The 144,179-nt window shown below is 36.8% G+C and overlaps 1 protein-coding gene across 1 annotated transcript; it reads right to left on the bottom strand.

The window, feature by feature from the left end:
- Positions 1 to 66,604: 66,604 nt before the first annotated feature.
- GABRB3 (gamma-aminobutyric acid type A receptor subunit beta3) lies at positions 66,605 to 133,571 on the bottom strand. Its single transcript, XM_049613941.1, has 6 exons — positions 133,357 to 133,571; positions 103,433 to 103,515; positions 100,648 to 100,785; positions 81,875 to 82,027; positions 75,778 to 76,022; positions 66,605 to 66,966 (listed from the first exon to the last, which is right to left on the bottom strand). The coding sequence occupies exons 1-6, from the start codon at positions 133,560 to 133,562 to the stop codon at positions 66,625 to 66,627; spliced, it is 1,167 nt and encodes a 388-aa protein (XP_049469898.1). The 5' UTR covers positions 133,563 to 133,571; the 3' UTR covers positions 66,605 to 66,624.
- Positions 133,572 to 144,179: the final 10,608 nt, after the last annotated feature.

The following is a 144,179-nucleotide window of genomic DNA, read 5'->3' as shown; positions in this document are numbered from 1 at the left end:
GAGCGAGCATGAGCAGGGGAGAGGCAGAGACAGAGGGAGACAGAAGCAGGCTCCCTGCTCCAAGCTGTCAGCACAGAGCCGGACACCGGGCTTGGACTCATGAGCCATGAGATCATGACCTCAGCTGAAGTCAGACGCTTAACCAACTGAGCCACCCAGGTGTCCCACCTTTCAGTTACTTTAGATATTTGCTGTCATTGCTGTTGTCTTTGTTTATTAGAAATTATGAAGATACTTCTTAGTCCATCTTTGAGCCCTTGCAACAGCAATTAAACCTTAGGCAGTATTTTTTGTCTATAATCTATTATCTGTGGTGTCCCTGTCCAACATTTGCTAAGACACTGAGTGGGATGGGGTCTCAGCCCAGCATGGGGACTCATCAGTGAGGCACTGTGGGTGACAATTTGAATTTGGCAGGGTCTCATCAATGGTCCCAGCTCTGTACCTCACTGACATAGAGCTGCAGTCAGGACACAGTTCTGGCCCTAAGGGCAGTGCTGGGTCAAGGCACCCGAGGACTTCCATTTTGACTTTATTGTTATTGTTGTACTTTGATGAACACCCTGACCACCCTGAGCAGTGCAGTTTACTTGTGAGTATCTCACACTTGTCATTCCTTTTTGCTGCTGCCTCTTCATTTCTCAAGAAGGAAGAGAAATAGACAGAAGATGCTCTGAACTAGTTTGCACCACTTGACTTATATTTGGGGAAGTTGGAAAATTAAAAAAACTGTCTCTTAGACTCCCTTGCCGCTAGGATTCTGAGAGTTAATTAGTCTTAGCCAGTTAGATGAACTTGCATATAATTTGAAAGAGAGACTACAGCAGAGGCCAGAGTTCTGTCCTGTGGGGAGGCAAAGTCATGGGAATAGGAGGTCTTCTGCAGGAGTTGACTTCACTGGCACCTCTCCCAATTCCTGAGTAAAAGAAGAGACAGCAGCAATGGCACAGCTTTATGATATTTGATTTGCAGTTGCAAGGGCAACTCACAGGCAGCATTTAATAGTCTTAATGTAGTAACTTCCCCAGTAGTGAGATTTCTGTTGTTCAAGGAGTCTTTCTTGGAGGTCTAGCTTATACTTTCCTCCCGCCACTCCACCTATTGTATATGTATCTACTTCTATGTATTAGACCATATCCTGGTAAAATCTCTGGACTATGTTTTCTTTTTATTATTTATTTATTTATTTATTTATTTTTGAGACAGAGACAGAGCATGAGAAGGGGAGGGGCAGAGAGAGGGGGAGACACAGAATCCGAAGCAGGCTCCAGGCTCTGTGCCATCAGCACAGGGCTTGAACTCATGGAGTGTAAGATCATGACCTGAGCTGAAGTCAGATGCTTAACTGACTGAGCCACCCAGGAGCCCCTAGAGTGACTTCTGCTTTCTATAGTGACCTTTACAGATAGGTCAGAGCTGTGCCTAGATATTGTCCATTTTTATTACCCTAGGTTCAATGTTAGGGGAAATTAAGGGAAATGTTTTCTTGTATGTCACATAAAGAAGACTCAAAGTGTGACAGTTCCTGAATTAAATGTACACAATAACACACAAACTTTTTAAATAGTGCTTTCATGTAAAGATATGTCAAGAAATGAACTACAGAAGTTTCTGGTCACATGTCTTAGTACCTTATTTAGCTTCTTTGTATATGAAAATTTTTTAGGAAACTTAGAATTTTATTTAGGCCATGTTAGAATCTTGTGTGAATGAAAAGCACAGGGCCTACCAGGCTCCAGAGAAAGGCTGGTTGATTATCTTTCCTCCAAGTGTGAATAACACTCTATCACTTTATTCCAAAAGCAACAAAGAAGATTTGTTTTTACTAAATTTCAAGACTGCATTGAGGCCTAAGTCATTGAGGCCAAAATCTGACTTTGGTCAGTGTCAGCACTGACCTGGACATGTTTTGAAAGAAAGACCAAACTGAAGGCCAAGGGGACCTGCAGAGTAACCAAGTCCTGGGGGATACCCTTAGGTCAGTCGGGTGGTCAAGAAGGGGCAGGCTTCAGGAGATAACTTTGCTTCATCTTGTGGTTTACTTCCCAATTAGGCATTTCTTCTTAAAGATGATTCTCCTCAAGAGGTAAATTTTCCCTCAAAATTTTTCATATCATGTACATTGTTGTCTTTCTGCCCAGATAAAAAGTCTCCAAACCTGTAAACTACAAGTCCAGGTTGTACACAAAATTTGAAAAATAACATAATATATTCTATCATGAAAGTAAAGTTCTCACTGCACTCCTGTCTTAGTTCATTTGGGCTGTTATAACAAAGTACCATAGACTGGTAGCTTATACAATAATTTAGTCTTCATGAGTCTGGAGGCTGAAGGTCCAAGATCAGAGTGCCAGCATGGTTGGGTTCTGGTGAGGTCTCTCATCTGGGTTGTAGACTGCTGACTTCTTATTATATACTCGCATGGTGGAAGAGGCAAGCGAGCTCTCTGGGGTCTCTTTTATAAAAGCAGTAATCCCATTTACAAGGGCTTCACACTCATGACCTAATCACCTCCAAAGGCCCCACCTCATAACACCATCACAATGGAGATTAGATTTCAACATATGAATTTTGGGAGAACACATTCAGTCTCTACTGACTGACTTTCTTTCTTTTTTCAAGCATGTCAGTGTTGGTGGATAGCATGTGTAAAATGCACCACCTATTCTTTGTACTCATGTAAGCCCTGGTAGTGATTTTTTCTTTTCTGTAATGTAAGAACCTGACTTAAGCTTTTGATTCCAGAGGCATTCACTTCAAAGATAGCTATCTCAAATAAACACATTACCAGCTACATGACCAGATAAAGAGCAAGGTCAACTCCCCACCATCCCAACCCTAGCCTCATTTGTTTTAGAGATCTTGGCTGATTTCAGTGACCAATCATTTAGTCACATTTTTTTTCCCACACTTTAATTCAAATTCTTACGTATTTTTTAAGTTTATGGATTTATCTTTAGAAAGAGAGGGGGAGATAGTGTGAGTGGGGGGAGGAGCACAGCGAGAGGGAGAGAGAGAGAATCCCAAGCAGGCTCCACCTGCCAGCACAGAGCCTGACATGGCAGTTGAACTCATGAAACCTCAGCAAAACCAAGAGTCTAGTGCTCAACCCACTGAGCCACCCATACACCCCCATTCTTATCTCTTAAGTTCACCAATAAAAAGTGAACTGTTGAAACCCTAGGCCCCCGCTCTCAACCCACTAAAACTAGAGACCCAGGTCCTCACTTTCTTTGCATGTCTCTCTCTCTCTCTCTCTCTCTCTCTCTCTCTCTCTGTCTCTCTGTCTCTCTCTCTCCCTCCCACCCCAACAAGGACCTCAATGTGTGGCCCTAGATGTGATGTATACCCTATAGGACTCGTGAGTAATAAGCCTTGTTTCTTTTAAAGTTTCCTAATGGTTGTTGGTGAGTTCATCCTACAATCATAAGAACCATAAGGGTCTGGAAAGACACAACATTGGTTCCAAAAGAGGAACCTGGGTCTAGGTGAGTGCCCCTAGACATTTCTAGCCAATAGCATCACTACTGATAAGCTGAGACCAGCACAGAACAATCCAGTTCTTATAAATATCTATTTTGTTCCCTTTCCTTTTCCACAAACATGAAGGAAACACTCATGAGAAAGGGGGATGTCTTGTTTAGTGTATAAGAAAGGCCAGTCTCATTGCACTCCTAGCTACTCTCACCCTTCACCCTTCACCCTATACACTGCCCATTCCTTTTCCATAAGCAGTTGTGAAATTGCCATCATGTTTGGGGGAGTGGTAAAAGAATCATCCCTAATGATGTTCTTAAATGGACTTCAATATTTGGAGACCTTCTGGGCTAAGCACTTAAGTTTTATTGAGGAACATGATGATATGTCCAGTAAATTTTCTAGTGATACTAATGTGTGGTAACTCACTAGGCTCCTGAGTTCCATTTCCTAACATTGACATAGCCAAAATTCCTTTAATGTAGCTTTTTTTTACAGAAAGAAAGAGAAGAAAGTGTTCAAGAGTATGCATTTTTGTTAAAATGTGCTAAACTACACTAGGATGTTTTCAAATTGAAAAGGTAATACAAACACCAAGGCCTGCCAAATTAAAGCCTTCTTAAGCTCAAATGAGAGAGATTTACTAGGTGCTATTTTTACTGTGTGAACAAGAGAAACCAGATTAGAACTGAAGTATAACCACATTCACTGCTTGGTATTTACATATGTTTTTATCTTACTCCAATTAGCTATGTTACCTAACCTCTTGTTCTTATGTGAAAATAGATGGTAAATTAGAGACGACTCTTGAAGCTGGTGGTAACTAGACTTGACAGATGCAGAACGAAGAACCAGCTGCTAAGCTCAAGTGAAATATAGAACTAACTCCACGCTGATGGTCTAATTTGATCTAATGTGTACATTTGTCTATTCATGATCTTATGGAAAAAGATTGTTGACAACAACATTTTAGATAAGTGTTTTGTAAATGCTCAAACCTGTGGAAGTTTTTCTTACTCTGTCATATTTGCATTGGCAAGCAGCACACACCTCAGTGCCACCCACACCCCATAGCCCACAATTTAGGGAGCTAGGTGCTATCTGGCTAAAAGGAAAAAGAAATGCTTACATACAATAGACATTTTCCAAAACTTTTCACTCACTCGTCTGCTGTTTTGCCTTGACCACAATTTAATAGAGTTGCCTGATATCTTTGCTCTTTAGAGAATTACAAGGACATCTTTCTTTGTTTCTCTAGCTCAAGGCTTATGTACTCCTCATACAAGAATGAGTTTCTCCCTTGTGAAGAAACAGTGAGGGAATAGTTCATAAAGAGAAATAGAGTGAAAAGGAACAAGGTACTGATAACAGGGAGGTCCTGTTATCAAGAAAGCAGGTGGGGCAAATTAGAGAAATGTTTGAGAAGGAGATGATAGTTACCTCTCGAATCTCCTCCTGCCCCTGTGCTATGTAGGCCAATAAGAGGTTGAAATCCATTGCTGTGTTCTTCACTTAACCATTCACTTAACAACCTGGCTTTAATTGTTTTCATGTATTTATGATGATTATTTTTCTTTGATTTTTTTAACTATTGCAACTTTTCAAAGTAGGAGAAATGGCCTGAATTATTCATAAATAATAAGAAATATAACCATATTAAAATAATTTTGACATAGTATGCAATTTGTATTTTTTAAATGGTTCTGGAAAATTTCCAGTCAACCAATTTTTCAAATCTGCAGGTAGATTTCTGAGAACAAGCCATAGCATGTAACATGGAAGGTTGTGTTGCTTAATATGTTTGGTTTGCAGTTTCATCTATGATTGAGGACTAACACAGTAGGAGAATCATTCCTCAGGACAAAAACAAGAAGAGATTTGCTTTTTTCTTCTACAATTTTTAGTAATGATAACAGTGACCATTTGGATCACTAAAGGAAAAAGAAGTAGCACATTCATTATGTAGGTGAATACTGTGATCCACTTTAATAAAGGTGGAAAAAAGACCCAGAATTTGAGTACACCTTCAAGCCTCACATTCCTAACAGAAAAAAAGGCAGTCCATATGAACTTGGAATAAGTTCTGTCCATGTGTGCGTGTGTGCGTGTGTGTGTACGCATGTGCACCCGCACATGTTAAGTCAAATGCTAAAGTAATACAGAATTTGACATAAAAACAATAGGGAAATTTCTTTCCAAGGAAAATAGTTTCAGTCTATTATATGTCTTAGAAAGGAAACGTTCTTCTTCCCAAGCCCTTATAAAATTATCTCTCTAGGGCTTGGGTCAAGCTAACACCAATGATCATCATCATCATTGCCAAACATTTTTGGAGTGCATTCCATGTCAGGTAATTGGAAATATATGCACAGAACAGTCCATCCCCTGGTGGTGTCACTCATTTATTTAGTCACTCATCTTTCCTACACCTGACACAGCAGGTCCCCTCTCAGACCTCTCAACTTATCGTGCCTATGGGGCCACAGTTCAGTCAATCCAACAAGCTGTATATGCTACGTGCTTAGCAACTCAATTGCCATATTTTTTCAGGAATTTAGGAATGGCAGAGACTGGATTGCACAGTATTTATAGGAAAGTCTTGACTGAAGCAATCAAACACAGGCACAGCCCTAAAGAGCATGAAGAATCAAGATGTGGAAGCTGCCTCTGTCCCATCTTGGGACTTCAACACATGATGGTTCCAGTTCCAGAGATTGGTGTGTGGGCCAGTAGGTGACTCTCACTTCATAATGAGACTACTTCTCAAATGTGGACACTCTTGAAAGTATCCATGTAAGCATGCCTAGAGTACTTTGCTACCTATTTGGTTCTCAACACAATGGATGGATCATTTTGACTCAGGTAATACTTCAGAGAAGACTAAATGGTTTTTATTAATGCCAGTTTATATAATTTCAAGGCAGTTATATAAATTTATAAGTGGGGTAGAGGGTTAGGTGTAGTTTGGTGCATTTGGTTGCCTTCCCTAGAGATCATCATATGACAAGCTATGGTAGGAAGTTGAGCGTCCTAGAATATACTTTAAGCCAATCATTATCAAACATTCTGTTTTAAATCAACAAACAACTCCATGTTTGGCACATGAAAGGTCACCAATGTAGGTTTATTACAATGCTTTAAAATGAATCTCTGGAATAAAATATAGAGACTCTTCAGTGGAGCTAACTTGAGACATTAGGCCAGCATTTCCTACCCACCCTTCAGAATGCCTTTGTTCCATATTTTTTCAAAGTTCATTCTTGGCATCCACTTAATGCTAATCATATAACTATATTTATTCTAATGATTCTGAGTGGGAAAACCTTCAATATGCATAACTTTGCAAAGTAATTTACTGGCATTGGTAGAGTGAATATTAGGTTTAGTTTACTTTTAAGCACTAATTATAATGGGGCTATTATAACTACCCAAAAGGATCTTTTTAAATTTGGCATGAGGGAAAGCAAACAACATGCTTAGAATAGTTTGCCTTGCAGGTACTGAAGAGACTGGTGTGTGGGTCAATAGGTGACTCTCACTGCATAATGGGAATACTTCTCAATGTGGACACTCTTTAAAGTATCCATGTAAATATGCCTAGAGTACTTTGCTCTACTCTCCTAAATTTGAGGAGACTTTATTGATATCAGGTCCCACAAAAATAGAAAATTAAAATACATATTCTCATGTGTAGCTTTTTGTGATTATTGCGATGCAATTTCAGTGAATACCATTTTGTATTAGGCTTACATCCACATTAAGCAACATTTGGGCACTTACCAAGTGTGTTTACTGTGTGTTTACTCTGAGTTAGAAGCTTTCATACAGAATTGGAAATATTATTCTCATTTGATAATAGAAGAATCTATGGCTTAAAGTATGCTTAGAATCACTTAACTAATAAATGGTCTTGGAAATGAAAGGAGATAATAAAAAGGATCAGTAAAAAGCATGTTTAAGAAACTGCTATATTACCAGATATCTCTTCTGCCCCCATAATAGCATAGCATGTACATGCACACTCATGCACACACACACACACACACACACACACACACTATAGTTGGATGATTCCAACAGAAGCCCAGCAGTTTACCCTCTCAGGAGAGACTGCTTGTCTTAAGGCATCTGGGACAGTTGACACAGGGTAAGAAAGGTATAGTTTTAAAAACATGGGCAAAAAGTGAATATTCATACACTGAGTATTAAATCCTCCAGTCATCTTCCCTACTGGATGCTTAGAAATTCATAAGATAGGCTAAAAACTTCAGGCAGGAGATGAAAAATCTTCTGCATGGATTCTGAATAGCATGAGAAGAAAAACTTACAGACAATTAAGATCAGAGACTCCCCAGTGAAATTGTCCATCCCAGTTGTACTTGTAAAGCTCACTGTTGACCATTCCACTTGCAGATATCCCAATCATTATTTCGGTGGCCCATCCATAAATATGCGCAGACAGTGAGAATGACTAGATATTGATGAAAATCTCTAATATCAAAGGTAACAATGAAAAATAAATAACAGGGAAAGAATACTCAAAACAGAAACCACACAGGACAATTAAACCTTAATAATACAAGCACTATTATAGAATCCCTTTCCTATACTTTTAAGTATCCCTAAAAGAAGAAGGAAGATGTTACATCCGTGAAACATGGACAGAATGTTGATTAAAATGTATTGTTTTTTATTTTTTATTTTCTTTTATTTTTTATCAATAATTATTTTATTTTATTTTATTTTATTTTATTTTATTTTTTAATATGAAATTTATTGTCAAATTGCTGTCCATACAACACCAAGTGCTCATCCCAACAAGTGCCCTCCTCAATACCCATCACTCACCCCCCATCAACCCTCATTTGTTCTCAGTTTTTAAGAGTCTCTTATGGTTTGGCTCTCTTGCTCTCTAACCTCTTTTTTTTTCTTCCCCTCACCCATGGTCTTCTGTTAAGTTTCTCAGGATCCACAAAAGAGTGAAAACATATGGTATCTGTCTTTCTCTGTATGACTTATTTCACTTAGCATAACACTCTCCAGTTCCATCCACGTTGCTACAAAAGGCGATATTTCACTCCTTCTCATTGCCATGTAGTATTCCATTATGTATATAAACCACAATTCTTTATCCATTCATCACTTGATGGACACTTAGGCTCTTTCCATAATTTGGCTATTGTTGAAAGTGCTGCTATAAATATTGGGGTACAAGTGCCCCTATGCATCAACACTCCTGTATCCCTTGGGTAGATTCTTACCAGTGCTATTGCTGGGACATAGGGTAGATCTATTTTTTTAAATTTTTTGAGGAATCTCCATACTGTTTTCCAGAGCAGCTGCACCAGTTTGCATTCCCACCAACAGTGCAAGAAGATTCCTGTTTCTCCACATCCTGACAAGCATCTATAGTCTCCTGATTTGTTCATTTTAGCCACTCTGACTGGCATGAGGTGGTATCTCAGTGTGGTTTTGATTTGTATTTCCCTGGTGAGGAGCGACATTGAGCATCTTTTCATGTGCCTGTTGGCCATCCGGATGTCTTCTTTAGAGAAGTGTCTATTCATGTTTTCTGCCCATTTCTTCACTGGGTTATTTGTTTTTCAGGTGTGGAGTTTGGTGAGCTGTTTATAGATTTTGGATACTAGCCCTTTGTCTGATATGTTATTTGAAAATATGTTTTTCCATTCCATCAGTTGCCTGTTAGTTTTTTTTTATTGTTTACTTTGCTGTGCAGAAGGTTTTTATCTTCAAGAGGTCCCAATACTTCATTTTTGCTTTTAATTCCCTTGCCTGTGGAGATGTGTCAAGTAAGAAATTGCTACAGCTGAGGTCAGAAAGGTTTTTTCCTGCTTTCTCCTCTAAGGTTTTGATGGTTTCCTGTCTCACCTTCAGGTCCTTTATCCATTTTGAGTTTATTTTTGTGAATGGTGCAAGAAAGTGGTCTAGTTTCATTCTTCTGCATGTTGCTGTCCAGTTCTGCCAGAACCATTTGTTAAAGAGACTGTCTTTTTTCCATTGGATGTTCTTTCCTGCTTTGTCAAAGATTAGTTGGCCATACTTTTGTGGGTCCAATTCTGGAGTCTCTATTCTATTCCATTGGTCTATATGTCTGTTTTTGTGCCAATCAACATGCTGTCTTGATGATTACAGCTTTGTAGTAGAGGCTAAAGTCCGGGATTATGATGCCTACCACTTTGGTCTTCTTCAATATTGCTTTGGCTATTTGGGGTCTTTTGTGGTTCCATACAAATTATAAGATTGCTTGTTCTAGGTTCGAGAAGAATGCTGGTGCAAGTTTGATTGGGATTGCATTGAATGTGTAGATTCCTTTGGATAGTATTGACATTTTAATAATATTTATTCTTCCAATCCATGAGTTTGGAATTTTTTTCCATTTGTTTATATCTTGTTGAATTTCCTTCATAAGCTCTCTATAGTTTTCAGCATACAGATTTTTACATCTTTGGTTAGGTTTATTCCTAGGTATTTTATGATTCTTGGTGCAATTGTGAATGGGATCAGTTGTTTTATTTGTCTTTCTGTTTCTTCATTATTAGTGTCTAAGAATGCCACTAGTTTCTTTACATTCATTTTGTATCCTGCGACTTTGCTGAATTCATGTATCAGTTCTAGTAGACTTTTAGTGGAGTCTATCGAGTATTCCATGTATAATATCATGTCATCTGCAAAAAGTGAAAGGTTGACTTCATCTTTGCCAACGTTGATGCCTTTGATATCCTTTTGTTGTCTGATTGCTGATGCTAGAACTTCCAACACTATGTTAAACAACAGCGGTGAGAGTGGACATCCCTGTCGTGTTCCTGATCTCAGGGGGAAAGCTCTCGGGTTTTCCCCATTGAGGGTGATATTAGATGTGGGCTTTTCACAAATGGACTTTATGATATTTAAGAATGTTCCTTCTATCCCAACTTTCTCGAGGGTTTTTATTGAGAAAGGATGCTGAATTTTATCAAATGCTTTTTCTGCATCGATTGTCAGGATCATATGTTTTTTTTTCTTTTATTTTATTAATGTGATGCATCACATTGACTGATTTGCTAATGTTGAACCAGCCCTGCAGCCCATGAATGAATCCCACTTGATCATGGTGAATAATTCTTTTTATATGCTGTTGAATTCGATTTGCTAGTATCTTATTGAGAATTTTTGCATCCATATTCATCAGGGATATTGGCCTGTAGCTCTCTTTTTTTTACTGGATCTCTGGTTTAGGAATTGAAGTAATGCTGGCTTCATAGAATAAGTCTGGAAGTATTCCTTCCCTTTCTATGTTTTGGAATAACTTGAGAAGGACAGGTATTATCTCTGCTTTAAACGTCTGGTAGAATTCCCCAGGGAAGCCATCTGGTCACGGACTCTTATTTGCTGGGAGACTTTGGTAACTGATTCAATTTCTTTGCTGGTTATGGGTCTGTTCAGGTTCTCTATTTCTTCCTGTTTGAGTTTTGGAAGTGTGTGGGTGTGTAGGAATTTGTCAATTTCTTCCAGGTTGTCCAGTTTGTTGGCATATAATTTTTCATAGTATTCCCTGATAATTCTTTTTATTTCTGTGGGATTGGTTGTAACAATTCCATTTTCATTCATGATTTTATCTATTTGGGTCATCTCCATTTTCTTTTTGAGAAGCCTGGTTACAGGTTTATCAATTTTGTTTATTTAAAAAAAAAAACAACTCTTTGTTTCATTGATCTGCTTTATAGTGTTTTTAGAGTCTATGTTGTTTATTTCTGTTCTGGTCTTTATTATTTCTCTTCTTCTGCTGGGTTTGGGGTGTCTTTGCTGTTCTGCTTCCAGTTCCTTTAGGTGTGCTGTTAGATTTTCTGTTTGGGATGTTTCTTGTCTGTTAAGATAGGCCTGGACTGCAATGTATTGTCCTCTCAGGACTGCCTTCACTGCATCCCAAAGCGTTTGGATTGTTCTATTTTGATTTTCCTTAGTTTCTATATATTTTTTAATTTCTTCTCTAATGCCTGGTTGACCCATTCATTCTTTAGTAGGGTGTTCTTTAACCTTCATGCTTTTGGAGGTTTTCCAGACTTTTCCTGTGGTTGATTTCAAGTTTCATTGCATTGTGGTCTGAAAGTGTGCATGGTATGATCTCAATTCTTTTATATCTATGAAAGGCTGTTTTATGACCCAGTATGTGGTCTATCTTGGAGAATGTTCCATGTGCACTCAAGAAGAAAGTATATTTTGTTTCTGTGGGATGCAAAGTTCTAAATATATCTGTCAAGTCCATCTGACACAATGTATCATTCATAGCCCTTGTTTCTTTATTGATCTTGTGTCTAGATGATTTATCCATTGTTGTAAGTGGAGTATTAAAGTTTCCTGCAATTACCACATTCTTATCAATAAGGTTGCTTATGTTTGTGATTAATCATTTTATATATTTGGGGGCTTTCATATTCAGTGCATAGACATTCATAATTGTTAGCTCTTCCTTACGGATAGTCTCTGTAATTATTACATAATGCTTTTCTTCATCTCTTGTTACAGCCTTTAATTTAAAGTCTATTTTGTCTGATATAAGTGTGGCTACTCCAGCTTTCTTTTGACTTCCAGTAACATGATAGTGCTCTATCCCCTCCCTTTCAATCTGAAGGTGTTCTCTGGTCTAAAATGAGTCTCTTGTAGACAGCAAATAGATGGGTCTTGTGTTTTTATCCATTCTGATACCCTATGTCTTTTTGTTGGAGCATTTAGTCCATTTACATCCAGTGCTATTATAGAAAGATACGGGTTTAGAGTCATTGTGATGTCTGTAGGTTTAATGCCTGTAGTGATGTCTCTGGTACTTTGTGGTCCTTGCAACATTTCACTCACCGAGTCCCCCTTAGGATCTCTTGAAGGGCTGGTTTAGTGGTGATGAATTCCTTCAGTTTTTGTTCATTTGGGAAGACCTTTATCTCTCCTTCTATTCTGAATGACAGACTTGCTGGATAACTTTCTGTTCATCACGTTGAAGATTTCCTGCCATTCCTTTCTGGCCAGCCAAGTTTCAGTAGGTAGGTCTTCCACTAGTCTTATGGTGTCCCTTTGTCGTTTAGAACCTGTTTATCCCTGACTGCTTTCAGAATTTTTTCTTTATCCTTGTAGTTTGCCAGGTTCACTATGATACATCATGCAGAAGATTAATTCCAGTTATGTCTGAAGGGAGTTTCTGTGCCTCATGGATTTCAATGCCTTTTTCCTTCCCAGATCAGGAAGTTCTCATCTATGACTTGCTCAAGTACACCTTCAGTCTCTTTCTCTCTCTCTTCCTTTTCTGGAATTCCTATTATAAGGTTATTGTTACATTTGATTGCATCACTTAGTTCTCTAATTCTCCCCTCATACTCCTGAATTTTTTTATCTCTGCTTTTCTCAGCTTTCTCTTTTACCATAATTTTATCTTCCAATTCACCTATTCTTTCCTCTGTCTCCTCAATCCATGGTGTGGTCACCCTCATTTTATTTTTCACCTCATTTATAGCATTTTTAATTCCTCATGACTATTTCTTTGTCCCTTGATCTCTGTCGCAATAGATTCTCTGCTGTTCTCTATACTTTTTTCAAGCCCAGAGATTAATTTTATGACTATTAGTCTAAATTCTTGTTCTGATATATTGTTTAAATCGTTTTTGATTAATTTGTTAGCTGTCGCTACTTCCTGGAGTTTCTTTTGAGGAGAATTCTTCTGTTTAGTCCTTTTGGGTGTTCCCCATGTTGCTCCCAACTGCCGGGCACTTCCCCTGTACTGTCTGGAGTAACTTCTGTTGGTGGGCATGACCGCAGTCAGACCCAATGTCTGCCCCCAGCCCACCACTGGGGCCACAGTCAGACTGGTGTGTATCTTGTCTTCCCCTGTCCCAGGGGCAGGACTCACTGTGGAGTGGTGTGGCCCTTCTCTGGGCTATTTTCACACTGTCAGACTTGTGGTGCTGCTTCAATGGGATCTGGTGTATTTGCTGGGGTGGATCAGTAAGGTGCACAGGGGCAGGAGGGGCAGGCTTAGCTCGCTTTGCCATTGGTGGTCCACTGTGGGAGGGCCCCTGCAGAACCGGGAGAGAAGCAGATCTGTCAGAGGGATGGATCCACAGAATCACAGTGTTGGGTGTTTGTGGGGTACAAGCAAGTTCGGTGATGGGAACTGGTTCCCTTCGGAATTTCAGCTGGGGGATGGGAGAGGGAGATGGCGCTTGCCAGTGCCTTTGTTCCCCTCAGAGCTGAGCTCTGTCTCCCTGGGCTCAACAATTCTCCCTCCTGGTGTCTCTCACTCCGCCCGCTCTCTTAGAGCAGAGCTGTTGACTTTTAACATTCCAGATGTTAAGTCCAGCTGGCTGTCAGAACTCATGGAGTCCGGCCCCTCCACTTTTGCAAGGCAGACTCAGGGTCTCTGCCTTGCTGGGTGGGCTGCCCCTCCACCGCCCCAGCTCCTTCCCACCAGTCCCTGTAGTGCGCACTGCTTCTCTGCCCTTCCTACCCCTTTCTGTGGGACTCTTGTCTATGCTTGGGTCTGGAGAGTCCATTCTGCTAGTCTTCTGGCAGTTTTCTGGGTTATTTAGGCAGATATGGGTGGAATCTAAGCAATCAGTAGGACGTGGTGAGCCTAGTGTCCTTCTATGCCACCATCTTCTCCTCAATCAATATATTGGTTTTTAAGGTAAGAACAAACTCTCGTAAATTAAAATTAAATATATAGAAATTAAATATATGTTGCAAGATAACATGAGAAAGATTTCCTGATTGTGGAATAAAAAGTCAAATAGATGCATATTAGGAAAGAAAAGAAGAGAAGTAGAGGGTCAATTCAGGAGATCTAACACTGAAATAAATGAGTTTCAGAAAGAGCAAAAAGCATTAAAAGAGTGTAGACAATTGTGTTTTAAATCTTCAAGGACATTTGTCCAAATTAAGAGACATGAATTTCAAATGGAAAAGGCTGATCAAGTACTCAGCACAATAGACTTTTTAAAAAATCAAGTCTGGGGGCGCCTGGGTGGCTCAGTCGATTAAGTGATATAGAGTGTCTCACTCTTAATTTCAGCTCAGGTCATGATTTCATAGTTTGTGAGTTCAAGCCCCACTTTAGGCATTGAGCTGACACTATGGAGCCTGCTTGGGATTCTCTGTCCCTCTCTGCCTCTCCCCTGCTTGTGCTGTTCTCTCTCTCTCTCTGTCTCAAAAGTAAATAAATAAACTTTAAAAAATTAAATAAATAAAAAATCAAGCTTGAGATGAACTATCACAATTCTGGGAAATATTTTAAGTTTTTAGAGGAAAAAATGTGTCAGGTACAAAGGATTAAGAATAAAAATGTCTTTGTTTTTCTCAATAGTGAAACAGAAAATTGAAAACAATGCAGCCAAAGTTTTAAAATTAGGAAGGGTAATTATATCTAACCTTAAACTTAGGAAAATCATCTATTAACCATCAGGGTGGAGGACATGTACATCCTTTTTCCCAGGAAGCTCATTGCAACGGAGCTGTACTGTATCAACATAGTAACTCAATGGTGAGGCCCCCAGCTCTAGGACATGGGGAGCACATGCCAGTGAAGAGCCGAAGGGGGCACCTTCAGAATACTGAGGAGGGGAGATTTCAGGTTCAGCTGTGAAGAACTGCAGGGTACAGGAAGTAAATGAAATCTCTTAGAGAGCTTTCTTTAAGAATATGGAATTGATGTTTTTAAAGATATTTAGACATTTTTGTCTGGAATGCTGGCAAGTTCATAGGAAACTAAGGAAATGAAAATAAGACAATTAGCTTTGAGGACAAGAATAAATGCAAAAAAGGAAAAAGTGTACTGTGCCAGGTGGTTCATCTATGAATAACATTTGCATAATAGTAATGATATAAACAATAAATACTGATTTAAACTGCAATATCTTATATTAAGAGAACTGGAACCAAGGACATGGAGAGAGAAAGAGAGAGAGAGAGAGAGGAAAACAGAGAATGTTAGAATCGGCAGTTCTCATAATGTAAAAAACTAAAAAATCATGAAGTGCCAGTATAATTGTGCTGTATAGAATTGTAAAAATAAAAACCAAAAGAAACACTTAAAATGTTAAAGGCTCTGTAGAATAGGATATTGGAAGTATATCAGATGGTATTTTTTCAATAACAAGCCTTGCAAAAAAATTTTAAAGCAAATACGGGGCTTGAACTCATGACCCTAAGATCAAGAGTCTGAGGAGCCCCTAAAATTGGTTGTTTTTAAACTATATGGATGTATAACATTGATGAAAGTAAGAGAGAGAGAGAGAGAGAGAGAGAGAGACTTCTAATGTCTTGAAATATTTCTTAGATAATGCTCCTATTAAAGGTCATCTGACTCCATATTTGCACAGTCGTCCAAAGCAAAGATGAAATTGGTCTTCCCAGAAGTAGTTCACCTGGGGTCCAGGTTTGGGCATTGTGTGCTTTACTGTTACCTTTCACACCACCCCAAATCCTAGCTCCTGGATGGTGTCAACCTAAAAATAAAAATAAGTTCAAGATTTAAAGTATTTATTTGGGTTTAAAAAACGGCAATTTAGAGCCCACGGATTTAGGTAGAAATCCAAATAGTGTCCCAATTACTTGAGATGGACTCAGGGTTTTCATGGGGGAAAAAAAGGAAGATTAAGTAAGTTGTTTTTAAGAGGAGTTCATTAGTGCTGATAAGCAGGGCTAGGTTTGCATGTACTTCATTGACTGGTCAAATGAAGGGGTCAGCTAGGCAGAAGTTTAGTTTGATTCCTCTTTTCAAACAGGATTTTCTTGTTCTTGCTGACCTCTTGGACTATTGGAGGTTTGGCCCAGTTCAAAGGTTTAGAAAACAGGATGTGCAAGGCAGTCTCCCTGAACTGGCTTCTCCAGCTCTACTTTAAAAATGGCTCTACTTATGTAATTTTTCACAATGGAAACCCACTGCATGGATAATGAATTATGACTGTTAGATTTTTTTTACTCTCAATAAAAAATAAATTAGCTGTACAAATAACCATTTCCCCTAAGATTCTGCCTTCTTTCATTTACACCATATTATTCATTTTAACCATAATTTATTGAGGAATATTTTAGACTACATAATCATATATCATGGACTAGTAGAAGGTGTTCTAAGCTAGAAAACAAGAGAACACCACCTTCTATGATGGCTTGCTTTGTTGGTGAAAATGGGTTAAGCTTACACTGCTATAACAAACCATCCCAGTCTCAGAGGCTTTAACACATACACATCTGTTTTTCTCTCAGAGTTTACTTTAAGGAAACAGGGAAACTAGAAAATCATGAGTTTTTCATTACTTCAGTTCAAACTTTTCTCTTTTGCAAAATTAGGGGATTAAAGTAGTTACTGGTTTCCAAAAACACTCAGCCCTTTCCATCAACTTCTCTTATTCTACCACAGACTGGGACATCTCATTGGTGATGATATTGATGGAGACGATGCACATGTCACCAATTAATATGAAATTAATTGTAGTTATCTATTTAGCTCTTAGTATATTCCAGACACTGTGCTATGTGTCTTTGTAGGCATTTTGCCATGCAATCATGAGAACAACTTTGTGACGTGAATACTCTCAAGTAAGGAAATAGAGGCTCTGATCTTTTGCCACATACCCTCTACATAAAGTCTTTCCCTTTTTAGTTGATGACAAGCCTACCTTTCTAGTTGCTCAAACCAAAATCTTAGCTCTCTTTTCCATATATGACACATCTAATCCAATAGGGAACTATTGACTCTATATCAAAATATACAAAATATCTGGCCACATCTGATTACCTCCTTTGATACCACTTTGACTTGAACTGCTCTCATATTTCACCTCAGTAACTGCAGACCCCAGGTCTACATACCTCTACCCTAACCATTTAATGCTCATTCTCAATGCAGCAACTAATGTGATACCAAAAAACCTGCATCTAATCTGGCCACTCCTCTGCTCAAAACCTCTGGAATTACAGTGACCTAGAGATCGGTAACTTATTTGGCTCTCTGTGATCTTTTCTGTTTGGACTTTTTCCCCTGTTCCTTTCCCTTAAGTTACATTGACATATCTGGTGTTCTTAGACCACACAGTCTTTCTCATGCTTAAGAGCTTTCAACTGACTTTCTCTTTCTTAAATGCACTTTATCCAGATTTTTGGCAGTCAGTTTCTATTATGGACTGAATGTTTGTGCCCTCCAAAAATTTATACATTGAAGCCCTAACCCTAATGGGTGACATTGGAGGAAAGGCCTTTGAGAGATAATTAGGTTTAGAAAAGTCATGAGGGTGGGATCCTCATGAAGGAATTAGTGCCTTTATAAAAAGAGGAATATAGAGATCTCTCTCCAATTGCATGCAGTGAGAAAGGCCGTATAGGTAAACAGCAAGATGACAACTATGTACAAGCCAGGAAGTGGGCCCACACTAAGAACTGAATATGTCTGCACCTTGGTCTTAGACTTCCTAGCCTCCAGAACTGTAGGAAATATATATCTGGATATCAAACCACCCAGTCTCTGGTGTTTTGTAATAGCAGCTGGAGCTGACTAAAATACTTTCCTGACTTCTTCAAGTCTTTGCTCAAATGTCACCTTTTCAATAAGTCTCATTCTAATCTTTCTCTTTAATATGGCATTATGATCTCAGCCAAATCCCCACTGTCTCTAGAACTTCTGTTTTCTTTCTTCCTTTTGAATTTTACCCTTAGCATTTACTACCTTCTTTTGGAAGATTACTGTTAATGCCCACAAACTAGAATGCAAACCCCAGATGGGCAGATATTTTTGATCTACTTGTTCACTATTCTTTATCAAGTTTCTAAAACTTAATATGTGTTCAATTCTAGCTTCTATATCTAGGTTTCTAACACTATTTTCTAATAGAAGGAACCAGGGCTCTTTGGAGAAGTGGTTGATTTCAGGGCTGCGACAGCAAAAATGGAAGATAAAACTGGAGGATCTGTGGTATCAGAAAGTAAAGAAAAGCTTAAAAATAATGGTGACTGTACAGCTGAAACTAAGGTAGTATTGCATATCAACTATTCTTCAATGAAAAATATTTTGGGGATGCCTGGGTTTCTCAGTTGGTTGAACATCTGACTTTGGCCCAGGTCATGATCTCATAGTTCGTGAGTTTGAGCCTCACATCAGGCTCTGTGCTGACAGCTTGGAACCTGGAGCCTGCTTCGAATTCTGTGCCTGTCTCTCTCTCTGCCCCTCCCCAGCTCATTTTCTGTCTCTGTCAAAAATAAATAAACTTAAAAAAAAAATTAAAAAAAAATTAAATGATGGTGACATGTTGAAGGAAGTGAACTCAAAGGAACACCCAGTAGTCAAAGGTGAAACATTTTTGTCAAAAAAATAAATAGTAATTATAAGCCCTAAAATAAAATAAATATGCTTGTGTTAATAGTTATATACACAAATGATTAAATAAATAAATAAATAAGAGATCACACCAAGAATTTATTTAAATTTATTTAAATAAATAAATAAATAATTAATTAATTCCAATTAATGAATGTAGAAGGAATGAGGGACATACAGAATGACAATGAAGCAAACATCACAGTAAAATTACTGTAGGTGAGGTCCACTAATAGATGCTAAAATGAGTGGGAAAAAGGAGAAACTAGATATTTGTATAATCTCAAAGTATTTCTCCCAGAATATTTATTAATTACAAAGGGAAAAATAGTAACTTTCTAGTAAAGAAACCATAAGACACCACCTTAACAAAGTTATCAAGATGTAATAAGACATCATGCATTACCTGATATGATGCACTGAACAAAAATGGGTAAACCCAATTGAACAAGGGGAAAATATCAGATAAACCCAAATTGTGACCAGTACTCTTTAAAACTGCTGAGGTCAAGAAAGACAAGGAATGTCTAGGGACCTGTACCAGACTGAAGAAGACTAATGAAACATGGCAGGTAGATGCCAGATCATATGTGAAGTCCTGACTTGATCCTGGAACAGAAAAAGGGCATTAGCACCAAAACTTGTGAAATGTGAATCAAGTAAAGGGTTTAGTAAATTCATGATATACTACATTCGTTTTGATACATTTATTGTGGTCATATGAGATAACATTTAAGAAGCTATGTGAAGGGCCTACAGGAACACACTGTACTATCTTTGCAATTTTCTGTGTCTAAAATTATTTCAAAATAAAAAGTTTTAAAAATAGATGGAAAATTATTTGTTAAATGAATATATTTTGTCATCTATAAAATTAGGAAGTTGAAAGAATTCCCCTCAGTTTTTAATAAATCCATGAAAAAATGTGAAAATGTGATATTCTATCGAGAAATTTTAGGAGAATCAACATGGGCCAAATCTGTTATCACTGGCAGTCTAAAATAGAGTCAGGTCTTAACAGCTTATCTAAATAATTTCATACGTTAGACAGCATTTCTGATTGATTAGAATCAGAGAAACAGATATTTTGGCATCAAATAAATGGAATAAGTTAATGGTTAAGCAAAGGATTAGTTAAAATGCTTGGGTAAAGACAGAAAATACATTATAAATATAAAATCTTTGAATATAATATATTGAGCTAGAAACTATATATATATATTATTTCTATATATTTATATAAATAAAACTACATATATATAGTGTGATGGTTATGAAAATATTAATTGCTTAACAAGGCATTTTATGAAAACCACACATAATTTTCACTTTCTGAAACTTAAAGTTGGCTTAGATATGATTATAAAGGGGAAAGAAAGGATATACTCCTCTTCTATAAGTCACAATGACTTGGACTTGAATCATGATATGAAATGAGAAAAGAATTCCTTTTACATTTTACCTATACAGCAAGAGTCAGCCTGGGAAGAAGACATGATCCATGTTCATTTGGTTCCCACAAACTTCAAATATTTTTTAATACCCTGGATTGTGAATGACACATCTGCTAAATTCTTACTTCTTTCTTGGTGTGATCCTGAACATCTCATTAAGGTAAACATGTGTCCTTTTTTTACTCTTAAAATGTTAAGATCTTTGAAATTCCAATTTCCACTTGGTTATTGCTTAGAATTTTTGGTAATTTGAATTTCTACAAAACTCCAGCACACTTTTCATTGTATGTGGGCCTATCTACTTGTATAACACTTTATACTTGTTAGGATTTATAACTCAGTAGCCAAAAACTTAGTAACTCAGGGAAAAATCTATTATGAGAGCCCAAGTGATAACTTTAAGGTGCTTCAGGAAATATCTTCCATAGCTGTATATAGTCCATCTGAAATCTCACCTCAAATTCTTGACTATTCTTTACCCAACTTTTTAAGATGATCTTCCTCATTCAAGTGATTAAAGTTTGTAAAGAAAATAATTATCTTGAAATTTTACTTCCTATGCTACATAATGTTGAAACAGGTAATCTTGATACATCATAATCTGTCACAATATAAAACCAAAGATAAAAGAAAAATAAAGAGCAATGTGATAATATATGTGTTTCCTTTAAAAAACTGACATGAAGCTAAATAGATGGGTATTGTATTAGAGCACTCTAGAGAAACAGAACCTATATAGGGATATATATAGATAGATAGATCCCTCTTCCCTTGGCTTCCCATTGTGGGGTTGTCAAGAGAATCAGTGATATTGGAGATGAATGATTGCTGTGTCATGGGTTTGGGTTGTATTTGGCTAGAAAACAATCACGTCAGAAAAAAGTATGTGGGGAATAGGTGAATAGGAGGGGAGAGAGAGAAAGCCTCTTGCCCTACCCACACTGAGACACATCTCAGTTGGTCTCTAATCTTGTTTTTAGGGATTCTGTTGATTGAATGCCTGAAGAGAAAAGTGAGATGGCCCTCAGCTTATACATTTTAATTAGCATTGCTACCAACTACTACAGGCTCTGAAAATAAAACAATTTTTTTAAACAATTTTTAAAATTTATTTATTTTGAGAGGGAGAGAGAAAGAGAGAGAGAGAGAGAGAGAGATAGCTGGGGAGGGGCAGAGAAAGGGAGAGAGGATCCGAAGATCCCAAGCAGCCTCTGTGCTGTTAGCACGAAGCCTGATGTGGAGCTCAATCCTATAAATTGTGAAATCATGGCCTGAGCTGAGATAATGACCTGCCTGAGATCAAGAGCTGAACCTACTAGGGCACCCAGGAGCCCCAAAATAATTTTGAACCCATAAAAACATTATATATATATATATATATATATGTGTGTGTGTGTGTGTGTGTATATGTGTATATATATATGTGTGTGTATATATATATATATGTATATATATTTAGTGATAGAGAAAGAGAAATTTATTATGAGGAATTGGATCACACATTTATGAAGACTGAAACGATCTGCCATATGCAAGCCAGAGACAGGAAAGCCAGTGGTATAGTTCAGTCCAAGTCTGAAGGTCTAAGAACCAGGACAGCTAATGGTGTTAAGTCTCAATCTGAAGGCAAAGTTTAGATGAGATGTCCCAGCTTAGGCAGAACAAGCAAATTCTCCTTTCCTCCACATCTTGTTCTGTTCAGGCCCTCAACAGATTGGAGGATGCCCACCCTGAATTATTAAAAATACAATGTCAATCTATATATTTATATCAGAAACTCTGACTTGGTTATATAATCCTGTCCTATGAAGATTATATATATATATATATATATATATGTATCAGTCATCATGATTTTGAGTGAAGAGCACTCTCATTTAACTGATTTTGCCAATTTCATGTGCCAGAATAGCTGACAGGTAGAGAAAGTTGGAAGTAAAATGAGTTCATACACATGATGTTGCAGTGGTCAAGGATCTTGGAAATTCCATGAATGAAGAAAAGAAATAATAATGCATAAATAAATAAAATCTAAAAACAATAATAATGCATAAATCTAAAAAAACCTGAAAGAATGAGTGGGAATGGCACTTAGTGCTCTATTACTAATATCTATATTCTATATTACAAAGCACATACAATCCCATTCTTTTATATGACCCATAACAACTTTGTGAAATACATAGTTTTAGTGATTGATAAGATTATAGAGCAAATAAGTAGAGAAATTGACTAGGAGCTAATTTTCTGTTTTTTTTTTTTTTAATGGGTACTTTTCATAATGCCAGGTAGCCCTTCCGACAACATTCATGACTTAATCTCAGTGGAAAAGCAGACAAATCAAAGCATATGTGTGCATGGCAGCAGAGCAGGACAGGAGGGATCCTGAGGGGCATTAATAAGAAATAAAACAAAATTCTAAAGAGATGGGATTAGAAATACCCTTAACATTCATAACATTTTTTTTTTACTTTTTAGTTGTGTTCATAAGAATATCTAAACAAAAGAATTATGATTACCTCCCTTGGTGGTATACTTCAGTATTTAACAAATTTTAATGAATTTTCTTATAATAGACCTAACCTAAAACTGCTATGTTTAAGAATTTTCTCTTTGTTCTATCCATAGTGTAGGTGCCCATATTTGAGGGGTGCTTGGGTGGCTCAGTCAGTTAAGCATCCGAGTCTTGATTTCAGCTCAGGTCATGATCTCACAGTTTATGAGATCATACCCCACATTGGGTTCTGCTCTGAAAGTATGGAGCCTGCTGGGGATTCTCTCTTTCCCTCTCTCCCTGCCCCTCCCCTTCTCACTCTCTATCTCAAAAATAAATAAATAAACATCTTAAAAAAATAAAATAGTTTGAGTTTTAGTCTTTGAAAAACCATCGGTTTCCATTAGATTTCCTTCTAGTTTTTTAGTTTCTTTTTTAAGTAGTTCCAGTTATTTATAAGGATTTACATTTTATAAGACATTTTTTTTTCTTTCTTAGAGGTCACCATCCCCCCAAAAGAGCAATTTTGTTTGTTTTTAATGAAATAATATGTATTTGTACTGTAAACCATGGCAGTTGGTTTTTCTTTCTTCTTCTTCTTCCTCTTCTTCTTCTTCTTCTTCTTTCTTCTTCTTCTTCTTTCTTCTTCTTCTTCTTCTTCTTCTTCTTCTTCTTCTTCCTCTTCTTCTCCTCCTCCTTCTTCTTCTCCTTTTCCTTCTTTCTCCTTCTTCTTCTTCTTCTTCTTCTTTTCTCCTTCTCCTTCTTTCTCCTTCTCCTTCTTCTTCTAGGTGAATTTTCTCAAATAGATGAGAACAAAAAGAAAATACAGCATTTTCATCCAGTTAGTCATTTCACTAGAAGGACTTCACAATACTTTTCAACAAGAATATAGACCATCTTATTCTGCTAAAGGATGTATGACAATATTCTTTCATTTTTTATGATGTTTGTGCACCATTGTTTACTTGATACAGTTGTTTAGAAAAATTATGAAGGCAGGTGTGCATATGGTGGTGATTGGAAGGAAATAGATAATGAAGAAATAAAAAGACTTCTTGGATTGATCATTGTAGTCAGTGTTGGTAATCTGAAAATGAAAGTGTTTGTAACTTTGGAGTAAAGAAAATTCTTCCTTGACAATATATGAACCATTGAAGTTTTCAAGAATATTTCAGTTTGATGATACAAGCATAAAAAGAATTAATAGTAATGTAGAACCTATTACGGTATTTAAAATCTGTAATCAGTATTTATAGGTTTATGCAAGACAGTTGATAACGAGTTTGTTGCATTCAAAACACATTGTCCATTTTGTGTATATATAATTTCCAAAACCAGGAAGGTGAAATAAAATTTTTATTTTGCAATATTGAATATTTATTAAAATTCTTAACAAAGTTGTTTCTCACTATTACTTTACTCTTGTGTAAATTTAAAAATGACCTAAACCTTCATTGAAATTAAAAATAAAAAGCTTCAGGGCACCTGGGTGGCTCAGTTGGTTAAACATCTGACTCCTGATTCCAGCCCAGGTCATGATTTCATAGTTCATGAGATTGAACCCCACTTTGGGCTCGGTGTTGATAGAGTAGACCTTGCTTGGTATTCCCTCTCTCCTTCTCTCTCTGCTCCTTCCCTGCTCATGCTTATGCATGCACAGTCTCTCTCTCTCTCTCTCTCTCTCTCTCTCTCTTTCAATAAATAAATAAATATTTAAAAAAGTTTCCATGGACCCAGATGATAAATGGTAATGATTCTTTTACAATATAGTAAGGATTAATATAATTAAAAACATTCATAAGGCAAAGAAAACAATCAACGAAACTAAAAAAAAAAAAACTGACAGAATGGGAGAAGATATTTGAAAATGGCATATTATTCATTAGGGTTATTATCAAAAATCTATAAAGAACTTACCAAACTCAACACCCAAAATAAATAATCCAGTGAAGAAATGGGCAGAAGACATGAATAGACACTTTTCCAAAAAAAGACATCCAGATGGCCAACAGATACATGAAAAGATGCTCAACATCGGTCATCAGGAAAATACAAAACTTAAACCACAATAAGATACCACCTCACACCAGTCAGAGTGGCTAAAATTAACAACTCAGGAAACTGATGTGGAGAAAAGAGAACTCTCTTGAACTATTGGTGGGAATGCAAACTTGGGCAGCCAGTCTGGAAAACAGTGTGGAGGTTCCTCAAAATATTAAAAGTAAAGTTACCCTGTGACCCAGCAATTGCACTACTGGGAATTTATCCAAAGGATACAGGAGTGCTGATTTGAAGGGGCATATGTACTCCAAGGTTTATAGAAGCACTATCAACATTAGCTAAATTAAGGAAAGAGCCCAAATGTCCATCAATTGATGAATGGATAAAGATGATGTGTTATATATATACAATGGAATACTTCCTGGTGATGAAAAAGAATGAAATTTTGCCATTTGCAACAACATGGATGGAACTGCTTATGCTAAGCAAAATAAGTCAGTCAGAGAAATATATTACATGATTTCACTCATATGTGGAATTTGAGAAACTTAACAGATGATCATAGGGGGAGGGTAAGAAAAATAAGATAAAAAAAGAGAGGGCGGTAAACCATAAGAGCCTCTTAAATACAGAAATAAACTGAGGATTGATAGCGGTGGGGAAAATGGGTGATGGGCATTAAGGAGGCCACTTGTTGGGATGAGCACTAGGAATAATATGTAAGTGAGAAATTGTTGGATTCTACTCCTGAAACCAAGACTACACTGTATGTTAACTAACTTGAGAATAAAAAAAAATAATAAAAAGATTTCATTTCCAGGAAGAGAAATTTTTCAGGAACAGTTAGATATGATAGTTATTCTATAGCAACACTTCATATTCCATATAACAATCCTTTATAGAACAAGTGTTCAAAGCTGAATAACTGATATAATGTCTGTTGCTTCCCTTGGACTCCAATTAATCTTGTTGGTTTTTAAAAATGTTTATTTAATTATTTTTGAGAGACAGAGAGAGCAGGGAAGGGGCAGAAAAAGAAGGAGAGAGAATTTGCACTGGAGTGCAGAGCCCAGTTCTGGGATAAGACCCATGAACAATCAGATCATGATCTGAGCTGAGACCAAGAGTTGGATGCATAACTGACTGAGCCACACAGGAGCCCCTATCTTGTTGATTTTTAGTACTTCTGTTTTTGGTTAACATAAGTCATCCTTTTGCATATGATGTTAAAACATTTCCACACACTTTGTGAAACAATTGAATAATTCTGTCTCATTTATCTATTCAAATTATTTTTTTATGGTTAGAAGAAACAAAGACATACAATTTATTGAGTACATAAATAATGAAATATAGTAATGCACTTATCTTTATAATCCATAATGTAATAGTAAAGAAAATTGTTTAATATTTTTTGAGCTTTTTTGTTGCTTCAAGCACTGCATGTGGCACACAACATGCATTATGTCATTTGGGGCTTTCACATGTGATTCAAGCAAGGTGGTATTAGCATGCTTATTTTACAGATGAAATCTGAAATTCATTGAGGTAAGATAACTTGAACAAAGTCATAACCTTAATAAGTGTGCCTGACTCTTTGACTTCTTAATATCTACCCAGAAGAGTAGGATATCAAGGAAGAACAATCAATTTTCCTTTAGTCATTGTATATTTACCTCTGTCCTAGGCAAGATGAATTTCTACCCAACCTTCTCCCACAGTAGAAATGAATGGAGGAAACAATGTCAACCTTTATATCCACTAGATCATTGCTACACAGAAGGAGGAGTTAACTTGCTTGGTTAGAACCTGACAGTCATTGGGCCTGTGTCATGCATCATGTGTCATGTTGGGTCACATCATCATGTTCAATGCTCACATGAAGTATATTTTCTTGCACTGCCTTCCACTATTGAAATGAATGGTTTGGCAGAGCTAAGAGAAGCAGGCCCTTGTGGAAGTGGGTTAGCTGTCTTCTCTCTCTCTCCATATGGTAGCCAGATGCTGGTTTGGGCATAGGCCAAGGGGTCCAGGCTAGCTTGCTGTTAAGCATTAAGGAATGATGATGAAACAAATCAAATTTGTTCCTTAAGGTCTGTCACTATTCTTTCTCTGAAACATGCAGATATACCATGGGTTGACCCTTCCTCAAATTGCAGTGGTTAGGCTCTTATTTGATGAATGCTTGGGGGCTGGAGTATGAAATGATCAGAGAAGAAAGAAGGAGAACTGGCTGATGTCTGCTAAATAAGACTATGAGCACAAATTCAGCTTTTACCAGAGAATTTCAAATAATACTGTCACCAGGGACTCACTAATGAACTTCAAACAAGCCACAATAACCCAGTTTTCTAGCCCTGCCACAAGAAACTAAGGCCAGATGTCAGATGCAAACTCCAAACAAGCCCATATGACCCAGTTTTTAACCACTTTGATCCAGTTCAGATGGCATGCCAACCCTCTAGATGGCCTCAAGTTCATTACCATGTAATTGTAATAACAATCCGCATCTACCAGAGTCATGACAGATTGGACTAGCACTCATTTAAAGGAAAAAAAGAGGTGGCACTCTGATTCCAAAAAGCCTTTTCCCCCTTTCTTGAAAAATCCTGATGCCAGTTTGCATTCCAGCCTCTGAATTACTCTAAACCCATAAAACTCTGACTATGAAAGAGACCTAATTGGGGAGAAGGTGCCTTTAGAACATTTTCTATTACCTCCTTGCCTTCGACTATTATTTGTTTATATGGAAAATAGTATTGAGTAACAAAAGGAACCCACCATTTTGATAATAATACTAGGCATTTTTCCAGTTTTTAATAAAGTTAATTTCTGATTCTTTTCTAGTTTTTCATATTTTTTACATAAACTCTCTCATTAAACATGCCACTGAGCAGAAAGGTGAATCTTACCTGAATAAATTTCTATCATTAAAACTAACCATTTCCCATCACAGATTTTTCATTATACACACAGTATTCTCTATGTGGAAACTTTTTCCAATTTTCTCAAAATGAAATTAAAGACACATCCAAAAACATACATACAAACACAGTCCAGCAGAGCCTTCTCTCATTAGAACTTCTAATAGTTTTGTCATCCTCTTTACCTTCATAGATCATGTTCTTCCACATGACCATCTTATCTATGATAATTGTTTCCAAATGTTTGTCATCTGTAAAGAATGTTAGTAAGTGTCATTCATGTAAAAGAAATGTTACCTATCAAATAATTTGGGCTATGATATGGTGATACAGAGAACAGGCAGGTATGCCAATTATCTTCTCTATACTCAAACCCTCATCTTTGTCTTTTTTAAAATGTATATTTATATATTTTTAGAGGGAGAGAGAGAGACAGAGAGAGAGAGAGAGAGAGAGAGAAAGAGAGCACAAGTAGGGGAGGAGCAGAGAGAGAGGAGGGATAGAGAAAATTCCAGAAAATCTGTACTGTCAGCACAGGGCCTGACCTGGGGCTGGATCTCATGAACCGTGGGATCATGACCTGAACTGAAATCAAGAGCTGGACACTTAACCAACGAGCTACCCAGGTGCCCCTCAAACCCTCATCTTTGAAAATTGACCCTGCGTACAATCCCTACAGGCCTCTTATGTCATCCAGCCACTACTGGACCAGGAGTGGAACTTTGGCCCAAGTTGGGTCAGTACTTTCTGGAGAATTTGGAATTGAGATGGTGAGAGTATGAACCAGTTAAACTATGAAGGGAATTAGAAATAAGAGATGGCATATATCCTGGGATGGAGCTGGCCTTTTCCAAAACAAAATCATATGCACAGTAGGGATGATCAAATTTAATAAGACTGTTTGCACAGATAAACAGAACACAACAGACCTGTAATGGGGAAGAGACAGTTCCAGAAGAGAAGGAGAAATACCCTCAGTTTTTCACTTTCTAGTAGTAGTCTTATGTGGCAAGTTTGGTTTTCTGTGATACTGCCCTTTATATCTACTCAATCCCTTTTTATTTGGGCTAACTTAAGGTGACAAGTGAAGTGTGGTACCAAAGACACAACATTCAAGAAGTCTGCATGCTATAGGCTTTTCAAAGCCTTTATATGATAATGTACTTTGTTTATCTCCAATAGTTGGGACACAGCATTACAGAATTACATGACCTTTCTATTTTTGCTAGACATATAACTCACTATGAGAACCAGTGATCTAACTTACCCTCAGTCTATGCTTACACATGGTGCTTAATGCTTAGAAAATGCGTTGGGATTCTGCTGTAATATATCACAAGGACAAGAATTCCTTACCACAAACTCTTCTAATTTATCACAAGCATAACTGTGAGTACACAGAAACATATACAAACTTAATGCAATATTGAATTATTGGATTGACAATTTAGTGCCAGAATCTCCAAGAAATTTGCACTCAAACTATAGTGAAGAGTGCATTGAAAAAATGTAAAATAAACTGTTTTTGTTAAGATTCTGTATGCAAGCTCAACTGAAAGTATTTAGAAAATATGCTCTTGGATATGCTATCAAAAGCCCAGCTGATAAGTCTAAGAAATGTATATGAGTAAGAAAAAAGGTGGTCCATCTAATCATAAAAAAATTTTCCTCTTCTCCTCCTCCCCGTCATCGTTCTTCCTTTATAGCCAGAGAGTAATTTTCGTCATTTCATCTCTATTATTCAGAGTACTAGGGAGAAGTGCACGATAGTCTGGAGAATATAATCTTTACATATAATGATTTTCTAGGCAGAGTAAAGGTGAGAATAAGGCTAGCAGCAATGCACCATGTCTCCTTCACCATAGACTGTAGCTCAGGATAGATGTAGCAAAAGAAAGCTTGCTAACCACTGGGAATCAGGCTAGATATTGTCTAATTTATCTTGCTCCTAGTAAATCTGAAGTGGACTTGACTAATATGCAAGTGGGCAAAAAAGAACATTTTAAGGAATTCCAAAAATCCCTGTTGGAAAACAGAGTTTGAGGTTTAACAGAAGGACTGAAGAAAAGCGATAGCCAGGAGGAGCCCTCTTGGGTCACCCTCATGAGGGATCATAGAATGTGCACATGCCCTAGGCTGTACCTACACAGGAAAATCAAAGCAGGATGTAGCTCAGACTTGAAAAAAATTCCCCAAGCCACCCATACATCTATCAGTAAAGGCCCTTGATTCTTAAAGGCTCTAGGGGCTTAAAAACAACCTGTGACTAATACTGTAGACGAATAAACCACTTCAACCTCTGGCATCTCATAGAAGCTAGGGCTAAAAATAAAATCACACCGATCGTTGAACAACCTGATGGTTACCAGAAGGGAGGTAGGTCAGGGGAGGGGTTAAATATGTGACAGGGATTTATGAGTGAACTTGTGATGAACACTGGGAAATGTATAGAAGTAGTGAATCACCATATTGTTCACCTGAAACTAATATTACAGTGTATGTTAACTAGCTGGAATTTAAATAAAAACTTTAAAAAAATCACACTTATCCCTGGTGATCAGGAAGATCATGCACACACCCAAGGCTGGGACCTTTCAGAAGCAACTGGAGATTTAACTTCAAAACTGCTAGTCTCTGGGAGAACCTGGGTGGCTCAGTTGAGCATCTGGCTCTTGGTTTTGGCTCAGGTCATGATCTCACAGTTCGTGCTTTTGTAGAGCTGATAGTGTGGATGGAGCCTCCTTGGAATTCTCTCTCTCTCTCTCTCTCTCAATAAGTAAATACACTTAAAAAAACAAAAACAAACAAAACAAACAAACAAACAAAAACTACTAGTATCTGGAGGAATGTGAGAGAAAGGGAGGACGCAAGATTCTAAATTCCTGAAATAGTGAGAGCAGTCTCTAAGCCACATATGCAACCAGTAGTACAAGCTGAAAATGTAACTGGTTAAAAGTGTTTAAACACAACCTTTGACCAAAGAAGTAGTTAATGCAGACCCTGGATGTGCCCCCCTCGAAAATCAAGCTACAAGATAAAAATAAGGGGAAGTATTGAGTAAAGACATCAGAGACCATATGATGTGGGCAAAATGGATTTCACAGATTTGGTCCAACAAAACCACTAAACAAAATGACCAAACATACTACTAAATGATCCCAAACTAGAAACCCCAGAATAAGGAGGGTATGTGTCATTATCCAGAGTTGCTATAATATATTATCTGCAATTTTCAGTTTTCAATATCAAATTATAATGAGATGGGCAAAGCAATAAGAGTCAGGACCATGCAAGAAATAAAACAGGCCCTAAAAACTGCCTGTGGGGGAGCCAGGATGTTGGCCTTAGCAGATGAAGATTTTTAAACAATTATTATCACATATTCAAGGAAATTAAAGAAAACTGTGTTTGTAGAATTACATAAAGGTATGATAACAATAACTAAACAAATAACAAATGTCAACAAAGAGATGGAAGCTATAAAGATAACCAAATGTAAAGTATGGGGTTGAAAAGTATAACTGAAATGAAAAATTTGCTAGAGGGGCTCAATAGTAGTTTTGAGTTGATAGAAGACATCACTACTGACCTTACAGAAATATAAAGGATTATAAGGGAATACTATAAACAACTGTGTGAAGACAAGTTACGTTAATAAAGATAAAATGAAAAAGTTGTGGCTCAGTTCCTGCCTATGCTAGTGCAGGATACTGGACAAAAAACACTGAGTAGTTTTTGCTTTGGTGGAGCACAGCCTGTAAGGTAGGAATAGGAAGGAAGGTGGGTCTAACTGCCTTATTAATCAACATATAATATCACATTTTTTCTTATTGCAGTATAGTCAACACACAAACTTACCTTAGTTTCAGTTGTACAACACAGTGATTCAGCAACTCTTTGGGCTATGCCATGTTCACTGCAAATGTAGCTACTATCTGTCACTGTATAACACTATTACAATACCATTGATTATATTCTCTCTGCTGTGCCTTTTATCCCTGTGATTTATTTATTCTATAAGTGGAAGCCTGTACCTCTTCCTTAACCCATTTTGCCCATCTTCTACCCTGCCAGCTGCCATTTGCAGCAACATGGATGGAACTAGAGGGAACTATGCTAAGTGAAATAAGACAGAGAAAGACAACTATATGATTTCACTTATATGTGGAATCTAATAAATTAAATCACATGTTAAAAACTTGGCTGATTATTTTCTTACAGAAGGCTATAATAATTTATTAAATGTCTAAAATCCAAGTTTCTTTTCAGCTGGCTGTTCTTATATTATGTCAAGGATATAAGATCCAATAACAAAAACTTAACATTTTACTTGTTAATTCAAGATGAAATAGAAGGAAGATAAGTCACTGCTGAAGCCTTGCAAGCTTTAGGCAAATAAAGACGTTTGTAAGATGCTCAAACCCTTAGGATTCAAAGAGATGGAGTATTCCATAATTAATATACAAACATGGTCACTTGACACAACAAAGTTGGAAATTATTCTAGTATGAATTTAAGTTGAATATCAATTTTCACATTAATTGCCCCATTAGTTTTCATTCTTTTTAGTAAGATAGAGATAAGGACTATAAGAAACATGTAGTGACCTCAGTTTGGGTATAGCTTAGATTGGATTTACCAAGAATAAGTACCCACCCATCTAATTTAATTCTATTGACAAACTAATTAATGAGAAGTACAGGGAATATTGATAATATTTTAATTTTAAGTTAGATTGTAGAAAGTTCACCTAATTGGTCATGGTTAAAAAACCTTAGTTAAAAATCTCACCTGGAATCTATGAAACAATGATAAAAATAAAGATAGAGTGATAATTTTGTTAACACTTTCTAAATGACACTTTATTCAAATTTGTCCTTTCAATGATATATCAAGCAGAGTCGTTCCTTATACTGGTATTGTTACACATCTTCTTTTCACCTAGCTTTATTTTAAATGTTTGCTACTAGGGGGAAAAAAAAAGAGAAAGGTAACTAATACATAGGGACTGGGTAATCTTATTTTTTTCTTCCTTTTATGAGTCTGAATTTCTATAATTATCCAAAAGAAAAAAAAAATTAAGGGGGGTGGTGGGGAGCTAAATAAAATCACCTTCTAATGCAACTAAATAAAATCACTTCTAATTCAATAAAATTCAAATATTGAAAGATGAAAATTAAATATTTCTTCTGTGTGATCTTTAATAATATTTGGGCATCTGTTTTTTTAGATCAAGTAATCAACATGCTAATTGAAACTACATTTTTGTGACTATCAAAACTGTCATCTACATTTTCAATGTTATAATTGTGTGAAATTAAAAGAAAAAGAGAGATTGCACATCAATGAGATTGCCCTTATAAAATTATCCCAAGGACTATGTAGTGAAGTAATTGGACTTTCAATCTAGTATATGTGGTTAAACTGGAGGATGGCTCCAGTTTGCAGATACATGATTCAACTCCTTGGCCTGAAAGCCCTTGATCACTTACCTATACAGCTTCACACTTAATCAGAAACAAGAGTGCTGAGGTATAGTCATGCTTCTCACAGAATCACCTGATGGCTTGTTAAACTCTCCTCAGAGAATCTCATTCAGTAGTAGGTCCAGGAATGGGAAAGTCCTCGAGTTTGTATGTCTAACAGGTTCCAGATAATGCCCATTGGAGGCAAGTTTCCATGGTGTTTCTTCATGTCTTGTGGCATCCATGGAAGACAGAGATTGCATCTCCCTCAGGACAGAGACATATTTTTCTCTTGAACAGGTAAATAAGATGAAATAGGTCTCTTTGGGGCCCCTTATAAGATTGAGGTTTCCTAAATTCAAGGTTGCTTAGCTGTGATACAGACTCACTGCATGTGCAGTGAGCTTCTGAACCACCCTGCATCATTCCTTGAGACTCAGGGGCAAGGGAAACAGATGGACACGTAAAGCTTAGACTCCTGAATATTTTATATATATATATATATATATGTGTGTGTGTGTGTGTGTGTGTGTGTGTGTGTATGTAGAAAAGAATTCTTCCTTTCTCTTTTAGATGGGCTTATGTCCTCCTCTGCTCCCATGAACTCTTTCTAACTACACAGGAACAAAACATTAATTAATAAATTAGTCACCTTGAACCCACTAGCACCATCTAATTCAATTTAGACCAGAGGTTCTCTCAGATTTTCAATTTATTATGTAACTTTGGCATAGCAGCTGCAGGTTTTCCATTTGTCAAGTGAAACTAGTAATGTTATTTCCTATAATTGTTTTAAGAGTTTGAGAAAACAAGCAATACGAATGCATGTGAAAGTGCTGGGCATTGCATCCAGCTTATAGAAGAATTTCTAATGATTATTTTTTTAAATTGTTTTTTGACCTCTTTGTAACTGAATCAGGCATTGCATTTGTGACTCAGAGTGGTTTTTCTGTCATATTGGAAGGTGAGAATAAAGCTAGAGCCATTGGGAAACACTTAAATCCCACTCTGGGATCTGACCTTCACCCTGTAAAGCAATGGGAGGCGGAAGACAGCTGAGAAAGGTCCTGGAGAGGCAGCATCTGACAGTATTTTGCTTTTTGGCTCTTCTCACACTGTTGGGGATTGCCAGGAAAAATATTGAGACTGCTTGGGTCATCACCCATATTAACTCCTTTGTAAAGTCATCCCTTTTCTTCTGATTGCTGGGAAACAGGAGAGGATCTCCTTGGGCTCACTTTCTGTTTTCTTGTTGTTGTTGTTGTTGTTGTTGTTTGTTTTTTCAAGGCTAATTTATCCCATGGAGATATTAAATGCTACATTATCTAGGATATCAACTTTTATTTAATGCCTGCTTTTCTCAGAATAATAAGATACATCCCCCCACCCTTCCCTAGATCAATGGTGGCCAAAGAACTGGGGAATCTTCTTGTTGGCTCCTCTTACATGATACAGGGAGGAATGGACCCAAATCTATGCTAAGTGAGGTCCACATCAGTGAGAGATGTCTGTCTGGCTGCTCCTGCCTGTAGCCACCACTGCATTCTGTAAGCATCTCAAGGGCTCCATTGCAATAACTTCCTACCTGGCCTCCCTCATTTCATTCTCACCCCTCCAATCTGCAGAGTGCACAGAAATATCTTCCTTTTCAATAGTCCCCAACACTTAGCAAACTCATTTGTTGAACTGAGGAGGCCCCCAGGATTTAAATCAGCTTTCCTATTTATACCTCATGAAAGCTGCATTGTGCTGGGCTTAGTCAGTTGCCAGGAAACTTAATGGAAATAATTACCTGACTGCATGCACATTCCCAAAGGCAAAGGGGCTATGGTATATAAGCTAACTAGTGTAAAATTTTGTAAAATTTATAAAGCATATTTTTGGTGATGCTTCTTTTGAAATGTTTCTGTCCTGGTAATTTTGGCACAAGAGTGGAGTGAGTGCTTGCTCTCCAGGATATTAGTGTGGCAGTATCTCCAGCTGGTGAAGACATGGCCTCTAGGACAACATGATTGGGGATGGACCCTCCCAGGCCTCCCAGACCTGGGGTCTGGGGCATCAGGCTTCTGCTTCCTCCCCACCCCAGACAGTTAAGCATTAGGGTGTATCACAGCACAGGGGGTATGAGACCTTTGCCTAGCAAATAAGATGAGTTTTTTATGACTCAAGGGACCTAGAGAATCACTTTTGTCGCTTTGGTTAAATAACTCTCTCTCTCTCTCTTTCTCTCTCTCTCTCTCTCTCGGGGGGGGGGCATTTTCCTTTTACTCAGCAGTGTTAATTTATTCTCACCTGTTGCATACAAAAAGTTGGAAGGCTTAAAGTGACTGTGGGAAGCTTTTGGCACTGTAGGTGATTTGCCACCCAGATGGCAGTGCTTTAAGCAAATCTTCTTCCAGAATGTCATGCCAACAAGGTCACCATTTCCCAAGGTGTTAATTGTGCAATTTATAGAAGACACAGGGCTAACTGGAGGTCACCTGTGGGAGGGCATCTAATATCCCAGTACTGACATGACACCATGTTTGAAGATGGCTGCCAACTACAGTTGTTGCCCTGCACATCTTCCCATGAATTCCACTCACTTCCTACCTTCAGCGTCTGAAGGTAGCTTCTGAGTCATTGCTACAGGTCTGGTTGCGTGGTGCACAATTCTCTGGAGAACTACCCTCTTCTAAAGAGGAACCATGGTTCCAAAATCTGGCCCAGTGACTGACATGGGTGCAAAAGCCAGCCCCTTCCCCTGTGTGGTCCTGCACATCACCCCTCCTAGAATGGGACAGAAGCCAGTTTGAGCTGAGACTTCCCTTCACTTGAGACCACTACCAATAAGTCAGTTGAACCTGACTCCCTATATTAGACTCTGCTTCTAGGGACACTCAGGTTTAAATAAGATCAAGAATATATTTAAAGGAAAATAACCCCAATCTGTTATAAGATTTTGTTCCATTTTGTTTTGTGACCCTTCTTTTTAAATTCAGGCAGCCGGAAAATAAAGGCTGTGATTTTCATAGACCTGCATCATTGTTTCAAAAATTGTATTCCTATTACTTAATATTCACTGATAAACAGACACTAATGTAATTTCTTGTTAACACAGAACTGATCAAATGAATTTCTGTTTGAAGAAAAGCATTTGCACTAATCTGTGCAAGACAAATCAAAATAGAATATACATATCACAGTATAATTACAAAATAATAACATTTAAAACATTTAAAGCCAGAGGGGAATTCTGTCTCTATTTGTTGTCAGCAAAATCAGATAGTCTCATTTGATCTTTGTTTTCTGGCTTAAAATATTTCATTTTTGTCATCAAATATCCCAATGTTAATATTTTCTCTAAGGATATACCTTAAGTAATTCATCCATTGTCCAGTTGCCAACAGCAGTGAGAACCATTTATGTATCCAGGCCATGATGGTATACATGATTATCCTCTTCCCATTTACAATCCCACATTTGGAGAAATGAATGGGAAGGAGACCAGAAAAAGTTAAAGGAAAATGTCCACATGCAGGTTATGATGTCATCTGATTCACGTATTCCATAATAACACTGTCCACACTGCTATTTCTTCTACTCCCAGGGGGTTGCTTTTTTTCTACTCTTTTGTTCAAAACAACTTTTAAAAAGTGACTTCCCCCGAGTAAGTGCAGGGAAAGATGGCCTTTAAATCCTGTTATCACTCACAGCTGCTCTGACTCCCAGAATTGTTTCTAGATGATGTCTTTATGCCTTGTGAAATGGTTTACTCCTTATATACATTTATTCTTCAATCATTTTAATTAATAATAAAAATTGAATAAAAATTGTATTCATTGACCATTGAAAACATGAAATAAATTCAAAAGGTACATAGTATGATGGTCAATGAATGCTAAGGAAATAATTTTTTATTAATGTATACTTATAGAGCACACCTAAAACAAATAAAATTATTAGTTTGATTAAAAGAAATATTTTTTTCTTGTTAGGAAACCAAAGTTTGCACAAAGAAAAACACTCAAATTTTTAATATTTTTCTCTTGCTGGCAATGGCATTTATAGAGACTTGAAAACAAACATAACTAAAATTAATTATAGGTGTATATTGTTTACTGAGATGACTTATGTAAAAAGTCAATACACACAGCCCTTTATTCAACACCTGGATACTCTATTTTCATGGTTGTTCAGATGCCAACTCCAATTCCCGGAATAAGAGGTTAATGGGATACAAAAGTGAAGGCAGTCAACCTGTCTTTAAGAGCATGAAATGCCTGAAATAATAAATATATGAATACAATTATTTTGTTTTATTTAACATCAAAGTATGAAGACAGGTGCCTCTAATATTCCAAGGATTCACATATTACATTAAAGAGTGAAACCATCATGGGCATACAGCTTCCATCATGCATCTTCTATTGGAAAAGGATTACATCACCACTCAGAAAACTTACATTTGAAACAAAGGACTGATGTTTTCTCTGTCTGTCACATTGTAGTGCCATTACACATGGCATTTTTCCAGTTTCACAGCCACCCAAACTTGGCTGAACTCCAGTACCATTTCCTCTGGCCTATCTTTCATTCTGTGAGGATGATTTAGATGTCTCCTCCCATCCTCCACTGTGCCTTTCATGAGACACATTTCTTTCTATATTATCAATGTTTTCATGTCTGTCTTACCCAGGGGATTCTCAGATTCCTAAGGTCAGCAAATATATCTTTTCATTTACACATGCCCAGAATCCAGCAGTGTGTGCATCCTACACATTACTCATTGCCAGTTGAATGAATGAATAACGAACCTAAAGCAGAACAAAGATTTCTTGGCAAAGTTCTTCTCGATGTCTTCCACAGGGCAGTAATGGTGTTGTTTTGACTCTTCATGCTTCTGCTGGACTAGAGTAAACAAAGATCTTGTTCATTCCAATAAAGTACTTAATTAAGAAGAGTTGTTGAAATGTCAATAAATATTCAAAAGGGAGGCTTTCTGGAGATAATTTGAAATTCAAATAATCTGGCTGTGATAAATGAGAGCTGATGGTAGAGAAATTATTAGTCATCCATCTGAATGTGCTTATTAGCCCCATAGCAGTAGTTAGCACCATGTAGAGAAAAGAAGGGCTGGAAAGGTCTTGGAGAAGCTACCCAGCCAAAGGTCAGGAGAGGAAGGAAATCTGGCTTCTCCACTTTTAACCCAGGCTGCTCAGCTCCAAGTCTTCTTAGAGCCCATTATACATCCAGGACTGTATGCATCCAGGACTGGGACAAAAAGCTATGAAATACAAATATCCTGTGTTAGGTGAGGCTGACACTGTAGGTCCAATGTCAGCAGATAGCCCCCTTCAATCACTTCATCATCCATCAACTGTTGTCCTCAACCAAATTGTAAACCAAATACCAATTTGGGAACCAATTAAGGGAAAGATAAATGTCTGTGACCTACATGACAGGCTGTCTGATTTTTTCCACTGCCTTGTGCCTTTTATTCTACTGATAATTTTGATGTAGTTCCATAAAAGAGCAAAGAGGGAGAGTGGAGTGTGGAAAGATAGTATCTATTATATTCAAGCACTTCGGTGATCTCTCATTACAAGAAGGAGATTATTACTGTTCTGTACCAGAGACAAATGAAGCTCAGAAGAGCTAATTAGCTTCTCCCAGGTAACATAGCTAGAAAATGATATTTAGTCCAGGTATTTTTGTGTTCATCAAAGGTCTGACATTATTCTAGTAACATCTTAGTTTTAGAGCTAAAAAATGCTAGGAAATTGGTTCTTTCTTTTAATATCTTATCTGTGCATTATTTATCTTCTTTTTCCATACTTTTGCAAATAAGCTTTATGAAAGAGTTCCCTCTATTTTTAGGAATTTTATTAATATAAGCCATCATTTACAATGTTTATGATTGTTTTCATTATGATAGTTATTTTATTTTTTAATTTTTTTAAATATAATTTTTTGTCAAGTTGGCTAACCATAGTGTATAAGGTTTGCTCTTGGCTTTGGGAGTAAATTTCTATGATTCATCAGTTACATACAACATCCAGTGTTCATCCCAACAAGTGCCCTCCTTAATGCCCATAAGCCATTTTCCCCTCCCCCTCCCCACTCATCAACCCTTAGTTTTTTCTCTGTATTTAAGAATCTTATATGGTTTGCCTCCCTCTCTGCTTGAAACTATGAGTTTAACATATGAGTGAAAACATATGACATCTGTCTTTCTCTGACCGACTTATTTCACTTAGCATAATAGCCTCCAGTTCCATTACATTGTTGTAAATGGCAAGATTTCATTCTTTATCATTGCCAAGCAATATCCCATTGTGTGTGTGTGTGTGTGTGTGTGTGTGTGTGTATCACCATATATATGGTATACTATGTATACCATTGTGTATGTATGTATATATATATATATACATATATATATATATATATATATATATACCACATCTACTTTATATATACTACTTTACATTTGCTATATATACCATTTTGTGTGTGTGTGTATATATATATATATATATATATATATATATATACACCACATCTACTTTATCCATTCACAGGTGGGATTTTTTGATAATTTAGTTATTATTGATAGCACTGCTATAAACATTGGGGTACATGTACTCCTATGAATCAGCACCCCTGTATCCTTTGGATAAATCTCTAGTAGTACAATTGCTGGGTCATAGGATAATTCTATTTTTAACTTTGTGAGGAACCTCCACACTGTTTTCTAGAGTGACTACACCAGTTTGCATTCCCACCAACAGTGCAAGAAGATTCCCTTTTCTCCACATCTGTTTCCTAATTGTTAATTTTCACACCTCTGACCGGTGTGAGGTGGTATCTCATTGCGGTTTAAGATTTGTATTTTCCTGATGATGAGTGATGAGCATCTGTTCATGTGTCTGTTGGTCATCTGGATGTCTTTTTTTTGGAAAAGAGTCGATTCAAGTCTTCTGCCCATTTGTTCACTGGATTATTTGTTTTCCTGGTGTTGAGTTTGTTAAGTTCTTTATAGATTTTGGACACTAAACCTTTATCCAATAGGTCATTTGTAAGTATCTTTTCTCCTTCCATTTGTTGTCTTTTAGTTTTGTTGATTGTTTCCTTTGCAGTGCAGAAGCTTTTTATCTTGATGAGGTCCCAATAGTTCATTTTTGTTTTTAATTCCCTTGCTTTTGGAGATGTATCAAGCAAGAAATTGCTGCAGCTGAGGTCAAAGAGGTTGTTGCCTGTTCTCTAGTCTAGGGTTATGATGGTTTCCTGTCTCACATTTAGGTCTTTCATCCATTTTGAGTTTATTTTTGTGTATGGGGTAAGAAAGTGTTCCATTTTCATTTCTCTGCATGTTGCCGTCTAGTTCTCCCTGCAATATTTGCTAAAGAGACTGTCTTTTTTCCATTGGATACTCTTTCCTGCTTTGTCAAAGATTAGTTAGCCATACACTTGTGGGTCTAATTCTGGGTTATCTTTTCTATTCTATTGGTTATGTGTCTGTTTTTGTGCCAATACCATACTGTCTTGATGATCACAGCTTTGTAGTAGAGGCTAAAGTCTGGGATTGTGATGCCTCCAGCTTTGGTTTTCTTTTTCAACATTACTTTGGCTCTCCAGGGTCTTTTGTGGTTCCACACAGATGTTAGGATTTTTTTGTTATAGCTATGAGAAGAATGCTGGCTCAATTTTCATTGAGATTGCTTTGAAGGTGTAGATTGCTTTGGATAGTATTGACGTTTTAACAATATTTGTTCTTCCAATCTATGAGCATGGAATGTTTTACCATTTCTTTGTGTCTTCTTCAATTTCTTTCATATTTTTTCTATAGTTTTAGCATATAGATATTTACCTCTTTGGTTAGGTTTATTCCTAGGTCTTTTATGGTTTTTGGTGCAATTGTAAATGGGATAAATTTCTTAATTTATCTTTCTGTTGCTTCATTACTGGTGTATAGAAATGCAACCGATTTCTGTACATTGATTTTATATCCTGTGACTTTCCTGAATTCACATATCAGTTCTAGCAGTTTTTGGGTGGAGTCTTTTGGGTTTTCCACGTACATAATCATGTTGTCATCTGTGAAGAGTGAAAGTTTGACTTCTTCTTTGCCAATTTGGATGCTTTTACTGGGTCACAAAACAGCCCTCAATAAATATAAAAGGATTGAGATCACACCATTCATATTTTCAGATGAAAATAACAACGCTATGAAACAAAATCAACCACAAGAAAAAAAAAAACTTGGAAAGCCTCCAAATGCATGGACATTAAAGAATATCCTACTAAAGAATGAAGGGGTCAACCAGGCAATTAAAGAAGAAATTAGGGGCACCTGGGTGGTTCAGTCGGTTAAGCATCTGACTTCAGCTCAGGTCATGATCTCATAGTTTGTGAGTTTGAGCCCTGCATCAGGCTCTACACTAATAGCTCAGTGCCTGGAGCCTAGTTCAGATTCTGTGTCTCCCTCTCTGCCCCTTCCCCATTCACGTTCTCTCTCTCTCTCTGTCTCTCAAAAATAAATAACAGTTAAAACAATAATAAATAAATAAATAAATAAATAAATAAGAAATTTAAAAATATATGAAAGCAAATTAAAATAAAAACACAACAGTGTTTTGGGATGCAGTAAACGCAGTCCTAAGAGGAAAAGATATTGCAATCCACACTTATCTCAAGAAACAAGGAAAACCCCAAATACAGAACCTAACCTCACTCCTAAAGGAATTAGAAGCAGAACAGCAAATAAACCCCAAAGCCAGCAGAAGAAGAGGAATAATAAAGATCAGAGAAGAAATAAACATTCTAGAATACAAACAACAGTAGACCACATCAATGAATCTAAGACCTGTTTTTTTGAAGAAATAAACAAAATTGATAACCCAGACTTCCCAAAAAGAAAAGAGAGAGAACCCAAATAGATAAAATCATGAATGAAAAGAGGAGAGATCACAACAAAGACTATAGAAATACAAACAATTATTAGAGAATACTATGAAAAATTATATGCCAACAAACTGGACAATCTGGAAGAAATAGACGAATTTCTGGACACCCACTCACTACAAAACTCAAATGGGAAGAAATAGAAAATTTGAACAGACCCATAACCAGCAAAGAAACTGAATCAGTTATCAAACATCTCCCAAATGTTAAGAGTTCTGGGCCAGATGACTTCCCAGGGAAATTCTACCAGACATTTAGAGCAGAGTTGATACCTATTCTTTTCAAGCTCTTCCAAAAAATCGAAACAGAAGGAAACCTTCCAGACTCATTCTATGAAGCCAGCATTACCTGATCCCCAAACCAGAGACCCCAGTAAAAAGGAGAATTACAGGCCAATATCCTTTATGCAAAAATTCTCAACAAGATACTAGCAAGTCAAATTCAACAATATATTAAAAGAATTATTCACCATGATCAAGTGGGATTCATTTCCAGGCTGCAGAGCTGATTCAATATTCACAGATCAGTCAATGTGATACATCACATTAATAGAAGAAAATATAAGAACCATATGATCCTGTCAATAGATGCAGAAAAAGCATTTGAGAAACAGCACGTTTTCTTAACAAAAACCCTCAAGAAAGACAGGATAGGGGCATCTGGGTGGCTCAGTTGGTAAAGTGTCTGACTTCAGCTCAGGTCATGATTTCAGGCTTCGTGGGTTAGAGCCCCATGTCAGGCTTTGTGCTGACAGCTTGGAGCCTGAAGCCTGCTTCGAATTCTTTGTCTCCCTCTCTCTATGCCCCTCCCCTGCCTTCTCTCTCTCTCTCTCTATCAAAAATAAATAAAAACATTAAAAAAAAGTCAGGATAGAAGGAACATGCTTTACCATCATAAAATCCATATGAAAGGTCCACAGCTAATACCATCCTCAATGGGGAAAAACTGAGAACTTTTCCTCTGATATCTGGAATACGGCTGGGATGTCCACTCTCACCACTGTTGTTTAACATAAGTGTTGGAAGTCCTAGCCTTAGCAATCAGAAAACAAAACAATGGTTATTTTAAAATTTATGTGTGAAGATACAAATGCATTATTTTACTTAGTTTAGTATGTGACTAAAAATGATACTGCACTTAAATTTCAACACCTTTGCTGGTTATTAAATGATTATTCATGGGTTATTTATATTAGTTGACAAAGTGATGCCAATATCAACCCTGCAATGGGAACTATGAACTCAAGCTAAAGTAAACACCATGGCTCCTGAATTTTTTCCAACATTCTGACTGTGCAGTCCAAAATCAGTCAAACACAAGGACAGTAGATTAAATTAAATTTCTGATACACCAACACATGCTTTATTTTGTCCTAAAGATCTTGTAATAAAATAGATTTTATTCCCACACATCATCACTTATGAAATACTTCCTTAGTATATGTATCTATTTCATGATAGCAGAGACAGAGTAAAAAAGGAATAGATCTTTAGTCAACTTTTAATTGATCTGAATGAACTTTTACCTCTTCATTTTTTTTTAATATTTATACTCCAGCAACCTTAATTGCCTTGTCTTTTGGAGAGATACCAAACTTCATCTATCTTCCTATTACTTCAGAGCTGCTTGAAATTAGCTGCTTTCCTGAAGCTTATACTTGATTCTCTGTAGTTTATAAAACTTTTATTGGACAGTTGATTATAATTAATATGTGTCACTCAGAGTTTCTGAAATAAACTTTCACTATTTTTATATGTTTAATTAAATATTTTCTCCCCCTTTCTCTACCCACCTCACACCTCAGTAAGAAAGTTATTTTATAATTTAGTAAATAATATTTTATATTTTTATGACTATACTGATCAAAGATTTATTCTGGTAACATGACAGAGATTGCTGATGTTCACTTACAACTGTTCTTCCATTTGATTGCAATAGTAGTGCTGGAATAAAAATTACATTGTCCTCACTTTCATATAGGTATAGCTATGTGACTACCTTATGGCTAATTGTGGTGTGTACAATTGTGAGATGTGTCATTTAAAGGGGAGAAGTTTGAACTTTTGTTCCCCTTTCCTCCTTCCTGTTGTTTAAAAGTTGAATGTTATAGCTGCCATCCCAGCAGCCAGTAGACCATGAGATAACCTTGGGCACAATAAGACAGAAGAAGCCTGAGTCTCTGAAACTTTGGACTGCCATATATATTCTAGAATGAGTACTTCCAGATCTTTTGAATGTGTTAAAAATTAAACATATCTTATTCAAACCACTGTTATTTTACTTTATTTTTTTGTTACCAACCAAATTCAATTTTTTATCAACTTTATTGAGTAATATTATATAATTAATATATCTAGTAACTCACCACTTTAAAGTGTACAGTTCAATGGTTTTGAGTGTATTCACAGATGTGTGCCACTATCACCACAGCCAAATTTATAACATTTCATTACCTTAAAAAGAAATCCCATACTCTTTAGTTATTACCCTGCTATGCACCCACCCCACCTCACCCTAGCCCTAAAGAACAAATAAGTTTCTCTATATGTGGTCTTTTGTGACTGGCTCCTTTGATTTACCAAAATGTTTTCAAGATTCATCCACATTGTAGCACATATCAGTACTTCATTCCCTTTTATTACCAAATAATATTCTATTGTATGGATATCATATATTTTGTTTATCCATTCATTCATTGTTGGAATTTGGGCTATTTCCACCTTTTGGATATTACACACAATGCTTCTATAAATATTCATGTAAAATTATATGTAAACATATGTTTTCATTTCTCTTGAGAATATACCTAGAGTGGATTGCTGTATCAAACTCTATGTTTATTTATTTGAGGAACTGTTAGACTCAGACTGAATGGATGTACCATTTCACCAGCACTATACGAGACAATTTCCAAATTCTCCACATTCTTGCCAACATTTGTTATTTATTATTTGACTTTTTTATCCTAGACATCCTAGTGAGTGTGAAGTAGTATTGAATAGTGATTTTGGTTTGCATTTCCCTCATGACTAATGTTCTTATTAGTCATTTGTATTTTTTCCTTGATTAGCTGTCTTTTCAGATCCTTTGCTTGTTTTTTTATTTAGTTTTTTTTTTAATGATTTACAGATTTCATATATAAGTCCTTTTAGATGCATGATTTGCAAATTTTTTCTTGCATTTTGCCGGTTGTCTGTTCACTTTCTTGATGATGTTCTTTCAGGTACAAAAATATTTAAATTTGATAAAGTCCAATTTATCTATTTTTTTTCTTTTCTTGTTTGTGCTTTTCATGTCAAAACTAAGAATATTTTGTTAAATCCACGGTCATAAAGATTTATCCCTCTGTTTTCTTCTAAGAATTGTACAGCTTTAGCTCTTACATTTAGAAATTTGATCCATTTTGAGTTAATTTTGGTACATGGTGTGAAGTAAGGGTCCAACTTCAGTCTTTTGCATGTAATCCAATTGTCCTGGCACCATTTGTTGAAAAGACGGCCCTTTCTCCACAGAATTTTCTAAATACCCTTGTCCAAATCAGTTGGCCATTGATGTGTACATTTATTTTTGGATTCTCAATTGTATTCCATTGATCTAAATGCATATTCTTGTGCTAATAGTGCACTGTCTTAATTACTATTGTTTTGCAGGAAATCTTGAAATCAGGAAGGGTGAATAATAATTTGTCCTTTTTCTAGATTATTTGGCCATTCTGGGTCTCTTGCAATGTCACATGAGTTTTAAAATTATCTTGCCAATACCTCTCTGATAGAGATTGTATTGAATTTGTGGATTATTTTGGGGAGTATTGTCATCTTAACAATGTTAACTCTTCCACTCTATAAATGTGGGATGTTTTTCCATTTATTTAGACTTCTTTAATTTCCTTCGACAATATTTGATACTTTATGAGTGTACTTTTACACTTCTTTGTTAAATTTATTTTTAACGATTTATTCTTTATGATATCCTTATAGACAGCATTTAAAAAAGTTATTTTTGGAGGCACTTGAGTGGTTCAGTCGGTTAAGCATCTGAGTTTGGCTCAGGCCATGATCTCATGGTTCACAAGTTTGAGCCCTGTGTCAGCTGTGTACTGACAGCTTAGAGCCTGGAGCCTGCTTTGGATTCTGTATGTCTCCCTCTCTCTCTGCCCCTTCCCTGCTTACATTCTCTCTCTCTCTCTCTCTCTCTCTCTCTCTCTCTCAAAAATAAATAAACATCTAAAATTTTTTAAATAAAATTCATTTTTGGATTGTTCATTGCACATATATAATAGTGCAACTTATTTTTATCTTTTGATCTTGTATCCTGCAACCTTACTAAACTCATTTATTATTTATAACAGGTTATTAGTAAATTTGTTAGGATTCTATCTATATATTTGTCATCTAGAAATAGAGTTAGCTTTTATTCTGCTTTTCCAATCTGGATCACTTTTATTTCTTCCTCTTGTCTAATTGCCCAGGATAAAATCTTCATTAGATTGTGAATAAAAGTGATAAAAGAAGACATTCTTTTTTTTTTTTTAATTTTTTTTTCAACGTTTTTTATTTATTTTTGGGACAGAGAGAGACAGAGCATGAACGGGGGAGGGGCAGAGAGAGAGGGAGACACAGAATCGGAAACAGGCTCCAGGCTCTGAGCCATCAGCCCAGAGCCTGACGCGGGGCTCGAACTCACGGACCGCGAGATCGTGACCTGGCTGAAGTCGGACGCTTAACCGACTGCGCCACCCAGGCGCCCCATAAAAGAAGACATTCTAAATGTGTTCCTGGTCTCAGTAGGAAAATACCTGCTCTTTTACCATGATGTTACCTGTGGATTTTTGTAGACGCCTTATATCAGATTGAGGCAGCTCCCTTCTATTTCCAGCTTAAGTGTCTGCTTGTTTTTTGTCATGAATTGATGTTAGATTTTGTCAAGTGTATTTTCTGCATCTATGGAAATGATCATGTTATTTTTATTTTTTCTTCTATTGATATAATGTATTGAATAATTTAGTTTTGGATGCTAAACCAACCTTGGATTTCTGGGATAAATTCCATTTGGTCAAGGTTTATAATTCTATTTATATGTTTCTGGGTTTAGTTTGCTAGAATTTTGTTGAGGATTTTTACATTTATATCCATAAGGGATATTGGTCTATAGTATTCTGTTCTTGTGATATCTTTGTCTGGTTTTGGTCTAAGAGTAATAGTGGAGTCATAAAATAATTTGAAAAGTGATCTCTCATGTCCTACATTTTGGAAGAGTTTTGAAGATTTTTTTTTAATGTTTGGTAGAATTCAACAGTGAAAGCATTTGGGTTTGGAATTTTCTTTGTGGATAATTATTAAAATTACTGTCAACCACTTCATTTGTTATAGAGTTTTTCAGAATGTATATTTCTTCTTGAGTCAGTTTGGTAGTTTACATTTTTCTAAAAGTTTGTCCATTTTATCTAAGTTATCTAATTTATTGGTATAATTTTTTTATAGTTTTTCTTTTTAATCCTTTTTATTTCTATAAGACTGATAGTAGTGTCCCCTATTAAATTTCTGATTCTAGTATTTTAGTCTCCCTCATTTTTCTTGGTAAATATGCCTACAATTTTGTCAATTTTGTCAGTCTTATCAAAGAACTAGTTTTGGTTTCATTGATTTTTCTGTATTCAAATTCAATTCTTACTATTAGAGATAGTCAGCTTTAATTAAATTATTTGCAATCCCAAGAACCATACTCAGAGTAAAAGTTGATGCTTTGTGATAAATCTCCACAAAGAATAATTTTTGTTCTTAATGGATGGGGCATTGTCTATCAAAGGCTCAAGACTCTGAAATTTGTTTCCCTTTAGCTCAGATTCATTTGTTGTTTAAAGAAATAATATTATTTTTCTGTGAAGGTAATGTACATAAAGCTTGTAAATAACCCAAGACAGTAGATCCTACAGAAATAGTTTTCTCCTCCTTCCATTGAGAGGTTTATTCTTTTGAGAGTAAAGAAGTATTAATGTGATGAGTCCAGCAGTGATTTATCCTCATCTAGCTCAGGAAGATCATTTCAATTTTGAATGAGTAAGGCTAAATAATTTTTACTTGGTTTATTTAAAAATATAAAATTTGGGGTGCCTGGGTGGCTCAGTCAGTTAAGCGTCCGACTTCAGCTCAGGTCACGATCTCGTGGTCCGCGAGTTCGAGCCCCGCATCGGGCTCTAGGCTGATGGCTCAGAGCCTGGAGCCTGCTTCCGTTTCTGTGTCTCCCTCTCTCTCTGCCCCTCCCCGTTCATGCTGTGTCTCTCTCTGTCTCAAAAATAAATAAACATTAAAAAAAATTTTTTAAATATAAAATTTGAATTTTTATTTTAAGTGTTACTGTTAAACTTATATTCTCAAGGAAACTTTGCTCAAACAATGAGCTAAGGAATCATCAGTGAAATAGATGATTAAAGCTATGGCCAGATACAGGTTTGATGGAAAAAGAAATCCATTGCTAACTCAGTGTAGTTTACTGGAAAATTTTACATGTTCAGTCCATAATAGTGAAGATAAGAAAAATTGTTTGAGGAGAGAAGCCTTTCAGGACCTAAGGCTAGAAAATGATTTTAACTAAAAAGCTGGGTTCCAAACCATTTGCTTCTCATTCATCTAAAACATCTAAAGCAAGAGTCTGCAAATTTTTTCCTGTAAAGGTCAGAAAGTAAACAGATGTCACAGGCCATACAGTGAACATAAACGATGTTAAAAGTATGAAAAGAGGTGTCCAAAAAGCTGAAGGGTTCCTGAATATCTCCATTTGGGACAACGAGTCTCATTGGAACTCCACCCTCACTACTGCTCTATCATCTTCCTTCTAACCCCATGTACTGTGAATTTTATCACCAAAATAAAAGAAACAAATAAACAACAACAAATCTTCACAAACATCTTTAGTAGACATTACAAAATAATGAAGAACTAGCCTCCTAGAGGGGGGATAAGTAGCCCAGAAAAGAAAGGCCCTTTTTGTTCTGGCATTGGGGTCCCCCACATTTAGGTCATCTCTCTGCTCACCCTAAAATAAAACATTTCTGCTAACATTCCAGAAACATACTCAGACCTATAATTTAGTCTTTATGTTTATGGGAAAAACATTTTTGTAAAAGAACACATGAGATTTTTGTTACAAAGAAAACCTGAGAAAACCTATCTCACAAAATACCTCACAAAAGGCCATCAGTCTTAGAAACCCCCTGGCATGAAAAAAAGAAAGAAAGAAGAAAGAAAGAAAGAAAGAAAGAAAGACAACAATAAAGAAAACTTAAAAATTAGTTCTAAGTAAAAAAATCTTTGGGGATCCAAGAAAACTTTTACTATTCTCAGACAGAATTAAGAAAATAAACTGAGACCAAAATCAATATACAAAAATCAATTGCATTTCCACTTACTGGCAACAATCAGACATTGAAATAAAAAAAATACCATTTATACTATCATCTAAAAACAAAATAATAGAGATAAACCTAACAAAAATTTACAAAGTCCTTACATTTAAAATAAAAAAAAAACTATTCCTGAAAGAAATTAAAGAAGAATTAAAGCAGTGATTCTCAACCAATTTTATACTCCCAGGGACATTTGGCAATGTGTAGACATGTTTGGTTGTCAAACTGAGGAAGCAGACTGTACTACGGAAGTCTAGTCAGTAGAGGCCAGGGTTGCTGCTAAACATATTACAATGCTCAGAACAGCTCTCCACAACAAAGAATTATGTAATTCAAAATGTCAATGTGTAAGGTTAAGAAACCTACACTATTAGGATGCCAGTTCTCCACACACTGGTGTATAGAGTCAATGTAGTTTCAATCAAATTCTCAGAATTTGTGTATACACACACACACACACACACACACAATTTGATCCTAAAATTTCTATGGAAAGGTCTTAATATAGCCAAAATGAATATGGAGAAGAATTTGGTTAACTAATACTATTTGATTTTGAGACTTATAAAACTATAACAGTCAAGACAGTGTGGTATTTACCTCAAAATAGCCAAGTAGATCAATGGAACAGAAAAAAGAGTCCAGATATGGAGCCATATACATATGAACAATGGATTTTCAACAAGGATGTAAAATCATTCAATGAGAAGATAGTCTTTTTAACAAATGGTGCTAGAACGATTGGATATAGGTGGATGGAGAAAATGAACTTCCATTTATATTTCACAACATCTGCAAAAGTTAACTCCAAGTGTGTCATAGTATAAATGCAATACCTAAAAATAGAAAACTTACAAAAGAAAAGATAAAGAAAAAATCATTGTGACTTATTATTAGGCAAAGATCTCTTAGAAATAATACAAAATACATAACCCATAAAAGAAAAAACTATATTGGACCTCATCAAAATTTGAAATTCATACTTTCTGAAAACCTGTTAAGAGAATGAAAAGGTAAACCATGGACAGGGAGGAAAAAATTATAAAGCATATTCTGATAAAGAATTTGTATCTGAAGCATATAACTATGTAAAGAATTCTGAAAACACAATAAAAAACAAGGCAATTAAAAATGGACAGAATATTTGAACAGACACTTTTTAATGAGAAGAAACAGATGGCAACAAAACACATGGAAAAATGCTCAACATCATTAACCAATAAGGAAATGTAAATTAAAACCAAAAGGAGATATCACTGCATAAGTATTATAATGGCTAAAATCAGAAAAACTGACCGTACCAAGTATTGGAGAATACATGGAGAACTAGTACTCTCAACTGGCAACATGTACAACTGGTAAAATGTAAACCATAAAATCACTTTAGGAAAATAGTTTGGCAGTTTCGTTAAAAACTAAACATACACTGGGGCACCTAGGTTGTCAGTTGTTTGAGATTCTGACTCTTGATTTCAGCTCTGGTCATGATCTCATGGTTTGTGAGTTTGAGCCCTTCATTGGGCTGACAGTGTAGAGCCTGTTTGAGATTCTCTCTTTTTCTCTCTCTCTGGCCCTCCCCTACTCACACCTTCTCTCTCAAAATAAATAGATAAGCATAAAAAATTAAGCATATACCCACCATCCAGCTATTTCATTCTTAGATATTTACTCACGAAAAATGAAAGCATATACCTTTGCAAAAACTTGCATATTGATGTTCATAGCAGCTTTATGTACAAAAGCCAAAAAGTAGATACAATCCAAACGTCTGTCAAGAGGTGAATGGATAGACAAATTGTGAATACCCATAATAATGGGATATCATTCAGCAATAAAAGTTGTGGAGTATTAATACATGGAACAACATGAATGAACCTAAAAATAATTGTGCTGAGTAAAAGAAGTTAGAGGAGGAGTTAATATGGCAGAGCAGCATGGAGACTGTCAGCTTGTCTCATCCCTGAAATTCAGCTAACTCAGCAGCAAACCATTTTTCACACCTAGGAAATTGATAATCTGCATAAATTGAACCACAGAGCTTGTCAGGTACACGGTGCAGACAGGTGAATTGGGGGAGAGAATAGCCATGGAGTGTAGGGAACTTTTTTTCCAGAGAGAGGACAGAGAAAGGAGGAGAGTGTGATGCATCAGGAGAGTGCAGGAAAAACACTCTCCCAAAGCTAGTTGGAGAGAAAGAAAAAGAGTGAAAACACTCACAGGGGACTGAACAAGAAATATGTTCCACTGACAAGAAGAAAGGAGAGGGTTTCAACACCACCAGGATTCTATAAACAAGCAGAGTCTGAAGTTCCAGAGCTCAGTGCCTGGTAGTACTCTGGTAAGGAAGTAGGGTGAATCCCCAGGAGCAGACAGCAAGGTGTGGAGGGTCCACATGCCACATGGGGTAAGAAGTTCCCCTGTTTGGAAAGCATTTGGTAGAGGCCATACAGCATACAGCATACAGGCAAAGGTGCCAGTGGACCCTGGAGAGCAGCCACATATTCTGGTATTAGGACAAAGATGCCAGAGTGCAGTGAAACTTGGCACTGGCTGTATGTGATGATTTGCCATAATCTCTGAACCTTTGCTACTATGTAATTGCATGAATGTTTTCTGGGGCAAGCTGGCACCCAGCCATTGCTCAGAGAGACCTTACCCCAGAGCGTCTGTGTTGGCTCAAGCCACAGAGATCTCTGAAGTGTGGGGTTTTGAAACAACCCCACCCAAGATAAAAATTTGAAGAGAGGTGCTGCCTGGCAGGCAGATGGCTTAGACATGGACAGGGTAGAGGCTGGGAGTGGATGGAGGCCTGAGACGAAGGAGGGTTGCTTGATCACTGGTTGGTGAGATCAGAAAGTTTCTGTGCCAGAGACGAGGGAGCTGGGTGAAACAATTACCACCTCTCCTGTGCATGCACATACTTGCACAAGCAAATGTAGGCCACACTGATTCAGTCCAGTAAGCTAAGCAGTGCCATCTAGTGGAAAATGGAGCTGTTACATCAAGCCCCACTCAACTGCTCTTTCCAAGTACATCCCCTAGAAGACTAACACAAGTCCCTCCACCTGATTAGTGTACAGACTATATAGTGCTTCATAGTTCTGGATGTAATTTCATTCAGGTTTCATTCTGTTTACTGGTTCACTTATTAGTTCATTTTTTTTGCTTCTGTTTTTGTTTAAGTTGTTTTTTCCCCTTTCTTTTCTTTTCCTTGTATACAGAAAGAGAAAATTTTAATTTACTTTTCTTAATTTTGAAAAATGTTTTTATTTTTAATTTTTATATTTTTATTCTATATCATTTTCTTTATTTCATTTAATTCTCTCTCTCTTTCTCTCTCTCTCTCTCTCTCTCTATATATATATATATATATTAAGTTTTAAGTTTTTCTTACTTTTTTTTCTTTTATTGCTTTTCTTTCCCATTTCTTCTCTATTTTATCAAGCTTCTTCCAACAAGCACACCAAAACACACCTAGGATCTAGTTTCCTTTATTTGATTTTTTTTTCAATTTTTCAATTTTATTAATTTTTTTCTTCCTCTAAAATGAAAAAAAACAAAGGAATTTACCCCAAAAGAAAGAACAGGAAAATTACAGCCAGGGACTTAATCAGTGCAGGTATAAGAAAGATTCTGAACTAGAATTTAGAACCATGGTAATAAAAATACGAGCTGGGGTTGAAAGAAGTATAAAATGCCTTTCTACAGAGATAAAAGAAGTAAAATCTATCAAGAACAAAATTAAAAATGCTATAACCAAGATGCAATCTCAAATGGCTGCCACGAAGGCAAGGATGAATGAAGCACAGCAGTGAATCTGCAATATATGGAGAATAATGAGGCAGAAAAAAAGAGGGAAAGAAAGCAAAAGAGAATGATACAAGACTTAAAAAACTCAGTGACTTATTAAAAAGGAATAACATCCTAATTGTAGGAGTCCCAGAAGGTGAAGGGAGAGAAAAGGGGCAGAAACTTTATGTGAGCAAATTTTAGTGGAAAACTTTCCTAATCTGAGGAAGGACACAGATATCAAAATCCAAGAATCACAGAGAACTCCCATTAGATTCAACAAAAACCCACCATAACGAAGGCATATCATAGTAAAATTTACAAAATACACAGACAAGGAAAGAATTATGAAAGCAGCAAGGGAAAAAAGTCCTTAACCTATAAGGGAAGACAGACCAGATTCGCAGCAGACCTATCCACAGAAACGGAGCAGTCCAGAAAGGAGTGGCAGAATATATTCAACATGCTGAATGGGAAAAGTATGCATCCAAGAATTCTTTATCCAGCAAGGCTGTCATTCAAAATAGAAGGAGAGATAGAGAATTTCCCAGACAAACAAAACTAAACGAGTTCATGACCACTAAAGCAGCCTTGCAGGAAATTTTAAGGGGGACTCTTTCAGTGGAGAAAAGATGAAACAAAACAAAAAAAGACCAAAAGCAATGACGACGAGAAAGGACCAGACACCATCATGAGAAACACCAACTCTACAGACACTACAACTGCACTAAATTCGTATCTTTCAGTACTCACTCTAAATGTCAGTGGACTAAATGTTCTGATCAAAAGACAGGGCATCAGAAAGGCTAACAAAACAAGACACATCTATATGCTTCTTACAATAGACCCATTTTAACCTAAAAACATTTGCAGATTGAAAGCAAGGGGATGGAGAACCATCTATCATGTTAATGGTGGTTAAAAGAAAACTGGAGTATCCATACTTATTTCAGACAAACTAGATTTTAAAATACAGTAACAAGAGATGAAGGAAGACATTGTATCATAAATAAGGGGTCTATCCACCAAGAGGATCTAACAATTGTAAATATTATTCTCCCAACTTTGAAACATCCAAATATATAAGTCACTTAATCACAAAAATAAAAAAAAAATCCATTGATAATAATACATAATTGTAGTAGATTTCAACCCCACACTTACAGCAATATACAGATCATACAAGCAGAAAATCAACAAGGAAACAATGGCATTGAATGACACACTGGACCGGATGGATTTAACAGATATATTCAGAACATTTCATCCTAAAGCAGCAGAATATACATTCTTCTCGAGTGCACATGGAACATTCTCCAGAATAGATCACATACTGGGACACAAATCAGCCCTCAACAAGTACAAAAAGATCGAGATCATATCTTGAATATTTTCAGGCCACTACACGATGAAACTTGAAGTCAACCACAAGAAAAAAATTGGAAAGACCATGATTACTTGGAAATTAAAGAATATCCTCCTAAATAATGAATTGGTTAACGAAGAAGTTAAAGAAGAAATTAAAAAGTACATGGAAGCCAATGAAAATGAAAACGAAAACATGATGGCCTAAAACTTCTGGGATGCAGCAAAGATGGTCATAAGATGAAAGTATGTAGCAATCCAAGCCTTCCTAAAGAAGGAAGAAAAGTCTCACATACACAACTTTACCTTACACCTAAAAGAGCTTGAAAAAGAACAGCAAATAAATTCCAAAAACAGCAAAGAAGGGAAATAATAAAGACTAGAGCAGAAATCAATGATATTGAAATAAAACAAACAAACAAACAAACAGTAGAACAGATCGATGAAATCAGGACCTGGTTCTCTGTTCTCTGAAAAAATTAACATAATTGTTAAACCTCTAGTTAGACTGATCAAAAAGAAAAAGGAAGGGACCCAAATAAATAAAATCACAAATGAAACAGGGGAGATCAAAACCAACACTGCAGAAATACAAACAATAATAACAGAATATTATGAACAATTGTATGCCAACATATTGGGCAATCTGGAAGAAATGGACAAATTTCTAGAGACATATAAACTGCCAAAACTGAAACAGGAAGAAACAGAAAACTTGAACAGATCCATAACCGGTAAAGAAATTGAATCAGTTATCAAAAATCTCCCAAAACACAAGAGTCCATTGCTGAATGACTTTCCTGGGGAATTCTACCAAATATTTAAAGAATAATTAATACTTATTCTTTTGAAGCTGTTCCAAAAAACAAAAATGGAAGGAAACTCATTCTATGAGGGCAGCTTTACCTTGATTACAAAATCAGACAAATACACCACTTAAAAGGAGAACTATAGACCAATTTCCCTGATGATCATGGACGCAAAAATTCTGAAATAAGATCCTAGCAAACTGTATTCAATGATAAATTAAAAGATCAAGTGGAATTTACTCCTGGAATGCAGAGAGGGTTCAATATCTGCAAATCAATCAATGTGAATACATCACCTTAATAAAAGAAAAGAACCACATGATTCTCTCAATAGATGCAGAGAAAGCATTTGACAAAATACAGCATCCTTTCTTGATAAAAACCCTCAAGAAAGTGTGGATAGAAAGATCATACCTCAAGATCATAAAAGCCATATATGAAAGACACAATGCTAATATCATCCTCAATGGGGAAAAATTGAGAGCTTTCCCCCTAAGCTCAGGAACACGACAAGGATGTACACTCTCAGCACTGGCATTCAACACTGTGTTGGAAATCCAAGCCTTAGCTATTAGACAACACAAAGAAATAAAGACATACAAATCATCAAGGAGGAAGTCAAACTTTCACTTTTCACAGATGACATGATTCTCTATGTGGAAAACCCAAAAGACTCCACCAAAAAACTGCTAGAACTGATTCATGGATTCAGCAAGTCGCATGATATAAAAATCAATGTACATAAATCAGTTGCATTTCTATACACAAATAATAAAGCAACAGAAAGAGAAATCAAGGAATTGATCCCATTTATAATTGCACCAAAACCCATAAAATACCTAGGAATAAACCTAACAAAAGAGGTGAAAAATCTGTACACTGAAATCTATAAAAACCTTGTGAAAGAAATTGAAGAAGACACACAAGAAAATGGAAAAACATTCCATGCTCATGGATTGGAAGAAAAAATATTAAAATTTCAATACTACCCAAAGCAATCTACATATTCAATGCAATCCCTATCAAAATAACACCAGCTTTCTTCTCAGAGCTAAAACAAACAATCCTAAAATTTGTATGGAACCATAAAAGACCCTGAATAGCCAAAACAATCTTGAAAAAGAAAACCAAACCTGGAAGCATCATCATTCCAGACTTCGAACTGTATTACAAAACTGTAATCATCAAGACAGTATGGTTCTGGCACAAAAACAGATACTCAGATCATTAGAACAGAATAGATATCCCAGAAACGGACTCACAAACGTATGGCCAACTAATCTTTGACAAAGCTGGAAAGAATATTCAATGCAACAAAGACAGTCTTTTCAGCAAATGGTGTGGGAAACCTGGACAGCAACATCCAAAAGAATGAACCTGGACCACTTTCTTACACCATACATAAAAATAAACTCAAAGTGGATGAAAGACCTAAACTTAAGACAGAAGCCATCAAAATCCTAGAGGGAAAAAAAAAAGGCAACAACCTCTTTGACCTTGCCCGTAGAAATTTCTTACTTGACATGTCTCCACAACCAAGGGAAACAAATGCAAAAGTGAACTATTGGGATCTTATCAAGATAAAAAGCTTCTGCATAGCAAAGGGGACAATCAACAAAACTAAAAGGCAACTAATGGAATTGGAAAAGGTATTTGCAAATGAGATATCAGATAAAGGATTTGTATCCAAAATCTATAAAGAACTTATCAAACTCAACACCCAAAAAACAAATAATCCAGTGGAAAAAAATAGGCAAAAGATGTGAATAGACATTTTTCCAAAGAAGACATCCAGATGGCCAACAGACAGATGAAAAAATGCTCAGCATCACTCATCATCAGAGAAATACAAATCAAAACCACAATGAGATATCATCTCACCCCTGCCAGAATGGCTAAAATTAACAATTCAGGCAACAACAGATGTTGGTGAGGATGCAGAGAAAGAGGAATCCTTTTGCACTGCTGGTGGGAATGCAATCTAGTGCAGCCATTCTGGAAAATAGTGTGGAGTTTCCTCAAAAAACTAAAAATAGAACTACCTTAAAATCCATCAAATGCATTACTAAGAATTTATCCAAAGGATACAATAATGTTGATTTAAAGCTGCACATTCACCCCAATGTTTATAGCAGCACTATCAATAATAGCCAAATTATGGAAAGAGCCCAGATTTCCTTAAACTGATGAATGGATAAAGAAAATGTGGTATATATATACATATATACCATATATATATGTATATATATACATGTATATATATCCATATATGTATACATATATGTATATATATATACATATATGTATATATATACACAATGGAATATTACTCGGCAATCAAAATCTTGCTATCTGCAACAATGTGGATGGAACTAGAGTGTATTATGGTAAGTGAAATAAGTCAGTCAGAGAAAGACCTATATCATATGATTTCATTCATATATGGAATTTAAGACACAAAACAGATGAACATAAGGGAGGGGAAGCAAAAGTAATATAAAAACAGAGAGGGAGACAGAGAGTATTAAATATAGAGAACAAAGAGGGTTGCTGGTGGGGTTTTGGGTTGGGGGATGGGCTAACTGGGTTAGGGGCATTAAGGAGGACACTTGTTGGGATGAGCACTGGGTGTTATATGTAAGTGATGAATCATTAAATTCTATTTCTGAAATTATTATTACACTATGTCTTAACTAGCTTGAATTTAAATTAGAAAAAGAAATTAGAGGAAAAAAAGTGAATACTATTTCATTTCTATAAATTTTTAAAAAATTCAAACAAATCTCTAGCGCATGAGTTGTTGAAAACACATTACTTGTTGCTTGACACAGGAATGAGTGTGTCCAGTGGAGTGGAGATATTACAAAGTGACACAAATAAATTTTTGATTATGAAATGTTGATTGTGATGATGGCTTCACATATGTAAAAACTAATCAAGTTATATATTTTAAATATGTGCAGTTTTTTTATATCATTTATTCTTTAAAAAAAGCTACTTAGAAAATTAAATAGAATTGTTAAAGTCAATCTCTCAGAACATATAGCTAAAACAAAAGACTACAATAAGAAAAATTGTATGTTAAGGACAGAACTATTAAGTACAAAATTTGACTAGTAAGAGCATATGAAAAAAGGCAGAGGATGTTTTCTTAACAAGTGATGTAAGAAAACTTTATGTTTAGAACTAAGATATATAGATCTTTAGATCCAGAGTTTCACTCAGGATCCAAAATATACTAAGCCAAAAAGATTCACACTAAATACATCTTTATGAAATGTTAGAAAGATGTCAAAATCTTCCTTAATCCTTGGTGGGTTGAGAAGTTATAGGTGAATCTCTATAAGTAAGTAAGTATCAGCTGACGTCAAACTTGTTATTAGTATCACCGGATGCTAAAATATAATTATACAATGATTTCAAAGTTTGTGGGAGATTGCTTTGAATCTGCATCAATATCAACCTAACTACCAAGTAAACAACGACAACAACAACAGCAACAACAAAAAAACTAAGGAAAGAATTCAGATATGCAAAGCTTAGAAACCATCTATCCCATACTCATTTTTTTGGACATTTACTGAGGATGATCTTTGTTAAAATGAGGACTTCCAGAGTCTGATGGAAAAAAATCATAGGATGAGAGTTTTGCAGCAGGTCCAAAATGCAAGTAGTCATAACTTGTATGGGTAGTCAGTTAACACCAAGAAAAAATATTTTCGTGAAGAAAAATAGAAAGGATAACAAACAATAAATTTAACGACTAAGGTGTTAAATAATATTAGCTACATGGTTAAGAAAGCATACTATTATTTCCTTATTAAGAAAAAAGAATGCAAATTAGAAACTCCAGAATGGGTGTTTGTGGGTGATTGGGGGGGATTAAACCAATAAAGTCTTGATGAAATATACATGGTGTATGTTTTGGATCAAATTAAGTAGTGCAGAAAAAAGTAATTCATTTTATCTGAATCTTACAGTGATTCTTCCTCAAATAGCCCAAGGTTGAGATATTGCACAGAGAATTTGGAGCAAACTGCTTAGCTCTGCTTTGAATAATATTTATATACTTGATAAAATTTTTCATTATTTTTTCAAATTTTACAATTAATTTATAAGTAAAATCCTAAAGGTTGAAGTATAGCTACAGTGCTGAATGTGCAAGTTTTCAGTCTCCCCAGTAGCAGGTGCTGGAATATCACTTTTCTTACATATCAGTTGAACTCACTTTGCAGTAGGAAAAACTATTAACTACAGTATTTGTTTTTTTCCTTCTAAGATTTATCTTTATACCCTCAAATGAAATACTACACATTGAACTGTACCCATGTAATATAGATCAATAATGTGGGCTGTTTCATTAGTTTTCATTTAAAATCAATCTATAAACATAATATTAAATAGTAAGATATAATTTTATGACTGTAGGTAGAATGCAAATGTGTTACACCTTGGTAATGTAAATGTACAGTTACAGTTAACAGAGGATGGGAGGTGAAACAGAGGAAAGAGAAACACATAAAAATATAGGGTTATTGACATATTTATCTAAAAAATGGAGAGTCGAGAGACAATTGCCTAAAAACCTGGAGAAGTCAGAAGTGGAGACTTCAGTTGTAAAGGTATTTTCTTACAATTATCCAGCTACCAAAGCTACTAACTAGTTTCCTATTTGGTTTCAAGATGCACACACATGCATTCACATTCACTCCACACCATTTCTGTGAACTGCACTTCGCTTACTATTATCCTCTACATTGCTTGCCTATGTATTTTAAATGGAACCTATTGATAGAAAATAAAACCATAGATGCCTCTAATGCCAGGAGTGTCCCAATCAATAACCATTGCTGGCTTAGTCTTATAAGGGGCTCAATGCCCTGCCTTCCAAAGAGTCAATCTCCCCTGAATAATTTTTCCCACTAAAAGGAGAATTGGCAATCCCTGTCCTTTAGAGGCTGATAAAAAGTAGGTAGGCAAGAATTATAAAATGATGCCAAATGTGTGCAGGGGCTGTGAAAGCCCTGGGACATAGAAGTGAGTAGATTCTGGGTAGAGGCTCTCTGGGCATAATTGCACTCCACATTCGGTGGGGCTTTTTTGGTTATTTGGAAGTAGGATGCTTTTGAAAGAAGATTTAAGACACCCAAAAAACAAATAATCCAGTGAAGAAATGGGCAGAAAACATGAATAGACACTTCTCTAAAGAAGACATCCAGATGGCCAACAGGCACATGAAAAGGTGTTCAATGTCACTCCTCATCAGGGAAATACAAATCAAAACCACACTCAGATATCACCTCACACCAGTCAGAGTGGCTAAAATGAACAAAACAGGAGACTATAGATGCTGGAGAGGATGTGGAGAAATGGGAACCCTCTTGCACTGTTGGTGGGAATGCAAACTGGTGCAGCCACTCTGGAAAACAGTGTGGAGGTTCCTCAAAAAATTAAAAAATAGACCTACCCTATGACCCAGGATATAGGAGGGCTGAGGCATAGGGGCACTTCACCCCAATGTTTATAGCAGCACTCTCAAGAATAGCCAAATTATGGAAAGAGCCTAAATGTCCATCAACTGATTAATGTATAAAGAAATTGTTGTTTATATATACAATGGAATACTACGTGGCAATGAGAAAGAATGAAATATGGCCTTTTGTAGCAACATGGATGGAACTGGAGAGTGTTATGCTAAGTGAAATAAGTCATACAGAGAAGGAAAGATTCCATATGTTTTCACTCCTATGTGGATCCTGAGAAACTTAACAGAAGACCATGGGGGAGGGGAAGAAAAAAAAATGGTTAGAGAGGGAGGGAGCCAAAACATAAGAGACTCCTAAAAACTGAGAACAAACTGAGGGTTTATGGGGGGTGGGAAGGAAGGGTGGGTGGGTGATGGGTATTGAGGGCACCTTTTGGGATGAGCACTGGGTGTTGTACGGAAATCAATTTGACAAAAAATTTCATAATAAAAAAAATAAACTCTGAAAAATTGAAAATACTTTTTTTTGGAGTTATTGGTAATTTAAACTTTCTCATCTGAATGAATAATGTTATAGCCTAATGGAGTAGATGAGAAATGTCCTCATAGTGATGTTATAGTCTTAGATGAAGAATTAGTGTGAAATATGTCCAAGACAGGGTCCCAAAGTAAAACAGGGATGAAAAACATATGGTGAAAAAAATGAAAGAATGGAAACAGGCCTTGTAAAGAATTACTGAAGAATTTGTATTATTTTGCTGAGAATAGATACATTTGAGGATAAACCTCCATTAAATACTAGCTGGCTGAAGACATTTTGAAAGACTGACAACCACAGTGAGGAACTTTCTTTTTAAGGTGTTTGCATGTGAGCCAGCAGCCTTTCTAGGGACATACAGATAAATTTCTTGATACAAGTTCTATCTGGTTTGAGGTGTCTGAGGATGTGAACTCATTCATTCATCCATTCATTCATTCATGACATTGCTTGTTACTTTCTCACTGGAGAGGAGACAAGGGAAATTACCTTTCAGTGCTAAAAAAGTAAAGAGTAAGGACAAATACCACCTGTGCCCAGAGGTTATTGGTAAGTTTCTTCCCTTGCCTTTAATAGAAAAATATTTCTTTCTCTCTAACCACTTATTTGAAGACAGGCACAAGCTGGATCTCTGTATTTAGTTGTCTTTTGAAGTTTAGAATAAATCATGATTAATACAAAAAAAGTCATGATTCAGTTGTTCTCAAATGCAGTCAGCTTTGAGCTTATTTCTTTGTACTTTCCACATAATCTAAATGGACATGTACATCTAAAAATAGCTGGAATTAAAATAACCACACCATATCACCAAAAGATAGCCAAGGAAGAAAAAAAAAAAGTCAGCCTTCTTATTTAAGTCAGTTAGTTCTTTTTTAATAAATTTGAATTCATTCATCAACAAGTTTCATATTGTATCTATCACTCAATTTTGCTGTTTTTTTCATGTCAAATAATACCAAAAAATTACATCAATGTGCTTAAGCAAAATTGGATTTTAGTTTATCTTTACAATGAAATGAAATCCACATGGGAATTGATCATGACAGCAATCGCCTATTCCTACTAGAATAATCCTGTACTTACCTTGAATACACTCACTGACTTGGAAAGTAGAAATATAAGACAAGAATGATAAAACATGTTTATGGGGCTCACCCTAGGGAGAGGCATGTTATTGTAGCCACTCTCTGGGAAGTCACTGTTTACCCAGGTGTCGGGAATTGAGTATTTTGGAAAACATGGCACCTTTCAATGCAGTAGAAGAGGTAATTGATCCAAGGCACACTAGCTAGTGTCCTGGGAAAATTTAGTCCACCTGGACAGCTCTTTGCCCCATGATTCAATGTTACTCTGACTGATGGCTCACATAAGATGAGAGCCGAAGTCATTTCCACGAATAACAAAATATTTCACTAATTGATCAATTTTGCTTACATAAAAATGGTCAGAAATATGAACTAGTTTTCAGGTGGAGCATTAAGTAAGGATTATGAGATGGTTTATAATTTCAAGCCAGGAGATTCAAAATTGGACATATTCTCTTTTCAAACACACCACTGTGGGACTAACACCAATGGGGTTATCTACTAGATGCTGAAAATGAACACCTACAGCTGCCAATGTGCCTGTCCCCTTAAAACCAGTCCCAAAAGTGTGTGGCATCACCTCTGGGATTCCTCCTGGGTGAAAATGTTAATTCCAAAGCTGCACAGGGGAAAAGTGCCTTTGACGTAACTGACCAAATATGTCAAAAGTTCTGGATGCTGGCATTAAAAACACATGATATTGCAGATGCACATGTAATCTTCAAACCTAACAGGAATATTATCATGACATACTTCCTAGTTCATTTATGATTCAGGGGGGAAATGCATGTCTCATGATATTGACAGTCCTCTACAGTCCTAGGGTAGGTGAACAAGAATAACGCTTGTTTTCAAGATTTACTCAAGTCTTCTCAGTCTTTCACTGTAGGGATTTATGTAGTAGGGCTCTTGAGTTGTCTCAAGTATATCTAAATATGGGTAATAACCAACTTTCAGAGAAAGATTCTTCAGTACATTTTGAGCCCCTTTGAAGCATTTTGGAAAGACAGGACTACATAGAAAATTAACTTTTTATTATGTTCAGTTGTTGAGAAAGAAATACCATTATATTCCAAATTCGACTTTTCTCTCCTTACTCAAGATGTCTGGACGTGGGTGACAGCCACCTCACATTAATGTCGGAGGTCCAGGTTCAGAATTCATCAATACAGCTTGCACACTGGCTCCAGTAACTACTGTGGAATAATTAGAGGTCATTGAAACAGAACAGAGAACCAAACTCAACTCTCTTCTGTCAGCACAGAGTTCTGCTTCTCAATATTTCTCACAACTTTTAAAAATGGAGAAGCTATAAAATAATTTTATTAGAAGAAAAGTAATTTTCTTCTGAAATGGAGTAAAGCAAACACATACCCAAGGATCTTAAAAAGTTTTTTTTTACAGAATATATGTATGTATTTGTGTGTGTGTGTGTGTGTGTGTGTGTGTGTGTATGTGTGTAGTTACAAACACTATTTATAGTATAGCTATTATGTTAACTTCATCGCAGTGTCTACAAAGTTGTGGATCCCAGTCTTGGTGCCAAATGCATATAAAAAGCTCAAAAGCTATTATGACTATACCATGCAAATTTATGACCAGAAAACCTTGGTAAGTAGACTGCAGCTCTTCTGAGCCCCATAGGGTCTCTTCCTTTGATAATTGGGTACCTCAACTATGCATCAAAAATGTTTTGAATCATTTTTCTCACAGAAAGAATTAATGTCACAGTTCTGAATAGTATAAATTGTACAAGTAAATCGAGCATTGATTGCTTTTGTCCATATTCATTTGCATTTTGGGGTCCCTCTTCTGCATGTGGAGCTTACTCCTTGAATCACTGGATACAGAAAAAGATACCTGAAGTATTGAAAGGGATAAGGTCTTCACAAATGTCTTTTTTCTTTAACATGTTAACAATGATAAGGCCACTTACAAGGTTTTTCCCAATCTATTTAACTTTTAGGATCCCTAATTGTTACCCATGGAAAAAAAAATTGTCAGAGAAAAGCCCAAGACCAGAAATCACTGGCTAATCTCCAGATACAAAATAAAACCAGAGAGCAGTAGGTGGGAGATGTTGTAGAAAGGTCGGAATGAAGGAGGGGTTAAGGTAAAAAACTAGTCATTGCTTCTAGCATGAGATTTTGTGGGTTGTGTTTTACCTGACAGTGGGTCTTGAACTGTGACAGACTTCCACAAATTAAAGATTGTTACCTTTATACCAAAGAAAAATCAAGTAATGGTAAGCTTATGGTGATAGCTCACACCACATGCATCCTCAGGGAAGGTGGTGGCTCTACGTGGAGCAAACTGGTGCCAGCTAGTAGCATATTGGACAAGATTTTGGTCATTGGCTTAGGTTAGAACAGAGAAGGTGAGGCATATGTGGCATGTTGGGATAAAGTATTAATTTAGCAGTTCTTTCCTGAATATTTTGCTTTTTTTCTCCAAATGCTTAACCTCACTGTGACATCTGTTTGCACAACTGTAGTCATTTCCATTTATGGAGGCCTGTGATAGAAATATTGTTTACAAAAAATATATCATCTCTTTTTTTTCTTTAGAAAGATCTCATCTAAATAGTAAGTTAAGGTTGCGTCTATGAAACCGGTGCACCTTGTCTTGTTTCTACGAGCTTTAAAAAGTCCAAATACTGATGAGGCTGTGGATCAGAAGGAACCAAAAATGACTGTTTGTTGTTGGGTTGCTCTCCTTTGCCTCAAGAGAACGGTCATGGATTACTGGGTGACGTGTGGTGTATACTGGTCATGTTCCTGCAGCATCCTAGTTAGACTAGGAGTAGTTGGATGTGCTTATGAAATATGTCAGATACAGAAATGAAGGCATGAAGATGTTTCTTGGTTTCTGAAATTGAACAGTAAATGTGTTTTAAGCTTCAATCTTAATTCTAGGTAACAAAAAGTAGTTACATCATGTAAAGGAAAATTATGACATCGCATGCTGCCATGATAGCAAGCATTAAGAAACAAAATATTGGTAAATATACATATATATGCATATTATGCAAATATACTTCATATTAACATACAATGTTATAAGAGTGATTGATAACGTAAAGACAAGGGGGAAAATCATCCTAGATGGTTTTACCTTAGAGTAACAAATAACCTGAGACGTCTATGCTTTCTGTTAGATCAGGCCTAGAAATCCATACAAGATGTGGAGCACATTTTCAGTGATTGAAATGTCAACTAAACATTGCCAAAACATGCCATTGTATTCCCATATGACAGGTAAGCTGAATCCACTCCAAGTGAACAACAACAAAAAAATACACTGTACATTAAGAGTACTTACAATGAGATGCCATCCATTCCTGATGGGTTTTCTAAAGATGGATGTTTCAGACATCAACGTGGGATCTATCTATATTTAAGACAACAGGTGAGCACACACCAGTGGCTCATCTCATCCACTAAACCATTACAGAAAAAGTGTGCCTGATGAAAGCAAACCCCATCACCAAAAAAGCTGAAAAGCCTTCGCTTAGTAAACAGAAACTATATGAAGTATGTGACTCATTTTAAACTAGCAATACCACTGAATGAATTTTTGAAGATTAACTAAGTTTTCATTCTGATTTTCAAACTAAAACATCTAACTTATGATAATAAAACACATATTTTGGGATGATGTGTTTCACACCCTCATTCTCAAGGCATAATATTTAGACGATGCTTGTCCCTTTCAATTAAAAAAGAAAAAACTATGACTTTCTTTAATATGCATCCTGTGTTAAATTGTCCATAGCTGCAAAATGTATATATGTATGTGTATTTGTTTTACATACACATGGGTACTTATACCTGTGTGTATAAACATATACACATACATCCTCATATACACGTGTATTTTATATATATGCTGAGAAAGTTCACATATATATACAATTGCGTATGTATATATGTGTGTCTGCTTGTGTGTGTCTGTGTGTGTGTACAGGTATAAAAACTTGACAGGCAGAGTAATATTTCACTCAGTGTTAAATGAAGTCTTTGAAAAATCAAGTACAGTCACTCAGTTAACATAGTACAGCCAGTAAACTAAGTTGAAAAGAGAAAAAGTGAATGGAAACACGATCCTGGACCATCTGTCTATGGCATTCACATCGGTTAGATCAGGAATTTTAATTTTGAGCTGTGAAGACCTCCTCCGTAGATGGGTCTTCTTGTGCGGGATGCTTCTGTCCCCCATGTGTCGCCCATGCCCTTCCCTAGGCATGCTCTGTTTCCTGTACTGGATTCCTGAGTTGTCAAAGGGTCTTGCTGAATTCCTGGCATCACCGACACTGCCTGTGACCTCATTCATTTCATTGTGAACCACCAGTGATGTTAATAGAATATTTCCATGAGCATCCACCTAATTGAAGAAAGTGCACATCGTTAGCTAGCATACCAGTGAATCTAATTTTCATATACAAACACAGTGCAGACTTATGCCATGCAATCACGTCACGTACATTATGAGAAATTGCACATTTGTCAAACCCAGCACTGTTTTTGTGGAAAGTGTCATTTTGGAGGCATAATTACAGTTTAGAGATTTTATTTTCTTGAATTTAAAAATCCTCACTCTATGTGAGAAGGTTAAATAAAGGGGGATTTTTTAAATTGAAATTTCATATTATGGATACATGTCCTTAGTGAAGACAAAATTAGAGTAAAATTCCCTTTCAATATGTTATTTCAGGTATTTTAACTGTTTTTCACAGCTGGACCCTGGATGTAAACTATACTCTCCCATTCTTTTTTAGAAATTACCTTGTCCCCTTTTATGATGGTACAAAACTATTCACATTACTGTGGAGAAACAATCAAATAGTCCTGTGATGAATGGACACTCCTGATGACTTTGATGGGTGTAGATACAGACTGCTACCTAATATGATCTCTTTGCCCAATCCTGATCCTGACAGGAGGTTTCTTTTTTAAGGGCTGTATTTAAGACAGATGAAAGTCCCTCCCACATTGGAGACAAACTTTAAAATAACATTTTATTCTGTACTAAATACAGCTTCAGACCTTTCTTGATGATATCAATGGTCTGTTTGTTTCTATGAAATTTTCATGGAACATGCCTAAGGCTAGGGGTTGCCAGTGGAGTCCTTTCTTTCTGAGTGTGACAATAATCCTTCTCTGAGTAGTGCCAAACCCTCTCAGGACCACATGGCCCATTCCACAGTCCCCTGGGTGTCACTGATCTCTAGCATGCTTGAGGTTTCCCCAGCTATCTTCATTTCTTTGCCTGGAAGTCCATCTTCCTTGTCCTATCTTTGTGGAAAGCCTACCATTTCTTCTAGAGCTAGATTATGCATCTATAGCTACTTCTATGAGGCTTTCACAAAATTAGTCATTTTGTGGAGGAATAATTCATTGACATATTAATTTGCATGTTCCTCTCTTCTGTATACTCCTTAATCTCATTAAAGACATTATGCTAGATGTGAAGGAGGTGAGGTGGGGAGAGAAGACTCCCAATAAGAAGAGGTACTCAGTGTTAAATGAAGTCTGTGCCTGTGCAGAACTTTTAGCAGTACTGAGACCACAGGTGGGGTGACCCCCAGACACCAAGGTAACCCAGACACAGGAAGGGCTGCAAACATCCAGGGGCCACTCAGGCTCTGGCACAAAGGTGCCAAAATAGACTCTGTGATACCTATCCCATGGTTTGGGAGTACCATTCAATTATGGCTAGGGAAGAAGAAGTGTGGTCATCAGGATATCACCCCTTACTCCCCAGACCTTTGAATATATTACTTTACATGTAAAAGGGGCATTTCAAACATTATTTAAGGTTATGAAATTTACAATAGGAAGATTAGCCTGGATTATTCGGGGGGGAGGGACAATCTAATCACATGAGCCCTTAGAGTAGAGGATTTTTGGGGCACCTGGGTGGCTCAGTCAGTTAAATATCAACTTCAGCTCAGGTCATGATCTCACAGTTCATGAATTCAAGCCCTATGTTGGGCTCTGTGCTGACAGCTCAGAGCCTGGAGCCTGCTTCTGATTCTGTGTCTCCCTCTTTTTCTGCCCTTCCCCTGCTCATGCTCTGTTTCTGTCTCTCAAAAATAAATAAACACTAAAAAAAATTAAAAAGTAGAGGATTTTCTCCATCTGGAAACAGAAGGGAAAGAAGATGCAGCAGAAGGTGAGAGCAGAGGGATTTGCAGTGGGAGAAGAATGGGGTTTGCTATTGATAGAAGGCACTGCAGTGAAAGCATAGGAAGAAATGGGGCAGCCTCTAGGAGCAAAGACTGGCCCCAGTTGACAGCCTCATTCCTACAACCACAAGAAACTATGATCAACAACGTGCATGAGTCTGGGGAGAGATCTATCCCCAGAATCTCGAGAAGAGAATATAGCCCCACAGATATCTTGATTTCAACCTCCTGAGACTCTCAGCAGGGAACCCAGCTAAGCCCCACTGAATCCAGACTTCTAACCAACAGAACTGGGTGCTGTTTTAAGTGGCTATGTTTGTAGTAATTTGTTGGGGTAGCAATCAAAACTACTACAGGAAGGAAGAGGGAAGATTTCAGAAGAGAAATGCATTTGAGTTGGGCCTCCAAGAATGAGTAGATATTTTCCAGGCAAAAATCAGAAAAAAAAAAATCACAAGCAAAGGCTTGAAGCGTGACTGAAATGTTTTGAGAAAGGCAAACTAGCTAAGTGGGACTGGAGTCTTGGTGAGAATTGGTCCTGGCACATGCTAAGCTCATGGTTGACAGGACAATGGTCATTCTCATTGCTGTCATTACCATCTTCCTAATATAATAAAGAAATATACCTGTTGATAACAGGAATACGCACTAGAGTCAAGCCATTAAGGGTTTCTGCAAGTCACATTAAGGAATTTCAAATTTACCTTCCAGGTAATAAAAAGTAACAGTGATTTCTAGGTGGAAAGATGACATATTTCTGAACTACAACCCAAGCTTCAAGGTAAAAAGTAAAATACACATTTGAGAGGAGAGGGTAAGGAGACGGACCACTGTTGGAGTGCACCACACTCGTTTCTGTTTCCTTTAGAGCAGTCTCAAGGAGAAATGCCAAGAAGCTGTGAGTAATACTCTCCTCATGCCACTGAAACAAACCCCAGCACTCCCAACATATGCTGTGTCCGCACAGCAGTGGTGCTCTGCCATCGTAACTCATTTCTTTAACTCTTCAGTTAAGAAAGTGAAAAAGGAGTGGAGAGTTGCCTGCCATCCTGTTCCCACCTGGCCTCTTGGCCCCTCTTGAGCTCCATGCAGAAATGCTCATACTGCCCATGCGGGGTATAGGGGGCAGCAGCAATGAGCACAAATTAGCCCAGGCTGCACTGTTTTCCTCAGTGATGCCTCTGAACTGAAGGGGGAGCAGTATCACAGTAGGGAGGGACCATGAAGATCCATGGTCTCCTTAGAATGGAAGACAGCTAGCCTGGGGGTGCTTGGAGATGCAAATGGACCACAGGAATACCAGAGCTACTGGGGAGAAGGCCCTTCTAGACCCATTATTGGGGGGAGGGACAGCACTGACAGAACATTAGAGTTCTGTGTTTTGTTTTTTTTAAATCTAGTAGAGGGAAAAATTTGAATAAGGTTTGTATCTTGAAAGTACCAGTAATGTTAGACCTTTGTAGGAGTTTGGGATATGTGTTCTGTATTTGTTCTTGTTATCTTGCCCTGGAATGGTTAGCAGTAAAATCCTTACAAAAACAAAAACAAAAATCGGTTTGGCTATCTTCAGGATCAGTGAAGCCTCCAGTGGTTTGGGAGACAGTCTCTTATTGTAGGAAGAGAATGTGGTAGGCAAAGCCTAAGAGGCACATTAAGATGTGGCTGAAATAGGAGGGACAACAAAGGAAAGCCCAGTGGGTAGCAGCATGTCTTCTCTGCAAGTAGTCACACTCTAAGAAAGGGGTGATTTGAACCTGCTTAGAAAGCTATAGATAGCTAGATCCAAAGTCAGCAGAGAGGAAAGTGCATAGAGTTAGCTGAGCTGGGCTTTATACGAAGGTTTCAAAGAAGGGTTCTAGAAGAGGGAACCCTTTTAGTAATCTTTATCTCTCTCTAGCACCTTCCATAGTGCTTTTTGCCACACAGGAGAGAACAGGATGATGAATGAACTGCCTGGCTCACTCAGGGTGTATTTTTCTATAACGGGAGTCAGTCAGGGTGATCCTGTTTTTTTTTTTTTTTTTCAGTGTATTTTAATACTGAACTGAATAGGTGTGATATCCTACCAAATACCTGACTTTGAATTATGACAGAAAATATATTAAGTTATCACTTAAACAGATTTAACAAACTGAGATTATTTATCAGATTATCTCAATTAGAGTTTGTTTAAATACTCAACATTTTAAATACAACTTCTTACATAGTAAGCTGATGTATTTAAAACAAAATTTATCTAAAGGTGAGTCACAGAATAACCAAAGGTGGAAGATGCTTCCTTTTTTTAAGATATTCATGTGGAATTTATACTTCTCGATAATAATATATGATTTACTATATGTTAACTAGAATTTCAGAGGGCTGAAATTATTTTCCTAAAGGTAGGAAAACAGAAAACATTATTTAACTCTAAAAGATGTTCTCTCCATTTTACATAATATTTTAAATACAACAAAACCATGAGATAAAAAGGCCAGTGGTCTACTTAGGAAGGTGGATGCCTCACTGGAGACATGCACATGAAGAGTCCAGACTCTTGGGATCATTTATGCAAAGATCTACTCTATATTTGCTCTATACCATGTCCTGTGCTAGTTGAGACACCCTAATAGGTGGACAAAAAATATTCTTACCCTTAAGGCGTCTACCAGGTGAGAGTCTCAAACAATCAACAAGCACATTTTTAAAGAATACTACATAATGAACTTTAAACACATTTTTAAATAATTGCCAACAATACAGTCTCTTTTTAGTTACAAAAAATGCCATATGAAAAGCTCCTTTTATCAAAATTTAGGAGATTATAAATAATGACTTTGTAGAATGAAATACCAAATAAAGATGAATATTTTCTTAAAGGAAGGGAGGGGAGTATTTTGTGACATGATAATTCTAATGAGTGTTGATGGTTCTAATGACTCAGCTTCACCTGGCTTTTAAAAGATACATTTATGAAACATCTCCTCACGTTAGAAAAGTGAAAAAACACACCACAGCAGCAGAACCAAATTAATGACAAATATCACCCATTTATGAACACATATTCCATTGAGCATTTACTATGTCTGAGCCATGGTGTGAATATTTTGGTAGATGCAAAGAAGCAAATGCTGTTTAGTAGAGAAGACATGGTGGCCACATGAAATGTGACATGCCATTTCACAAGTACAGAGCATGTGCCATGGAAGTTGGGAGAACAGGGACAAAACCAACTTCTAGAAGAGGGGAGTGACAGAGGCAGGATGGAAACAAGTAGTAGAAAAAAATCAGGGACAATGTCATGGAGAAGAGTCAGTCATGAAGGAGGGAAAGATGTGAAGAAGAAAGGGATTCTGGAAGAGGGAATCCAAGACAAAGAGATAATAACGTGCAGAGTGATTTTGGAAGGCACCCAGCGAGTGGAGAAAACACAAGAAATAAGGTCAACTGAATGTTGAGTTGATTTTTCATGATTTCATGACAAATTTATATGAATTGATATCCTGTCTTTTCAAGTCCCTTGTGACCAGTCTTGTGCATTTGTGAAAGGACTTCATGAGGTAAGAGATCTAAGCCTGTGCCCTTGACTCTAGTGAAGGAAATCTACCTTGAAGGAAGCCAAATCCAATATCATCAATAATTTACAAAATTAGAGTGCTCTTGAGTGCTTTGAAGAATTATGGCTAACTTGCAGCTGTTTCAAGACACAACTCATATGAGGTAGGTCTCAAGAATCAATACTATTTTTCATTATTTCTCTTTCAGAGTGGGTGAACACTTGTCACAGAAACAATAATGTTGGAAGTAACTTGAACATATACTGAATAATAAGAGCTTAGTGTAAATTAGTTTGGATGTTTTTGACTTATAGTTTTATATTTGCATAATTTATATTTAAAGTAAACCAATGTGTAGAACATTTCCAACAAAATTACTAGAAGATTTTTTTTTCTAAAAGAATTAAAGAGTTATTAAAATGTGTTAAATCTTGGAAACCAAGCATTTAAAACAAATAGGTCCCAAAAAGATGTTAATCTTTTTCTATCATCTAAAATTTAAATCTCAAAACAGATGTAAGTTGTGAGTGAAACACAAGACTAAAATGTCCTATCTAGAATGACAGATGATGACTTGCATTTTTTTAAAGCATTTCATGAATACTCCATATTTTGAAGAGTTTGTCTGGTATATAAGATAATTAGAATCATTGATTTCAACATAGTTTTTCTTCTTGTTTATAACCTTGACAGGCACAAATATTCAAAGGTGAAAAACATCTCATGCAGAATATATCACAGAGGGATTTTCATTTGTTTCTAGAATCTGTCACCAAATTGGCATATTATTGATATTCATTCTTTAATTACCTTCATGCTTCTATATAAGTAAAATACTGTAATTTTAGAAAAATAAAAAAAGTATTTGTCATTTGAGGAAAGAAATCTTGCTCTGTAGTAAGAGGAATGATGTCAAGTCTACAGCTCTGATAACTTGGCAGGAATTCAGGCTTTCTGCCACTTCATGAAATTCAAATACCAATTGGTCAACTTGCAAAATATCCAAGGCTAGTAACCATAATACCTACATCACAACCAAAGACTAACTCTTGAGTATAGAAACAATTCAGGAAAGAAAGGAGGTTAAGCACAAATAAATTAAGTTCACAATTTACATTGCACCACTGATCTGAGGAGAAACTAAGTGAATACATGAACATTTTGAGCATTCATGAATCAACCACTAAGTTAAAATAGTGTACAACCACTGAATATAAGGAAAATCTACTCATGGTTTATATTAAGGACAAAAACACCATCATCCCAAGGAAAGCCATTGGTGGCACAGATCCCTCCTTGGTGACCTACAGAATTCCTAAGGGTACTTCCCTGACATCACTTACAAGACAGAACGACAATGCCAGTGCAAGTTCCTGTGGTCAGCCCAGTGTCCTCTTTCAGTCCAAGGAAAGGTACAGCCTTTGGACCCTTAGGGCTCCCATTTATAACACAGAGGGGGTTCCCTGGGCTGTTGATGGCCACATTAGCAAGCAATCCTGAGAGATACTACTGAAAGTGAATAAATGAATAACTATAATTACAAATAACTCTTGAAAGTGTTGACCAGTACATAGAGCTATTTCTGCTTTGCATGAAGTTTATGATTCTTTTCTCACTTTCCCTTAAGTTATCCACATCACATGATATAAGCTTTTTGGGATATTCACTTCCATCTAAAAATTATCACTAAATTCTTAGGTGTTGTCAGCAAGAATTTTTAATGCTTGCCTTTAAGAACATGAAATATGCATTTAAAACTAGTACCCGTGCATTTGTATGCCAACTTGAAACCTTAACAGCTGATCTACAATCATAGATTTTTAAAAATATGAACATGTAAAGATTTTAAAAAAGCTTCTGGGAAAACAAATTTTTAGAAAAACAATAAAAATGGTCTTATGAATAAAACAAAATTTTCCTCTGCATCTGATTTATATCATCATATCCAACATATAATATTTTTTTTATTCTGCTATTTCTCTCTGTGGATGTTAGAGGTATTTTTGTTTTAAATTTTAAGCTTCACACTCAAAAAGGTATTTCTGTAGCACAACAATTTGACGTGTTGGTTTGTTCTAAACCATCTCATTTAGAAGAAAGAAACAAATTTATAATCTGTTTAAATTATGAGGGAATTTGGAAAACAGCATTGCATGTGTATGTGTGTCTGTATATCTGTGTGATGGAAACAATAATGATGTGATGAATCCCAGTTTCCTTGGAAACAGCATGACCAAAGCATATTGTGTATTCATAGTAAGATGCAGACTTATTTAGAAATGTAACAGTGTGATACTAAGTATATTTTTCAGTAAGAAGTTCAGGATAATTTTGCTTATGGAAGCCTGAGTTTTTTCACAGATCCTGGGTTTCTCTGACCAACCTTATTTATGTTTTGCTGAAATGACGGGAGCCATTTACATTCATTTAACTGCCTCTATTCATTCATAAATGTTTGTGAACCTATTCTGGGCCACCAGTGAGCTATGGACACAGCAAATACTCCAAAGAGCTGCTGTATTCCTCTGAGAAACAGACCCATTATGCACTAAGAACCTGTAAAAAGCAAGGAAACACCACAGACTTGAGAAATGACTAAGTTCAGCAAGAAGAATTAAATAATAAAGAAATGCAGAAGCAAGCCCAGCATGTAAACAAGGAGAAATATATTTTTGAGAACTTGATGGGATGCAAGAGGTAGAAAGATAAAGACAAAAATTATATAGAAATGATAATGTACTTTCTTCAAAGTACTGTTTATAATTGCAATGACATACTGTTTTTATTAAAAAAATAAACTGAAATGACATGTAATTACAAAGTTACTTTGTAACTGGAAGGATGTAAACACTGAGCTGAGCTGGAGGGGGTGGACATTATTTATGATCTTTCTTGGAGTGTACTGCCCAAGGCTTCCTAAAGCAATGTGCCCTCCTTGGCTACTGCTATCTGGGTTTGCCAGGCTCTGGCTTTTGTGAACACACTGACAGGGGAGGACCAGTGCAGATGGAGGAGAGCCCTTGGAAGAGCATGGCTCCTACCTTACACTAAGGACCTTGAACTAGGACCTAAGCCAGACAGAGATGAGAGAGGGGCCTGCCCACACTGTAAAAGAACAGTGGCATGGTGGATAATCAAATTTGTAATTTTATCACTAAAGGAATAAGGCAACATTTAGGAAAAATGCTATTGCCTGTCAGGTTCAGGCTACCACTCCACATGGTATTCACATGTTCTGTTCTTTTTGCAGAGAACTAGAAGCATATGGCTTCTCTAGCTTTTTTACTAATTTTGGTTTTATATAAAACTCAGTGACTTGCAGGAGCAACATTTCAGGTCATAAACAACAAGCCACACAATTCCTATTTAAGGGTCATATAAGTAACTGTAGTTAGACAGATGAGCGGTAGGGGGCAAGGTGGGTCTGTGATAGGCATGATTGGTGAGTGGTCAAGCTGGCAGAGGGCCTACCTGGTTGCTTTCACTCTTGGAACGGTCATTCTTCGCCTTGGCTGTCTTTTCTGCAAGCTTCTTCTGCCTTTGAGGGCCTCTTCCAAAGAAAATGTAGTTGACAAAGGCATACTCCAGAAGGGCCAGAAACACAAAGACAAAGCAGCCCATGAGGTACATGTCAATGGCTTTGACGTAGGGGATTTTGGGCAATGTCTCCCGGAGGTGTGTGTTGATGGTTGTCATTGTCAGCACGGTAGTGATCCCTACAAAAGAAACAGAAGTGTGAGAGGCTGCAAATTTGCTGCTCCATTCCTGACTTTTCACTTTTGTATTTTCTCAAACAGCTTGAAAAAGTTGGAGATATTAGCTTGAATATTATTGGACAATCAGCAAAAGAGCATGAAACATGTCATGTGGGCAGCAGGTCAGGTCAAGAAGCTGACACCTCTATTCCCTCACAGGGCACTACCACATGGTACTTGGCCCATAGATAGAGGGAATTCAGGGTATACAGAGAGTTGTGTAGACAGCAAAAGATAATGTGCTTTTTATGAAAGATGGAAAAAGAATGAAAATGAAACCAGAAATTAACATAAAATTCTCTCAGTGTCTGAATGAGCTTTCAAGAAGAATGAATCTATGATGAATCAAGGACGAGGGTCATCTATGGCCATTAGTGAAGTCACAGGGGCCTACCTGTCAGAAGAAAACAATTCTTACTATAATGCTTTTTAAAAGGGGGGGATGGGGCAATGATTTTCAAAACTGTTAATGAACATGATCCAGTCCTGAGCTCAAAAAGAAAGGAGTATTTCAGGGAAGCTCCTGAGGGGAGATTAGCTCACAGTATTTTCCTCCTTAACTAAGAATCTATATAAGCTTCTCAGAACATTCTTGGTGAAATCAAGGTATAATGATTGTATTCAAAGTGTTGAATCTTGCCATACTCTGGAGCAAGACAGATCCTCATCACTCCTTTTTTATGTCATTATGTTGACTTCTCTACATAGTAGCATGTGAATGATCTCAGTTTTTGCCCAACAGAGCCAAGTCCAGTCTCCAAAACATATAAGGACCATATTTTGCAATTCTCCCATAGCAATGGACATGTTTTTCTCTACAAAGAGTTCATATGGATAATTTGAAGCCGTAGAGAGGAGGGGACATGTCAGTTAGTGAAAAACCAGAGTTTGTTGAACACAGTGAAGCCACACATGCAAGAAAGATATGGATTGCTTGTTTCTTAGTGGGACAGTAACTATTACAGCTGACTTGCTCTCTCTTACAATACTAAGAAGTCTCAAGGAAGAAAGATATCTCCAAAGTGCTCTTATCTACCTATTTAACTGGTGCCACTGAATGAGATACCCCCTGTGTCTTCTAGGACCCAATGGAAACACTTCTTCCTCATTGCTATGTCATGCCTTCCCTCAAAAAGGAGACTTTTGAAAGTAAAGCTTTAGCCATGGTCCTTCAGCCACAGTAACCTGAAAAACAGATGTCACTGAGGCCAGGGGACAGTGCAGGCCAGAGAGGTCAGTGTTCCTAAGATACACGGCAGAGCCCAGACCACCTCTACATATGATTCTGCCCAAAGGCATCTGAGTCCGCAGATCCTCACCCAACTCTCCAGTGTAGGGTTTGTATTCGTTAAGAACCTTAGTTTGATGCCCTCTAGATTTCCATCCTATTGTTGGAGGTAGGCATCCTCATCCTGTGTATCCCACACAGAGAACCTCCTGACCACAGATCTCCTCTTGCTCAGGACCATCTGGAAAGCAGGGAATAAAGCCTGATCTTCTGTCACTAGCATGTGCTTTCCTTCCACCCATCTCTAAACTGCTATTAAAAGTAGAGGAGGGAATTGAGGCACTGAAAACTATTTTTATATATAACTGCAAATCATGATAGCTTATGTAATACATGGAAATTGAATATGTCAGAATATTTTAAGATTACCCTTTAAAGTACCATCATGTGTACCTAGGGACTTTTAAAATTTGAAAATGGCAATGGAATGATTACAGTTTACAAATAAATGTGAAAACACCATGCAAACTCTCTGAAATTAGGTGTTCTCATCATTATTCAAAAATTTTGTAATGTTGCTGCCATAATTTTTTTCCTTTCAAATGTATTTGGAAAGCTTGAATGCTTTGGTTTAGTCATTGCTTTGGTTCTCCAGTTGACTATTCTGAATGGACATATATGACCCTGGCCTTAGTGGACATCCCAGGAATGGGCTGAAAGAACACAGGGATAAGAAGACCCAGCACATGTCACAGGCACTCAGCCAGGTAAAAGTGGCCCCTGAAAAATGGGAGAGGGCCCTGGCTCGGGCCCATTATCTCAGGGTCAAGGAGTCCCTTAACAGTACAGTTTTGGGGTGAGTGCTCTATTTGGGCTCTGATTAGCTCTTAGCTTAAAAGGCCAATGTGTTTACTAATTCTTTGTATCATTTTACTTCCTATCTAGATATTGTGGATGATGGTGGACTGTAGGGATTCACAGACCTGGATGGTACAGCCACATGGCCCCAAAAGCCTAGCTCTGCCACTTCCCAGCAGCATGACCTGAGCCTTGATGGGTCCACACCATTGTTTAGAACTGTTGTGAAGTCTAAATACAATGCCTGAAAATCATTGGTGATATGTTAATAAATGGTAACTGGCATTGTTAACACTGACAATAACAAATAGTCATATTTATTATTACCATTACAGGGAAATAAATTATTCATTAGCTTCTGGTTTCCTGGCAAGTACCCACAGCCACAGCCTTGCTTTGAACTTCTGTCCTTTGTCCTTGAGTGGACCCATCCAACTGCAGTACAGGAGATAACTGAATGATTCTTTCCATATTCTTTTACATTTATCAAGTTGTTCAGTCTTTACACTAATCGTTAGCCTCAAATTATTTCTCATTTAGATTATGCTAAGAAAATACTGTATTTGAAAAGATGCATTTATAAAATGACTATGAAATAAAAATATAATTTGCATCATTTAATCAAAAGATATTTTCTTTCTCTTCTTTGTGATAAAAATAGTGTGGCCTAAATTATTTTAGTATAAATTTTTACTTTTAAAAGGACAAGTACTATTATTCAGTGATAAGTGGACCTCAGGATTTTGAGGAAGACCATTTAATTACAACTCCCAAATTTGCAGTCTGAATGCTTGTAACACTAACAGTTCAACAGATCAGACAGTCAGCCCCTGGTCAGAAGAAGCATAAAATCCTGAAGCATACAGAGCAGCAGTGCAATACAGCTTTCTGAAGGACCAACATTTCCCTTCTCAGTAGACAGACAACCCTAGACAACTGTAGGTCCAAGAATCCTGAGCCAGAGCCATGGACATCTTTGCTCAAAACCCCTTTGCACAGACCTGTACCTCTAAGACCTCACTTAGAAATGAGGCACATTCATCATGGTGCAATCATTTAGGATGCTGGTAACAGCACTCAAGGCATTTCAAAAGGTATGGTACAGGACAAGACAGGTAGAATGGGGTGGGAAGAGGATTTCTCCAATTAACTGCCTGCCCCCATACCATGGCCATATATTCTTAAAGAGGAACTAGAGCACATAGCATTTTAATGATTTTGAGGGATCCCTCAATAATAATAATAATTAATAATAATCTTTGCTTAGCTTTATTTTTTATTTTTAATCCTTGTGTTTACAATGTAATAGACAAAATTACTCCTGTGTGTACTGTCTACTGACACCATAGGGATCACCTGTAGCGGTTAAGGGAGAGAACTGGAGTCAGACTAACTGCATTACAATTTTTATTCTCACATTTAATATTATATGATGTTGTACAAGTTATGTACCTGCTCCATACCTAGTTTTTCTGCTCTGTAAAATGGGAGCAATAACATTGCTTACTGTGCTATGGATGTTCTGCAGAATAGATAAGGCAACCTCATTAATGTCCTTGCGAAGAACCTGGCACCTGAGTATTTGGTAAAGTTCAGCCTTGATTATTGTGTTGTCATTCAGTGTTCATGATCCTATGATATACTTTTCCTTAAGTTATTGAAGGTAACCAGGTGACATTTCCCAATCCCTGCAGATCCAAGCTCAGAGACCCTGTTCTATGTAGGCAGAAGGTGGGACAGATGGAGTGAACACACTGGTATTCTACTTTGAGATCTGGACTTGGACTTTTATCTGCTCAGATGCTGTGGCCTTAAGGTCACAGCTGCCTTCAAGACCCCCAGGCCTCAGGTTCACCTTGACACTGGCAAATGCCCATTCATTTCTGTCTCTGTGCCCACATCTGCCTCCCAGACTTGTGACTTTGGTCAGAATCTGGAGCTCCTCCAGTGGTGAAGCCTTAGCAACTCCTGGCAGACCATTCCTTTGTCTTAGCAAAGCCATAACAGGATGATTTAGGTTTATAATAATAATGCTGTGTTGTTAGAAAAGGTGGAATCTACTTTCACATACTGTAATAAGGTTGGGTTGACTACAACTCACTTCAGATAGAGTATCTGTTTAATATTGTGGAAGTCAGTATTTTACAATTAAGGAGCTATAGAATTTATATATCTATAAAATTTAGAAATTCACATTTTCAGCTCACCTCACTCATATTGATGTCAGATAATTACAGTTCTTTGGTACTCATATTTCTCTTGTTATTTCAATAATGACAAATTCTCCAAGGCTGATTCACTGTGAAACTCATGAAGCTTCAGCTTCAGGTCTCCAATTGCATAAGCCTCTCCAGGCTTGGGGCAGGATCCTAGATATTTTATATTTGTCTATTTTATATTCTTTTTCTTAAAGAGAGACCCTGAAAATGTATAAGCTAACAGATCTGCAAAATGTAGATCTGACTGTCCAAAATCATTGCAGGTCTGGTTTTTCCAGGTGAGATGAAGAGAAAATACTTTAACAAAGAGTAATCTGGTAACATTAAAAAAAAGAAGAAGAAGGGCAAAACCTTCATAAAGGACTTATGTTACAGGGTAACCTCTGCAGGCTGTAGAAAAATCCTACAGATTTTTAGGATTTAGGGATGTTTTTCTCACCATTCCCATTAAACATACATAATAATTAATATGGCACTTTTAGTTTTTTGATAGTTTCTTCTTCTCAAAGCAATTTGTTATTCAATGAACACCTTTAGGAATAGCTACCTAATTTCCTATGTATTAATCTATTCATGAATGTAACTCTGCAAGTTACATTCTAAACTAGACATCTACATACACACATGTACACACATTTTCCCAGGGAAAAAGATGTCATTCAACTTGAAGTCCTGGAAAAAAGATGGTAAACAAAATCAGGAAGAAAGAGGGATAACTGGAACCCTGAAATATTATGGCTTTCTGTAAGCTAATTTACCAGCAAATGCATTGATAATTATTTTCCATCTATTTGTAAAAGTATTAGCAATAATTTTGCTTTCAGGAATTGAATTCAATCCTACCAGAGGAGGGATGGACTGGATAATTGCTCTTCAGCCCTATACTCAACTAAAATATGTTTAAATGATAAACAAACAAACAAACAAATAATATATAGTATTCTTTTAATAATCTAAACATATAACAAATGATATAGGAACCTGTAAAATACCTTGCATATCAGCTAACAATCCAATTGCCAAATGACCAGTGGCCAGTACAGATCACTAGAGCTCCAAATAATCACTCAGAATCTAATCACATATTTTAATGTTCATTAAATTATGTAATTCCAATTACATGCTATAATATTTGATTATTTTTCTGACTTAAAAAAGATGAATGCCCATTAGTCAAGTCTTCTTTCTAGGCCACAGAACAATTTTGAAGAGGAGATGTTAATCCTTGATTTAAAATTAGTGTCAAAAATAGTTTTATTATGCAAATATTCAGCAAACATATTTTCCCTTTCATGGACATGAAAATTCACATTTGAGCCTTGTAATTAAATTAACACATCAAGGGAATCATGCATGAAATTATTATTTCAAGATAAAAGTAACTTTATGGGCAAGACTAGTGTCATGATGCCAAAAAATTGTAGTTGAACTATAGCTTTTGAACTTCCTTAATACTGTAATGACATGGTTACTTTACATTTTAGATATCATTTAAAAATAGCACATACCAAGGGCAACTCTAGCTGCAGATGCATCATAATTGATCCAGAAGGACACCCATGAGAGAATCGTAATTAGTATGGAGGGCATGTAAGTCTGGAGAATGAAGTATCCAATGTTTCTCTTCAACCGAAAGCTCAATGAGAGCCGAGGATAGGCACCTATGATAAACAGACAAAGATTACACAGGAGAAAAGACATAGCAGACAAAAAAAGTTGGCTTTGACCTCTATTGGTCAACAGCATGCATTTGAAAAGCCCATGAACTAAGGGGTGACCCATGAAATTTGCTTCTGTTTGCCTAATTGTATTTATAGAAGAATTGGGAGGGGAGTTTATTTCAGTCTCTAAGAGAATGATGAGGATACTCTTCTAAAGCTAAGTGTTCAGCTAAGAATCATCCCTAGGAAACTTTGGGAAAGTTTTTAGCTTAGAATGCAGAATCATCTCAAGTATCTTGTTTATTATTTCATCAATGGCTGTACCCTTCTTCTCCATTGTAAATAAGGGAGATTTGGCTCAGGTTTTATTGACCAAAATGGTTTTTACCGGTTGTCCCTTCTGCCCATCTGGAGCAACACTGTGCACAGACATTGAATTACTGACCCTCAACTAAGGAATCTCAAGGGTACCCTGAGAGCTGCAGAGGCATAGATGCAGACCCAGTCTTACAGAAGATGGCAGTATACACTGCGATGCTCTACTCTGACCACAGACAAGGCATTAAGGAGAGCCTCAGAGAAGCATCTTGTCCCAGTGCTAATCTGATGTGTGCATCCAACTCAGTATACCTTTAGTATATCCACAATTACAGAATAAGAAAATTGCCCACTGATTATGCCACATTTAGTTTTATATTTGTCTTCTCCATTTTATTTTGCTTTTCTTGCAGCAAAGAGAGCGTAAGCTCCATTTCCTCCTGTCCACTTCAACCATCCACTTTATCAGTTCCAAATCTCCCTGATCTACATTCTAGTGAAGCTACTGGAAGGTCAACCAGTGAAAACCCAATGACCTTCTCTAATCATCCATTTCCTTGCCTCTTTCCCTTCCACAATCACTGATGGATGGTGCTCCCTTCCTGAGATTGCAGTACCTCGCTCATCTTGACCTCCTTCTACTCTAAGACTGACAAGCTCCTATTCTACCACACCCAAATTTTCCAGACTTTGTTCCATGTATTTTTCTGTTTTTGTCTCTATATTCTTTTCCTAAGAAGTCTGACTCACTCATATGACTATTTATTAGTTCTATGTTGAAAATGAAAGATTTTTATCTCCAGGCTCCTACTTTGGCATCAACCACATTTTCAGCTGGAATTATATAAAGGAGAAAAGAAGAAGAAGGGGACTTAGCACTTAAAGGATAAGAATGTGGGAAATTTACTCCAGTCATTTGTGTGTGTGGGCATAATTTCTATTACATAGCTCTGATCAAACGCATACATCATACTGTCATCATAGCATAAACATTTTCATACTTATTTCAAGTTATTCATAAACACAATTTAAAATTCTTCCCAATTTTCCTTCAAATATATACATATGTACTCTAGTTTACAAAAATATTTTCCTGAATGCAACACATTTTTATTATTTCCATTTTTATAAAACTATAAACACTATTCTAAATATCACTGCGTAGTGTCCTTTCACTGTATTTGGACTTGTTTCTTTAGGATGAAAATGCCAAAAGAGGAGTTGCTAGGCCATTGCAATTGCCTAGCAAGGCATAGGCAATTGCTAGGAATTGTTTAGGCTTTTGATGGTTATTGCCAAATTACTTTGTCAAAAAATCATACCAGTGTACACGTAACTATGAGCACTTTATAGAATTCCCTACTCACCTTGTAAACATGACAATGTTCCAGAACATTTCTTAAAAATAACTTTTGATAATTTCTTTGGGAAAATTTTGTCCTTTCCAATTACTCTCTTTAACTGCATACTTCCTAAATGTTTGTTTTTCTTCTGTATATAAGCTCATATATGATCTGATTATACTATTTATTCATTTTTCTCATTTTTTGTTCCTTTTTTTTACCTATTCATTTCAGTTCTTTTGACATTAATCCTTGCGTGCATTCTCTGCAAGCATTTCTTCAGTTGTTTATTTTAAAATTTGTAATGGCTTGAGTAGGGGACATATAAACACTTAAATTTTTGTATATAGTTGAGTTTATCCATTTCATTTTTTCCTTGTTATTTTTAAAACTTGATTTTAATCTTAGATAAGTTCACAATAGAAATTTAATCACAAATCTATTTTAAAGGTTGATAATTATTTCAGTGTTTGATATAAAGCATCCATACACACTGTTTTTTGTTCCACAAACATCAACCAGTCCTCCAAACACCATCAATGGAATAAAGCTTCCCTTGATATAGGTCTGATATACTCTATTTTTGTTTTACATTACATTTTATGTATATGTGGATCCTTGGCATGATGTGCCATTGAACTGGGTCAGAGTCCCATCTTGCCATTTCCAGATTCCTGGCCCTATGTTCCATCCACACATTCCTGAAGTACAGCACGGACACTTGCTGTCAACCCATATTCAAAATCTTATATGGCTCACTGCTTCCTAGAAAGGTCCAAATATGTATCTGGGAATTTTAGTTTCTCTAAAACATTTTCCAAAATTAACTCCTGTTTTATTTCCCACTATATCTTTTCATTAAGAATACCATTTTCTAGCTCAAAGAGTGTCCTCACTACCTAAAAATAATTGTCCATATTTCCTGCTTCTGCTGATTCACCCACATTCCTCCCTCCTGACGAAATGTTTTTCCTTACCCACGTTACAAAACCTTAATCAAATGCCACATCTTCCATGAATCCTTTATCCTTCTTTCCTCAAAGTGTAAGTGATTACCTTTTTATTTTCTTTTTTATAAAATTATTACTATTTATCAAGACAGGATCTTCCTTAGTAAGTTGTACAGTCCCTAAAGCAGAGTTTGTGAAGTGATGTATTTTTCATATAATATGATGCCTAGGTAAATGTCTAAACTATCATAGGTTATCAACAAATACATCTGTATACGTAAAAATGGGAGTATTTTGGTTTATTTATGTTACTCTCTAGCAAGTGTAATACTCAAAACGTTCAACATCTTTACTGAATGCTTGAACTCCCATAGCAACTTTAATATCTTTACCAAAGTAAATTCATTGTTGGATCTTAGTTTGAAATTTAATGGCAATCTCAGGCTTTACTTATCACTTAATCATTTGCTGCTCTTGTTTCAGTTATGTCTCACTCTCCACTATACTTGGAATAGTTTCTGTATTTGTCAAGATAGGTTGGTTTATGTTGCAATAACAAAAAGAACCCCAGATCTCTATAGCTTAAAACAAAGATTTTTATTTTCTTGTGTATCCACTTAGCTTTCTGTTTCTGGAACACTGCTGGACACCATGGAAGAAGTGCCACACATACTCCCCCTTACACTTTCTTGTCTAGAGCAAGTCCTACTGTCAATCTTTATATCATTGGAGTAGAGAGTTTAGTCCTTTCCCAGGGGAGAGGAGTAACTTTTTTTTGAGTGATAATGTAATCTATCTTATTGCCCAACTTTCATTTTTCTACATCAACTTGCTTAATATTTTCCAAAGTACACCTTCTTCAGGGAAATTGTTCCCAACAGAAGCAAATGTTGATACTTATGCAATGAAGTATGATTAACACTATTGGGAATACTTGCCCCCTGTAATAGGGAGGTCAATGAAATGAATGCAAAGTCAAATATTTGGAAAATCATTATAACCTTGAGGAAAGGAATACTAATCTCATTCCTAAAATAACTTGATCTCTGGAAATTTCCCAAGATATAACACAGAATTTAGAATAACAGAATTCATAATGCAAAAATTAGATTTAAGAAATATTCCACTTTCTTATGTTTGTATAGTAAATACATTCTACTTATTGAAACCGAAGTGATACTTCAAATAAAAAAAAAAAGTTTTAGGCATTCACCATATGCCCCACACATTCTAGTCTCATAATCCCAGAGGTGGGGATGGTGAAGGGAGCAGACAACAAATGAATAAGAAAGGATTCTACATTCTCATCTAGGTCCTAATCCATGTCAGAGAAAGACTCATACAGTTTGGCCCTGGTAAAACAGAGTAAGAGTCTTGCTGGAGATAGAAAGATATTCTAGAGCATGAGATTTGGTGATGCAGGGGAGGTTTCATAGCATCTGAACCAAGATACTATTCCTGGTTGAATACAATTCTTTTCAGGCAGGGAATCAGGAGAGCGTTCAAGGTAAAAGACTCACTAGGGCAAATGAAGAAAAGCCTTTCAGTACACCGTGAGAAATAGGCCTCAGAATGTTAATAAACATGAGTTCTAAGATATATTAAGACCTGTTTTAGGTCAAGGCCTTTGTCATTGGATATGCATCTTAAAGAGCACATAAAGTCTTTTTGTAGCTTTGTTAAACAAAGTCCTTACATTCAGGGTGAATGCCATGATGTATGCTGTATCTATGGGAAAACTCCCCACATAGCTAGTGGTTAATAAAGTTGAGAAGTAGTGAGTCAGCTACACTAAGACATACCCTTCAAAACAGCAATAGAAGCTTAAAAATTACAACAGAAAGGCACAGAAGCCCTAAAGCCTGTGTGCCAATGCAGATGTGGTCAGGTTCCCAAGTAGATGCTGAGCCAACAAAGAGAGGAACAGTCCCTGAACACAAGTGCATTGTTCCAATTCAGGGCTTCCTTGGCAAAACTACCTATTGAAGATGCTGATCTCAACCCTTTCTCCTTAGACGCACTAAAAGTTATGCCAAGGCTCTGGGTACGGAATCTAGCCTAATTTAATATTGTGCTCTAAAGCATTAATATTGTTGAAGATGTCATTAAAAATATCGACACAGAGTATCATGTCACCTTTGTGGAGGGAGAGAGCCACTCAAATGTGTCCATAAAATAATAAGCTGATATTTTAGCAACTGCAGCAGAGCTGACCTACACACATGTGCATCTCCCTCTTTAAGGTGGCCACTGTGAGGGGCTCTCCCACCATTGCCTAAAAGTTTTGTGAGCTCTCAGTGCTGCTCTTGAGTTTTTATTTTTTTATCACACTGTCTCATTCATTTATAATCTACTTTTTTCACTTCATAACACAACCTAAAACTCAAAATAGTGTTACTAATTTTCTTCCTCCTATTACTAGTCACCTTAATTATTTTATGTTCAAAAAAAGCCATGAAGGGCAGAACATATATGAAAGAGGAAAGAAAAAAAAAAGAGGAAAAATAGAACTGGAACTTGAGAAAAATGTTTTCAGATTGTTTTAATACGCAATGATTCTCATTCTGATTCTCCACAGTAAAACAAGAATATTGTATCACATGACTCTGGAGCAAAGGGTGGTGGTGTCTAAGAGTTTAGGTTCAGCCTCATGGTTTATTTGGAATATTCCTTTGGTAAGCTGATTATCTGATCAAACCCTCAGTTTCCTTGTGTTGAAATAGGGCAAGAATATCACAGTAAAAAAAAAAAAAAAAGATAAGTTATGCTTCATCAAAATTACAAGCTATTAATCTGCAAAGCGAACTATAAGAAAATAAAACCACAGCGCACAGAATGCGAAAAAATATTTGTAAATCATATATTTGATAAGGATCTTATATCCATAATATATAAAGAAGGTTTAAAAAAACACAACCCAATTTAAATATGCGCAAATGACTTAAATAGACATTTCTCCACAGGAGAAAGTATCCAATAAGCACATAAAAAGATGCTCAGGATTATTACTTTTTAGAGGAAAGCAAATCAAAATCACAATGAGATACCACTTCATACTTGCTAGGATGACTACAATCAAAAGACAGACATAGAAATATATGATTTGATCATTCCACTAATGGCTACTTACCCAAAGAATACAAAAACAATAATTGGAAAATGTATATGTATCCCTATATTTATTGCAAGATTATTTACAATAGCCATGATATGAAAGTAAACTAAATGTCCATTCATAGATGAATGGATAAAGAAAACAGACATACACACACACAGACACACAGACACGCAGACACACACACACACACACACACACACACACATTACTCAACCATAAGAAAGAATGAGATCCTTGGCATTTATGACAACATGGATGTACATAGATGGTATTATGCTAAGTGAAATAAGTCAGAGAAAGACAAATGCCATATGATTTTACTTATATGTGGTATCTTAAAAAAAGCTAAATAAATGAATAAAATAAACAAACACTGCAGAAACAGACCCATAATACAGGGAAAAAACTAGTCGCCAGAGGGAAGAGGTGTGTGTGGGGGAGTGGTGGGCAAAATGGGTGAGGGGAATGGGAGATACAGGCTTCCAGTTATGGAATGAATACATAATGAAGATGAAAGGTACAGAATAGGGAACATATTCAATGGTATTGTAACAGTTGTATGGTGACAGCTGGTAACTACAATTGTGAACATAGTCTAATGTATAGAGCTATGGAATCACTATGTTGTATACCTGAAACTAATGTAAAATTGTGTGTCAATTATATTTCAATATAAAAAAAAGACAATAGCAAGTGTTGGTAAGGATGTGAAGAAATTAAAACCTTCATGTACTGCTCTTGGGAATATGAAATGGTGCCATCACTTTGGAAAAACAGTTTGATAGTCCTTCAAAAGAGTTAAATATAGTTACTTTATGATCCAACAATTCCAATCCTAAGCACATGCCTAAGAAAAATGGAAACATATCTACAGAAAAACTTGTACATGAATATTCAGAGCAACCCTATTGTTAATAGCCCAGTGTTCATCAATGATGAATGGTTAAACAAAATATGATATATTCATACAATGGGATGTTATTCAGCAATAAAAAGGAATGAAGTGTTGATACATGACATAACATGGATGAAACTTCAAAGCATCACGCTAAGTGAAAGAAGTCAGTCACAAAAGGACCATACAGTGTATGACTCAATTTATATAAAATACACAGAATAAGCAAATCCACAGAAACAGAAATGAAGTTAGTGGTTGCCCAAGGCTGGGTGGTAGGTAGAGGGAAATGGGGAGTGTCTGCTAATGGGCACAGGGTTTATTTTTTTAAATGTTTATTTGAGAGAGAGAGAGAGAGAGCAGGGAAGGGACAGAGAGAGAAGGAGACACAGAATGCAAAGCGTGTTCCAGGCTCTGAGCTGTCAGTACAGAGCCTGTTGTGGGGTTCAAACTCATGGACCCCAAGATCATGACCTGAGCTGAAGTCTCACACTTAACTGACTGAGCCGCCCAGGCACCCCCAAGGTTTCTTCTTGAGTTGATGAAAATATTCCGAAATTGAATGCGGTCATGATTATACAACTCTGTAAATACATTAAAATCATTGAGCTATATAATTTAAATGGGTGAACTTTATGGTATCTAAATTATATTTTGATAATCTCTTAAAAGAAAAAAAAAGAATGCCTATTACATGTATCTTACTGGAAATTAAATGACTTAATTTATATTAAGTAACAAACTTACTATCTGGCCCCAAATACACATTCCGTAAATACTAGTTGCTGCTTCTTCCTTTCCTTTTCTTCCTCTATGGTGCCTTCTATGCTCAGGATTCTATAATCTAAGAATTCTTACCATTGAGCGTTAAAAAAATGTGCAGTAGTTTTAAAATTAAGTTCAAAAGGTAAAGGTAGACAAGATTTTTGATTTTTTTCTTGCAAAGGAAGTGCAGGACAATGAATTTCTGAAGATATCTGGCTTCTGTGGTGAGACATGTTTGATAGGTCAGGAGCCCTTAAAGGAAAATGATTTCATATTAGTAAGATGAGATAGCTAAGCTCTCATTTAGCACTGAGAGTAAGCTTGCTTTGGTCCCACCATTTTGGACTGAAGAATTAGTATTTGTCTAGGAAGCAGAGATGAATTGTCTCTTAGGATCCTTCTAACAAAAATCAGTGGGAGGAAAAAAAGAATGGGAATTTGCCTCTAGAATTTAAGGTTAGATTATATTGTAAGTCAGATAGAGATGATAATTCCTTCTTTTAATATTTCATATAATACTTTCTCTAGACCTCTAGTAGATGTTATTTATAGACTCAGTGGACAATAAGTTGATCACAGGGCTTTAGTTTACTAAAGCATGGATCTCACAATGGACTTTAGAGAAAATTAAGTGAATGTATTAACGATGTGACATGCAGACTTTAAAAATATTTGTAATCTGTCATAAACATTAATGAAAAGCACAATTGCATTTTGAAAATATCTTAACAGAAATGTTCATTATCATTCATTTTGGAATTCTTCTCTTTTTCTTTCTTCTAATCTTGGCAGAGGTATTTTGAAATAAACCCCGAAGATATCAGTCCAAATGTACCCCAGAAAAAAGGAAGAGAAATAAAAACATGACACAATTAAAGAAGCATATTAAAAAACATGTTTTTCATGTATCTAGCAAAAATTTCCGTCTTTTAGCTGAAACAAAACTAAAAAGTTAGGAGTAAATTTCAGATTTGGCAAAAACCGTACATCCCAAACTTTGCTGGTTAGCAGAATATACATTCAAGACCAATGCAAAAGATGAAGTCTTAATCTGGTGATCTTGAGTCCAGAGTGGTATTTAAGGAGCTCTTAGATTATTAACTAGTTGAATATATTTATTAAAATAAATGTAATGTAATATTTCTTTTAACCTGATTCCCTTACTGCTATTCAAGTGCTTCCCTAACATTTCCACAACTTTTTATTGTTACAACCAGAGTCAGATCTCCTTTGAGCTTTACAGCACTTTCCTCTATTGTACACTGTTCAATATAAGTGTTTCCTCTACATAACATTATTGGAAAAATCCAAAATTATATTTTCCAAAATGTGATTACAAAATGTATACTATTTTTTTTCTTTTTTACTCTCATGTATTAATAGTCTAAACTAAGTAAGAATTAAATATTAAAACAACTGTAAATTTTTCTGAAAAAATAAAGAGGAGTGGGGAAAAAAAAAACATGGTGTTTGAGTATTATAGATAGGTAGCACTTCCACTGGAAACAACTAGAGGAAAATGGACAAAATTTAAATATATCTCCTTGAAGGCACTGGAGAAATAGCAAGCTAGTAAAAATGTGGGGCAAGTTCTGGGAGAAAAAGAAATAGAGAGGTGAGCCACATTTCAGGTAGCTGAAACACATACTTTCTAGAAGAGAAAGATGAGAAGCTAATTAGGACATCTGACAGATCATGGACTAAATGAGCAGAAACTAGGGACAGAAAACAAGTAGGGATTGCAAAGAGCTTTGTCCAAGAAGTCAGGATAAACCAGAAGGATTAACCCATATACAAGGACTGAATCTGAACTCAATATCACCTATCCGGGATTGCTAATGCCTCTAGTGTCTGACAGAGGTAACATACATTCACTTTGAGGAAAGAAAACATCATCATAAATTTTGAATTATATCCACAATTTTCCCATGGATAATAACAGATTAAACACAAATGAGGAGGAAATTGTTGGACTGAAAGATGAGTCAGAAGAAAATTTCCAGAGTGAAGCATGAAGAGAAAATAAAATGAAAATTCCAAAAAGGAGGCTGAGATATACAGAAGATACAGTGAGAAGATTTGTGCTGGAGTTATAAAACTGGAATTGAGACTGGAATCCTAGAAGAAAACCACAGGGAGAGAATAGAGCAAAAGCAGTGATGACTAAGAATGCTCCAAAAGTGCTGAAAGACCAAAGATTCAAGAAGATCTATAAATTCCAAGAAAATAATTACAGACAAAACCATATCTTGGTACATCATAAATACCAATGAAATCAAAATCAAAGAGAAAAAAAATAAAAAAAAATCCTAGAAGGGGAAGAAAAACAAATTAATTTGAGAGCACCAATTAGACCAACAAGTGTCCTCTCAATATAAACAGTGGAAGCCAGAGACAATGAAATAATATATTCAAATGGAAAAGAAAAAAAATTGTCAACTTAAATTTCTGGAACAATCCTACAAGAATATATAGGTCATATATGGTTTTGAAAAAAAACCTAGAAGAAATTTGTGACCAGGAGACTCAGACTAAAGAAAATATTTTTCAAATGTTCTTTAGGCAAAAACCAAAACAAATCAGAACAAAACAAAAACCAAAAATATTTTATAGGCAGAAGGAAACATTCACAGATAGTGACTTAGAGATAAAATAAATAACAAAGAAAACAGGACATTTATAATTATATCTAAGTGAACATATACTGCATTTAACAATAATAATAATATCATATAGGATTTTAAATATATATATAAAGTTATAATATATAATGACAATAGCATATGTAGGTCAAATGAGGAAATAATTAAAATGCACAAAGGTCTCTACAGTGTTTGGGAAGAGGTAAAAAGACCATCTCAGATACATTATCAGAAGTAATAAATACTTTAGCAAGGCCATTCAATATAAAATCATTGTGTTCTTATATATATCACAACAAAAAATAATGCTAAAAATTTTTAGCATGTATACTTGCATCAGAAAATATCAAACATCTAGAAAAATTTAGCAAATATGTACAAGATTTTTATATAGAAAATCCTAAAATGTTATTACCTCAAATTAAAGAAGACCTAAGTAAATGGAGATAAAATATACTACAGATTGGAAAAAATTATAATGACATGCCTTTCACCAAATTAATGTATTCCTAATAAAAAGCCAAAGCACTTTTTCGGTGAAAATTAATGATCTGATTATAAAAGTGACATGGAAATATAAGGGACCAAAATAATCAAGTTAATAATAAATAACGAGTAAATAGTAAAGTCGATTGTAAACAGTAAATAAAGGATCTGCTCTACTTAAAGCTACAGTAATTAACACTGTGAGTTAAGGGTACAAGATAGATAAATAAACCTATGATACAGAATATAAAGTTCAAAAGCAGATCTATGCACATTAAATTTATGACAAATGTGTTGCTGTAAAACAAATGGTGCTGTGGAAAATAATAAAACCTGACCCATACTTCACACCATTCACAAAAATCAATTGCATGTGGACTGTAGGTTTCAATGTAAAAAGTACATTTTTGTAACACGCTGTGACCTATAACCAGCTTGCATCTAAAATCTATAAATAACTCAAATTAATGACAGATAATTCACAAAAAAGAATTGCACAAGTAATTCACAAAGGAGGATCTCCAAATAACCAATAAGGACAGGTGCTCAATCTCACTAGTACTCAGAGAAATGGAAGTTAAACCACAAAAAACCACCCAACGCCCAGCCAGTAACTTCCATGTGAAATGTTGGCAAGGGTGTGGGCAAAAGGAACACTCATGCATTACTCGTATGAACATAAATTGTCAGAATCACTTTGGAAAACAGTTTGGCATGATCATTAAACTTCAACATTCACAATTACACTTCCAGGTATACAGTCAATGTTTGCCTGTGCATATATTCACATACACACACAAAAACAAGTACAAGAGTGTTCACAGTAGCATTATTCATAAATCTGTACCCACAATAGAATGGATAAATAAAATGTGGTGTAATTGCATAGTAATATAGCAAAGAAAATAAATGAAATACAGTGACATGGATGGATTTCATAAACATAATGTTCAGTTAAATTCAAACTCTATTATCCCATCAAATAAGGTTCAAAAACACAAAATTCAAAAAACAAAACAAAACAAAACAAAACAAAACCAAAACAAAACAAAACAAAAACACAAATTTCATTATATTGTGACAAGATAATAGTTTTCTTTGAGAAGGAGGGAGGTAAGGACATTAGGTGGAGTCATAGTGAGGATTTTGGGGTTCTGATAACATTCTACTTTTTCACCTAATTGCAGTTATAGGATTGCTCACTTTCTGGTAATTCAGTTAGCTCTGCATTTATATTGTAAGTATTTTTCTATATGTGCTCATACAGAAAAGTTATAAAAGTTATCATTAAAGTAAAAAAAATCTAACAATCTATGTCTTTGTATAAAATTATAAAGCATGGAAAAATTCTAACCATTTTTAGGAAGAATGCTTTGTTAAACATTTTTAAGAGAATATTTCAGACCTCAACTTTTAAATGATTAAGAATTGTCAATCTAGAAGAGGTTTAAAAGTTAGGTTCAGCAAAGATTTCTTACATTACTCCTAAAGGCTTATATAGAAGGCCAATCTTTTTTTCAGATTTCAATCCAAAGAATTTCTAAGACTAATTTGTTTCCACTTATTTTAAAAATACTTTTCAGTATTTTCTGATATTCTACCATAGATCCCTAATGGATCTCACAGAAGTAGATGACAGAGTAAATAGAAATACATTGACTATAGTAAATAAATTTATTTTAATGGTTAAAGGAGAAAGAGAATGCCATGTAGCTCACATCTAGGTATCAAGCTGCAGGAGGGAGAGGATCCCCCACCCTTGTATTGTTTCTCTTTTTTATTCTATCTCCCTTTTAATCTGGCTTCCTTTTTCTTAGAAAGCCTTACTCAGGCATGTTTTCAGATTTGGCTTAATCCTATAGATTGTAGGTGCCAAGGAATAATCTGAGAACTCACTTCATATACCCTTTCATTAAAAAGTATGAGATCAAGCTCAGAGCCTGGAGCCTGTTCCAGATTCTGTCTCCCTTTCTCTCTGCCCCTCCTCTGCTCACACTCTGTCTCTGTGTCTCTCAAAAATAAATAAACATTAAAAAATTTAAAAAAGTACGTGATCTTGCATATGCAATAACAAAGACAGAGACAAATACCATATGATTTCCCTTATATGTGGAATCTAAAAACAAAACAAATGAACAAACAAATGAACAGTGCAGAAACAGACATATAAATATAGAGAAGAAACTAATAGTTGCCAGGGGGGGAAAGGGGAAGGAGATGGACAAAATGGGTGAAGGGGATGAAAAGAAACAAACTTCCAGTTACGGAATGAATATGTCACAGGGATGAAGCCTGTACGGAATGAATATGTCACAGGGATGAATAAGTACAGCACAGGGAATATAGTCAATGGTATTGTAATAGTGTCGTATGGTGACATGGTAGTTACACTTGTGGTAAGTATAGCATAACATATAAAGAGTTGTCAAATCATTATGTTGTACACCTGAAACTAATGTAAAAATGTGTGTCAACTATGCTTTAATTATTAAAAAAATAAATATAATTCTGGATCAATAAGGAATACTTGTAATAGATCTAGGACTTCCCAGGAAATCCAGTAGATTGGAACAATGAATGACACACAAGAAGCCTAATTAAAATAATTTACTTTCTTTTTTCTCTTCTCTGACTTTTTTTTTAAGTTTATTTATTTATTTTGAGAGAGAGAGAGAAGGAGAGGGGCAGAGAGAAGGAGAGACACAATCCCAAGCAGGCTCCACACTGTCAGAGAGCAGCCCGATGCCCCACTCCAACTCACAAACTGTGGGATTGTAACCTGACCTGATCTGAGATCAAGAGTCGGATGCTTAACCAACTGAACCACCCAGGTGCCCCCATCCTCTCTGACTTTCAAGAAGAATCTATATTTGGGACTTGGGCATTTTGTGAAAATACTGAGCACCAATTTATGAACCAAAAAAATAATTGAAAATATATTTATTGCATGCCTGACATATATGAGAGTGGCAGTAATAATATTTGACAGAAATTAATAATATTTGACAGTTGATAAAGGAATGATACAGGTAGAGTGTGATACCAAGTTTTCCAAAGGAAAGATAAATGACAGGTACGCTCAAGGAAAGCTAATTGGAGGTGTTGGTGGTTGAACTGTCCATTGATAAACATACAAGATTTGGATAAGAAAAACAGGAAGAAAATATATCAAGTGGAGGCTATAACAGAAGTGAAAGTCTTTAGGCAGAATGCAGGAGCATATGCTTCGAGGAGAGTAAAAGAGTTAGATGCAACAGCTATCAGGATGGCTTCATACTGGGGACATTTGTGAGCTAAACTGAAGAGACAGGTTGGTGCAACATATGGATTCAAGGTCAACGAGTATTAATCGTTGCTTCATGCAAACAGTGTTCCTCAGCTACTAATCTGGCAGCAAAGTGCAGGATGAATAGGAAGGCAGAGGCACATTTCTTGCCACCAAGTATTTCTGGGTGTTGGATGAAGCAATTGTAGGGCCCTGGATTGGGATTGTGGAGGCCTCCAATCCCAATATCAGTTTTTGGAAACCTGCATGAAGCACTGTTCATCAAGAACACATGGCCTATTAACATAGGCATGTGAAGGAGAGAGTGGCACAGACTCTAAAAACAGGCACTGTGTTCATTGTTTGTTATCCCAACTACATATTCACCTGTTTTGTAAGAACCCTTATAACATTAATATGTAAAATTGATGAAAACGATCATTTAAAATAAAGTATAAAAAGGCTAGTTTTTAAAATCTTTGTCAAAATGCATTAGAGGTACTTATTCCTTGAGAAACATGAGAATCGTCATCCTTTCTAGCTTTACTATGCAACTTTGATCAAATTATTATCATTCTTTATTTATGTTTATTTATTTTTGAGGGAGGGAGAGAGAGAGAGCAGGGTAGGGGCAGAGAGAGAGGGAGACATAGGATCTCTGCTAATAGCGCAGAGCCTGATGTGGCACTCAAACTCAGGAACCAAACCTCAAGATCATGACCTAAGCCAAAGTTGGATGCTTAACTGACTGAACCACTCAGGGGCCCCAAATTGTTATCATTCTTGAACTTCAGTTTTCCTAAACTTTAACTTGGGCTAGTTTATTTGTCTATTACCAGTCTTCAAGGAACATTAGTGAAAAATGCTTAAAACAAGGTGATATAAATTATAATACAGCATGCCATTATGGTTAGAAGTTAGAGTAATGTAGGCTTGCTTCATTTTCTTTCGAGTTTAAAAGGGTTGATTTTTTTCCAAACAAAACAAAACAAAACTATTTCTTGAATAATGGTAGTAACTGAATAATTATTTGTTAATATGAACTAACTCAGTCATTTCTTTGTTGTCTTTAAAATACACCTGCGGGGGGGAGGGGCGCTTGAGTGGCTCAGTCGTTTAGTGTCCGACTCTTGGTTTTGGCTCAAGTCAGTGAGATAGAGCCCTGTGTTGGGCTCCATGCTGAGTGTGGAACCTCCTTAAGATTCTCTCTCTCCCTCTCCTTCTGCCCCTCTATCTACCTCTCAAAAAAAAAAAACAAAACACACCTATGGAACACGACTCCTTTTTCCTAAGCAAAGGGGTACTTAATTTCCTCCCCAGGTACAAAGAAGTTTTATATGTATTTTTAAAAAAATACATAATATTTTAGTACATTAAATATTTGAATATATAATATCATAAATTTTTATAATATCTCTTTTGCAGAAACAATTCATTCAATAAGAGTTCACATACTTAGTGATGGTCAGATTTCCTCTCCTAAATTCAATAACCCCTTAGGTTTCAAACTATTGAGTGGGCTAGGTACTGGAATGTTTTATGGATACAAATATGAACCCAAGACAATCCCTACTCTTAAAATCCTCTGATAAGTAATTAGAAGCCCAATCATTCAGGAGAAGAATGTCATAAATTTTCCAATATATACAAAGATCTGGTCAGCCGCTACAGTATCTATTCTCAGACTCCTCAGAATATGCCTCCTTCCTGATCCCACATTTTAGTGAGAGCTAATAAATGCTTACTATAGGCACTATTCTAGGCTTTTTGTTTATACTAACTCATGTATTCCTCCCAACAACCCTACCAATAGATATTATTAATATCCCTATTTTTCAAAGTGGTTAAATAAATTGACCTGGGTCACACTGCTAGCAAGTTTCAGTTAGGACTTCTCCAGCATCTGTGTTTTAAAACCCCAGACATAGTGTCTCTTGAACATATTTAAGTCAGCTCTCTTACTGTGGCTTAATTCTCACTAAACATTACTTTACACAGTGGACTGTGTGAAATCATCAGGGGAATATTGCTGAAACATGAAGGCCTAATGAGAAATCCCAGGAGACCAGACACTCCTTGTTTCTCTCTTTGATGCCAGGCCCAGTCCCACAACCAGTTCATGTCAATTGTTGAGTGAATATTCATAACTTGCTTTTGCATGTTCTCTTCCCTGTAGCCTAAACCTCATGTTACCCTGGAGATGGACTAGGACAGTTTCCTGTAGGCAATCACAGCAAAGGACCTTCTGTAAGATCCCCAAATTGGCAGGACAAAGGCTAGGAGGGTAAAACAAAATTTCACTTGCATGATACTGAGAATAAATATCTGAAATTTTGCACCTTATATGTTTTGTTTGCCTCCCCTGAGTCTAGCTTGCCTCCACCCATTGTCCTGCAGGTTCATGTGGCTGCTCTGTGTTTTACCTCCAGGTGGAAGTAGAGGTGGAGAGCATTACATTTAATCCTCATCATGGACTCAGGCTGGTCCAAATAAACTTCCAGAGTGTTTGTTCTTAACTAATCCTTTTTTGAGAATTCTATCAGGCTACAGAATTCTTCAATCCTATATATAGCCTGATTGACTGATCAATCCTGTTGACTGATCAAAATCTCTCTAATTAAGAACACTTGTGGAAAGGAAAACAAATCAGTGTAACATTTAATTTTAAAATATTTTTTTAACAATGTAGTTTATGCTACTTCCTTATGAATTGACCAATTAGACTAATTTTAAACTGCAAGCTCTTTAAAAAAAACATTATTCTTGAAGTATAATTGATACACAATATAAAGTGCAAGCTCTTTGAAAGTTGGGAGGTTTGTAACTGACTGATATGGAGTCCCTGGCTTATATCTTGCAAATGCCAGAACTTGGTAAGTGCTAGAAAGAAGACATTGTACTTCATTCTGATGGGCTGATTGCCCTATGCATAGTTTAAATATTATCCCCCACATCTGTAGTGTCTATTTGGGAGACTTTCTACCATATAAATACTTCAAAGAAAGACAAAGAGTGCATCTAGAAAAAAAAAAAAAGGCCCCTTAGTGGTTTTGAGGTAGAGGATTCAGGAAGGCCATTCTAAATGGTTGCATTTTCCTATGGAAGCACTGCACACAGACCTCATCCATCTTTTTGATGAGGCTGCATGAAAATGCAGTAAGAGATCCTCAAGGCAACATACTAATGGCCACAATGGCAATTTTCAAGACCAAGGCAAGCTTGGGAAGATTATTCCACTGAGAGAACACTACTCTTATGTTCTGAGTGGAACATCTGCACATATCACTTGTAGCATGGAACAATTTGAATCCTGGTTCTAAAATCAGTAAAGCATTTTATCCAATGCATCACAGGGCAGATTTCTTGGTTGTAGAAACCATTGCTTAACAATAAGCCAGTGTACTTGCTGGCTCTTACTGTCCATCTGAGGTGAGTGCCTCTAGAGACTACAGGGATATCTGTAGCACCTCTTGCAACAGAGGATAAAGTGGCACTGCATAAAAATGAAGCAGATTGGTGTCTTAAGCATTCGGGCTTTTGTCTATACTTAGCATGTCTCATTGGTTCTTAGAAGCTGGGGTAGAGAGGAGAGAAGTTGGTGCTTGACTCATTGTTCATTTATCCAGGGACTATTGTTGCATGCCTAGGACATGTCAGGCATTATACAAGATGGGGATGGGATTAGGGGTAAACCATAACCAGGACAGGCCCCTCCTAATGGAGATGTATCCTTGAGGTGAGAGGCACAGCAGAGCAGTATTGTGGCAACACAAAGCAGCCACTTAATCTAGCTTGGGGAGGCAGTGTGTAAGTGTGTAAGCAGAGCAGAGTCAAAAAGTCTTCCCAGAGGAAGTGGCATCTAGACTAAGCTAAAGAATGAGTCAGAGGTGACCAGGCAAAGGAGAGGCAGGTGGCTGTTGGTCACAGGCATTCCAGCCAGAGGCAACAGGCAGAAAGAACAGGGGCTTCCTTGGGCTTTATGAATGCCCTCACAGAACTGGAGCTGATTGGCACCCACTTGTCATTGTTCAAGCTATACTGACAGGAGAAAGCTGAGGTGGAAGGTTCCAGCTCTGTCTTTATTTAGCATTTTCAACCCAGAGTTTGTGGTCTTTATAAAACCTTACTGATTAAAAAGGACTTTTGTTTATTACCTCAATTACAATATATGGGCCTTAGAAGGAATGCAGGGGTAACAAGAAAACACTGCACAATGTTAAAATATACATAGTTGTAATTTAATGAAACCTCAACAAGGACAGACAGGATAGCAGAAATTACCTTCTCAATCTTTAGATGGTTGAAACAAAGATGACAATGAAACCCAGGCTGGGGCAACCTTAACCAGATAGTGTAAGGAGAATATGATCATATTTCAAGAAGCCTCACTCACTGAGGGTGGCCCAATTTCTTGGACCACCAAGGCTGCTACTCCAGAAGTGGGGTGAAGTTCTCTTACTTCTGGGAGGAGAATAGCACTACTTCCTCAGATCTTCCTCCTTCTCCTTCCTCCCTTCCTGTCTGCCTCCAAGGCTATCAGTGGATTTGTGTCTGCCCAGAAATGAGAGTTTCTTATGTTACCATATGTGGGTTGGTTAAATTCACCCTAGCTTTTTAACTTCTCAGTAACTGTCCCCTGAATGCATCTCCTTGTGAGGTGATCTTTCCTTCCCATCAAAGTTTACCAATCCCTTTAGACACAGAGTAAAGGAGTACCTAAGATGATGAATTACTGATGACAGTACATCTTTGAATGACCAAGTTCTGTGAGTAAGCTGCATGGTTTCATTACGAGACCATCACTGCCTAGGCTTCCAGTGAGTGAACACAGGACTCACCTGTGGCAAAGACGACATTCCTCGAGACCAGACGATGCTCCACAATAGAGAACTGAGGGAGCTCAATCCTCTCCACTCCAGTGACAGCCTTATCACCTCCACGCCAGTAAAATTCAATGTCATCTGTGGTATAGCCATCTGCCATGAGAGAGAAGTGGGGACATGACTTCATTTTGTTTACATACAAGCCTAAAGAAACTGTAATTAATAAAATGAAATAACAGCTTTCCCATATTTGAAGTAGATTTGTTTCATGTGCTTAACTATGAGAAAAAGCATCATCAAGGAACTAACTTTCGAATATTTTTGGTTACTACCTCTGCTGTTTCATTCAGACCACACTAGCACTGAGAAGTAGAGGAGCTGGGGAGACTGAATGCTCTCACCAGAATTCTGTTTGCAAAGCCTAATCATAGAGTTGGACTGGATGTTGCACAGAAATGAATTTAAAATATATATTAATAGCACTGCAGAAGATGGTTGTAAGAAAAAAATTAAACCTCAAGTATAAGGAATTCTGGAAAAGCAACTCCTCTCAAAAACTATGATAAAGTTAAAACACTGAGGGTGAATTTAACATGTTGAAGTTTGATAGCATTAGAAAATTTCAGGGCAAAGTAGGGTCCTCCTTGGTATTTTTATATGGCTTCATCAGACGTTTCTGGCTATGAGGTCTGCCATCTTTAGAAATGCATTTGGTTGGGATACTATTGGACTTTAGAAAGGGTAGTATTTATTACCCAGATTATAGCTCCAAGCCCAGCTCTTAGCATAAGTTTACATTGTTCATCTTGTAATAAATCAATCAATGCTTCTTCAGAATGAGGCAATAGGACAATCAAATCTGATGTTTGTGGCACCACCCAAGAGTCTTCTACAGAATTAAGTTAACTTTGTTAGTAAGGTTGATTAAAACTTAGACCTAGAGAAAAATATCCTATCAGTATAACAGACTTTTTTTTAACTTGAATGTGTAATACAATGTAAGGCAGACACTCAATATTTGACAATAGGCCAAAGCTATGGGCATGACTGCTCTCCATGGCAAATGTCATCTCCCTTGTCCCATCTGCTGCCTTCTCTCCTTGGATCTGGTGGTTACAACTTTTGTCTCCTCCCTTCTTTCTGACTTCCTTACATTCCATTCACATCTGGCAATCATGACAACAGTTCATAACACACACATCTTATCAAGCCACTCTTCTGCTTAAATCTCTCAAATGTTTCCCAATACAATTAGTGAAATAAATCCAAAGTCCTTACAAGGATGTGAAGAAACTACAGAACTGGACCCTGTATGTATTGTGAGTACATCCACTCTCTTTCTCTTGCTCACCTAGCCTGGCACCACTGGTCTTCTGGCTGCAGCTCAGACTGCATACTGTGCCCAGTAGTGTGTCCCTTCCCCTTGTGTGGGGGCTCACACTTCTCCACATTTCCATCTTGACTTAAATAAAAACATTTGTATATGTGTGTAGTCAGGTCACCAGAAAATCCTTTCTTCCACTCAAATGCTTTAACTATGGATTTTCTCTAATGGCTCCGAAGTGAAAGATTATTCCTCACTTTCTGAGGAAGTTGATAACAGACCGTCCTACCCATTCTCCCCCTCAGTTCAAACATCACAGTAACAGAAGCTGCACCCTCTGAGGCTACTCAGTATGTGTTCAGAGATTTGGAGTAGGAGCTGCTTCCTTACTTAGGTCCCAAATTTGCCTTCCTGAAATTTCCATCACCTCACTGGGAGTTATGCCTTCCGGCCATACAGAATCCACTTTACTTCTAAGATAAACCTTCAATTACTGGGAAATCATCATTTTTCCACTGAGCTTTCTGTCCTCCATACTAAATCTCCCCAGATGATTCCATTATGCATCACTTGACATGATTTCATGTCCCCCACTTTCTGAAAGCATGGCTCTCAGAAAAGTTGACAGTGATATACTGTCGAAATGAGGTGCACAGTGGGGTCAGTTCTATACAGGATGAAAACATGTGTACACCCAGCGCAACTTCCCAGTATGGTTGCTCACAATGACACTCACTTCTCACCACAAATGCATCAGTAACACTGCAGTCATTTGCCTTCCCCCTAAAGAAATCTGACAAGACTAAACCTAACTGAGACTAATTATAAACCAATCTATGATAGACCAGGATAAGTAACAACAGCAACAGCAACATCTGGATATGCCAGGAGATGTAGTTCAGGTAGCAGGAGGGACACTTGTTTATTAGATAATAAAGATGCAGTTTTCATCCCTCACAAAAAAACGTATTCAACACTAAAATACCAATAAGGCATCTGAATCTCTTAAAATTGAGAAAATTGCCAAAATGCAGGAATAGCTTGCTTGTAAAGCTGAGTTCCTGATGGGAAATGAGTTTTACTCCAACTGCCCAGGTTCCCAGGAGTAGAGCCACTCATGTGTGATGAAGCATATTGTGAGAAAATTGCATCTCAGTGTTTTTTCTCTTCTCACTGAATGGATCAAGGTGAGGAGAGCTTGCTTTCTTATATTTCAGCACACCAAGCAGACTCTCTTAATCAGATTAGACAGGATAACTTTTTTATACTGAGTCTCTGTCTCTGTTTCTGTCTCTGTCTCTCTGTCTCTGTTTCTGTCTCTCTCATGACAGTTAAATTTGTGGAGTGGAGGATTAACCCTCCTGTATTTAAGATAGTTAAAAACTATGGCAAGAAAATTATATATGCCTTGGAAAAGATGCCAAATAATGACAACACCTAAAATACAGTGAATGAAAAAGAAGTACAGATACCCACAGCTTTCAATTTCCAGCGTGCAGTTCTGCTCATCCAAGGGGTATCTTCTCAAGTCCATCATGCATGCTGCGGTTGTGGTGATTCTGAAATACACAGATGAAGGCATATATTAAAGATGGTATGAGAAAATGTAGCAGAGAAACTGCTTCCAGCTAAACAATGAGTAATGCCCATGTAGGGCATCCTTTCCTCAAAGTACACCTGATTGAACATATTTCATAATGTGCACTGAATGAATAACTTTTCAGTATCCTATAGTCCAGCTTTATCAAGAAAAGCAATATAAAAACTTTAAATCTCTTAAAACTACTCATGTTGACTTTGGATAATCAACAGCAGAGGAAGGTGTTTCTAAGGAAACTTTGGTCTTCAATTTTTATAGCACAGTTTTATAGCACAGAAAAAACGTATGTGCAGGAACATCACTGATTAGATCAAGATTGAATTCTTTGATTTTCCATGTGAATGTCTACGTAGCTACAGATTCATAGGCTGCACTTTGGAACTCTCAGCCAAGCTTCTGCTTGATCCTATTTTATTATAGTTGTCTTTTGGGCTGGATCCTAATGATTCAGAGTTTCTCACCATGAGATCATATATCTTTTCAAAGAAAATATTTGGTTATTAATTATGAATGAAAATTGAGTTGGTTAGCTTTCCTTAAGGTCATCTGCAGCCATGGAAAGAATTTATATCATTAACTGTCCAAGGACAGTTAAACCTCCACCATGCAATGGTTAAATCAACTGTACATTAAGAGACAACACTTCTAGAAATGTCAGGTTATTTTCCAACTCTGTCTACAGCTTCATTTTAGGAAAACCAACCTACACAAAGCCTCAGTTGAAATGCAATTCAGCCACTATATTTTATACTCTTTTTCTCTAGAATCCCACCCCTTCTTCACCACAGTTACAGATGACTGAACCATTACTTGATCAAGAATCTATGATGTGGCCTTGAGTTAAAAGGCAGAATGGAGCTAAAGGAATTCTCTTACATGGAAGTAAATTAAAGACAGGGCAAGAACAGAGCTGACCTTGCAAGTTCATGAATTAGAGGATTTTGATGTCATTTTGAAATTGGAGAGTGAGGCATGAGAAAGAATAATAGAGGTAGAGAAAATGCAGAGAGTAGATGGTTGAGGAAATAGTGGTCACTATGGCTGGATCACAGAACATGGCCGTGCAGGGCATGTACTACATATTTGAAGGAAGAGCATTTTTATAAATTATGTGGAATGTGTAACTTCCAGCCTTCATTATAGCCATTAGATGGTGGATCAGAAGAATGAAGAAGTAAGAATGTCTCTTCCTGAGATTCCTAGAGTTACCTTGAATTCCCAACCACCTTCCATGTTCCACCTTTCTTGAAGCCCAGTACTAAGCTTTCTCTAGATAGCCTTCCATATGAATGTTCTATTTTGGGCTACATGATAAAGTTCTGTTCCTATCAGCAGATCTTAATCAAAACACCAGTAAAACACCAGGCATGTGCCAATTCTGTTGGGCTAGTCTCATTTAACATAAGTGAAGTAGTAAAATATGTCCTTCTATTAGCATATGGATAAGAAGCAGGTTGAGAAAAGTTCTACTCTTCAATGGCCAAAAAGAACAGTGAGGGAAAATGTCAACATATTTGGCAATTATGGATAAATACTAAATTATTCTCTACAAATAGTATGCAAGTGCTATGGAGACATATGCTATAAAGCCCATACCAATGGTGAAAGTGTGTCCTTTCCAAATGTCATAACACTTTCAATTATCATTCTAAGGAGTGGATAACATTCTATAATCCAAAGTCAACACCTAGCTCTTTGGTATATTTTTCCATAGCATCTGACTTTCTAGACAACTGAAGAAACAGCCTCACACTTAAATTCTGGCATGTTTTATGGCATATTGACAACCCAACATCCATACAAGATGTCTATAAGGCAAAATTAGAATAAATTTCTGTTAAAATTATGAATTTTATGATGAAAGGAAAAACATCTCTACTGGAAATATTCAAGTTTTTAAGTTCCTACATATTTTGGTACCTATTCACTTGAAAGGGCCAATAATTGAGATTACAATTTTGTTTTTCTTATTCTCAATGTCACCGATACAAACAGGAACACAAACATATCCAGATTGTTTAGAGACTCACACTTATTGTGACATTATGTAGTGTGTTTCATGGGCATTACTGGAAGGGGAACATGATGCTGGAAGAATCTATAAAAGGGTATTCAGTATCCAGTATACCTGTTGTCTCGTCTTATCATTCTGGTATAATACTGCCTATAAAATGGAGCCCTTTTCCTAATTTACTTGAAGAATAAGGTAAAAATATGTATTACTACTCTTCTCCTTATGGAACAAATAACAGAGAAAACCCTTTTATGATGAAAAGTATGACATGAGCGCCTACTCATGGTACAAAAAGTAAGCATAGGGATGACACATGAACGAAAGAGGTCTGTGTGCTACTGGGACAGAAAGGTAAAAAAAGGGAAAGGAGGGGTGGGAAGAGGAATCAAGAAGAGTGCAACACTCCAAAACCTCTCCCTGAGCCACAAAACCTTCTTCCAAGTTGGGCTAAATTCATGACTGCTAGGGGAGTGAACTTTTTGCATGAATCGGCCAAATTTTGAGGCCTGAGGCTTTGCAGAAACTATGGAAGGGAATTTGAATACTCAGAACTGAGGCCTCAAGCCTAGTTAATGAGAATAGAACAAAGGCAGGAAAGCCACAGTTACTGAATTCCATTTGCATAACCCCCAACCTCTACCCACAACTTTTCATATTTTCCTCAATAAACTTTATTTGTCCTGAGAGGAGAATTTAACCAATATCTAGCTCCATTTCCACAACCCTCTGTAATCTGAGAATTCCACTACCATTTCTAAGGAATAGTGGTAGGGTCAGTGAGAAACATGACTGGCTAAGGAGTTTTGCATTATTACTCTTCAGTAGATACTCTTTTGGAAGTGTCATTGTTTCTTTTTTGTTTTCTAATTGAGAGAGAACAGTGCTTAGAGTGTCTAAGGCTGCAATTTATGCTTTTGATAAAAAAAAAGAGAGAGAGAAAGATGGCAGCCAAGTGACAGAAAAAGTGTCTACCATTCAATATGTACTTTCTTTACAAATAGTCACACTTCGAGCGTGCTGAAAACAGAAATTAAAAAAAAAAAAGATGGAGAAGTTGAGAAGTGATGGATAGAAGACTAGGAAATGCTACAGAAAAGGATTTTGATTTATTATCTCGGGGCTCAGAACAGCATGCTGTCGTATCTGTACTTTATGTAACATTGGTCGAGAGTTTACTTTGTACCCATCTCTATGCTCAGCCCTTGAACACTCATGCATTTAATTAATAACCATATTATGAAGGTGTTATTACCATTTTCATTTGAAAGATAAACAAACCAAGGCTAGGAAACATTAAATAACTTGACCACATTAACAATGCTGCTGGAAGACAGATACAGAATTCAGATCCAAGCAGACAGAATCCTATACTACCTCTTTAACATCTCTTCTGCCCTAAAGTATGACATACTGTATATTCAACATTTTAAAAGGCTACTCATGGTGTGTGGTTCTTGTTGAAGATCAAAGGAGGTAGAGAAATTTGTAATTATATATATAAATACACATATACATATCTAAAATATATACACAGAAAGTATACATATATAATATATACACAGAGAGAGATCATATACATACATGTAATATTCTTATCATATATATGGCAAGTTGTAAATACAATATGTAAAGGAAGATAGTAAATATTCTACATGCTACACGTGCAGTAACAATAGTGATATTTAACCCATTGTGGAATAGGGTAGAATTTAGTAGGTAGTCCTGCTTTTATAAGTGATATATTCCTAAAGATGTGTTTCATAGTCAAGAGTATGAAAATCCAAGGAATAAACTCAAAGTTTATATGAGGAGCGTTATCCCCAGTAAATTTAAAATTCTATTATGTGATAAGTGTCATCTTTGAACACCATCTATAAACTATCCCTGTGTGTCGTTTGCCTGCACAGCTGAGTGAGGAAGCCTGAGTCAAGAGACCCATGGCTTTTAGCATGTTGCAAGGTTTTCACTTTGTCTCAATTACATTAAGATTATGAGCTGTACTTTGGTGTCAGCACTTCCATTTTTAAATTTTCACCAATTGAAAATAATAAGGGCAGATGCAAACTCTTCATGTCATTGCACAAATGCAGAATTCTCCGCAGACCACGTGGAGAAGCTGCTGTGGAAATGTTTTTCTTTGTTGATCATGACACTAAATACCACAAACATTTACTTGAAATATTCACTTGTCAGCCAAGGTACAAAAGCCCTCCTTGCCAATGCTGCTGGGAAAGGTGGACTATAGGCAGAGTCTGGGATCGTTACATATAGTGAATCATTTAGGTAATGCACACAATCTCTTTATCAACTTGTACTAATCTTTTAGGTTCATGGTATATACCAGACAGGACAGAGATGAAAATGTCCTTGACTGGCATTCTCAGAGCCCTACCAGAACTAAAGTACCTCAGCCCCAGCTACCTCTCCTCTCATTACTCCCATTTTAATGTTTTCATTACAATTGGAGCACCCATCTATTCGTTGATTTGCAGGTCGCTTTTACTTCCTCAGGCGAGTCTGAGAGCAGGGCCTTGTCTCTCCTGTTGGTGACCATCTCCTCAATGCCTGAAATAGTTCCTTGCATGCACACAGTAGGTGTCCCATAAATACTCATTGAACAAAAAAATGACTTTGAAGATATGGGGACCAGGCATAAGCACACAGCATGGAACTTAAGAAGTGGAAAGAGAAAGAAATATCTTAACCTTTCTTGGATTTAATCCCCCAAATCTAAGTGTAAGAGGCAACCTGCCCTCTCTCAAGCACTCCAAGCAAGAGCCCTGGCCCTGCACAATTACTGACTCACTGAGAGCTCCATGGGCTCATTTGTCAAGATGCCTGGGGGACACCCCCTGTGTTAATAGCCAAGTGGTATCTGTGAATCTTTCTGCTGTAGAATGAATTCTTAGCAGGCCAATGTTGATGTGCATGAGTTTTATGGCCTCCACTGCAGTGATGATCACAGCAAAATGAAGCCATCAGTGGAATCCTGGCTCTCTGATCACAATCTTGTTAAACTAACAGGACCTAGGAGCAAGTTAGAATCACCTCCTGTGTAACCTCTGGCTTGCACTTGGGATGCCTAAATGCCTGTGAACTCTGGGCAATTGCTGTGTCTATGGTCATGGGATAGCAGCCCATCTGGACTAGTGCTTTACAGGTAGCCATTTAGCCATTTACAACAGCTCTATGGTAACTCATAGTCTTCTTCTTCCTAGTTCTCCATATACCAAGTTCATCAGGCATTTTTCCAAGGAATAGGAACTCAGATGCTAGGGTTAAGGGCCTAAGTCAAATAACTCAAACTGACTATGTATTATTCTAAAGCAAGTGCTTACTATTCAATGTGGAGAAAACACAAGGAATAAACCAACATTTAAGTTATTCCAATTTTTGTTTTACAAAAAACTTAATAAAGTACATAGCACTGCCCAAAAGCCTTTGCTATGCAGACTCCTTAGCATGTTGCTGGGAAAGTTTTTGGGTTAAATTGATGTTGGCAGTCCCATTCTTTCCTTGCTTCCAAATATCCATGCTCTTAGCCATGTCATTTGAAATTCTCCTCACTAAAAAGAAGCTGTCTGCCCACCTCCTGAATGAGGGCCAAATTGTGACTCACTTTGTCTGCCAGAATATGTGGAAGTGACAATGTGCCAGTCTCAAGCTTAGCTCCCAAGAGGCACTCTGTTTCCAGTCTCCTTTTGTGATTCTGCCTTTGTTGTGAGAAAACCATGCCCAAATGAGTCCACTGGTCTTAGATGGAGAATGGCCAAGTGGAGAAGTATGGAGGTGCCCATTAATCCCTTGTAGAGACCACCCACCCCCAGGTCTGTGAATAAGCCAGCCAGGATGAGCAGAGATGTTCATTAATCACACAGACACACAGGCAATGAGCACTTATTATCATCTGGCATTGAGACTTTCTAGCTGTTTGTTACACAGCAGCATTGTAGCAATAGATAAGAGATATAACAATCAACCAAGATAATAACATACATAGAAAAGCATAAATTCTCTTATACAAAATGGAAATCACAACCTGATACTTCTCAAGAGTGAGATAGGATAGCAAAGCCCTTAGTAGACAGCATTTTTCTAAAACAGGATTATTTATCTCTATGTTTCAGTATAAAACCACTATCATTTTAAAAATATCAATTTTGTTGAAATGAGTAGTCATATCAGGAAAATGAGACAGGTCCTTATGTATCTCTTCTTGATTTTCAAACCATATGGTGATAAAGCAACACGAAGGCCAAAACTGGTAATAGTGCTGAATTGAAAACCAAAATGAACAGAAAAGTCTATGCCAGATCCTTAATCATCTGCCAAGAACAGAACTGTCAAAATGGATGATTGAGGAAGTTCTTGAGGAGAATACTACAAGCTCAACCCTCTGAAGAGGAAGGGAGGAACCAATTTGAAAGAACCAGGAAAGAACTCCCTAATTATCTGGATGTGGTTATGTCACTTGGCAGAGCTTCACATCTAGAAGTATGTTGTTCAAAAATGGTAGGCACTAATACATGTGATTATTTTACATTTAAACTTTAAATTAATTAAAATTAAATAAAAGTTGAAAATTCAGTTCCTCTGATGCACTAGTCACATTTGAAGTGCTCAGCAGTCACATATGGCTGGAGACTACTATATCAGACAGTACAGATTTTAGAACATCTTCATGACTACAGTGAGTTCCCCTGGAAAGGGCTAGAAGAATAGCATTAGCCAGACAGAATGAGTGGTCTGGACTTGCCCCATAACCTAAACATCCAGTCCCTCTTTCCCTCTGTCTTTCTATATAGCTTTAAAAGATACAACTCTCTGGTTGAAAGTGGTTGGGGAACACAGACAAATACATATAGCCCATGAGTTCAAAGAAAAGTCATTGGTGCTAAAGGCAGATATCCACAGGGCTTGGAAACCACGCATGCTAGAGTACAAGATATCATTCTAGACTCTATTCAAATTACCATACATTACACCTGACTTCAAGGCTTAGTCAGTTAACCCAGCAGTCAGAAGGGAGGTCCTACTCTGAATGAATGCAATTAGGCATAACAAATGGAGCACATTAACCAATTTTTCAGATTTATACCCTAAGAGGTTAAGGCTTCCAAGGTGAGAATGAGGCTGAAGGACATGAGGGTCACCATATCCATAGTCTCACTAGAAAATCAATTTGTGTCTAGGATATAGCCTACATAAGCATAACCGTGAATAAAACAAAGAGGTGTTATATGAAAAGTGTGGAAGCATTGAAAATGAAACTTGGAATATTTGGAAGATGTATGTCTAGTAGTCAAAAGGCATGAATGCATATGTGCTCTCTTTAGAACAAAAACAGGGAGACAGGGAAAGAAGAGCCTGAGATAAAGGCATAGATAGATTCTGTAAAGCTAAGAAAAGAAGGTTAGGATTCCCAGCCATAGGCACTGAATTGATATTTATACTGAAGACAGAGACAGTAGGCTTGACATAGCTGAAAATAATTTAATGATGTAGATGACTTCTAAAACTTTAATGGGCATACAAATCACAGAGGGGTTTTGTTAAAATGCAGATTCTGAACAGAAGGTCTGCAGTTCTGAATTTCCTAGATGATGGTGCTGCTGCTGGTCTGGGGACAATAAAACGGAAGGGAGAAGGCAAACTTGTAGAACCTTCCTAAGGGCAGAGGAAGAAGACAAAGCTTTGAAAAAAGAAGATGATAGGTAAAGGACAGAAAATGGGTATGAAACAGCTTTATTAGACAAACAGAGCAAAAACAAATAGCATACAAGTCAACTGTTAGTAGAATTAAACATGAAACAATAAAGAATTATTTTTAAAATATATGTAAAACTTACCATTTGCACCATTTTTAAGTGACAGTTTACTGGAAAGTACATTCATATTGCTGTGCAACCATTACCACCATCCATCTCCCGAAGTTTTTCATCATCTCAAACAGAAAACTCTGTACCCATCAAACACTAACTCCCTATTCTCCCCTTCCCTTGGGACCTGGTAACCTCTATTCTACTTTCTCTATAAATTTACTTAGTCTAGGTATCTCTCATAAGTAGAATCATTTAATATTTGTCCTTTTGTGCCAGGCTTAGTTAATTTACGATGTTTTCAAAGTTCATCTTTGTTGTAGCATATATCAGCATTTCACATCTTTTTAAAGCTAAATAATATTCAATTGTATGATATACTGCATTTTGTTTATTCATATGTTAATGCACATTTGGTTTGTTTCAAACTTTTAGCTATTGTGAATAATGCTGCTGTGAATGTTGGTGTACAACTATCTGTTTGAGTCACTGCTTTTGTTTCTTTTGGTATATACCTAGAATTGGAATTACTGGACTGTATAATAATTCTATGTTTAATTTTTCAAAAAAATAGTCACATTGCTTTCCACAGAGTCTGAACTGTTTTATATTCCACCAACAATGCATAAGGATTCCAATTACTCTGTAAGTTTGCCAACACTTCTTTTCTTTTCTTTTTCTTTTTTTAAATAATAGCCATCCTAATGGGTGTGAAATGGTATCTCAATGTGGTTTTGATATCCATTCCCTTCGTGACTAGTAATGTTAGGTATCTTTTCACATGCTAAGTGGCCATTTGTATATCTTCTTTGGATAAATAGTGTGTTCAAGTCCTTTGGCTATTTTTAAACTGCTTGATTTTTTTTTTGTTGTTGTTGACTTGCAGGAGTTCTGTACATAATCTGAATATTAAGTACCCATATCAGATATACAGTTTGCAAATATTTTCTCCCATTCCACTGGTTGTCTTCTCAGCCTGTTGACTGTGTTCTTTGATGCACAGAATTCTCTGCTATAGTCCAATTTATATTGTGTTGTTGTTCTTGTTGCCTGCACTTCAATGCCGTATCCAAGAAATCATTGCCAAATCTAATGTCATGAAGCTTTTCCCATCTTTTCCTAAGACTTTTATACCTTTATCTCTCACATTTACATCTATGATCCATTCTGAGCTCATTTTTGTCTCTGGTATAAGCATGCAACTTCACTCTTACATGTGGATATTTAGCTTTTCCAGCACTATTTATTAAGTATCCTGTCTTTTATTCATTGAATTCTCTTGCCACCCATGTCAAAAATCATTTGATCATATACGTAAAAGTTTATTTTGAACTGTATTTTATTCTACTGGCCAGTGTGTATATTATTATGCCAGTATTACACTGTTTTGATTACCAGGGCTTTGTAGTAAGTTTTGAATCAGTAAATGCGAGACGTCCATTTCTGATCTTCTTTCTCAAGATTGTTTTGGATATCTGGGGTTCCATAATTCTGCATGAATTTTAGAATGGGGTTTTCCATGTTACAGAAAAAAGGAATTGGGATTTTGATGGGGATTGCACTGAATCTGTAGATCACTTTAGGTTGTATTTTCATCTTAACAATACCAAGTCTTCCAATCAATGAATACAAGATATCTTCCATTTAATTATGTCTTCTTTAAATTCCTTCAGCAATGTTTTATAGTTTTAGTGTATGAGTCTTTTGCCTCCATCATTAAATTTATCCCTAAGTATTTCATTCTTTCAGATGCTAATTTAAATGGAATTGTTTTCTTAATTTCCTGTTTCGATTGCTCATTTTTAACATATAGAAATGCAACTGGTATTTATTTACTATTTTTATGTGAAATTTATTGTCAACTTGGTTTCCATACAACACCCAGTGCTCATCCCAACAGGTGCCCTGCTCAATGCCCATCACTCACTTTCCCCTCCACTCCCACCCCCCCCATCAACCCTCAGTTTATTCTCAGTTTTTAAGCTCTCTTATGGTCTGCCTCCTTCCTTCTCTGTAACTTTTTTTTTCTCCTTTCCCTTCCCCATGGTCTTCTGATAAGTTTCTCAGGATACACATAAGAGTGAAAACATATGGTATTTGTCTTTCTCTGTGTGACTTATTTCACTTAGCATAACACTTTCCAGTTCCATCCATGTTGCTACAAAAGGCCATATTTCATTCTTTCTCACTGCCAAGTAGTATTCCATTGTATATAAACCACCATTTCTTTATCCATTCATCATTTGATGGACATTTAGACTCTGTCAATAATTTGGCTATTGTTGAAAATGCTGCTATAAACATTGGGGTACAAGTGCCCCTATGCATCAGCACTCCTGTGTCCCTTGGGGAAATTGCTAGCAGTGCTATTGGTGGGTCATAGGGTAGATTTATTTTTAATTTTTTGAGGAACCTCCACATTGTTTTCCAGAGTGGCTGGAATGTAGCCACTCTGACTGGCATGAGGTGATATCTGAGTGTGGTTTTGATTTGTATTTCCCTGATGAGGAGCGACATTGAGCATCTTTTCATGTGCCTGTTGGCCATCTAGATGTCTTCTTTAGAGAAGTGTCCATTCATGTTTTCTGCTCATTTCTTCACTGGATTACTTGTTTTTGGGTGTGGAGTTTGGTGAGTTCTTTATAGACTTTGTGTACTAGACCTTTGTCCAATATGTCATTTGCAAATATCTTTTCCCATTCAGTCATTTGCCTTTTAGTTTTGTTGATTGTTTCCTTTGTAGTGAAGAAGTTTTCATCTTCATGAGGTCCCAATAGTTCATTTTTGCTTTTAATCCCCTTGCGTTTGGAGATGTGTCAAGTAAGAAATTGCTGTGGCTGAGGTCAGAGAGGGTTTTTCCTGCTTTCTCCTCTAGGGTTTTGATGGTTTCCTATCTCACATTCAGGTCCTTCATCCATTTTGAGTTTATTTTTGAGAATGGTATAAGAAAGTGGTCTAGTTTCATTCTTCTCCATATTGCTGTCCAGTTCTCCCAGCACCATTTGTTAAAGAGACTGTCTTTTTTCCATTGGATAGTATTTCCTGTTTTGTCAAAGATTAGTTGGGCATACATTTGTGGGTCCAATTCTGGGGTCTGTATTCTGTTCCATTGGTTTCTGTGTCTTTTTGTGCCAATACCATGCTGTCTTGATCATTACAGCTTTGTAATGAGGCTGAAGTCTGGGATTGTGATGCCTCCTGCTTTGGTCTTCTTCTTCAATATTACAATGGCTATTCATCGTCTTTTGTGGTTCCATACAAATTTCAGGATTGCTTGTTCTAGCTTCAAGAAGAATGCTGGTGTAATTTTGATTGGGATTGCATTGAATGTGTAGATAGCGTTGGGGAGTATTGACATTTTAACAATATCTACCCTTCCAATCCATGAGCACGAAATGTTTTTCCATTTCTTTGTATCTTCTTCAATTTCCTTCATAAGATTTCTATAGTTTTAGCATAAACATCTTTTACATCTTTGGTTAGGTTTATTCCTAGGTATTTTATGATTCCTGGTGCAACTGTGAATGGGATCAGTTTATTTATTTATCTTTCTGTTGCTTCACTATTGGTGTATAAGAATGCAACTGATTTCTTTACATTAATTTTGTATCCTGAAAATTTGCTGAATTCAGGTATCAGTTCTAGCAGACTTTTGGTGGAATCTATTGGGTTTTCCATGCGTAATATCATGCCATTTGCAAAAAAGTGAAAGCTTAGCTTCATTTTTCCCAACTTTGATGCATTTGATTTCCTTTTGTTGTCTGATTGCTGATGCTAGAACTTCCAACACTATGCTAAACGACAGTGTGAGAGTGGACATCCCTGTCGTGTTCCTGATCTCAGGGGGAAAGCTCTCAGTTTCCCCCCATTGAGGATGAGATTAGCTGTGGGCTTTTCATAAATGGCTTTTATGATGTTTATCCATGTTCCTACTATCCCGACTCTCTTGAGGATTTTTATTAAGAAAGGATGCTGAATTTTGTCAAATACTTTTTCCACATGAATTGACAGGATCATATGGATTTATCTTTTCTTTTAATTAATGTGATGTGTCACATTGATTGATTTGCAAATGTTGAACCAGCTCTGCAGCTCAGGAATGAATCCCACTTGATCTTGGTGAATAATTCTTTTTATATTCTGTTGAATTAGATTTGCTAGTATCTTGCTGAGAATTTGTGCATCCATATTCATCAGGGATATTGGCCTGTATTTCTCCTTTTTTTTTTTTTTTTTTTGCTGGTCTCCGTCTGCTTTGGGAGTCAAATTAATGCTGGCTTCATAGAATGAGTCTGGAAGTGTTCTTTCCCTTTCTATTTTTTTGGAAGGGCTTGAGAAGGATAGGTATTATCTCTGCTTTAAATGTCTGGTAGAATTCCCCTGGGAAGCCATCTGGTCCTGGACTCTTATTTGTTGGGAGATTTTTGATAACTGATTCAATATCTTCGCTAGTTGTGGGTCTGTTCAGGTTTTCTATTTATTGCTGTTTGAGTTTTGGAAGTGTGTGGGTGCTTAGGAATTTGTCCATTTCTTCCAGGTTGTCCAGTTTGTTGGCATATATTTTTTCATAGTATTCCTTGATAATTGCTTGTATTTCTGAGGGATTGGTTGTAATGATTCCATTTTAATTCATGATTTTATCTATTTGGGTCATCTCCCTTTTCTTTTTGAGAAGACTGACTAAGGTTTTTTTGTTTATTTTTTCAAAAAACCAACTCTTGGTTACATTGATCTGCTCTACAGGTTTTTTTAGATTCTATATTGCTTATTTCTGCTCTGACTTTATTATTTCTCTTCTTCTGCTGGGTTTGGGGTGTCTGGGCTGTTCTGCTTCTAGTTCCTTTAGGTGTCCTGCTAGATTTTGTATTTGGGGTTTTTCCTGTTTCTTGAGATTGGCCTGGATTGCAATGTATTTTCCTCTCAGGACTGCCTTAGCTGCATCCCAAAGCGTTTGGATTGTTGTATTTTCACTTTCGTTTGCTTCCATATACTTTTTAATTTCTTCTCTAATTGCCTGGTTGACCCATTCATTCTTTAGTAGGGTGTTCTTTAGCCTCCATGCTTTTGGAAGTTTTCCAGACTTTTCCTGTTGTTGATTTCAAGTTTCATAGCCTTGTGGTCTGAAAGTGTGCATGGTATGATCTCAATTCTTTTATACTTATGAAGGGCTGTTTTGTGACCCAGTGTGTAATCTATCTTGGAGAATGTTCCATGTGCACTCAGGAAGAAAGTATATTTTGTTGCTTTGAGATGCAGAGTTCTAAATATATCTGTCAATTCCATCTGATACAATGTATCATTCAGGGCCCTTGTTTCTTTATTGATGCTGTGTCTAGATGATCTATCCATTGTTGTAAGTGGGGTATTAAAGTCCCCTGCAATTACCACATTCTAATCAATAAGGTTGCTTATGTTTGTGATTAATTGTTTTTATATATTTGGGGGCTCCCATATTCGGCACATAGACATTTATAATTGTTAGCTCTTCCTGATGGATGGACCCTGTAATTATTACATAATGCTTTTCTTCATCTCTTGTTACAGCCTTTAATTTAAAGTCTAGTTTGTCTGATATAAGTATGGCTACTCCAGCTTTCTTTTGACTTCCAGTAGCATGATAGATAGTTCTCCATTCTCTCACATTAAATCTGAAGGTGTCCTCAGGTCTAAAATGAGTCTCTTGTAGACAGCAAATAGATGGGTCTTGTTTTTTTTTTATCCAGTATGATACCCTATGTCTTTTTATTGGAACATTTAGTCCATTTACATTAAGTGTTATTGTTGAAAGATATGGGTTTAAAGTCATTGTGATGTCTGTAGGTTTCATGCATGTAGTGATGTCTCTGGTACTTTGTGGTCCTTGCAACATTTCACTCACAGAGTCCCCCTTAGGATCTCTTGTAGGGCTGGTTTAGTGGTGATGAATTCTTTCCATTTTTGTTTGTTAGGGAAAATCTTTATCTCTCCTTCTATTCTGAATGACAGACTTGCTGGATAAAGGATTCTCGGCTGCATATTTTTTTCTGTTCATCACATTGAAGATTTCCTGCCATTCCTTTCTTGCCTGCCAAGTTTCAGTAGATAGGTCTGTCCCTACTCTTATGAGCTTACCTTTGTAAGTTAGAGTCTGTTTATCCCTAGCTGCTTTCAGAATTTTCTCTTTTGCCAGTTTCACTATGATATGTCATGCAGAAGATGGATTCAAGTTACCTCTGAAGGGAGTTCTCTGTGTCTCTTGGATTTCAATGCCTTTTTCGTTCCCCAGCTCAGGGAAGTTCTCAGCTATGATTTGTTCAAGTACCCCTACAGCTCTTTTCTCTCTCTCTTCTTCTTCTGGAATTCCTATGGTTTGGATATTGTTCTGTTTGATTGCATCACTTAGTTCTCTAATTCTCCTCTCATACTCCTGGATTTTTCATCTCTCTTCTCAGCTTCCTCTTTTTCCATAATTTTATCTTCTGATTCATTTATTCTCTCCTTTGCCTCTTCAATCCGTCCTATGTCTGGCTCTATTTTATTTTGTACCTCATTTATAGCAGTTTATAGTTCCTCATGACTATTTTTTAGTCCCTTGATCTCTGTAGCAATAGATTCTCTGCTGTCCTGTATGCTTTTTTCAAGCCCAGCAATTAACTGTATGACTATTATTCTAAATTCTTATTCCATTATATTCCTTAAATCGTTTTTGATCAATTCATTAGCTGTTGCTACTTCCTGGAGTTTCTTTTGAGGAAAATTCTTCCATTTCATCATTTTGGGTATTCCCTTAGTAGCCCTAAACTCAGGGCACTTCCCCTGCTCTGTCAGGAGAAACTTGTGTCGGTGGGTGGGGCCATATTCAGACCCAATGTCTGCCCCCAGCCCACTGCTGGGGACACAGTAAGACTGGTGTGTACCTTATCTTCCTCTGTCCCAGGGGCAGGACTCACTGTGGAGTGGTGTGGCCCCTGTCTCGGCTGCTTGCACACTGCCAGGCTTGTGGTGCTGTCTCGATGGGATCTGGCCAAGGGTGTATTAGACGGGGTGGATCCCCAAGGTGCACAGGGGTGGGAGAGGAAGGCTTAGCTAGCTTTGCAGTTGGTGGTCCCCTGAAGGAGGGGCCCTGCAGCACCGGGAGGGAGGCAGGCCTGTCCGAGGGATGGATCCACAGAAGCACTGTCGTGGGCATTTGCTTGGTGCAAGCAAGTTTTGTGACTGGAACTGGTTCCCTTTGGAATTTCGGCTGGGGAATGGGAGAGAGAGATGGCGCTTGCCATGCCTTGTTCCCCAGCCAAGCTGAGCTCTGTTTTCTGGGGCTCAACAACTCTCCCTCCTGGCATCCTCTTAGCCTCCACGCTCTCCAAGAGCAGAGCTGTTGACTTTTAAAATTCCAGATATTAAGTCCCGCTGGTTGTCAGAACTCACAGAGTTCAGCGCCTCTGCTTTTGCAAGCCAGACTTTCAGGGGCTCTGCCTTGCCAGGTGGGCTATGCCTCAACCACCCTGGCTCCCTCCTGCCAGTCCATGTAGCGTGCACCACCTCTCCACCCTTCCTACCCTCTTCTGTGGGCCTCTTATCTAAGCTTGGCTCTGGAGAGTCCTTTGTGGTAGTCTTTTGGCAGTTTTCTGGGTTATTAAGCAGATGTGGGTGGGATCTAAGCAATCAGCAGGACGAGGTGAGCTCAGTGTCCTCCTACACTGCCATCTTCCCAGGTCTCTCTGCAACTGGTTTTTTATATGTTGATTTTGAAATGTGTAGTCTTGTTGAATTCATTTTTTAGAAGAACAGGTTAGGGGGAGGTGTTGCATGAAATCTCTAGGTTTCTACATAAAATCATATTTTCTGAAGACAAATTATTCCTTTTCCAATTAAAACAGATATAGCATAAGTAAACATCCTTGTTACTGATATTAAGGGAAAAGATTTCAGCTTTTCACAAATGAATAGGAATTTAATTGGAAGTTTTTAATGTATGTTCCTTATCATGTGAGGGAGTTGCCATCAATTTCTACTTCTTTGCACATTTTTATCATAAAAGGGTGTTCAATTTTGTTAAATACTTTTCTGCATCAATTGAAATATGGTTTTTTTTTCTTTTCATTTTTTTTTAATGTTATTTTCCTATGTTGACCCATACTTGCATTCCAGGAATAAGTACCACTTTATCAAAGCATGTGTTGCTGAATCCAGCTTGCTAGTAATTTTGGGGGGGATTTCTGCATTAATATTAATAAGGGTTATTGATCTGTGGTTTTCTTATAGTGTTTTTTCTGGCTTTGGTGTCAGGGTAATGTTGGCTTCATAGAATGAGTAAGGAAGCATTTTGTCCTCATCAGTTTTTGGGAAGAGTTTGACTTTTTGTGGCTTAATTCTTCACTTGATTTAACTGGGGGTAATTCTTCTTTGCATATTTGGTAAAATGCACCAGTGAAGCCATTTGGTCCAAGGCTGGTTTGTTTCTGTTTTGTTTTGTTTTGTTTTGTTTTAAGTTACTGATTCAATTGCTACAGTAATTGTAAGTCTGTTCATATTTTCTTTGTTTATATATCAGTTTTGCATGTTTCTATAAATTCGTCCATTTCATCCAGGTTATCTCATTTATTGGCATATAATTTTTCATAGTATTCACTTGAAAATCTTTATATTTTGTAAAATTGGTACTAATGTTCTCCTTTTCATTCCTGATTTTTGTTATTTGAGTCTTCTTTATTTTTTCTTGGTCTAACTAAAGATTTGTCCACTTAGTTGATCTTTTCAAAGGACCAAATTTTCATTTCATTGATTTTTCTACATAGCATTAGTACTCTATATTTTTTCTATCTCTACTCTACTCTTTATTATTTGCTTCTTTGTGCTAGCTTTCATTTTTATTTACTTTTCTTTTTTTAGTTCCCTACGATAGGAAACTAGGATAATTCAATTCTTCTTTTCAATGTATATGTCTACAGGTATAAATTTCCCTCTTAACATTGCTTCCCAGCATCTCATATTTTTTTTTTATTATTGTAGAACTTTATAATTCTCATTTCAATTCTGTATATATTTGAAATTCTGATGTCTCATGTATATATGTTTATAACCATCAAATCTTGGACAATTGACTTTTATCATCAATATACAGTATTTTTTTTGTCTTAGTGTAGTCTTTGACCTAAAGTCTATTTAATCTCATATTAGTATAGCCACCTCAGCTCTCTTTTCATTACTATATGTATAGAATATACATTTTTATATCCTTTCACTTTAAATTTATTATGTCTTTAGAACTAAAGTGAGTCTTTCATAAATAGCATATAGATGGATCTTGTTTTGTTTTTTATCCATTTTTCCAATCTTTAGCTCTTGTGTGAAGAGTTTAATCTATTTGTATTCTTTATCTATTTATCTATCATCTATCTATCTATCTATCATGTATGATCTATTTATTTATTTATTTATTGTAGAGAGAGTGAGGGAGGGGGAGAGAAAGAGAGAGAAATAAATATATATATATATATATATAGAGAGAGAGAGAGAGAGAGAGCAAGAGAGTCTTAAGCAGGTTCCATATCCAGCACAGAGCCCAATGCAAGGCATGATCTCATGATCCTGGGATCATGACCTGAGTCGAAATCAAGAGTTGGGTGCTTAACCAACTGAGCCATCCAGGCACACCAAATCTATTTATATTTAAAGTGGTCATGAATAAGGAAAGGCTTCTTTCTTTTTGCTGTTTTCTGTATGTCCTATAGCCTTTTGTTCCTTCATTTACCCTATCTTTTTCTTTTCTGTTTAGCTGACTTTTTTGTGAGATATTTTGATTCTCTTCTCATTTCCTTTATGTATATTCTTTATTTTTAAGTTTATTTATTTATTTATTTTGAGAGAGAAAGCACCCATGATCAGGGGGTGTACAGAGAGAGAGAAAGTGAGAGAGAATCCCAAGCAGGCTCCATGCTGTCAGTGCAGAGCCAGACACGGTGCTTAATCTCATGAACTGTGAGATCATGACCTGAGCTGAAATCAAGAGTCAGATGCACTTAACTGACTGAGCCACACAGGCACTCCTCCTTTACATATATTCTATAGACAATTTCATTTTGGTTACCCTGGAGATTATATAGGACATCCTGACATAATAATCTAATATTAATTAACATAAGCTTTACTTTAACCACATATAAAATCTCTACTCAATTTGCTTTGCACTACCCTATGTTATTGATGTTACAAGTTGCATCTTCATACCTTATGTAGCTAATGACAAAGCTTTATAATTATTTTTAAGCTTGTGTCTTTTCAATAGCAGAAAAAATGCAGTTACAAAAAAATTAAAGTAATACTCATTTCATTTACTTTTACTGGAGATTTTTAAAAAATCTATATATACCTTCAAGTTACTGTCTAGCATCCTTTCATTTCAAACTGAAATGAAAGTAGCCTTTTTGAGGCACAGGTCTAGTGGTAATAAAAATCCCTCAGCTTTTGTTTACCTGGGAATTTATTAATCCCTACTCCTGAAGGACAGTTTTGTCAGATTTAGAATTTGCTATTCATAAGTTTTATCTTTCAACAATTCAAATATTTAATCATTCCCCTGCCTTCTAGCCTCCAAGGCTTCTGATGGAAAAAAATGGCCCATAATCTTTTTTGAGGCTCCCCTATATAGGATGAGTCACTTCAGTCTTGATGATTTATAGGATGAGTCACTTCAGTCTTGATGATTTAAAGATTCTCCCTGTATATGTGACTTTTCATGTTCAATTGTATGTGTCTTTGTGTTGGTCTCTTTGGTTTTGTCCTACTTGGAGCTTTTTGAGCCTTTTAGATTTATAGATTCATATTTTTCATCAACTTCAGGAATTTTTTAGCCAATATTTCTTCAAATAATTTTTGAACACCTTTCTCACTCCCATCTCTTGGTGGACCTGATGGTTTCTTACAAGTCCCTTAGGCTTCATTCATTTTTCTTTGATCATTTTTCTTTCTGTTATCCTACTTGATTTTATTTGTTCTGTCTTCAAATTTGCTTATTGTTTCTTCTGGTTACTGAAATCTGGCTGAAATTCCCTCTAGTGAATACTTCAATTGCTGTGTCATTCAGCTTCAGGATTTGTTTGGTTCCTTTTATAACTTCTATCTCTTTATTGCATTCTGTTCATTTTATTCATACATCGTTTTCTCAATTTCCTTCAGTTTCTTTGTTCATGTTTCCCTTCAGCTCTTTGAGCATAGTTAAGGCAGACAATTTAGTTTTCATCTAGTAAATCCAATGTTTTTGTATATTCAAGAATGGTTTTGTCAATTTATTTTTTTTCCTTTGAATGAGTCATGTTTTATTTTTTCTTTGTATGTCTTGCAATATTTTTTTCTTGAAAATTGGGCATTTGACTATTATAATGTTACAACCCTGACAATCAAGTTTTTCTTCTTTCTATTGTTCATTTTTAAGAAGGCTTTATCCACTTATTTTGAAGTATTTCTAATCATGTTTTAAAAAGACTTTTCCTTGTCAGTATAATCAGCAAAATCTTTGTTCTATTAGTTCATGTTCAGCTAATGTTTCACCAAAGATGTTTTTGAATGAGAGGAGCTAAAATAAACAAACAAAAACTCAAGCAAACAAATAAATAAAAAGAGAGAACAGCCACCTCTTCTGTCTTTGTAGACTGGCTCTGTCCTGGCACATTCTTCACCACATAGCTAGGATGGCTCTGAGTTTAAGGATCAGCCAGGGTAAAAACTTAAGGTCTTCTCAGGACTTTTTCTGAGGATATGTTTTGCCTGCGTATATGCATAACTTTCTTAATTCTGTATACTTAAGTGGTTTTTTTTAATGTTTGTTTATTTTTAATAGAGAGAGAGACAGAATGTGAACAGGGGAGTGGTAGAGAGAGAGGGAAACACAGAATCTGAAGCAGGTTTCAGGCTCTGAGCTGTCAGCACAGAGCCCAATGCGGGGCTCAAACTCATGAACCATGAGATAACGACCTTAGCCGAAGTTGGATACTTAACCAACTGAGCCACCAGGCACCCCTAACTGCTTTTGAATAACATGATTTCTCAGAGTCTTACTTCAGCTTCTTCTTTGAGCCTTACATGATCTATTTTATATTTCTACCCTGAGTCTCTTGACCTAGACATCCATGAGTTATAGACATATTGTAGCCTTTATGACCATAACCTGACTTTTTTTCCTGCCTGCATTTTGAGTTATGCAAAATAGATATGAGCATCTTGTTTCAGTCCTTCAGGTATCCTCCAGACAGTTTAGAACATATGTACACCATAATTTACAAACAAGGTCTCTTCTGTGCCACCAGTGTAAGGGAGGAAACTGGCAACTGGGCTCCTACCTGCCCTTGCATCAGGGAGGGGATGGGAAATGGCAGGTAAAAATATCACAAAACTTTCAAACTCTTTTTAAAATAGTTGTTTTTTCCTTTATTTGGCATTTGGTTGGTTTCTGCAAACTTTAGAATATTTTTCAGAGCTCCTACAAAGTTGTTTCAGACAGCTTCTGCCTATTTTTGATATTTCTATAAAGAAACAAGAGCTTGAAGTTTCTTAGTCTGCTATTTTGCTGTCACTCAATAAAAACATCTTTAAAATAGACAGAATTTTCCTGAAAAACATGAATTTTCAAGATTGATGCAAGAAGAAAACCTAGAGAGACATAAAAGTATAGCGGAAATTGAAGCCATGTGTGCCAGGGTAGAAAAATGTCATTCAAGAACCTATTCAACATACCATGCATCTATAGAAAACATTTCATATGATGTGCATATTTATAACTAATTTTTTAGAGTACTTACAGGAATACTAATCTTTTAGGAATATTTACTTGTATAGTATAATCTATTACAGAAAATATTAAAAGAAATCTTCTTGATTCATATAATGTCAAAACATACCATGAAATACAAAGACAGATATAATCCATTGATATATTTAACAGAACCTATATGGTATATATCACAAATGTGTGAAAGTGCCCCACATTACCACCTCACCATTGGACAATTTACTAAGGAATTTCAGTGAATTGGCTCATGGTTCTTAGAAGTTTCAGCTAAGACATAGATCTTAATAAGAGTCACAGTAATAAGAGAGAAAGAATTAATCTGGGAATAGATTTCTTGAGACAGTTTCCAGCCATCCTTCTAGGAGATTAACACCTTCAGTTGGGACTCCAGGAGCAATGGTGCCTGTTTCACACTTGGGACAAATTGAGTAGTTTTGAGGCAGCAGAATAGAGGAAACTGAATGGGGAATGGATCATCATAATAGCAATGCAGGCATATTTCCTGTGGATCACACATGAGCTATGTGTAAAAATAGGAAGATCCAAAGTCATTTTGGATTCTCTACAAGAGGCCTGCCAAGATGGCAGAGAGAGAGAAGCTGACCATGAAAGATGGATTCCTAGAGCTGAGAAAAGAGTTCCAAGAGATTTCATGAAATAAAAACATATCCTACCCTCCTACTCCCCTAACCCTCAGTGCTGGTCAAGGGACCAGCTGGAGAAAGGTGCCTCATGGTGGGAAACTCTGAGAAGTGTCAATTTTCAGTATCTTCTAAGTCCAAAGAGTATGAAGTCACAAGAAAATGGTACTAGTTCAAGTAAAACTTTTCTTATTTTCCCTCCAACTCCTAAATTTTCACAATGGGAGGAGTCACATTATTATCAACCTCGGTTGTGGGGTGGGGGTGGGTTATAGAAGAGAAATAGAATCAGAAAGGCTGAAAAGTCAACTACCCTTCCTTTGCCATTACAGGCTTCTAGTCTGTAATAAGGCTGGGCTGTGGAAAGGGAAAATAATAATGCTAAATCTGAATTTAGTATTAAACACTGACTTCAGAATTGTTGTGTAATATAATGATGGAAAAGAACTAATACTAAAACATTGGCAGAAAACCATGATATCTGCCAAAATTTTTACCCATGGTGAAGAAATTTCATACCCCAATGAACAGTGTATAAGGGGATAGTGGGTAACAAACAAAATTTCATTATGACTAGATCACAAGGTATGCCTAAAAACAATAAACTGTTTGTTTAAGCAATTATAAAAGAACAATTATAACAACATATTTATTGATATCTCTCCTCAGGGGAGGGAAAGAAAAACAAAAATAAACTAATGGGACTACACCAAAATATAAAGCTTTTGCACAGCAAAGGAAACCATCAACAAAAGAGAAAGACAACCTAGTGAGTTAGAAAGGATATTTGCAAATGATATATCTGATAAGGGATTAATATTGAAACTATGTGAAGAACACAACATCAGAAAAAAAAATCTGATTAAAACATTTGTAGAGAACCTGAATAGACATTTTTCCAAAGACATACAGATAGCCAATAGAAATACAAAAAAAAAAAAAAAGTTAAACATCGTTAATTATCAAGAAAAACATCAATCCATCATCCATCAATCATCAAAACCACAATGAGCTATCACCTCGCACCAGGCAATGGCAAGTATTAAAAAAAGATAAGAAATAACAACCGTTGGCAAGGATGTGGAGAAAAGGGACCCCCAAGCACTATTTGTAGGAACATAAATTAGTGCAACCACTATGGAAAACAGTATGGAGGTTACTCAAAAAAATAAAAATAGAAATCCCATATATTTCAGTAATTACACTATGGACATTTACCTGACACCCCAAATGAAGACCCTTATTCAGAAAGATATATGCACCCCTATATTTATTACAGCATTATTTACAACACCCAAGATATGGAAGCAACCTGCATTCATTGACAGATGACTAGATAAAGAAAATGTGATACATACACATACAATAGAATATTACTCAGCCATAAAAAGAAATGAATTCTTGCGATTTGCAACAATATGGATGAAATTACAGGGTATTTTGCTAAGAGAAGTAAGTCAGACAGAAAAAGACAAATACTGTAAGCTTTCATTTCTATGTAGAATACAACCAAACAAGCAAGCAAACAATAAATAACAGACTCTTAAATACAGAGAAGAAACTGGTGGCTGCCAGAAGGGAGAGGGTGGGGGGATGGGTGAAATACATAAAGAGAATCAAGAAGTACAAACCTCTAGTCACAAAATAAATAAGTCACAGAATGAAAGTACAGCACAGGGAGTATAGCCAATCATATAATATTGCATGGTGAAGATGATGACTACACATATCATGGTAGGTTTGAGTAATATATAGAATTGTTGAATCAATATGTTGCACAGCTGAAACTAAGAGAACATTGTATGTCAATTATATATCAATTAAAAAAAAATGTAAATTAGCCATGGACAAAACAAATGTAATGGTTTTTAAAGAGTATTGCCCACCATGATAAAATAGGATTTATATAAGGAATTCAAGGATGAATCAAGGTAGGGAATTATTACATCTCAATTACAGGTTAAGTTAGGAAAATGAGCAAACAGAGAGTTAATTAATAAATCTACTTTTACTTCTGATATGTAAAGAAAAAGTAATCTAGGGTCAGTTATCTGATTTATAATTAGTTGTTGAATATAAACTCCATAATTTTGTGATATCTGTGTTATTCAACTCATGAGATAGTTCCCAGAAACTAATTTATAGTGTATTTATATTTTTTTGAAAGAGAGAGTCAGAGCTCAAGTGGAGGAGGGGACTAGAGAGACAGAGACACAGAATCTGAAGCATGCTCCAGGCTTTGAGTTGTCAGTACAGAGCCCAACGTGGGGCTCGAACTCATGACCCGTGAGATCATGACCTGAGCCGAAGTTGGATGTCCAACCAACTGAGCCATCCAGATGCTCCCATAAATATATTGTTTTAATGGAAGTAAAAGAATGAGTCATAATTACCGTAAACTGAAAATGCAAATCATGTCTCATAGTGGGATGCAAGAAGCACTCTTCTTTTAATAAAGAACTAGGAAATACTGTACATTATTATCCCTACTGTGTTTCGTTTTCTGAAAGCAGAAATCAATGCAATAAAACAGGAAATAGAAATAAGAGTAAAACTAATGAAAATGAACACAAAAAACCCATCATTATAAGCATTATGATCATTAGACTAAAATTCTGAAGATTACTAACTAAACTGTAAGCCTGGATGGATATGATATTGGATAAATGCCTAAACAAAGAGCTATAAACAAATAGGTTATAGCTTTCCCACATATCAGTAGAAGACAGTTTAAAAATAACACAAAAATGATCCCACTCCTAACAGTATCACACATAAAAAACAGGAATATCCTTACCAATATATGAGACGGCTGTCTGAAGAAAATGATAAAACTGCTACAAGTCATGAATGAAGACATGAATGAATGCAGAAAAGTCACAGTTATGTAGGAAAGATTGAATATAGTATAGCATTTGTTCAATGTTTATCGAGCATAATTCCAGCCAACATTTCAAACTGTATTTTTTAGAATTTGCTAAAACAAATGATTGTTCATGTGGAAAGATAAACTGGTAAGTATAGAAACAAATAGCTGACTGTTTGAGAAGAAAAAATTTGAAAAGCTGCCTTATATACACCAAGGTAAATTCTGATGGATTAAGAATCTAAATGGAAAATATAAAAATAAAAGTACTACAGAAAGAAGAATTAGAATTTAAATTTAATTCTCATACAATATTTTTTTTTCCACCCAAGACAATAGTAGATTTTTGGGATGGAACAATAAATAAGACAGAGACAGTTCTTTTCTCAGAGAATTTATATTCTCATGTTCCCCACCATCATGGGTAATTACAAAAGTCAATAAATAAGATATTGACAAGATAATGTTAGATCTAAGTGCTATAATACAAATAAAACAAGGGAATACACAATCAGAATAGGATCCTCCTTGTGGAGGTGACAGTTGAAGTGTCTTCAATTATGTAAGTACTCTATGATGCTAAAACATGAGTATCTACAAGTGAAGTATTACATCCAGCAAAGAGCATGTGCAAAGGCCTTAAGACAGGAACATCCTCATCTTTGATATTTATGAAGAGTAGAAGGAAGGTCTGCATACTAAAAGCATGATAAAGAGTGAGTGCAAGAGTCAAAGAGTAACAGCCATGTCAGATGGTCTCTTTGCAAATCAGAAGATGAAGAGGTTTCATGGTTTTTTGTTTGTTTTTATTTTATTTATTTTTGAGAGGGTTGGTGGAAGAAGGAGGGACAGAAAGGGAGACAGTGGATGAGTAGTGGGCTCTGCACTTACAGCAGAGAGCCCGATGTGGGGCTCAAATTCATGAACCATAAGATCATGACCTGAGCTGAAGTCAGACACTTAACTGAATGAGCCACCCAGGCACCCCGAGGTTTCTGTGTTTTTAATTAAAGTATGAGGTAATGTCATCAAATGAGAGTGGTGGGAGTGATTGAAGTGAAGGTGTGAAAGTGTCCTTAAAAACAGGGGAAGAATGAATGGAGCGTAAGAAGGATACAATTTTATGAGCTTGAATTTAAAATGGAACAAGTGATTTTAAACAGGTTTGAGGAATGAAGTAAATAGGTTATTTACAGTAGCCAAATGATAAAGTTTGAAGCATATGTCACAACCCTAAATATGTAATTTATTGCTGATAAGAGTAAAAAAAAATGGCATAATCCTTTTTAGAAAGTAATTCATCAATATGTTATTTACTTACATAAAAGTAACTGGGAACCAGAGACAAAATGGGAGTTTGGGAATTAAGCACACCTATGCTCAAATCACATCAGTCTTATTAGTTCTGTAAGCTTAGGTGTTTTCTGGGGGAAAAAGATTTCTGATCAGAACCACCATAGGAAATACAGTTTCGGAATGAGATGGCAGCCAAACCAATTAGGTGACTTAATTTGAATCTTGTGAAATAAGTTGTAGCTTCATCTTGGCATTGCATTAAACCTCTTAATTATAAAAATGGCAACTTTAACAATTTTAAGTATTTTTAATAGCAAGTGGGAATGTTACAATGTATTTTCCAATATACTTTGCAATAAGATTTTCATGTAGAATATTGCTATGCTTTTTTGATGAAGATGACTCAGCCTTAGATTCTCAGATGCTTTTTGAAGCAAATCAATTACTATTTTGTGAACCTATTACCAGTTCCTAACATAAGAAAAATGTTCCAAAGACAAAATGCATGGCCTGAAGAAAAGATCATGTTACAAAGTTTACTCACTGGTGCAGGGTGAGATATTCAATGATATCAGATGATCAGTTGACTGGAAAAGAAAGATGGGAATATTGTAGAGGGATAATGACTCTGCCTTCTTACAGGCAGCAAAAACCTTGAGCCCAGCACCAAAGAAAACACAAAAACTGTGACAGGAACAGGACCAAGATCTATAAGCATCTTAGCCAAGATCTTCCAATTCCTGAAAAGGTTTGGCTGCACAAAGGAAATTTCAAAGAGCCCCAGTTTTATTTTAGGATGGTATGAATGCCCTATCAAGAGCATTGTGTCGCATCACATGGTGACTGAGACATGTTCACAAAGCTCAGTTCATTGTTTTATTCAGATGAGCTCAAACCAACAAGCTCAAGCTAGTGATAGCCCAAGTTTCAAATTCAAGGGGCTGTAAGAGTCATTGAAAAAATAGCTCATGATTTATAATGACCTTTTGTCATTACAAGAATATGATCACTCTCAAGTATCTGTGTGAGCAGTCATCGACCACTTTTGTAGAGTCATCAGAGTAATGGATTAATGATTTCCCAGAATAAGACTGAGATGACGTACAAGCCCATGTCATGGACAGCTCATCCACAGCCAGAGATCTTCATCTACGCTCGATAAAGCAAAAGCTCTTATTGATCCTGTACTGCAATGGCTGAATATGAATAGCAATAGGAGCCTAGAGGAGTTAAATGGTGACTGACCTACCAGCGTAAGCTACTGTGGTATAGCTGGGTATAGGCCAATCCCAGTCTCCAGTGGGGAGATAAATTCAACTTTAATGTCTCAGGGATATAGCCAGGACAATTAGTATCTCAGGGATATAGCCAGTAAGGATGCAATCCCTATTGGGCTGGACCTTCATCAGCAGCACCTGCTTTTAAGCAGGAGATAAATAATAATCCTAGTGCCCCATAACCCTTAATGGGAATTTAACTCACTAAAGTCCTCAGCTGCACCAGACCTCATTCAGGCTCATGCCATGGTACCTAGTACCAAAAAGATATAATGTGTCATTGGGGTTTTATACACTGGCACATCCTGGGTTTGCCATGTCACCAACATGATTCAGTGATCACAAAAGTAGAAAGAGAGCAAAGAGAAGGTAGGATTTGGGACCAAGAGGAGGATAGAGGGTTTCCTATCAATGTAAACACTCACAGTGTTTTTAACCCAAAACACAATACTTATAGTGTGTGTGTGTGTGTGTGTGTGTGTGAAATAGAATATATAAAAATGTTACTTCAGTTCACAAGGAATAACATGGAATATGTATATACGTGAATTCAATAACATTATTTTGAAATACTAATGCGCTTTTTGTCCAAAAATTCAAGTCAAACTTCAACTTCAAATTCAAATTAATTTCTATAGCTATTTGTGATTTTTAAATCTAAAGGCAGAAATTTCTAGATTAGTCAATTTCAAAAGGAATCAGAAGCACAGTGTAGCTGTTAAGCATATGCAGAATGTGGCAGTCTGTTGTTTAGAGATTTTCTTTCTGACAGCTTGTCCGGGTCCATAAAGATCTAAAGAATTGTTTCAAAAATATGAGGTTCTAAATAAAGATCTAAGGAGTATATTGAGACTGCATTTGAATAAAAACAGCTATTTATTTAGAAATCCATTTACTGATTTAAGAGGTTGCTTGAGATGTATAATGGATGTAATTTGACTGGAGAGTAGTTAAAGTTATTGTACCAAGTTTATTATTGAAAACTTTCCATGGGCTTATTATATAATTACTTTATATATATTAATATTATTATATTAAATAATATATAAATATTAATATACTATAAATATATATATTTATATTTATACAGGCAGGGTATTAGCTAAAGATATAGTTTTATTCTCTTGGCTTTTCTTATTCTTGTGTTTTGTGTTGTTAAATCCAGCACTTTCAAATGGAGCTTGAAAATTTATTACAGTTCTTTCATTCATATCATATCATTCTGTCTGCTATGATCTGAATGCTTAAGTCCCCCCAAAATTCATATGTTGAAATCTTATCCCCAAAGGTGGTGGTATTAGGAAGTGGGGGCTGAGGTCATGAGGGTGGATCCTTCATGAATGGGGTTAGTGTTCTTATAAAAGAGATCCCACAGAGCTCCTTTCCCTTTTTCACCAGGTGAGGACACAGTGGGAATGTGCCTACTATCAATAAGGAAGTGGGCCTTCCCCAGCCACTGGCACCTTGATCTTGGATCCAGTGTCCAGAAATGTGAGAAATAAATACCTGTTGTTTATAAGCCATCCAGCTTATGGTATTTTGTTATAGCAGCCAGATAGGCATTCTCCTAACAGTTAAAGTTTCAAAGGAGGCATACTAAATTTTCTACCTCTGGTAAGAAAATAAAGAACACAAAAATAAAAATGGAGAGAACCCAAATAGCAAATTTTGTTTAAAAAGGCAAGCCTAGTCTTAATTTTTATTGGTATTGCTTCTTTTTGCTCTTCCCCCCACCACACACACATATAGTTTTTCTATTCATTTTGGCGGGAGGTGGGGCAGGTAAATGAGGGACATGACTCTTCATTTTATGCTCACATGGTTTCTGGGTAACCTTTCGTAAAACTGATGTACTTCTCAGAACCTCTGGAGTTTTGCATCCATTTTTTTAATTTCCAGGCAAAAATGAAAGAGGCTTAAAATGCCCCAGAGAAACATCAACCTGAAACATCAATTATTATAGCAATACCGTAGGTTGGTTGACATGTACCACTTTTTTTCCTCCTTAAAGTTAAAAAAAAGTCTGATTTTCACTAAAATCTGACTCCTGTTCTATATATTGCTGTTTTGAGAAAGTCACTCAACATTTTCTACTTAAGGCGATGTTAAATAAACCCTTCCCTAATTTGAAGCATGAAAAGTCAGTGGTGTGGATTTAAATGTTGCTATGATTTAAATTTAACTGTTGCTATGATTTCACTAAGATCTATTGGAATCTTAGTAAAAGGCCTATGGTCTCACAATATTTTATGATACATATTTTGTTCAAGATATCCACCATCATCCTCTCAAAACTGTGGTAACTCCTAGAAGATCTCAAAAGCACTTTTAGACCAGGAGATCAGGAAAGACACACGTGCACGCATCCACACCCACACACAATTACTCTAAAACAAAACAAAATAAAAATCATTACAAAATCAGCACAAGAGACAAAAGATTTTTAAGGTCACCATTTAGCAAGGTTGATATTCATAATAATTAGCCACCAACAGTGGTGGAGCATTATGGGAAGGTCTGGTGGTTTCCAGGGCAACCAGGAAAGCCCAGAGCCTCTTCAGGGTTCCAGGCAGCAGTCTGGTTTCCTGATTCAAGTGATTTCATTATGAGACCTGGTGAGATGATTCTCATCAGGAAGCCTTGCATTTAGTCATTCCCATAAATATTGGTGACACTACCTCATAAAGCTCTGAGGAGACTATCCCATATAATGGCAAAACTAGACAGTTTTTTCACCTCAGCAAACAGCTTTGGGACAACTTTATTGAAAGCCTCTGCAGTGTCAGAGCAATATTCATTACAGCCTTTGTGGCTATAATATAGGAAATCCGTCCTCAGAGAATCTGTGCTCTCAGATACGGCAATGCGATTATTTAAAATCAGTCCAAGGAGATGGTTTTTCCCTTGTGTGATGACTATTTATAGTAACAGTAATACACCAAATCTTATAAGATGTGTGTGTGTGTGTGTGTGCGCGCGCGCGCGCTCGCAAATCTCAGTGTTCCGTGGATGTCTCCTAATTAATCTGAGGACATGGCCTCACTTCCTATAATCATCTCAAGTGAGAAATTCAATGCCAATGTATCATGCAACTGCGAAATTAGCCCTGAAAAGGCAGACAGACCTGAGCCCGTACAGCACCGTCCCATCAGGGTGAAGGCGGATCATGCGGTTTTTCACTGTCACTCCATGCACAAATGACTTTTTGTCATTTAAGAAATATGTGTCAGGCACCCATAGCTGGTCAGCCACTCGATTGTCAAGCGTGAGGTTGAGAGGGATCCCAGAATAGGCAAGCCTTTTATCTCTCCAATATTGTTGAAAATACATGGTTAAGGTGTAATCCTGGGGGGGGAAAGAAAAGGAAAAAGTTAGTTTGTGCTCAGCCACAGGCGTATTTCCTCCATGACTGGTCAAATTCAGGTTGGAATCCAGAAGAAGTGGGTATTATTTTCAGGCAGGGTTGGAAGCTTGGTTGCTTTCTTGTAAATGCAAATAAATACTAGGTTTAATAGGTATAAATCATGCTAATAAATCCTCTGTTTTAGAAAAAAAATCCTCTGTTTTATTTAGACAAGAACCAGACTAGACAAATTGGTATTTAAGCAATAGCCACACAGACATAAGGGACAAAAAATAATTTTTAAAAAGTCATCATAATATCAGGTTGCTGGCAGTACCCTGAGCCCTCTCCTATGTCCTCCATCTCCCACCAGACACACATGTGTCTTCACCACCTATGGCAGAAGACCTCTATTTACAAATTCTCTCTGCAACATAAGCCTCTTTCCTCTCCTATCCTCTGGGAAAGCTGTAAATACAAACTCTGTAAACATACTTTGGCGACCCAATGACCTGTGGGAGGTCTCTATGCCTTATTCTCTTTTTCTTCCAGAACACCATTTCTATACTAACTAGGCCATATCATCACCTTGAGATGATGATAAATTCGTCTGGGAAAAATGGGAGCCTATAGCTAACACTGGATATAGGAGAAGAGAAATGGACCATGGTATATACCCTCACAGGCTTGCCAACAAAATAAGCACATATCTAGGCAGATGATCCTACTGTTTTGGTTTGTTTGTTTGTTGTTTGTTTGTTTTGGGGTTTCTTTTGCAAAGTCATTAATGTAGTAAGAAAGAAAGAAATCAAGCTGAGCATGAAAATTCTATTTTTAAATTTCTATTCTTTTTGGCAATCAATATTCAAGTCTACAACAATCAAGTCTGAAAATTTGGTAATATTCATGGGACATCCTGAACCCCACTATATAAGAATCCAAACTGAAAACCCCACTATATAAGTATCTAAACTCTCCAACCAGGGAAGGAAAAAACACTGTTACATATAGGAACTTCTGAATTCACACACTTACAGGTATCTGAAAACATCCTGGCTTTGTGCACAGTGAGAGAGGGGATTGCAAATCAATTGAAGAATCTATCCTAGACACAGGTCTTATGACATCCTATGCAATACTCATTTTACTGACTCACAGGGCAGTTCTCAGTGCTTGCTAATCTAACAATGCCTATTTATCACTGACCTCAAGAGTGTTAGACATAGAAGCCTCTGAAATGTCAAAGAACACACCTGGATGTTTTTCTCCAGGTGCTCACAGGCAAGGAGGTGACAAAACCCAATGCATTCTAAATAACTATAAATAGAATAAGTTTTAAACTATAAGGGCCATAAAAAATCAGAGGAGGGGGGAATCAAGAAAATTCAAATGGCCTGAGGAGTCTTTATAGAGGTTTCATCTGCAGCTTGAAGGAGAGATACTATTTGAGTAGATGAGAAGACACAGAGAGGAGTCCCCCCCCCCACAGGCACTTATGGGCAGAGCTCTGTGCCTGGCATTACCTGTGTGAACTCTCCCCCAGCCCACCTCCCATCCTCACAGAGCAGGTAGCATTAAAGAAAGACCTTGGTTAGCCAGATACTAGATAGGGAGCATGAAAAAAAATCATATGAGGATGCTGCTTTTATTGCATTGATGAGAATCTTTGAAGAGTTCAGTTTTGCTGGAACTTAGAGTTCAAGAGGGGAAAAAGACAAAGTGGTCAGCAAGGCTGGATTCTGTGGCAGTGACCAAGAAGGTGGAAAAACTTGAATGTCAGCTCCATAGCCAATGAAAGTCATTGAAGGTTTCAAGTAGCAACTGACGCAACCAAGTGTATTAATCTTGTCTTTTATTTTATGTTTTCCCATGCTTTAACATCTGGACCCTGGTTGACCTTGGAGAGACTTCTCTCCCTCCTCCAAGGGCTAGCTAATTCCTATACATAACAAACAATCCCATTAAGCTCTAAACTCCAAATTCAAACCAACCAATCCAGAGCTCACACCCCAAGTGCCAGAGCTCACATCCCAAGTGCTTTCTGTATTGGGCTTTCACACTCAAGGCCAATACATCATCTATATCCAAGTACCAGGCAACTACAGACAGTTTAGACCATAGGGCCCACTTTAATTACTGAAACTAGCCAATCCTAAGCCTGTTTATCCAGCCTCCCCCATGCCCACTCCTTCCCATGGAAACCACCATAAAGGCTCTTACCCACAGCTTCCCTTCTTTCCTGTGACTGACCCTGATGCTTCCCTGTGTGCCTTATCACATCCCCTACAATGGATTGTGTGTCCCCTTCTCTTGGGGTCTGTGTTTAACAAACTATCTTTTCAATGTCAGCTGCCTCCTGATCTGTTGTGTCTGCCATACCTAAATAATAATACAATCTATTTTAAACACAAAATCGTGGATCAGGAAAATCAGGTGTGATCAAATGGGTGGAGAGTGCTTGCTGGTAGGTGATAGGGAGAACAGGTGGAAAGGGGGTACAGGTTAAGGAAATCCTAAAATTTCACAGATATTAGGCTTGATGTGAATGGACCCACAAAGAGTGCAATCACATACTCTGCATTAGCAGAAACGATGGTTAATGTAGGTGGTGCATCTTTAAAACATGCAAAGTTTTGGTGGCATGATAAGTTGGAAATCAGCAGTAGCAGCTAAAGGATTTTCAATTTGAATGTAATGCTCCAAATTACATTCTTATTGAAATAGAAGCATTTCACTTGCTTCTCTCTTTGGTTTCTAAGCCTACATCCTACGCCTGAGTCATGAAGTCTAGCACTTCTCTGAGTTTCCTTCCAACTTGCATTCATATGGGTTGCTGTGAGGTTGTAGGGAATGTGTCCTTTTGCCCTGGGAACTCAGTTGTCATCAAACTTGGACTCTGGGTCTTGTGCTGTTCTCCACACAAGCAGCAGCACCTCTCAATTTTGGTCTTGGGTGTTTGCTGAGGTGAGTTGAATGGATTAGAGTTGGGGAGAGCTTATGTCGTACAGGGAGAAAACTAGTATTTAAATTCAAACCTGCTGTATCAGCCGTGCTTTCTAAAGCAATGACATCATTACACCAGTGGGGACACTAGTCAGTATCCCACTTCTTTCTCCTGTAAAGACTGGCAGACAAAGGAAAGGTGACAGCAGACAAGTCCAATCCTCCCTTTGCTCTCTTGTGCAGTTGGGGCAGTTAATGGGAGATTTTAGTGTTAAGTGGGACACAGTACTGACTCCTGTTCTGTGCAGTGGTGAGCACCATGCATGATAATGTTAGCAGCAATTAACATGCTCTGATCTCTTGGTATGTGCTAGGCCTTATGCTAGAGTCATTTAAATGTAAAACAGGGATTATCAGTATTCTCACTATCATCCCCCATCAATGAAGAAAAATGTTTTAGAAAGCTCAAGTAATTTGCTTCCTTTCCCCCATGCCCCAATAAATAGGAGTAACTTGGGGAAGTGGGATTTGAATTTGGGGCTCCCTCCCTGGAGGGTGTGACTCTCAACCTCAAAACAAAGCTCCTAAGGACAGAAGCTAAATAGTTCTGCATAATACACTGAAATGAGCTTGGTGGGAGGATAGTCTGCAAAGATATCTTGGTTACTAGAGAATCAAGGCATGTAAGATAATTCAGCTTTTGAGAGGAATAAGAATTGTGGCACCACTAAAGCCCCCATCATTGCAAATATTTAGTACAGCTGCTATGTAGGCAAATGCCTTGTGAAAGTTTCTTTTCTTTAGGGAATCCCAGACAAGTTTATGTTTTCCACATTCAGAGGTCCCCAGGGTCTTCATAAGCCCTCCTCACCTTCTTCCTGGAGTGGTCACCACCAAATGTGGGGCAGCTTGGGGGGTGGGGTTTGACGGAGATCAAAGAGAACAGGGCAGAGGCCTTGAAATGGCATTTCTCAAGTGCAGGGCTTTCAGGGGCGCCAAGGTTCATGGGGAGTAGGAACTGGTGAGTCTGATACCAGTGGCGGATGCCAATGTCCTGGGCCTCTGCAGAGCTCACTGTGTCCTTGGCTTTCATCTTTCCTGCTCTGAGCACATGATCCACTTGGGCACAGGGAGGCATCTCCAGTCACACTGACAAGAAATCTCAGACACCAAAAGCTTCTGCTAGGGTGAGAGAAAATTGTAATGGTCTCTTCCTTTCCCACCTCTGCCGTTTGCAGGGGAAACTAAACCTCCTGTAGAGAGACATTAGGGAGGAGTGGGTGTGAGGAGGGGAGGGGATTAGGGAGGAGTGGACTGTGGGGAGAAGCTGGCATTAGAAGGTATGGGGGTCAGAGCAGGTCAGAGTGAGAGGTGGGCCCAGGGTGAGGAAAATCAAGAGTCTGGAGGACAGAGGCTCAATGGAATAGTGGACTTCTGGGAAGAAAGGGCAGCAGGGAGCAGCCAGGCTCAGCAAGGAATGCAGAGGAACAAGGTGCAAAAAGGGGTGGGACATGGGGAGAAGCAGGAGTCTAGGAGAAACAGGCTCACGAGAATAGTGGGTATCCAGGAGGGGTGGGACACAGGGAACCATCAAGTAAGTTCCTTCACCATGCAGTGCAATGGGAACAGCCTCTAGAAATCTCACCCTGGGAGGGTGGGCTTAAATAGATTAGCACACAGTAGGAAGAGACAGTCTGTTTCCTGGCACTGACCCTTGGCTATGGCACAACCAGCCATATCAGCACATTTAGACAGAGCATGCTGGCAGAAGGAGGAGGGGTAATGGCCAAGAGAGATCAAGATTTATGGAAATAGCTGCCAATGGAGTGAGCCACATGACAGAGGCCTGTGTTGAGAAGACACAGAATCCCTTCATCTGTGAGGCCTTCATGGATTGAGAGGGATAACCTTCACTCCTAGCCCTGTCCCAAATTCTTCAGACCTAGGCTCACAAAGTTCCTTCTGAATATAATATGGTATCACTTTATTTTAGAAGACTGTGCTTTGGGTGGTGGTTGAGATTTGTAGTACTTAAAACATTTATAAAACATTCCTCCTATAAAGTAATTTATGGACACATTGGGTGTGTGTGCATGTATAGTAACACCATTTATTGTGTTAGCAGGCCATTCAACAGCCCTGGGTACTCTGAGAACATTGGGTTTCTGGTTTAGATGCAGTTACAACCCTGGAATGTTTAGTTGGGAGGCTGTAAGGAAAGGCACTGATTTCCTGGACCTTAGCCCCTTCAGCTGCCAGCACCTCCTACCACCTATGCTTCTCCATTCCCTCAGTAGTCCAGCCCCAAATCCTTGCCAGGGAAGGTAGCTGGAAGCCCTTGTAGAGCAACAGTCCTTGGCCTCCCAGGTTAGCTTAGCCACTTCTTCACTAGTGGAGACTCAGTTGTGTCCCATATCTAGTCACAAATGGACTGAGATGTGTGTGTGGTGGGGGTGGGGGGACCTGGACCCAGGACCCCTGCTGAGACCTTCTGGGCCTCTAACCTTCCAGGTTCATCTATATCTGAGATGGTTGTCCATACAAGGAAAACATCCAGCTCTCTGATTTATACTGTGACAGATTCCAGTGGGGACTGTAGCCCTGGGATATGGGATTCAGTGGAGAGACATCAAGCAATAAGGAGGAAAACCCAGGTGTTTCCTCATCCAGAATTCTCTAGTCCCCTAGGACTCAGAATTCTCTGGGATATAATGTACAAATGTGAATTATTTAATTATAGTTGGTTTGAACTATGGTAACTCATCAAAATCATTAGATAAGATTCTATGTCTTGAATTTTTATGTGTCCTATAAAAGGCCTATAACAAACTTTAGATCAGCATGAAGAAATATTGAAGAATTGTATTCAAAACAGTCTTTCTTTAAAAGAATCTTACAAACAAAATAATTCAATTAAGAGATTGTTTATTCCTTGGGTCTTTTGTGGGGGGAATCATTAAGCCCTCTGATAATCTAATGAAGTCATGGTCCCTCTCTCTTCTCTAACTGTGTGTTTGTGTGTGGATGTGTGCATGTGTTTGTGTATCAATTCAGTCAGCATACTAAAGTCCACTGAGGTGCACTCCTATTGCCTCACAAAGTGAGAACAAATAAAATAGTAAGTGAAGTTTTCAAATTTTTAACACATTTAGAATTTGTATAATTTCTGTCCTTGAAAAAATATGACACAGTTGTCAGGTTTTACCCCAGATTACAAAAATCCACTTCATGCAAAAGTCAGAAGCCAGAGTTCCTGGGTAAGACACCAGCCCAGCCCAGGGTCCTATGGTTTGGAGCCAGTGGGCTGAGATAGCAGTGGGGAGGGGAGTGGGCAGGAGGAGATACACAGTCTGAGGCTGCTAGGAAAGGATTGCTGGTACTCATAGCTCCAGAATCCCCAGTGGCTAGGGGCAGGGAATAGGCATTCTTAAGTATGAGTCATTCACCTGCCAAGCATTTACACATAGGTGGCAATCCTTTGAAAAATCTCCTGAGAATATACAAATAGCAGCAGCAACAACAACAAAAATAACAAAATAAAACCTCAGCCCATCTTTTGGGCACTCAAGCAACTCAAATAAATTGCAAATTTCTTTCTGCTTGAGGAAATCTCTCCACATTTATCACATTAAAAACAAGAATACATATTCAAAAGTGGAAATACTGCTCATTATTCTGCAATTAAGAAATTGACAAGATTTCCTCAGCACAGGAAATGAAGACAAAATTTGCTAACCCTGAGAAAGAAATGCAATCTCTAAACTACATTTAAATATCTAGCTGCAGCTGTGAAAGCCACAGGACACCTGCATTTGCATCTGGTTCAGCAAGTTTATGATACAAAACCTTACAGGTAAGTTGTTCTCAGGTTAAGGAAAATTGTTCTGAAAGTTTACATAAGACCTAGGTGGTGGCAACTTCCTTCTGAGATCAGGTTGGGGGACTCTTGGCACTTCTATTAACAAGATATATTTAGAAAATTCTAATCCATTTTTTTAATGACCTAAAAATGAGTATCCAACATTACATACCTCTCTCCTCCAACAACAGACTTCAGTCCCCATTTGTTGAATCCATATGTGATCTTTCCTAAGAAAGTATGACCCTCATCTCTCTGCTACCCTCTCTTCTTCCTGATCCCCTTTAAGCATTCACTGAGTATCTCTGCAAGCCAGGAACCATGCAGAGTGCTAGGGACCCAGAGACAAGAAAGACATAATTTGTAACTGTAAGTAGCTCACAATTTAGGAGGTAGACATAAAATTGAACCAAAGAAAATGGAAGTGATTAAGAGAAGGAGCTTTGGAATCAAACATGCCCAAGTCTCAAGTCAGCCTCCTGCTGGCTGGGCAAATGTATGTGAATCATTTCACTTAAGCCCACTTACTCTGTCTGGAAAAACTGCCTGCCACACACTCTTAAAGGCTTAGCATAGTGAAAAGCACCCATCAAGAGTCAAGAAATTTACAATAATGCAAAAGAAGTGTATATTTAAGGGATATCTACTAAGTCTGGGGATGGCAGGGAAGGAAGCTGGTGTGCCTATGAGAATGGTCTGGTCTTCTTATAATTGTTATACCTGCCCAAAGGTTCATAGTTTGTATTTTTTATTCATCCATCTAAATGTTAAATGTATTCAAAAGATTAACCAGTCATCTCTGTATGAAATGTAAAATGGCTGATGAAAATAGTTACAAGTTCCCGAGCCTCTATAGCCATCTGAAAAACTTACATAGGATATAAATTACTCTAGACATATGTTTTTCTTTCCATATATGAATAGATATCATAGGTATTTTTTTGAATCTATTAAGTTAGAAAAGGAAAATGATTATACTGACCTACATTCAAAGGACAAAAAAAAAAAAAAGATAGTATTCAAAGAAATCAAGAATTCAACATAAGCCAATGAGAACCAGGAAGATGTAAGAGAATGCCTAGGCTAAATGAGACTCTGGCAGGGGGTGATTTGCAGGAGGTGGTGGAGCAGGATGCCACTGACACACTGGGTCACCTTCTTTGCCTGGTACTTTACCTGGGAAAGTTACCTAATCACTCTGAGTCTCAGAAATCTCTTGTGGAAAAAAGAAACTAAAAATGGTCATTTTACAAAAGTGCTCTAGCAATTAATTGAGCTAACAATGCTTGACTCATAATAGGCATTTGGAAAATTCTACATTCTCTTCCCTCATCCTAGAGTAGGGCTAGTCATTCCTCAATGAAACCTCCCCAGCACATGATGAAAAATGATCCTTTTTAACAGTTGGACCCTTAGCCCATTATTCCATGCAAGTGCATGCCAAACTGCCAAGGAAAATGTGCTTTATTATTTAGAGGTGCAGGTAAAAAAGACTCAGCCTAATACTTTAATATAGAATTCTCAACATCCCTTTCCATTTCAAAATGGGAAAAACTCTATTTTATAGTCAATTGACCCATCTGTATGCAAAACATTTTCACTAAGTGTTCTCTCCATAGCCCCCTTTAATTTTAAATTGATGGCTCTATATACTTTTTTTACCCCTAGGGGACGTTACTTATTCTCCCAAACTGGGCACCAAGGCACCAGAAGAAAGAAATATCTCCACTGTTCTTTCCCATTCCTAGGTTCCTCCATCAGTTTCTCTGACCCATTGTATTTTCCTGAGATTTGCATGGATGGATCCAGCTGCCTTTTGAAACTTTCCAAATGCCCCACAGACACCCAAGCCAATATTTCCAAAATTAACTCATCTTTCTTTCTTACCTTATCTTTCTATCCCAAATCTATTCTCATTTCATACCACCATTCTGTACCCACTCACTCATTCTCAACTAAACCAAAACCAGAGGCTGTATACCAATCTCTTCCTTCTTTCTCATCCTACATCCAACATTTACTCAGTTACTGGGTTATGTTAATCCTATTTCCTAAATGCCTTCCATATCTAGAACTGGTCCATGAGTTGGCAACAACAGTACAGAGGGTTGGGAGTGTTTCCACTGATGTCCCCATGATTAGCAATGAGCTCCTGAACTCTCAAATTGCATTCCAGAAGAACACTTACTCATGTCTAGAGAAGACTGAGTCCAACAACAGATCTCAGATACATAGGAGGTTAAATAGAAGAATATATAATATGATCAGATGTCTCACACTCTGTATGGGAACAGATGTTCCACTCAGCACAAACGCCATATAAATGAAATTTTGGAATGTGCTTATAAACTGGAGAGTCACTGCATATTCTCCTTTATTCTAAAAAGTATTTATCTGAATAATACTCACTAAGACACCAGACTGTTTACAAATTATAGTCTGCAACATGTGTGTATATACATTTATATAAAGTTATTATATATACAATTATTATTATGTATATATAATCAGATACATATCTTTATTTTCCAGCAACTATCTTTAATTAATAGGCTCCCAAAAGGGGATGTGATGTCTCTTAAATATGTCACTCGTCCAAAGATGCTCCAAGCATTAGATATGAGAAACAGACATATTGCTTGTGCAAAGAACTCTTAACATCTCTATATTTGAGGGATATTCAAACAACTGGAAGAATGTTACATCTGGAGACTTGTGAGTGATTTGTCCATATTCTGACTCTGTGGCATTTATCAAGGCTGTGCTCTTCCCTTGCTTGAGCATGGTGCCTGCAGATGACTATGAGGTTAAAGACTGTGTGTCTTTAAATAGTGATGGTCATCTTTTGGGTTGCATGGTTTCTAGAGTTCATATTATTAGATTTGCTGAACTGAGTATCACTTAAAATCACTTCTGTTTGAATCCCTTCAAGACAGAAAACAAGGAAAAATATGCTACAACAGAAAGAAAGGTGTTTATTTGTCATAAAATAAAGGAAGAATATTCCCATTTTAAATGAAAAACCCCTCCCAGATACTTATGCTATGAGAGTTCAATGCCCTTTGCTTTTATATATGGGCCTCTATATCAGGATTTAACAATGGATTTCGTCTCCTCAGAGACAAATCATGTAGATTAGTGATGATACATATTTTAAAGTACTTTCAGATTCTAAGAAGATATGCTATTTTTAGACAGCAAGCCCATTCATTTATGAGATCATGTCTATTTCTGGTTTCTACCCAGAACTTGTTAGGTTATTGTTATTAGATAAATCAACAATATTAAAAATATTATACTCTATAACTAAGAAAATATTGGCTTGATAATCATTCTTTTTCTGAATTGTTATTAATTTCAGCATAAATATTTGGATGAACATTACTGAATGTAATTACATGAAGTAATCCTATCTTCTCGGACATTATAATCAAGGTATAGGTAGCCAAAAAGAAACTGTGATGTAGATTTTCATACACTCAATCAAGCACAGTGCGTAAGGAAGGAAAAACACAAGTGCTAACTTTCAGATAGGAGAGTAATGACATTTTCCTGCTTTTTACTCTCATTTTGCACTGGATCCCACAAATTATGTAGTTGGCCTTAGATAAGAGTAGTAAACTATTCTTTGTCTCACCCATGAGATTCATACCTTCTTCCAGCATCCATGAAACTGTGGGTGAAATCCCAGACCAATCACTGTCCTTGACACACTGTCTTTTGCTTTTCCTTCTGCTCAACTGGCCCATCTTCTTTGTCTCTTACTCCAATTCTTTCTTTTCTTCTTAATGCCAGGGTGCCC

The sequence above is a fragment of the Panthera uncia genome (assembly GCF_023721935.1).
Source record: "Panthera uncia isolate 11264 chromosome B3 unlocalized genomic scaffold, Puncia_PCG_1.0 HiC_scaffold_1, whole genome shotgun sequence".
Taxonomy (NCBI): Eukaryota; Metazoa; Chordata; class Mammalia; order Carnivora; family Felidae; genus Panthera; species Panthera uncia.
The sequence above is the reverse complement of the archived record's forward strand: the minus strand, read 5'-3'. Positions and strand labels throughout refer to the sequence as shown.

Excerpts from the sequence above, each read along its gene's own strand:
- GABRB3 (XM_049613941.1), bottom strand. The coding sequence starts at position 133,562 with ATGTATTTTCAACAATATTGGAGAGATAAAAGGCTTGCCTATTCTGGG. Across the intron at positions 100,786-103,432 it reads CACGCTGGAAATTGAAAGCT|ATGGCTATACCACAGATGAC; the intron begins GTGGGTATCTGT and ends CTCTCATGGCAG. Across the intron at positions 76,023-81,874 it reads TGCAGCTAGAGTTGCCCTTG|GGATCACTACCGTGCTGACA; the intron begins GTATGTGCTATT and ends TTTCTTTTGTAG.